The 114,347-nt window shown below is 32.3% G+C and overlaps 5 protein-coding genes across 17 annotated transcripts; 1 reads left to right on the top strand and 4 right to left on the bottom strand.

Moving 5' to 3' along the window:
- Positions 1-8,273: 8,273 nt before the first annotated feature.
- Positions 8,274-22,160, bottom strand: LOC132733314 (uncharacterized). 2 transcript variants are annotated; one of them, XM_060719935.1, is made up of 6 exons: positions 22,033-22,160; positions 12,909-13,399; positions 12,127-12,231; positions 11,418-11,600; positions 10,912-11,112; positions 8,274-10,453 (listed from the first exon to the last, which is right to left on the bottom strand). In XM_060719935.1, the coding sequence occupies exons 2-5, from the start codon at positions 13,380-13,382 to the stop codon at positions 10,954-10,956; spliced, it is 921 nt and encodes a 306-aa protein (XP_060575918.1). In that variant the 5' UTR covers positions 13,383-13,399; positions 22,033-22,160; the 3' UTR covers positions 8,274-10,453; positions 10,912-10,953. The 2 variants fall into 2 exon arrangements, with proteins under 2 accessions (XP_060575918.1, XP_060575917.1); XM_060719934.1 differs by having other exon boundaries at positions 8,274-11,112.
- LOC132733315 (uncharacterized) lies at positions 15,597-17,777 on the top strand. The gene has a single exon (XM_060719936.1). It carries the CDS (start codon positions 16,278-16,280, stop codon positions 17,628-17,630), a length of 1,353 nt encoding a protein of 450 aa, XP_060575919.1. The 5' UTR covers positions 15,597-16,277; the 3' UTR covers positions 17,631-17,777.
- A 3,812-nt stretch (positions 22,161-25,972) lies between the features above and the next one.
- On the bottom strand, positions 25,973-28,057 carry LOC132733316 (dynein light chain Tctex-type 5-B-like). The gene has a single exon (XM_060719937.1). The coding sequence runs from the start codon at positions 27,342-27,344 to the stop codon at positions 26,763-26,765; it is 582 nt and encodes a 193-aa protein (XP_060575920.1). The 5' UTR covers positions 27,345-28,057; the 3' UTR covers positions 25,973-26,762.
- Positions 28,058-30,311: 2,254 nt separating this feature from the next.
- LOC132733313 (uncharacterized) lies at positions 30,312-46,741 on the bottom strand. Its single transcript, XM_060719932.1, has 16 exons — positions 46,390-46,741; positions 44,358-44,387; positions 43,340-43,757; positions 42,981-43,101; positions 41,076-41,148; positions 40,087-40,241; positions 39,387-39,546; positions 38,181-38,272; positions 37,093-37,321; positions 36,605-36,741; positions 35,622-35,763; positions 35,065-35,253; positions 34,657-34,857; positions 34,071-34,158; positions 33,353-33,458; positions 30,312-33,045 (listed from the first exon to the last, which is right to left on the bottom strand). Exons 1-16 carry the CDS (start codon positions 46,436-46,438, stop codon positions 32,476-32,478), a joined length of 2,760 nt encoding a protein of 919 aa, XP_060575915.1. The 5' UTR covers positions 46,439-46,741; the 3' UTR covers positions 30,312-32,475.
- Positions 46,742-47,912: 1,171 nt separating this feature from the next.
- LOC132733317 (CAP-Gly domain-containing linker protein 4-like) lies at positions 47,913-92,934 on the bottom strand. Of its 12 annotated transcripts, none has more exons than XM_060719939.1 (15): positions 92,770-92,934; positions 84,514-84,620; positions 81,168-81,453; positions 76,610-76,865; positions 75,271-75,414; positions 74,452-74,651; positions 73,768-73,903; positions 72,408-72,539; positions 65,115-65,162; positions 61,577-61,702; positions 58,951-59,074; positions 57,824-57,859; positions 57,113-57,136; positions 52,902-53,137; positions 47,913-52,537 (listed from the first exon to the last, which is right to left on the bottom strand). In XM_060719939.1, the coding sequence occupies exons 2-15, from the start codon at positions 84,615-84,617 to the stop codon at positions 52,287-52,289; spliced, it is 2,103 nt and encodes a 700-aa protein (XP_060575922.1). In that variant the 5' UTR covers positions 84,618-84,620; positions 92,770-92,934; the 3' UTR covers positions 47,913-52,286. The 12 variants fall into 12 exon arrangements, with proteins under 12 accessions (XP_060575922.1, XP_060575921.1, XP_060575933.1 ...); XM_060719938.1 differs by having other exon boundaries at positions 84,508-84,620; XM_060719950.1 differs by lacking the exons at positions 84,514-84,620; positions 92,770-92,934 and adding exons at positions 87,927-87,947; positions 88,096-88,605.
- Between the last annotated feature and the right edge of the window lie 21,413 nt (positions 92,935-114,347).

Raw genomic sequence — 114,347 nt, forward strand, 5'->3', positions numbered from 1 at the left:
GAAAAAAAAAAGACAAAGAAAGAATTAATTTTGTACATCTAAAAATCATTAACAGAACACTTAAAAAAAAAAAAACGACAGAAAAACAAATAAAAAAACGTTCTTTAAGTTAAAATTCAAATATCTTCTTCTAAAAATAAGGGTTAGAAAATAAAAATTTTATTGTCATTGTTAGAATAAAAATATTGAAGTCATTCATAAAAAGTGTTTTTCCCCGGGGTTTTCGCCCTTTGCTATTTTTTTTTTTTGGAAAATAGGTATGGAAGCGATTTAAAAACTGTGGTTTCCTTTTAACCCTACTTAAATGGGTCATAAAATTATATACACTGTTTTCCCTAAGGTCTCTAGTCATTGCTTTGAAAAAAATTAAAACCAAAAAAATTTAACCAAACGTTTTTTTTTGAAAAGAAATAAAACAAAAAGAAAGAATTTCTTTTGACAGTCTAAATGATCTATTACAGAACCACACTTAAAACAAAAAACGACAACAAAACAAATACAAAAACGCTTCATTTACAGTTCATTCAATATCCTCTTCTAAACATAATGATTAAGAAATAATCAAATTATTGTCATTGTTCAGAAATATAATATTGAAGTCATTCATAAAGAAGTGTTTCTTTCCGTGGTTTTCGCCCTTGTCTATTTTTCTTTTCTGGAAGAATCAGGTCACGGGATGCGAGTTTCAAAAACATCCTGGTGGTCTTTATATCCTACTTGAATCGGTCATAACAATTAATATAACACGTTTTCCTAAGGTCTCTAGGCCATTGCGTTTGAAAAACATATAAAACCAAAAAACTTTAACCAAGCGTATTATTTGTATAAGAAATAAAAGCACAAAGAAAGAAATTACAGTTTGTACAGGTCTAAATAATCTATTAACAGAACAACACTTAAAACAAAAAACGACAACAGAAACAAATACAAAAAACGCTTCATTTACAGTTCATTCAATATCCTTTCTAAACATAATGATTAAGAAATAATTTGAATTATTGTCATTGTTCAGAAAATATAATATTGAAGTCATTCATAAAGAAACATTTCTTTCCGTGGCATTCACCCTTTGCCTAATTTTCTTCTTCTGGAAGAATCAGGTCATGGGATGCGAGTTTCAAACATCCTGGTGGCTCCTTAAGTCCGACATGATTACAAACATGGCCAGTACAAATAAGCATGAGGGTTTGCATTGACCAAATCCAAAGTTGTGTCCGCCAACTTCAGCTTGTTTCTTCCATGTCTATAAACAAAGCTTATGTCATTTTATTGTCTATAAAACAACGCCTATGTCAGTAAATATGTATTACAGTTAGACACAGTACATACATGCTAAAATGTTTATTAAAAAAACTCATCGGGAAAAATTTTCACAAATTGAAAAGTATCATTTTTATCTTAAACAAACCCTAAAAATGGCTTTTTAAAATTTGGGATTTAAATAACCCTACAAGACAAAAAAAAATTTTACGTCTTGCACCCATTTTTTAAAAACAAGCAAATTTTAAAAAAGAAAATTTTTTGAAAATTCTTTACTTTTTTTTTTTTTTCCTCCGGAATATCGAGGGCTTCATTTAACGATCACTAAAAAGTGAATGGCCATTAGTAGGTCGGTTTATTTGGGGTCAGTAAAAATTTTATAAATTTTAAAGTATTCCAAAAGATTCATAACAATTTAAATTTTTATTATTTTTATTATTATTATTTTTTATTTTCCTGATATTTTTCCTTCCCTGGTTGTGGTGACGATTATGGAAACGACACTGACTTTATGAGGGTCACCGGTCGTAAGTATCATTTTTTTATTTCGGGAGAACAGTCGGTGATTGGGAAAATACACGCCGTCTCCGCTTTGAAAGTGGGCCCAAGCAGCTTACGTTGTTTTGTTTACCAGAACGAAACTATTGATATATCAGAGATAAATAATTTTTGGTTACCATTTAATTTTTACACAAAAAAGTCGGGGAAAAACAAATCGAATCTGATAAGAAAAGTTCAGATTTGACTCAAGAAAATTGGTGACTTATTTTCTTTACTTTTAACATCTTTTGTATGTATATACAATGTACATGTACATGCATTGATAAGTTTAATACCTTTATACTGGAACTCTTTCTTCGGTTGTCTTCTTTTTCTTTTCTTTCGTTCTCGTATTTTTCTTTCCAGAACGATACTTCCAGTATCATCTTTTCTTCCTGACAGATACAATGAACGTATGCAGAAAAATTATTCTTAACTTAACCCATAAATATGCCCGAAATCAAAAGTGTTTAACCTTTGCCATCATTAAACAGAGGCCAGGCCAGACGTACGATGTCTGGACCAGGGTTCTATATTGTTAGCAGCTCACCTTTGTCGAAGCTCACCTTTGTCAAACTCCGTTGGAAAATTTCGAACTGTCCTTTAATTCAAATTGTAATGCAAATCCGTATCATAAATTAATTCAATTTAATGGCAAAAAGGGGGTTTATCAATATTTCATTTCATCTTCAAACACTGTTGAACATATGTTAATCTAATAAATCATGATTTCTTTGACTTGGTCAATAATTGTAATACGAATTTATTACTTTCGCTAGGGTTCTCCAATGTTCCACATCTTTTCACAACAATATAAACACTGTTCCTTCAACCCGGATCAAAAAATCTTTTTTATTATTCACAAAAAACACGTACACTGTTCATTTAAAATGCTTTTTTTCTTTTAAAAAGTTTCATCCAGGGAAAAATAAAATTTTAATATTTAACAAAAAGTAAACAAGTTTATATTTAAAAAAATGGCCATGTATAAAATAAAAAAGTAAAATCTTATTCCTTTTTTTTTGCATCGTTTAAATTTAAAAACTGTGTTTAGGGATCCAGTTTATCTTTGTAGGGGATAATTCCTTTTTTAAAACTCTGCCTGTTCTTTTTAAACTCCCGATTTAAAAATGTTCCCCCAAATTTTTTCGATCGCTTCTTTTTCACCCCAACCTAAGAGCTTTTCTAAAACAGCATTTGGGTTTCTTATTAATTCCCTTTTTCCCGTATTGCATTCTGTGTTAACTATACCCCCCCTTCTCTAAAATTTTTGGCGAGTTGCTGTCAACCCCACTTTCATAAAACGATTAATTTCCCCATTTTTTTCCCGAGCATTTTTGGGTTAGGTCATGTCGGGTTGTCGGACCTTGGAGGGAAATGTACCCGCTAGACATGTTGACCTCGGTCCTGGTGAATGTTCAATATCTCTCTCTCAACACCCAGTATCCTTTACAATGAGTCATGGGTTGGTTATAACAAAGTGTGAAGTTTTGCGAAAACGGTAGACTATATACTCGTAAAATGGAATCCCAAACAGACTATTTATAGATAGTACGGAAAGTACCTATAACGAAGTGTAAGGGGGAGGAACTCTAGACCAACTTAATTCTGATGTTATCGTTATTACAGTATGCGCACCCCAATGATTTTTTTCCCTGTAAACTGTTCTTATTTTTGAAAATTTGATGAATATAACATTGTGTTCGTTTATCTTTATTACTAAAATTATTGAACTCGTTGGTTGAATAAAGTATTAATATTCTATTAATTCAGTACTGAACCTACACTCATGTATTGCACATGTATACAAATCTTGGCGAAAAATAGAATAAAAAATACCATATTTTCGGAACATATTTTGAATTAAGTGAATGAACAATTTTGCATGTAAAATAAATTCATCGCTTCCGTACAAATAGAATATAAATTTGTTACCAGTCCAAGTATTAAAGGCACATAATGTCTCAGAAACGAATAACTATTTCCTACTGTAAAAGGGCAAGTATAAGTTTTATAACGTTAAGATAATGGTTTAAAAGCATGTTAGATGCATATTACCTGAATAAAGTAGTGCTGAATGGGAAATTATCAGTCATATAAGTAGAGAAATGTAAACAAAGTAGCATTTTGACTTCCGTACAAAATACTAAATCAATATAACTGAACTTATAACCAAAGGCAACAGAAGAAAGAAATGGTTCTGGTTATTGGCTAATAAGTATCTTTTTGAAAATATAACCGGACAAGAAAAATAAAAGACTTTTGAAAAACAAAAGTAAAATAAAAACATTCCACAAGCATGCTGGGCCTTTAACTAAATCTAAATCAATAGACAGGTAATACATTACGATTTCAGTAATATGATATCATGATTTATAAAGCTATACAATTTCGGAGATAAATGATAGTTACTGAACGGCTATTTAAAGGTTAATTCAAACGTAATAAATTATATACTTTAAGTGAAATTGTCAGGTTTTAAATAGTACAATCCTTCCTTATTTTGGGTATATCACATGTCGGACATAATCGTAAAAAATGACAAAGGTTGCAATACATTGTTTTTTATTGTTATTTAAGTGTTTTGAAAAGCTATTTTAGCTTATTTCTTGTGTTGTTTGTTGTTGTTGTTGTTTTACCTTTCAATTAATCAAACCTAATTATCTTACTGTAAAAACGACCCTTGTACATTTTCGACTTGGCATGAAGTCATCGCTAAAACTACTAAAAATAGAAACTGTTGAATATTTTGTTAGGGGACGTTTTATTCTGCGTTCTTATATAGTTTATGTGCGTATATTTCGCTGTATATTATTTTTATTATGAATATTTTGTCAGTGGACGTTTCATATTATTTTCTTACCTTATTCATGTAGGGATATTTCGTTAGTACTTAGTTTTACGTTATTTGTATTGATACTTAAATCAAATTTCTATTACTACAGCTTACTGTTTCAGTAAAATTTCATAAATGTTTCGTAATTTATTTAATGACAAGATAATATATGATGTCAGGGGTAGAATTGATTAATACATCACTAAATTGTAAAAACCAGATGTGCTTGTCATATAAACATACGAGTTTGTCACCCAAATATGAGCCGCGTCTCGACAAAACCAACATAGTGCGTTTGCGACCAGCATGGATCCAGACCAGCCTGCGCATCCGCGCAGTCTGATCAGGATCCATGCTGTTCGCTTACCAACTCTTTTACAAATAAAGAAACTGATAGCGAACAACATGGATCCTGATCAGACTGCGCGGGTGCACAGGCTGTCTGGATCCATGCTGGTCGCAAACGCACTATGTTGGTTTTGCCGTGACTCAGCTCATATAGACTTTGTTTTTAGATTTATCTCTCAACACCAATTCATTCAAAATGATATTTATTAATCTTAACAATAAGCTTACCTTATCAGCGCTTGTCAAACATGATCTCATGAATATAATTGAAGAATTGAATAAGAAATTTAAATAACTTGTTCGACTTTAGTTGGTACAGTGAGGGTGATTTCAACAAAGAAATTTTTTTCAACGAGTTTTTTTTAAGTTTTAATATCTCCCATTGATTTTAAGGCATATTATGCCTAAAAAATTGTTTTCCTTCTTTAGGAAGGGCAAACATGAGCTTTATAACGTTTAAATTAGGGATTTTGAGCATGTAAGATGCGTATCACATGCAGAAGGTATCACTGAATATGAACTTATTATCATAGAAGACAAAATAGTATTTTGACTTTGATACAAAATACTTAAATTACTATAACTGTACTAATTACCAACACGCAACAAAAGCAATGATGGTTCAGATAATTGACCAATGAGTAACTTCTATGAAACATTAAGGACACTTAATTAAAAGCTTTTGAGAAAAATTAAAAGCTTTTAAGAAAATAAAAGTAAAAGAATTTATTTTTAAAGGTCAAATATGCCGCACTTGATGAGAAACCAGCCTTATTTGTAGTAAAATCTAGGGGTGTCACTGTTAGAAAAAATGCTATCCGTTTAGACATCGACCTCATAACCATGTAAAACGTTTAACCGACCCTACTAAAAAACCGTTAGATTTTCAATATTAACTTTGTTTCTTTATGAAAAGATATGACATTTGCTCGCATTCTGTAGTACCGAAATATGGCGTAATTTTTTCCGTTATGGCAGATCGGAAAAATGCATTGTGTTGTACAACTTAAATACAAACTAATTGTTATATCTTGTTATACAAAAAAAACTAAGCTAATATTTAGAATCAACTTTATTTGCCTCTTTGTCAAATATTGAAAATAATTTTCGGCTAAAAACCGACCGTACCCGTTTATACGGATAAACTAAAATCTACATATTAAGTTACATCTCCTAAAACAACATTTAGCATGTTTGTGCCGTTTCCAAACTTATCATTAGTTTTACATGAAGATTATGGATGTAATCGTCACTGACGGTACATTCACGATCAGTTTAAAAAAATGAAAATACCTTAAACAACATATTATTAATTAAATAAAATAGGACAGTACCTATATCAGGTTGTTACCAGAAAGTATATCTTACCACATGTTATATGATATTTACTTACATTTCACTAGTTCAATTAAAACGTAACACTATACATGTATACTATGTATGAATTGTAATTGTCGAAGAATTACTTCATTTTACAATGCAAAACTTAATGAAAGTTACGCTAGCATTTAAGCAAATATGCCGTATGCCGTACCGTGAGACGTATATATCATACAGTCATGTAGGCAACTAACGGATTATAGGTTTACTTAAAAATACAGTATAGATTTACGGAAGAATTATGTTTTAAGACTACACTATTTTACAAGATAAAATCACCGGTTGACCGACTTTCACATTAACGTCTGAGTCAAATAGACATGGTTTTATTTTTTAAAGCTTAACAATTATTAAATCATATTAATGCGCACTGGGCCTACTATTATGTCAGTGTGTCATAAATAGTTTAATAATAGTTAAATTTCATAGTTTATATAGTATATATTGTTACAAATGTTATCATGATAAAATAAGAACACTGGCTATTGAATAAAAAGAGTTTGCACAGGCAAACAATGTTGAGTTGTTTATTCATTCACACTGTATTGTAATGTTTATGTCTTACGTGTTTGATTAACCATTTGAATTTTATGTTATTTTGTCTTGGCCGTATTCTATAAATATTTGATAAATATTATTCAAGTAGTGTTAATGATCCTGTTATCAATTATCAAATATCCTGTCAATCCTGTTATCAATTATCAAATAGCCTGTCAATCCTGTTATCAATTATCAAATATCCTGTCAATCATGTTATCAATTATCAAATATCCTGCCAATCCTGTTATCAATTATTAAATATCCTGTCAATCCTGTTATCAATTATCAAATATCCTGCCAATCCTGTTATCAATTATCAAATATCCTACCAATCCTGTTATCAATTATCAAATATCCTGTCAATCCTGTTATCAATTATCAAATATCCTGCCAATCCTGTTATCAATTATCAAATATCCTGTCAATCATGTTATCAATTATCAAATATCCTGCCAATCCTGTTATCAATTATCCTGTCAATCATGTTATCAATTATCAAATATCCTACCAATCCTGTTATCAATTATCAAATATCCTGCCAATCCTGTTATCAATTATCAAATATCCTGCCAATCCACCGCCTGCTAAAAAAAATCGTTGTAATAAATATGTCCAGCCTTATATTTCGAACAATTTATTCAACTTTTTTATGGATTTCAATGAAAAAGTACATCAATTCGTTATCCAACATTGTAAAATCTAGTCAGATTTTCATGGATATGCAAGCTGGCCTGGCTATACATACTGATGGCAAGGGCTACCTACAATCACGTTCGGTTTTATGGTTTTCTGGAAAAAAAACTAAAGTGCGATGGTGAAAAGTCGAAATAACGAAACAACGGCACGACGAAGGCAAAAGGTCGAAAGTGCAATGGTGAAGACACGAAGAGTTATCACAATTGTGGTTTCCTTATTTCGACTTTTTATTATTCTATTTTCGAATTTTCACCATGGTCGTTTCGGTATTTCGACTTATCATCATCGAATTTTCGACTTTATACAATCGTGGTTTCGTTATTTCGACTTTTTCATCATCATTTTTTCGAAATTTCACCATGATGGTTTCGTTATTTCGACCTTTTACCGTCGTGTTTTCGATGTTTCGAGTTATGTGTGTGTCGCGATGGCCATAACGGGACACCATAGTTTCAGCAAGTATAAGGTTAGTCTCATATGTTAACAAATGAAGTTATATTTTAGTGGTGAACAAATGTTATATTACCGGTAAATAATAATTCGAAGTACACATAGATTAGTTATAAATTGACCATTAAATCAAAATTAATCCCAATCCTTATATTTTTTAAAGCCGTAATATTCACACAAACAGATCATATATCAGGTCAACAAGCAAGAAACAAAGTTCAAGTTACTTTTAAACTATTTATTAGAAATCTACAGACTACATGTATATACAATATTTAGCTAAAACAAATATCAAAGAGATTGTAAATACATTGCTCAAGTACGTTAAAGCTACAGTCTCACTTACATCCCGGCAGAGCCCCGGTAGACGTCCGGGGTGATCCGGGAACGACCGGGGTACGACCGGGAACAACCGGAGTACATCCGTAACTCTGACGGCAACGTCCGGGATGATCCGGGATGATCCGGGAACATCCGGCATTCGACCCCGGATGAAATAAAATATTTAATATCACCGGGGTGGTCCGGGATGATCCGGGAAGGTATAGCTTTGCCGGCTTCATCCTTAGCTCTGCCGGGAACGACCGGGGTTATACCGGGGAAGCACCGTAGCTCTGCCGGTACGAACCGGGGATGATCCGGGGTATGATATAGCCGGTAGAGCCCCGGTAGAGCCCGGTAGATCCCCGGTATATGCCGGCAGAGCGCCGGTAACTACAGGCAGAGCCCCGGAGGATAAAAGTAGAGCTACGGTTGATCCCGGTAGAGCCCCGGCAAAGCCCGGATCATTTCAAAAGAAAAACGACAATTTGCGATGATTGCACTTGTTTGTATTAAAACCCTTCCCATTTCCCTTCAATCCAGTATGGCATACGGATTTTTCAGAAAATCATCATGAATTATTATTCTGGAACAATAGATATTATATTAAATAAAAAATTTGTATCAATGTTATAATTTTCGGGCGTTTTCAATCCACCGGGGTTCTACCGGGGCTCTGCCTGGATCGTCCTTGGCTCTGCCGGAGCTCTGCCTGGATCGACCGGAGCTCTGCCTGGGTCAACCAGGGCTATTCCGGCGTAATCCGGGAACGACCGGGGAAGCACCGGCATGGACCGTAGCTTCACCTGGGCTCTGCCTGGATGATCCGGAGCGCATCCTTGGTGGTTAGTTGGGAACTACGAAGTGCTGCCGGGGTAAGTGTAACCGCAACAATAATTTCACCCCTGATCGTCCCGGATCATCCCAGTAACTTACCGGGATGGTCCTGGGCTCTGCCGGGAGTAAGTGAGACCGCAGCTTAAGACGAACACATTTCCAAGAAAGCTTTCAACTGTGTCGTCTTCCATGTATGCTGTGCGTTAACTGTAACATGCTGTACAAATACGTCACGCATGACGTCATGTTTGATATCCAATCATTTAGTTCCTGAATAATTTTGCAAATTTCGCTTCAAAACAACATAGATCTATGACATTTGAATGTAATCTTAAACTACAATTTGTTCAATTTATCATTGTCGCCTATATATTCAAATAAGCATGTCATACGCTGCAGACTGAATTCATTTAACATAATATCTATTCACAGGAACTTGAAATTCTATCAATAATAATGATAATATCCAAAATATACCCCCTATACAGTATAAATAAACACAAGGAATGAAACGCCTTTTCCCCACCCCAACATAATTTACGCCGAACAAATCAACAAAACAACGGATCAAAATAATCTATTGGGCCATTTCGATAACAAACATAAATGCATCAAATGCCTACGATAATTTTTGATGGTCAATCCCCGCAAATTGCCCTGCCCAGTGGAAACTGTTTACAACAGTAGAAAAAATTCCTTTGCCCATATTTGAAAAGTTCAAAAGATAAAAAAAATCGGCTATGTATCCCTGCTATTCACCGACCGATCCTTAGGGTGGGGGCTACATGTAAATAACAATTAGCCGGTGCATAAGCCACACTGCATATATTATCTGTGCTTTATTCGATAGTGGAATTTATATGGGCGTTGCTGATAAACTGTCCCAATACGTCAGAGCATGTGAGGAAATCACTTTGGGAGTGTTAAAATGTGGGACAAACAATTTGTGAGAAGGTGAATCAGTGATATTTATATACGTTTTTGGTTTCCTTCACTTGGCGCAGACGAGTCTTAATATGACAATGTACGTATATTATATAGCCAATTAGCCTTTGTCAAGCCAAATTTGTGAATTACACTTGTCCCGCTTCGAATTCTAAAACTGTATTCTGTAAGTTAAAAGGGGTTTTATTACCACCTGTCAGCAGTAAACAGTGTAAAGCCCGCTCAGATTTCACAGACATGAAAATCAGTCTGGCCAGACTGGTTTATAGTGGTACATGTAGCAAAGGTAGGTCATTATCACTGCAAGCAAATAAAGAGCATAAAAATATGATTTTCAATTACAAAAGGAAAACTGAAATATATATATGTACAAGTATTTTAAGCATTCAGTGCCAAATCGTTATTTTTTACACTTTTTTATACTTTTTGTACCCTTCATTTCGACCACATCGGTTTTTAGATAGAAATGTAGCAAAAAAGAATCAATATACACAAAACGTATAAAGTACATGCAATCCAAGATCGTAAAAAAAATTAATTACAAAATGAATATTGAAGTATATACATGTACAAGTATTTCAAACATTCAGTGCCAAATCATTATTTTTTCCCTTTTTTTATACTTTCTGTACCCTTTATTTAGACTACATCGGTTGTTAGATAGAAATAAAGTCAACTGTATGAAAGTAATACTGTTTGAAATGTCATCTTATAATCGAACTTTCTGTAAATGTTTTGTAAATATAAATATATGGCACCTAGAATGAGCTGAATATATCTCATAACTGACTGGTAAATTGTTACTCTTCATCAGGGGAGATAATTTCGTGACTCTTCAGTTTGAGACAGCCTGGAGGTTCTTTTAGACCGTACTTCTCACAACATGGCCAAAACATGTAGCCGTTAAGGTCCATTTTGTCCAGTTGCAGGTCAGCAAGATTCATTTGAGATTTCCAAGCCTGGAATATTGATTAAAAGGGGAAGTTTATGAATAATAAATGGGTTGACACGGCAAGTAATAGAGGCTTACTTGACATACATTGAACCAGGTTAAATATGACTAAGGTCAAGGTCAAATCTTTAAAACCTAAACCAAGAGTGATTAAAATCAATAAATCTATACTTAATGACGCTAAGAAAAAAAGTTTGGAATATCGATTTTTGAAGTCACAACGGACAATGGGAAAGAATGAGAAACAAACAAACAGAGTCGTGAAAATAAATACATGTTCCGTAAATGCAGCAGGGATTATTGCTGACTTACCTTTAGGGGTTGTGGTAAAGCTCGGTGAAAGGTGCATGTAATCTCATGCGGTCTCAATTGATCAAACACTGTTTGACAATTTCTACATTTCGGTAAACTTGTCAGAGACTTCCGGAAGTGACGTCGTCTTTTTGGAGGAGATGCATTAGGTTCATGCCCGATGCCAGAATCGGTTGGGGTTTCCTAATAAAAAACGAATTTATTATTAAAATGAGTTTTAGATACGATGGGCGAGAACGTACAAAAATAATGAGTTGTTGTTCAGAGCTTGGTAGTAAAACAAGAGCCTGGATACTGTAGAATATTCTAAGTTAATAAAGGGCCATAATTAAGTCAAAATCCAAGACAGAGTTATGGGCCTTAGACAGTGACCTCCTATTATGCTCTTATATAAAGTGTGTGAAAGTTCAACCCATTCCATTTAGTATGGTTTTCGAAATACCAACAGAAACTTAACCAAAGTGTGACGCCGACACTATCGCCTGCATGGGCACAATAACTCTCCGTATTATTCGAATGGTCGAGTTAAAACAATTGACTTTAATATTTAGTACACGGGAACTTAAATTGATGTGAATAGATTAATTACTTCATTTAGATGCATTTTTCCGGAAGTTGTCAAAGAAGATTGGTTTAAAATCCTTGTTTTTCTTTTAAGTGTTTTAGCCTTTAAATCTTGAATTTGAAAGTCATTTATTTTGTTCAATACCTCATGCTTTTGGACCAGACGATATCCATGTAAAACTTTTCTCTGTGTTATATCAAGTTCACACTTCTCTTTGTAAAAGTTGACATTTTCTTCCAACTCTCTTATCTGTTCAGGAGAGAAAATAAAACTATAATAAATTATATAAACTATATAAATATTCAAGACAAAAAAGCCCTATTCAATGCATTTTAACACTATATTGTGCCATTGTTGATGACAGTTTTAGTACATACGAAGAAATTTATCTACAAGACCCTTGTGCAGTGATATCCATTTTAGCGTTGCATTACATATTCATAAGATCAGGCTCAACCATGGGCACCAGCAATATAAGATTTTGTAAGTCATAAAGTACTAAATTTTACACTGACCTTTATTCTAGAATAAACGGACCAACTTTGGAGACTAAAAATATTATCAAACTGTTAAGTATATAGTTTGTGTTTAACTGGAAACTTTCCATGAATGACAATTTAACAGTATCATATCTATCAAACAAAACAACACATGTATATAAATATCTTAAAAGATAGAGATTTTTCTCTTGATTTGGCCCTATCATAATAACTGTATAAACAACTTCTATTCTCAAATATATATAATAGACCAAATAAGAAAATAGCCAATGGCCTAAAGTTTTCAAAACAGACTTTTAAATGCTTATAAGTACATATTGCATGCTTATTTACATAATACTGTATAACCTGTGCGTGCATTTTTTGATAGTGCTATTCACCCGTATTCGGTTATCCGGTAAAGAGGGGAACCAAAACGTCATTTACCTTCTGCATGTCCTCCACACGATGAAGATTCAACTCACGGATTCGTTCTTCGTAATTTTCGCACTGCTGCGTTTTCGCCGCGGCTTGACGCTCGTAAAACGCTCGTTCATTGTAATACTTCTCCTTGCTGTCACGTAGCAGCCTAATCTCCACGTCCCTTTTAGCAATGGTGATCAACGCCTCTTCAAAATCCCTCTCAAGAACTTTGCTCCTTTGTAGTTCTCTATTCCGCAAGTACACGGTGTCCTCCAGTTCACGTATTCTTCGTTGAAGTGTGTCATAAATTGTAACCTCTGACCTATCGACCTCTTGATTAGTTACAGCCTCGTTTTGAAAGTGATATTCATTTTCAAATATGCTGTCATCATGAAGGTCTAAAAATGTGGCAGGTTGGTTACCAATACCATAGCAGTCTTCAACCTGTGACCCGTCTTCAAGTCTCTGCTTACGGAACGTTTGATCTGAATTTGTCATCAAGGGGTGAAAGGTGTCTGAAAAAATATAAAATCAATACATCGTATGATTATATTGAAGTGCTACTTCTGTTTCGTATTATGTATTGTTTGCTTTTAATATTTGTTACTAGTCTTGTTACAGTTTACTTCCGGGTATTTAGATTATCAAACGTATGAAGTTTCTAAAATATCCGCTAAAAGTCCCCACACTGCGAGTTAAAACAGTATTCTCTATTTTGGCGCACTGCATAAGGGAGAGGCCAAAAATTAAATTAAAATTGACTTAATATTTTCTATAGAATTATATTACATTTGAAACACACCAATAGACACTTGCAGTAAAAAATGGAAATCTTTCATTAACGCCTTAACAGCACGACTCCTGGTTTATATATATTCTGAGGCAAAAAAAAGATGTGCCTTATGACAAATGATAAAATATTCGAGTTAATAAAATAACTCCAACTGTGAGCAAGAAAATTCATTGCATAAGCAATAAGCTACCCCTGCGACACATCTAACATTAATCATTTAACATCAAAAGGCAACTTTCGGCGCAGCTTAACAAAAGATACATTAAGTATTATATTTACATATCTTATGTACATGAAAAAATCATCGTCGGATACCCACGGCCGAACCATTATCATTGCATGTTATGTGACATGTTTATCAATCGTGGGTATCCGACGATGGAAAAAATATTCTTTCAAAAACCTTATCATTTATCATTTACCCCGTATTTGTGGATATCATTTAAAAGCGTTCTATGTTAAGTGAACCGTTGACAATTTGGTAATCAATGGTTAATTTGCTAGGTCACACGACAGTTAATATCCAATTTTGCACTCTTAAAGGAAAGTTATACTTTTTAACATGGTTTAAAGGTAGTAAAATCCAAAATCGATAAATATCTAGAACAGTATCAAGTTACCGTATATGACGTGTTGACAATCTATATGTAAAATCCGTTTATTAGTTATAAAATCTTTCACATCAGGACGTTCGCCTTCAGGTTTTACTGGATAACTAACCAGTAATTCAAGTAACCAGTAATTTCTCCGCAGGTAACCTGCTACAAATCCAACATAATTATTAGACTCAATGTCCGAGACCAATTTGCCACATCATGCATCAAATATCTAAACACATTTTATATAAACAATACAGTAGTTTAGATGATTTGGGAAAGGCTGGGGTGGTAAAGGGAGTTACGGTTTGAATCAACGCGGCGAATACCTGTGATTCAAAGTTTTGTTTATTTTCCACTCTCATTTTTAATTTGAAATTCATTTTAATTGTGTTTGATTATCCCTGAACGTTCTAAATTTTGTCATTACACCTGACTTTTTTTCAAACCTGCGTATATCCATACTGACAGTGACGTACTGTAACAAATGTCCAGGGTGTCTTTTAAGAGAGAGAGAGAGAGAGAGAATGAGAGAGGGAGAGGGAGAGAGAGAGAGAGAGAGATTACTGACACATCCTTAAACCAATAAGAGAGCTTTTGAAAAATGATTTAGAAACGCCAATAACTTTCCTAAGATCAATAAAATGCCAGCAAACCATGTCGTTGTCGTTTAGGTATTATCCCAAAATGGCGATAATCCGTCAAAGTCGAACTTTTGTATTGAAAATGCGAGGATATCCATATTTGAAGACAATTGCTATTCTGTTAGAATTTCAAGATTGAACATTGGTGGAAACAAGTTTTATAATTGCCTATATTTTAGAGATCTATATTTTAGAGATCTTAGCTGGCGCAGGAAAATAATTTGACATGCGGGCGCATCAAATAGGACATATATTCGAAAAAACGGAAAGAAAGGAATGCAAAATATTGGAAAGTTGCCAATATAAAAAAACAAAAAACGGAAAGAATGGAATGGAAAATATTGGAAAGTTGCCAATATAATAAGTTTACGAGGTGAACTTACATATGTAATAATGTTCTAACGCGTAAAACTACTTACTTATATGTAACTGAAGTCATAATTAGTATGCGTACACACCAAATGAAGGCCTTAATCAGGTCATTGTCACTCATAGTTTATATAAAATACATGTATATAGGCTCCCAAAAAAAAGGTACAGTGGTCGGAAGTAACAGGTGCTTGTTATTTTAAGACAAGGTGCACGTTGGATTGAATAGGCTCGCAGGACAGGGTCTATCACGGATTTATATTACATGTAAATCCGTGCGTCTATCTACGGCGTGGGGAATTTTAATATAATATATATCAAGTCTTGTCTTTAGATATATTTGTTATCTGGGAGGGGAAGTAACTCCTCTAACCTTAAAGGTAAAATTTGATATTCATTACCGGTCTTTATAATATGACGTCATAAGTTTATGTGTACTCACGACTAGACATTTCTGGAAACTCAGGGAGGAAGGTCAGAAATTTTTTCCTCAGTTTTTAAATTTCTTTAAAGTTAATTACACGTTTCTTTTATTGTCTTATTCGGGTATTAATTACTTTAGAATATCTTGAACGTTACGTTGCCCGAATTATTTCCAGTAATTTTTCTTCTTTTATCGCTAAATTGCTATTTATTCTCATTTTCCCGTCGAAGCACGTGGGGTAGAACTAGAAGTGGCAATGCCATGGGCCATGGCGTGGCGGCCATATTTCACTGTTTAAGTGCACCGTATTATAATAACATATATTTTATAAATCTTATCAACAAATTTATTCGAATGAAAGTAAATGCTAGTAACTAAAGGAATTTTTATAGAATTCATTAAAATCCACAGACCACGTGGTGTCTTAGCAGTGCAAGCCACATAATACACATTTTTATAATATTCATAGATTTAGTTCAAAACCGTTCTTAAAATTTCAACATTAATTATTGATAAAAGAATTGATAAAATAATTTACTTATAAATGAATGAATTTGAATAATATGAATGAAATTAAGAATTATTGCAATAAATAAGATGTTGCTACATTTATTAAATTTGCTGAACATTCCACTTTTAATTTCTGTTTTAATTTATTTTACATATACGGCCGATATGCCTCGTCCGAAAAGGAAACTTCCACTTGCTGGACAAGTTGATCAACGTCGTCAAAGGAGGAGGGCAGCTGCAGCTTCCCCCCCTTTTTCTGGGCCTAATGTTCCTGCTCCACTTACTAATTATACACCTCATCCGCTGGCAAGTAGTGTACCTGCTCCATTATACTCTAGTGGGAATCAACATTTTCAGTGTGCGGTACCTCCTCCACCAGTTCATGGCTCTGTTGCATCATATGCAACTGCAAGTAGAAACCAAGACTTTCAGTTTCCTCCACCTGGCTTTCCTGCTCCACAAATTAATTATACATCTGATCCGCTGGCAAGTAGTGTACCTGCTCCATTATACTCTAATGGGAATCAGCAATTTCAGTGTGCGGTACCTCCTCCCACAGCTCATGGCTCTGTTGTTTCATATGCAACAGCAAGTAGAAACCAAGACTTCCAGTTTCCTCCACCTGGTCCTAGTGTTCTTCAACCACACCCTGATGTTTTGGATCAGCCTCCAGTTATGGCAACACCTGCTGATCATAGTTTAGGTAACCTTTTTCCTTTACATTCTGTTTGTACCAATATGTGTATGCATATTTCACAAAAAATTAAAGAGCAAGTCTGGTCAGGTGAATATATTGATTTAGGATTACTGTTACAAAAAGAACCATTACCAGAGGCTCAGTCTATTAAAGTTTTAAATGGCAATATTGTATTAGACAGTAGTCCAAAAATACATGAAATGAAGAACATAAGTTCATGGACTGACGCATTTTTAATATATATTCAAATAGTTATTATGAAAAGTCCCTCTCTTGCCTCGGAGTTAATACAGTACATGCACATGGTCCGCCTAGCTGCAAAACGTAATTCATTTGGCTGGCTGTATTATGATAAAGCTTTTCGACAGAAAAAATCTATGCATGCCGATATGAAATGGTCCTCTATTGATGGCGAACTTTGGTTGCTTACAATGACTGGTACTTCACATGTTAGACAGCCTCAAAACCAGTTATATAAATATAACTTATGTTTATTCTTTAATAATAAAGGCTTTTGTACAAAGTCTGGATGCCCTTATCAGCATCTCTGCAAAAATTGCAGAGGTCCCCATTCAGCTATTTCATGTGGGATTCGAACCTCAACTTCTATGCAAAATCCGTTAAATAATTTCAGGCCTAGAGTCGTTAAACCACAAGGCCCAAGATTTAGTGCTCCTCGAGCGTTTGTTGGAGTTAGGCACATCACCAATTGACATAAAACGTTTAAAGATATGGTTAAAGGGTTATGAGGTTGCTGAACAAAAATATCTTTTGAATGGTTTTAGAAAAGGATTTGGACTCCAGTACTCTGGCCAACAGATTAGTTATGAATCAAAAAACTAAAATCTGCCATTTTAAATCCAAAGGTATTAGAGGAAAAATTAATTTAAGAAGTTGAACTGGGTCGGATTTTAGGCCCATTTAATGAAAAACCATTTTCTAATTTAAGAGTCAATCCTCTGGGATTAGTCCCCAAAAAATCAGGGGGTTGGAGATTGATTACTAACCTGTCTCATCCTATAGGAAATGGAGTTAATGATTTTATTGATTCAAAGTATTGTTCAGTTCATTACTCCAAGTTTTGACAATGTTATTGAAAAAATTCAAATATTGGGTAAAGGGACTGAACTTGGTAAACAAGATATTTCTTGCCTGCCTTAACCTGTGTCCAATTAGGCCAGAAGATTTCCCACTTGGGGGATCAAATATAAAAACAGATACTGGATACAAAAAATGCTGCCTCAAGGTGCATCAATAAGTTGTGCAATATTTGAACGTTTTTCTTCTTTTATCCAGTGGGCAGTTTTCAAAAATTATACAAAATCTTCTAACATTGATCATTATCTAGATGATTTTATTTTTTTGGGTAAATCTGGAACTAAAGATTGTTCTAAGTTGATGTCGGATTTTAAACATATCTGTGATGACATGAACATTCCACTAAATCCGGATAAGTCTGAGGGTCCAGTTACTGTCCTTACCTATTTAGGTTTTGTAACTTGATACAGACAAATTGGAAGTCCGTATTCCATCGGAAAAAAATAGAGAAGGCTAAAAGATTGTATTAATGAAATTATTCATAAGAAAAAGGTCAGGCTAAACAAATTCCCAGTCTGTTGTGGTCTTTTAAATTTCTTTACAAGAGTGATTCCTTCAGGGCGAACATTTAATTGTGGTTTATACAGAGCAATGTCTCAGGCTAAACGCCAAAATCATTTCATTCGAATTTCTTCCTCAAACAAAAGAGGATTTAATGATGTGGCTTCATTTTTTAGAGCATTATAATGGTATATCTGTTTTCAGCAACCTTGATTGGGTGTCAGATAATAAGCTCCATTTATATACTGACTGCTGGAAATAGAAATTTGGCCTGTGGAGCATATTTAGATGGAGAATGGTCAGTTTTTTAAATGGCCAGAGTGCTGGGGTGATGAAATTTTCAAAGACATAACCTTTTTAGAATTAATCCCAATTGTTTTGTCATTTTATTTGTGGGATTCCAAAAATTAAAAGGGAAAAAAAATCATTATTTCATACAGACAATCAAAAGTCTTGTCCAAATTATTAACAATAAATCTTCACGCAACAATCGTGTAATGATATTAATGAGACAGTTGGTTCTTAAAATTGTTTGCTGCAAAACATTCAGATTAAAGCAGTTCATATCGAGTCAAAAGAAAATGGTATTTGTGATGCCATCAGTCGTCTGCAATATTCACGATTACTATCTTTATTGCCACATAATGCATGTAAAGTTCCACTTTCAATTCCACAGGACTTCCAGCATTTTTGTGCAGCGAAATTGACCATCTTGTAGATCAGTCTTTTTCTGCCAATACGCATAGAACTTACTGTTCTGCACTTCAAACCTTTGACAAATTCAGATGTTCACAGTTTTAATAATAAAAGTTGGCCCCCGCCATTATTTCATATTACTCATTATATAGCTTATATGTCATTAAGCGGTTATGCATACACAACTGTTAATTGTCATATATCTGCAATCAGTTTCATAAACAAATTGTATAATTTGACAGATAACACTCAATGTTTTTTTAGTCCGCAAACTTCTTGATGGTATGAATAGGTCTCAAAGGCGTAGGGACACTAGACAGCCAGTTACCATTAATTTGCTACATCTTCTGGTTCAACAACCTCAAATTTGTCTGCTTGTCCCATTATGAATCCATTTTATTTACAGCGGCATTTATGGTTGCATTTTATGCTCTCTTGAGAGTGAGTGAAATTAACATTTATTAGTAAAGAAGATGTATATTTATCTGATTCACACTTGTGTCTTAATATCAGACATTCAAAGAACTGATCAATTACATAGAGGTCCCATAGTGAAAATTCCTTTAGATAGAAATTTGTCCGGCCATCTCAAGGAAGTAATCCTTCATTATATGGCAGTGCGTCCCACCTCTGGCTACCAATTCCTCTCCCATTTAGATGGTTCACCACTTACGCCTTACCAATTTAGGTCTGTTTTAGCAAAAAACCTTAAAATATTCAGTATAGACTGTTCTAGACTCAAAAAGTCATTCCTTTCGAATTGGTGGTGCTACTTTTACTGGATTATGCAAGGCTTTCAGAAGATGAAGTAAAAAAATGGGCAGATGGAGCTCAAACTCGTATAAGCTCTATGTGAGGCCATAGTATAGTTAGTCCATGTTATCATTCTTTTGCATTTTTCCATATTAGGTGAACAGTCCAGCCATTCAGTTTGGTTGGTTGCTCCTCAATTTTAAGAGATGCTCATCAGTATGCAAAGTGTAACAGTACATTTGGGTGAACATTTACAATTTAATACAATTGGTGTAAACGTTGTTTGGCGCTATAGACCAGGCTTAAAAATTCAGCACCTTTATAATGATATTCAGTTATTAGCCACTGAGCATAATTCTGTGCCAGATATTTTGTTTATTCATTGTGGAGGAAATGATTTGGGTCAAACCAGTCTTTCCTACATTAATTATTCTTTAAAGGCGTGTCTTGCAGATTTATTACATTTATTACCAGGTACGAGAATCATTGGTCTGCTATTCTTCCTAGGCTCCATTATCGAAATGAAGAAAATCATTTCAAGTTAAATAAAGGAAGAAAACGTAATCAATAGCACCATGGCAAAATTTTGCATATCAAATGGCGGTGGCTACATACATTACCCAAGAATTGTTGAAAATCAACTATTTTCAGAGATTTAGTACATTTATCTCCTTTGGTAACTCCATATTTGTGGACAGTATAATGAATGGACTGTGGTCAATTCTAAATTGTGAACTAGTATCGTATCCATGTTAGCATGAAGCATATTTCTAATTATGAGTTGGTAGTTATTAAAGGGGCCATGTCTGCCACTTTCTGCGCAGTTTTTCTCCATCCAATTTGGGGGGTATTGTAATGGCCAGAGCTTGCATGCAAATCAACCAGGCTGATGTGGATCCAAGCCTTTTGCAGGCACTTGCGCAGATTTTTAATGCATTTGCAATGTACAAGGTGTTTAGCAAACAAAATTGTTTTTATAATTTTAAAACATGATTGGATGTAGCTGTTTCAACAAAGATATATTTTCCCAAATGTCCGAAGTGAAATATAAATTTCCGATTGTCCGGAATGAAATACATAAATTTCCGATTGTCCGGAATGATACATAAATTTCCCGATTATCCGGAATATGAACAAATTTCCGATTATCCGGATATGAAAATAAATTTTCCGATTATCCGGAATATGAAAATAAATTTCCGATTATCCGGAATATGAAAATAAATTTCCGATTATCCGGAATATGAAATATAAATTTCCGATTGTCCGGAATACTTTCTAACTATGTAACGCTCTCCAGTCTGAACAAAATAACTTCTGATTTTCCAGAGTTTGTACATTCAATCATGTATATATATATTCTTTATATGTAAATTTCCGAACATCCGGAATTATGGTGGTCTGCCATATTGCCCCCTTGGGATCAGCGCAGCACCAAAAAATTCTCTTGTGCATTGCAAATGTATTTTACAGCCATGGCCAAAAACTGCCAAACTTATTTTATATGCGTTGATTGACATTCTTAAAAATATAATATTTGTTAAATGTTTTTGTATTAATGTTATAATCCTACAGAGATTATTGTAAGACATTGATATTTACAATTACATGTATTATTATTTTATAAAGAAAATAATAATTCAAATAGATTATAAAACAGTTAGCTTTACTCTGTTTTTATTATATTGTATATTTAATTGAAACCCTTTCCCTGATAACGGGAAGTTTTGTTTAGTGTACTTCGATATAATATTATAGATCAAAGCGGAACATAATTTTATATAAGAATTTGAGCCCTTTCCCTGTCGTCACAATAAATAAACCCCAGAAGAAATATAGCCAATCATCGAGCACGTTCTACATTATTCTAGTTTTATCCCCTGCACTTACGAGCATTTATGGCTGGCACATTTTCAAAAGAAAGGTACAAACAAATATTATAAACATTGATAGCGTACATGAAATATGTATATTCAACTGACGATCAAATAAAGGTTTATAAAAAAATATATCTCAATCATTTAAACATAGACATATAATATACACCTAGAAATAATAAAAACTTACAAGAATTGCTGGTAAAATCTCTCGACTTCCTCCACACTTTGCGTTGTTATGTTTTCAAACGGGTCCATTAAGCGTGAAAATGTAAATATAGAAACATATAACCATTGTAATGTCATTGGTAAATTATGACGATCACACCGCGGAATGTGCAATATGTAATATCAATTGATCTACCTAGTTGGCGATTAAATGAACGCGAAAATATTTATTTCTACAAAAAACAACAACAATAAAAAAACGTAGACCTGTGTGCAAAGAAGCATACAATATTATTATGTCCATCTCAGAAAATAAATTTGAGACTTATAAATATAATTTACAGTACAGTTGGAGATTACGCCGCTTTATAAAATAAAAGTCAAATTAGGAAAAAAACACCTGCTTTAAGGGACCACATCTCATTCCATAACAAGTCACATCAAGCCTTGTTTCAACCTTGAATGGGTTGTAAAAAGCAAACGTTTGTGTTCATATATAAAATCTGCAAACACAAATGCAACAACCGTTTTCTGGCAATGCAAACCAATTGTCCTGAAAATCAATTAAATTGCATTGTACTCTTTTTTTCTAATTTCAACATTTCCGCGCATGCTACCTTTTCAATGTAAAGCCTAGTTTCCAACATCTTAGGAACCACCTACAGTTAGCAACACAAATAGCTCACACAAAAAAAAATGCAAATTCTTAATGAAAAGGGACACTTAATCGAATCTAATCATTACAATCAATCATTCTCACAATACCATACAATAACAAAAAAAGTCATGGACAAAAAATTAAATTTCATTTTGTGTTGTTTTTTACCGTCAATTAAAGCTTATTGGTGGCGCATGTTAACAACTGTTTTATTTTAAATATTGATTATCTGTTATCGTATATAGTATACGTGATGGAAAATTACTGAAGTTATTTTCATTCATATTTCTAGTTTATGACATCAAATTGATTTTGGTGAATGAGTGAGAGTAAGTAGGAAGTAAATATCTTGATTTAAAAAATATCCCATTTCGTTTTACTCAAAAGTGCTATTATATTGTAAATTTATTATTATTATTATTATTATTATTATTATTATTTTTTTATTATAATTATCATTATCATTATTATTATCATTATTCTTCTACTTATTATTATTATTATTATTATTATTATTATGATGATGATGATGATTATTATTATTGTTTTTATTATTATTATTAATTATTATTATTATTATTATTATTATGATTAATTATTATTATTATGATTAATTATTATTATTATTATTATTATTATTATTATTATTATTATTATTATTATTATTGATAAATGTAATTTCTCTTTTTCGTTTCCAGGGTTGTGGTAACGCATATGAACGTAAATTTGGTAGGTAATTGGTAGTTAGTAGTTGGATATTCGAATAACCAACTACCTACTAGCTGGTAGTTTGTTATTCATAATTTCCAACTATTAAACAGCTGGTAGTTGGTAATTCGACCCACTAATACCAGCATGAAATGTGAGCCTGAAATGTTCGAACACATCATACATTTTTAAACACAGAATAAAGTTGGGTCTCACATGATGATTCGCGTGAATCCCCAACTAACTACCATGCAGAAGGTAATTGATTATTCGAACTTAGCATTTTTGACTCTGAGAAAGAGTTTTTCCTGGATAGATATAACGGATATATTGCAAGATAGATGTGTTCTTCAATATTGAAACACCCTGTCGACCATTGGACTCAGTTGGTTATTCGCTTGAATCCCCAATTACCTACCAGAATGTAGTTGGTAAGCCGTATATAGCATTTTTACCTTAAAAAAGAAATGAGCCGTGTCATGACAAAACCAACATAATGCGTTTGCGACAAGCATGAATCCAAACCAGCCTATTACAAGTAGAGAACAGCATGGATCCTTATCAGACTGCGCGGATGTATTTTAAACACACATAAAATATTCGGGGCACAAATCTGCCCATTATGGGAGAAATCTTTCCCAATAAGTATAGTCTTTATAAGTATTGCTATTTAACGACAAAACATATAATCTGTTGTTATACTGGGGTATAAATCAATACAATATAAAATCCTTGACTAAATGCATGTATACAATTTAATACAATCAGGTTAATCGGATAAAAACTTCAAATTTTGATTTTGAAGTTTAATAATAATGACCACAAACTTTCGAATTTAATGAATTAAATCATATGGTGGCTGATATGTGCCATTCGTGTTTTCGCCCCGCGACCCGCCAAGCGAAAAGTCGAGAATAAACCAGTTAAAACGGCGGGTCGCGGAGCGAAAACACTCTAATAAGCGAGGGCGCGGGGCGAAGTTTAATAAATAAAACTTCGCCCCGCGGGGGCGCGGGACGATATTTAAGAAATAAGACGGCGGAGCCGCGGAGCGAAAACACGCTAATTAGCGTCCCCGCTACAGTGTACTCAGCTCCTTCTTTCCGAAACAAACGTACTTCTACGTACTTTGAAAAAAAAAAGCCTCTGTGGTCGAGGGGTTAGAGTCGATGACTGCTAATTCAGCTACCTTTCAGGAATGGGTTCGATCCCCGGGATATGCTTTGGTACTTTATCACGGAGGAAGGTAGTCTAGTACTGGTGTAACTCTCCAGGAACGATGGTTAAGAAACTTCCCGCCTATATGACTGAAATACTGTTGGGAAAAGGCGTAAAATGAATCGAACAATCAAACAAACGTACTTTGAATAAATACGGTACACTAGTACTTGATAGAAAATGGGTTTCCTCAAAGCGCCGATGAAATATATAAAGAAATGTGTAATAAAGTGCTGTTTTTCAAAATTGTAATAATCAAAATATTTTGGATTTGTTAGTTTGTACAAAAGAACGTCAAAATATATAGACATTTGGCAAATATCTAAAGACAGCAAGAGATAAAAATCAAGTGTGGGAATTTTCTATAATCCTGATGCCACTGTCCATAACTTCAATAAAAATACCTGCATGCAATATTAGTAATTAAATAACTGTTTATTTTATTGAATATATTAAACATGCCCTCATTCAATGTCCTCTGTACCTGACCATCTACCGGTCGAAAATCGTATAGCGTTATGCTTGTAAATATTATTGTATTATAGATTATGTACAATGTACAAATCTTAATAAAGTATCTGTCCTGTTCTGTTCTATAACAAGAGGCTTATGGAGCAAATACAGCGCATGCGCTCTGCAATAAGAACTCTGGGTAACGGTAGATAAATTGGCCCAGCATATGAAGCCATACAGAATTTGAAGACAGTGGGTGACTGGAGGAAACAAATAGATATGAATGTTGAAAAATTGTCAATTATGAGTAAGTGCGACATATGTTTTTGTACTGATTGAGAATATTACGAGATACAGTGTAATATAGCGTGATTCGAATTTTATTTAAGCAAAAAAGAAGCTTGATATCAGATTCTTCAATTATCTGGTTACAAACAATATCAATTGAAGAATAATATGTGTAGCGTTGCTTGTGGGTAGTTAAGACAGCAAAGTTAGGAATAAAACAACTAAGCTTTGACTAATAAGCTTATTGTTCTATGTTCAGAGGATATCTATATTTTTAGACGATTTGGTTTCATTTAAATGTGTTCCGTACATGGACGGCATAACATTGTTTTATGACATTGTAAAATCAAACAATCATTTCTCGAATAAATGCTTTATAAGAATTGACCAATAAGTTTAGATGTCAATTGTTCAAAATATCGATAGCTAGTGTAATTATAATAATGCACTATTAATATTACTATCATTTTTAGGCTAACTAAATATGTATGAGATACAACTTGACAAGAGTCATACCATCAAGCACACGGAACACTGTTCAGTCTTACGGACGGCATTCGGAACACCTTTGTCTCGAAAATTCACGAACAAGAGAAAGCAGATAACAACATGATCATATCCATCAAGAAATCCCCGCAAAAACTGAAACCAATCGCCAAAGTTCAATCCATTCAATATTTACCATTGATGGAAAAGGAAAATCAGAAATACTCTCACGTTACCAATGACATCTCACGATCCCTGGACGCAGACGAACAACTTTCTCCGGACTTTTGCCAGCAGACGATCACGCTGACAATCATGCGCAGGATATTCCAAATCAAAGAAACGAAGATAATGAATAAACTTTAATTTCTGTTTATAAATAATGAAGGTATTTAAATGCACTTTTTTCATAGAAAAAATATTTAAAGACACATAATATTGAAATCGTACAAACATATACATACATAATAGTTAATAGAGCCCTATGTAATATGCCCTATTGATAATTTTTAATGAAAATATTTTTTTATTTGAAGCAGTTTGTGTTTCCAGTTTTAGCAATCATTCCGGTGCGTATTGACCTATAACGATTGTTCTGGTCCTATTTGTCCACAAATTTGTCAAGTCCGAGAATAAATATAAATAATATAAAACATTTCTCTAAAAATAAACCGCCAAAGGAAAGTGTGCTGCAAAGAAGGTCTACATAAATGACAATAGATAATAGCACATTTAAACTAAATTGGTCATAAAGCAAAAACTGATATCTAATATTATAATCATTAACATAGCAACGTTTAAGAAGTTAAAATTCGACATTTAAATACTTGAACTTTGGAATAATTATCAACTTTGAAATAATCTAATCCAATACTAATTTTCACAACCTTCCATGATTCTTCCAAATGTCATACCACTGTGGCACCAGCTTGCGTTCGTTTTTATTCCCTATAAATAGCATACACAGTTGCATTACATATAAAAGTATCGTTTTTGAACGTGTATGTCGCGTAAGTGTCATTAGCTTTGTCTAGGACACACCTTGACGTGCAAACCGCAGCTTGTTCCGATATCTGGCATAGAGAAATTATACATATTACTTTGTACCTATCGTATCCTAACAATTTTACCCGTTCTTTTATCTCATCACTTAATGATTTAATCAATTTCGAGCACGTCTTCGGGTTGTATTTCATCCCCTCAAAGGCATCATTTAAGACTTCTTTTATAACATTTTCCGCTGAGGCTGAACTGAATTTTTTCGTTGGTTCCATTCGATACGTTGGTTCCTTTTCAGGAACCAGTCCGGCTGAAGAACTTCCGATGGTTCCCAGTCCTCTCCGTTCCGTTAATTTAGTAGACATTCTTTTCGCGAATTTCCTCGAAAGCATGACTCCCGCCAGTGAGGGTCTGGCATTTTTACCAAACGTACTTTCTGTGACAGTGCTATCGCCCATTTCGGACGGTACTGTTGCAGTACTTGCACCTCCTTGGACCATCGCCATTGACATCCGTTTAAGCATTTTAAAAAAGTTTTTTTTCCCAATTCAAAACACAAAATGAAATATATATGTAATCCACCAATTACAATGTTTTTCACAATTCACCTCACCTCTCGTATCATTATATTTTACCAATAGCGTTATTAATTTTTAACTTTTGAGCCAAAAATGCGTCCTTTTTTGTTTATTCCACCTGAGGTTTTCACTGTTTCATTTCACTTTCGGTAGACCATTTTCATAAAACTCGATTCAAGTAAACCTTTTTTATATAACAATTTACCCGGGTTTTTCTTTCGAAGTCTGTATTTTCTGGTTGTTTCTGTGTTTCCTCAACATGCGTTTCTACTCCCTCTTGGTTATCTCCAAGTTTACAAGTCAATGAGTCGAAAGTTAATATTAAATCATTTGGATTTCAAACAACAAAACACTCACAAAGCTGATCTTAATCTGGTCAAATTCTTTTAATTACTATTATAGAATTATCAATAATCCCCTTTCAGTGCTTAAATAAATAAAAAGCAAAGATTAATCTCCGGTTGATTACAGACATTAAATCCACAGCCTAACTTTATTTGACCTGCTGAGTCTCCTGGAAAACAATCAACATTAACTAGTTTACTAAATCCGCATTATGTACACGGTGACCTTAAATAATTTGATAAAAGAATGTTTTGTAGGTTTCCTTTTGCAAAATAGTAGGCCGATCTCATTTTTTTTCAAAACAGACAGCTAAACTCTCGCAAAGAGAGTGTGAAAGAGAACAAAATGCATATAGTTAAAACACTTATTCAAAAAAAAAGCGAACAGTAATTATTGATCTATAAAACATTTTACTTATTGTTATATGAAAATGTCAAACTTAAAGCCTTTGTTAATACAACTGGCTTTTGTTGTAAATGTATCACCTTATTACGTTCAAAAGTTTCTTTTTTTTATTTTCAAACGTACGAGGGTTAAAAATGCTATAAAGGTGAAAAACGATATGTTCTTTCTATTTTAAACCTCATTATTTTTAAAGCTAATTGCTGTATTTGGTGTTTACATTTCATTATATTACAACAAGAAAAAATATTGACATAAGGTGTAATTAAAGTAGTTTAAAAAAGTTTATTGATCAGTTCGTTTGTATTATACACTATTTATAAAATAAAAATGTCTTTAAATATGCTTTTTGTAATAGTTCGATAACCATAAAACGTCAAATAGTGTAAAGCGTCAAATAGTGTTAAGCGTCAAATAGTGTAAAGCGTCAAATAATGTAAAGCGTCAAATAGTGTAACATTGTGGGAGCTAAAAGTTTTTTTTTTTAAATTGTACGATTTCATATAATACTGTTTTTCTGTTACGATATACATGTAGTATCAAATAATGTAACATTTTGAGAGCTTCTTAAAAACTGTACCATTCCGTTTACTATTGATTCGGTAACGATAGTTGTAGTGTCAAATGGTATAACATTTTCAGAACTTACATTTTTTTGAATTTCTTAACAATTGTACCATTTCGTTTACTACTCTTTCAGTTGCGATATAGTGTCAAATAGTGTAACATTTTGAAAACTTACATCTTTTTAATTTCTTAAAAATGTGTAATGTTTCAGTTACGATATATAGTGTCAAATAGTGTACATTTTAGGAACTAAAAGTGTTTGTTTTTTTTAAATTTCTTTAACTATAATTAAATTATAATTATAGTAATGAAAAGTTATCACTTTGAGTATTAAAAATATGATAACTAACCCTTCAATTACCATTTAATGTCGAAAAGTTCATATTTTGAACACTTACATTTAAATAACTAAAACTTAGATAAAAATATATTGTCAAAATGTTAACAATTGAATAACTTATATTTTAGTTAATAATACATTTAATTACAGTTGAGTTGGTATTAAGGACAACAGTTTGATTTCGAAAATTTTGAGTCGGAAAATGTAACATTTTGGAAACTAAGTGAACTCAGTAAATTTGAAATTCGTCACCTAAGTGCAGTAACGGGTGATCTCCTATAAATTTACAGAAGGAATTAAAGCACTATGGTGAATTTATTTCAATAAAGTTTAGCATTTTTAGTACTAACATTTTACGTTGTTGTTCGAAATAAGGAAACACTTTGAAATAAACCTGAAATATTTTCCTGGATACTGTAATGTTTAGATTACTAACATTCTGGTAACATCAAAACGTTAAAAACTTTATATTTTTTCATCAACATAATTATGTTGCTGATAATGCAACATATTCCCGGATTACTGTCATTCCAAAATTATACCATTTACCACATTGAATTTCAACACACGGAAGTTTGAACTTTTGGATATTGGACGAAATGCTTTTACAATCTATAACTTAAATGTCATACATGTATGCAGTTTGGCATTCCGTTATGTTTTATAACTCCAAAATCATAGTGTTGTATACAGCTCGGCATCGCGATATGTTTTTACAACATCAAATTTAACACCGATATGTTTTTGAAACTCAAAAGTTTTACAATTGTATGCAGCTCGACACTCCGATAAATTTTTATAACTCCAAAGTTATACAATTGTATGCAACTCGACGCCCAGATATGTTTTTGCAACTCGAACATTTTACAATTGTATGCAGCTCAACACCCCGATATGTTTTTGCAACTCCAAAAGTTTTAATTTGTATGAAGCTCGACACCCCAATATGTTTTTGTAACTTCAAAGTTTTACAATTGTATGCAGCTCGATACCTCGATATGTTTTTCAACTCCTTTTCTACAACTTCAAACTCTTACAAATGTATCACAACTTGAATGTCACAGAAATGTATGCTGCATTCTAATATATTTTTTTCTCGATGGAAATGCACAACACTTAACTCAACACGCAATGATGTCAATCATTCAAAACATTTATCTGCCATCCCGAACGAGGTTTTTTTAATATTTATACATTAAATGAATGTCATGTTTCAGGTTTATTTGGAAACTCGATAGAACAGACTTCCACATATGACAAAGACATTGAACATAAACTGATTTACAATTTATTTATATGTACACTTTTAATTCACGACAAACTATATAAAAATTAATATGCACCAATTTCAGTTTGAACACGACAATCAACTTATAAACTAATTGTACAGTAATAAAAATATTCATGTTTAGCTAAGTTTCCAAACAGATCCGATGAACTTATTAAATAATAATAAATGAAATTGATGTTAAGCATGTGAATATTTTATATCAGACTAGGATAGGTCAATTTCAGAAACGTATTGAAACTGCACTAGATCGTATCTACTATTACTGAAATGTTAATTTATGAGTGACTTTTATAAAGGTATCAACGAAAGTATGAGAATCATGCTAAATCGAAAATATACATTGTGACTTCTACATATATATCATATTCAAATGTAGGGTTTCTGATTTTCTCTATTTTATAAACTTAACTGAAGGTTTTGTGCATTAAGTAAAAGTAAAAGGCTTATAAAAATGTTTTATAAACAGCTATGAGGAGGAAGAAAAACTAAAGGAAGTTTTACATAATATTTGGTATACATGTACATAATATTACAGAAATAATGATAAATATAAAAGTAAAAATTCTTCAAACTATGTTGAAATGTCATATCAATTTATTTAATCTTTGTTTTTCTTTCATAATTGCAAAACATTCCTTTCCTGAATAGAAAACACATAAACATTAGGTTGTGGAAAGGAAAAAAAACTGCAATTCTCACTTACTTCAACAGTAATGATATTTGCACAAATGTTTACAAAGAGCGTATTACTTGTATTAATCAATCAATCAATCAATCAAACATTTCATATTTCTGACAAACACAAAACATATTCAATAGTATTTCAACTACTCAATCAAAGCTAATCTTAATCAAAAATGGATCGCATTACATATTGAATATCCTCTTTAAATGTCCGATTTCAACATCAAAACTAATCCCTACCAAAGAACCAGTTTTTAGTTAACCAATACTGTGCTGTATCACTGCGAAACAGATCTCTGTCATTTATAAAAATTTGTATACATTGTTTCTACATTGTATAGTTTTTTATTGGACCAAAAAAATCCTATTTTGTGAGACATTTTACTTTTATTCAAAGATATACTATGCTCAAATTTGATATTAGAAATATTGCTGTACAGTCTCTTTGAAAATATAAACTAAACATGTTTTGACGTAGATATAATTATTATGTTTAAAATTCTACACATTATAGGTAGCCACAAAATGAATATATAGTGTCATTAAAAAAACTGGCAGTTTTTTTAAAGATAAGACCAGCTTTACTTGACCTGTAAAAGGAACGCAGATTCCCATACATAGCTTAATCATTCTTTTACTCAAATTAGACATATTCATTAAGAATTTCATAGATTTAAATTAATTTCTGTTATTAAAATATTTTACTCAATGGTGAGCATACTATATCTTTAATAAAGCATCAGAAGATTTTAACATGATTATTTTCTGTTTCTGAGACACTATTTCTGTCCTGTCATCTCCTTTCTGTCAACTCAATCATGTCAGGGAAATTGCCAAAAGCAGGGACATCATTATTTGTTCGAGTTGATAATGATGCCATTTGATAGTCGCCCAGAGGTTCATCATCTAAATTATCTGACAATCTATCAGATGTGACACCTATGTGAGATCTGTCAGAGGTAAAAATGTTTCCTGTATCACTTGAGTTCAAACCATGTAACGAAGGATCCCCAAAGAAGTTGCTTGGGCTTTCGAAAGCCTCGGCTGTGCAGTAATCGTCTACATAAGTTAAACCTGAACTAACGACATCCTCTTGCTCGGCTATCATGTATTCACCTAAAGAGGAAGTTGAAGGTGTAGAAGACTCAACGCTCATTCGCGGCAAAATAACCGAATTCAAATAATTAAATTGTGCGTTTAAATGTCTTCGTTGTGTATTTATTGTATATGAAGATTGCCTACTTGAAAGACTACCGTTAGAATTAACATCGGCATGTGCCAATAAGTAACTATCGTTTTGAACTGTATTGGAATTGTTGGACTGCGATGCCATTGCCGTGAAGTATTCCCCGAATGATATCGAATTTGAAAGCGGAAATTGTTCTGCAGAAGAGTCATTTGCTTCGCTTAACAAGTTCAATTCATCGCCGTGAGTAATGCTTTCACCGTCAGTAAAAAGATGAGATAGATTCCCTCTGTTGATCATTGCCTTGAGGATATTCATTGCTTAAGATAATCTGGTCCCTAGCTATCTCGTATCCGTCAGATTTAATTTCAACCATTGCGCCAATAACAGGTGTTGCATAATCATCAACATCTTCAGAAATAACGATTCCCTTGTCATTAACGTGATGCAAATCATTTATTTGATCACCGGAACCATGCAGTTGTTCAAAGTTCGTTGAAGTGCCGTTAAGTTGTGTGTTAACGTTTTTACCTACTGTTTCGTTTTCTACAAATTGTTTCTGCAGCTCGTTAACATATTTACGCATTTCTTCAGGACCAGTTGTTGCATAATTATCATCCGAATCCGACAGTCCGTCAGATGATGGCACCGGCAAAGGTAGTTGAAGCTCAGTGCCGACGAGTGGGTTTTCAAATGCAATGGTTCTATCTTGTTGAACATGTAGTGTTTTGACATCTGTATGATCATCTTGGACACTTTCATCGGAAACGCTTCTAGAGATGGAATATATTCCGGAAGATTCACTCAACTCGTTAGAGCTACTAGTGTCATTCTGGAAAGAAATTCATTTTGATTAATTTTTTTATCTGAAGAAATATGCAACTGCTGAGATGATATATTTGAGATTGTAATATTCAATGCAAGCTAAAATGACCATATTATGAACAGGTGAATACAGGCTTCACTTAAGACATCAAGTGTTTGATCAGATATGTAAAAAAATAAGCAAAAATAAGTAAATTTGTCATCTGTGTCAATCTTAAACAATTTTCCAATTTTTGCGATGACCTTATCATAATATATGCCATGGTGTGATGCCAACCTAATATAATAACCTAATATAATAACATAATAAGTACCTCTGCGGTCATATATTCCTGTGTATCTTTTAAAATTTCGGTTAAAATGTCATCAGATATATTGTTTCTCTCCTGCAAAGTTTTCATTCTATTTCTGCATAATTTTCTGAAACACAAAAGGCATTAAATGGGGCTCTCGTACTGTGTAATTAATAACAAAAGGAATGACAAATCTAAAAAAAGAAAAAAGCAGCATTTTAAAGAGATTCACATTGTGTGGAAGGCATGACTGCAGTGTGATGACAGGGTACCCAGGATCGTATTGTACCTCTGTATGGCAACCAGTTAAAATCTTTACTGAGGTGTTTCCATCCCAATAGAAACTGAAAGTAATTAGCCTTTGTCCTCAGTATAGAGCTAGACCACTCTGCATGCCATAGTTCCTACATTTCTCTATTTTTTTTGCTTATCAACTTTTATCAAATTTTTATCTTGTCAATCTTAAACTTGATAACGAATTGTTTAAAAAATGGTCCATTTATGAATCTCGGCATCTTAAACCTTGGACAAGACAAGTTTACATACTATAGTACCCCAAGACCATTTGAGGTGTATAAATAAGTCGTACACTAATCTACTAGATTTGGAGACCTGTGATTTGTACTTGAAATATAAGGTTTAAGTTAATTATTACTGTAACTCTTTGAACATCATAATTAATTTGAACATAACAGAGCTTGCAAACAAAACTTCATACAACACTGGTAAAGCAACTTACATTAAAATTAAGAGACCAACAACAGTGGAACACAGCACAGAAATGATGATTGTGATGTTTTTGTTCGTCTTCTGTCCAGGTACTTCAACTGTAATTGGAAAGAAATGACCAGTATTCTCTTTTCGAAGTGTTCACAGTACCATTACAATAGATGTATTAATCATTATGCTACAAAATGTACGCAAATACATATGAGGAAAAATCCATGTAAAATCAATGGTATAAAGGTTTATGAATTGGGTGAATCTAGAAAAAATGCCATTTAATTAGATGTGAATTAGGCATAATGCCATACAAAAGAGCATAAAACAGCCCAAATATCATTAAATTACCTCACAATTAAATTAAAGATTAAAAAAGGCAAACTTCCAAGCAAACTAATAAGAAATAGACAAAAGGTCATACAATTAAGCATCTTAAATGTTAAAAAATTCATGTGCGGTAGCTAAAATGGCACACAAGTGCGGACCATGCAAATCTTTAAATGATTCCAAACAAGTAAGAGAACATGTCTGTGTGAATGAGATAAAACGTCAATGAGTTAGGCAATATTATAAATTGGTCCGGAAAGGGCAAACATGGCTACTCTGAAAATAATATGATAATTGAAATAAAGTAGAATGAATCTTACCTATTTTATTATTCCTGTCAAAATGGAATGTGATGTGACTAGATTCCAAATTATTATCACTGTACTGAATCCGGAAACAAAATGTGACATTTGCCATACTACCAACAAAAACGTAAAGGTCTCTGACAAAAGGCGTGGCAGAGAAATTTTGAAACGCTGAAAATAAACATGAAAAAAAAATTTCACTGAAAATAATCAAACTCAAAGAAGAAGCTTCTTTATATATATGACAAAAATCGTCGTCGTCATCATCATCATTATTATTATCATCATCATTATTATTATTATTTATTATTACGTTGATAATAATGATGGTGGTGATTATGAACTTTTGATATAGTCTCTAAATACATTTAATTTTACCTGATATATTATTGATACTGCAGATATCAGTTTGGTTTTGTTTCGCTTCACGGATTGCAACTTCATACAAAAGCGGTCTTTTCTTCAGGCTGCAGTAATCAAAGAGAAGGTGTAGTCTCGCGACGCTCTCGTTGCTAGGTAACGCAGATGCAGATAGTTCGAGTTGATCTTGTTTCTGACTCACCGCGTCTGAAGAGTTGACATAAAATGAAATATGTTATACAGTTAAACTTAACACTTTAAAAACATAATCAAAGAAAAGAACAACTTCTAATGCATCATTGAAACATCTAAACATATCAAACACATATATTACCTTTCAATGTATTCATTATGAAAAAACTTCACCCTTTTACGACAGAAATGGATAAAATATGAACTTTAAAGGTCAGCCAACATGGCAAAATTGAAATTGTTGCAGATTTGGTTTGACGGACCTTCTACAGTGGCTCATGCAATCTTCAACCCGTACCTGCTAACACCGTTTTAGATACAGCTGACTTAGGTTTTGATAAATTCAAATAAATAAAAAATTATTTCACAATAACTTGACTTACTCTCCGATGATAATACACAGTTGGACCATATGATTCTCCCATCCTCCTCTGATGACGTCATACCAAAGTACCATTCACTTGAATAATTAGTCAAGTTGCCAGGCAGCTGAAATCTTGGTTCGAATGTCTTCTCTAAATTAGTCTGCAATACATGCAATAGGTCCAATTATGCAGACAAGTACAAACAAAAACACAAAAGGCAATACACAAACAGACATTAAACAATTGAATAGACAAATAAAACAACAAAACACACCCAGTAAAACAGGCAAAAACGACAAAACAAACGCAAATAGATATGAAAGAGAAAGAAGTTCGTTCCATTCAAAGATATGCCAACATAATTTAAATATATTTATTGTAAATACAGCTTTAAGTGACAAATGCATGGTTATTGCAAAAACTAATTCTAAACTGATAAGCATTTCATAGTCATATATTGTTTATTTGTTTCTTTGTTTGCTCGGGAAGCAAAGAGCCAGACGATCATAAGTTCGACAACATTGTTCACGTGTTAAAATCTACTTTTTATTAACTCTTAACTTGCTGGAACCAAATGTGATAAGCCTCTCATCCTACACATCCGTATATTTTGACAAGGCTTTATACTGTTTACTTAGTTGCATTTGATCATTACCTTGATTTTCCAAAAAATGAAAAAGGGCAGATAAGAAAAACTGAAAATCGGTCAAGTTTATTGACAACATTTTGCATGTCATTGGTTAAGTACACAGTTTTCAACTTTCCTTATCCAAAACCTACTTAAATAAAGGCAAATGGTTACACAAAATCAATACCAAACGTTCTTCAAGTAAGTCACCACAAGAACGTTTGGTACAGTTACAACGCACAAACCAGCTGCACGGTAACATTACATGTACGTGCTATTGGTTGTCAGGTCAAAGAGGCGTTTAATATTAAACAAAATGTATATTTAGAAGTAATAACAATTGTTCATATAGTAAAGAAAGAAAATTAAATACTTTGCAGATAGGTGGATATGTATTTGGTGTGCCTTGACAGTAGTAATACGTTGAAACTTCATAGTTATCGTCATATTTAGAGTACAGTAATAGCTGTATGTTGCCCCTGGTCTTCTCGACAACAAGCACCGGTTGATCTGCAAATGGCAAAAAATATATTCGTCCAGTATAATGGTAAATTTCCGATTAAGTTAAGACATGGCGTTACGCTGTATTTTAACCGATGGTCTTTCTTGAAACGCCTTCTTTTAAAAAGAAAGCATGCTGTCTGATAGAAGTTTTCATTTAAAGGATTTCAGTTTGAAGATTTACACCAAACTGTTTTTTTTTATTTAAAAGAGCTCAATAAAGATATTTAGCATTATCAACAATAAACAAGGTGTTTTTTTTTCTAATTTTACAACTTAATTTAGGTAAATGTTAAAGTAAATGTAATGCTATGCTAAAGATTGAATATTTTTGTAACGGAACAGAGTTTTTTTGTATACCTTCCTCGTTTAGATTGGCAATACGAACAGGATCCGACCGCTTTGAAGACCCAGCCTCGTTTTCGGTACGAACGCTGATCATGCAGGAGGATTGGTTTTTGTCGATTAGCTGATACAATTCTGACGTCACTGTGTAGGCGGGAATGCTTTGGTTATAAGTTGTCTCATCATCAGCCATTATGACCAAGTAAGATGCGTTCATTCCATACCAAAGACTTTTCGTCAACGGCTTTGTATATGAAGATGGAAAACAATACAGGTTATGTCAAGGTTATTGATGAATGTATACGACTATTTTTAATAAATATTTAGACAGTTTGAAATAAAAAGAAAATAAATATGATAAAAACTATGTTATTTAGATTAATCGAATTTCTGAGCCCTGTTTGGTCTGGAAGTTAGATTGAAATCAGATATTGACAACCTGCTTTTAAATTATTTTTTTCTAAATTTTGTTGAATAGGTACATGCACTCTTTGTGTTATTTACAGTTTTCTTCTCTCGAGTATCGACGTAAAATCCCCCCCCCCAAAAAAAACAAACAAAAAAAACACGACTGCTTAAATAATTTTAAGTAATGACCAAAATCATATCATAGGAAAAATTGTCGTTGTATTACATGAATGCATGCCTGAAATAACATTCATTTGTTATTGCTTTATACTTTATGCAATGTATACACCTTTAATTATCATCTAAAACAAAGTTATCATGATTGAATGTTATAGGCACATTATGCCTCAATAATTTTTTTTATTCTTAATAAAATGTCAAATATGTGTTAAAGAATACTTATGTAGTGGATTTAGTGCATATTAGACGTTTTACAACTGAAAGAAGTAGCGCTGAACATAAAGTCATGTATGGTTAAGGAAGCAAAATGTAAACAAAGTTGTATATGATTTCCATAGAAAATACTGATTTACTTTAATTATACCAATTGCCAACATAACAAATGGCAGTTCGTTTATTAGCAAATGAGTATATTGTAATAATCTGTAAATTTTAGTTAAGTTTTTGTGAAATTGAAATTATAGCATTTTTAAGGCATAATGGGCCTTTGAAATAAAATTGATTGAAGATTTTACCTCTAAATATAGAAACAACTTGCTGTTACTGGTGGAAGAGGACTTTGTCAATATATTAGAATATCCAATTATCTTCGGCACATGTAATGGCACTGAAAATCCAAAAGTAATTATATCACGAATGGCATGAAAACATGTCATGTTTTATTGCAAGTTTACCATACAATTTATTTACCAAATTATCAAAGTTCAGTTTATTGGCATTCAGCAAACTTTGGCCGTTTACAAATACATGTACGTATATCATTGTGAGAAAGGCAATACAAAGCACTGGTAAACAAACAAAAGAATGAACGATGAATAAAAAATAGAAAATAAAATAAAAAATATATATACTAAAACACACACACTTACACACTCACTAACTTACTAGCTAAGAAGTGGCCAATAGTAAAATAGTACGCGACCGACAGACTGACTGAATTTTGTAATTATGAAAGTGTATATAAAGCTATATCTGATGAAATATATCGTACAAAAAAATCAAAAGAGGATAACTATGTTGTTTTCATAACCTTATGGTTGATTCTTTTAATTAATCAACAGTTATATTATAGTATTGCAATAATCTTAAAGAGCTGTAATGTAAAATGACTATGTTATTTAATATACATGAATATTGTACGCAAACAGATTAAAATGTTTTGGAACAAAAAATCTTTATTTTAGTAAAGGTTCAGCGATGATTTCACGCAAATCCCACTCACTTTAAATACATATACTGACAAAATTATTTCATTCCTGGTATTCTGTAATCATTTTAATAACAATATAAACAGTATTTTTATATTATACCGACATCAAATATATGCAGCTTTTATACACTTAAAAGCGGCTTTCAGCTTTTCTACAGGTTACATAATTATGACATTTTAGATACATTTGTAAATCGTTTCATATGATTTTCAAATCAAAATAATTAAGGTGGAAAATGAAACTTGTCGTCTATAGTATATATACGCAATTAGGTAATCCCTCAATACTTCGCTCTCTATATGTAAATTAGCAAAATCAGAACAGTAATATGGTGCATTTTTCCGAGATAAAATTACTTAATAAAAAAAGAAATCGGTCCAACAAAAAAAAAACAAAAAAACTGGTGGCCGCCAAATGATACCACCAAAATTGATGGTTAGTCCCCAGAGTCTAAACAGTATTCGTATACGGTTGAATGCTTTCAGCAACTTCATATAATGTACAACATACCTGCGGGTCTCGTCCTGCCTAAACCCGTGACCTGATTGCTCCAGTAATGGCTGGTTACTGGCTTGCAGGAAATATTCACGGTGTAACGAGTAAAAGGAATAAGATGGTGAAGCGATATATTAACATCGAGATCAAAATGATTCGTGTCCAGTGTGATTTTCTGGAATATTTATGTTTGAAAATGTGATAAACTTATAGATTATTCCTTGCTCGGCGTTACTCCGATGGTCTGGTTCTCGTATTGTAATATTTTTCATAAATATGAAATCACCAAATGCTAGTTCATGAAGATATAAAATCCCATTCCACGGATATTTGATATAAATGCAAAATTTAGACAAAAGTCGCGAAATATTATGCACGGAAAAAGCAAACCGGTAAAAATAAATTAAATATAATATACAATTGCCTGAATAAATTGTATACCTTTAAAGATATCCGTATTATTATATAGTTCAGATAAAAACTAAATCTTTTATAAATAAACATATTTGATTTCGGATATTGATTTCGGATCGATGAAGCATCACAAGTTCTTATTATTAATATGTATATGGACATTTGAAATATAAATATCTTTGAAATAAAATTTCTCAGATTTATTGATCAGTGATCTAAAAATTAAAACGAAATCAAATTTTATTCAAGAAAAGAATTTAATTTAGTTAATGCAAAGTCATGTAATTTAAACAGATTTTACCAAATCATTTTGAAGCTTCCATTCTGATAAGTATATCACGTGACAAACCATACCGCCAACTGATGATGGAGGATGGTGGAGGGTGAACCCGACCACAAGGGTGTGTGCGTCGAGTCCAGGCTGAATTGTCACACCCGGGTAAATATCAACGCTTGCTGAAAACAAAATATTTGGGGTTTTTTAAACAAAAATGGCGGACGTTTACCAGAATTACAAAGTTGCCAGTTTCGGTTAGCCTACTAACAAGATTAAAAGCACACTAAAGTTTCTTGAAATCGCAGACATGAAGAAAACTTGGCAAGAAATCTTCACCTAGCTCAAACTTTGTCGCTCGAGACAATGTGGACACTTTCTTTGTAATAAACGTTGGTCCTAGGAGAATGTTTATGATAGCATGAAGCAATAACACTGTCTCAGATTATTATCTATTTGCGTCAAATTACTGAATAATATGTCATAATGGCGCTTAATTTTATATTTATACATTATTCCATTATTCAGAAGTATAAATACGCCACCACCGAAAAAAAAAACAATTATAAGAAGAATTGTCGTGAAAAATGCGAAGTTTTTCACTTTGATTAATTGAGAATTTTACGTAAACTTCAGCCTTGGGCTGCGTTTCATAGAAATTCCTAAGTGTATCCCAAGTCCTAGGATATAAAACCAACTTTAGGACTAATTAAAGACCGTTTTAATCAACATTTTTATCTTCAGTCGAATACTGTAGACTACAAATAAAACATTCTCCCAAGAAAAAATCAAAATAAAGTGGTAGACCCATTTATTCGCAATGGGTAAATGCCCATCAGCATTGCTATTCAAAAAAGTAAAAGAGTCATAACATAGAGGTCATAAGTTACAACATTTCCTTTGAAATGCACAATTGTCTAAGTTTTTGGCCTTAAGACTAATTTCAGACTTAAGACTTTCTTTAAAATGCAACGCAGAGGTCTAATTAATAAATTCATAAAAATGACATCACTTACATATTTTGTCACTTCCTACCACAGTATAGTTATATTCATTTGTCCCTTGTTCTGACTTTTCTATGAGTGTTATCTGGAAGTTATAAAAATTATTATGCAGAATGTGTGTGTATATATATTATATATATATATATTATATATATATTATATTATATATATATATATATATATATATAATATGTCTATATATATTTTACTTAAAACGTACTGAACAAAAATATTCAAACAGTCGGATGTTTCAAGAGTTACGCTTGTCATATCATATAAAATGTTAAACAAGGTGTAAATAAAGTCAAGATGTGGCAGATTTCTATCTAACAGAGCAAAAACAATTGGGAGCGGATCATTGGTTCGAATTTGAAGGATTTCGGAGTAGAAAGGTTCAACATATCAAAAGCCTATATCGGAAAAAAATGCCCTTGCAATGGACGAGTCCTTCAACAAGTTGCTAAATTGTCAATTATTCATGCACAGCTATAATATCCATATTATTTTACTTAAATCGCGCACAGAATATTTCGTGAGCCAGTATAAAATAATTCAAATAGTGGAATGATACTCAAAATAAGAAAATGAAATTAATTTATTTAAATTTCTTGCTGAATCTTCCGTGAGCCAGTATAAAATAATTCAAATAGTGGAATGATACTCAAAATAAGAAAATGAAATTAATTTATTTAAATTTCTTGCTGAATCTTCCGTGAGCCAGTAGAAAAGAATTCATATATCATGTATATTGGAATGATACTCAAAATGAGAATATGAAATTATACTAAAATCACTTGCTGAATCTTCCGTGAGCCAGTAGAAAAGAATTCATATATTGGAATGATACTCAAAATGAGAATATGAAATTATACTAAAATCACTTGCTGAATCTTCCGTGAGCCAGTAGAAAAGAATTCATATATTGGAATGATACTCAAAATGAGAATATGAAATTATACTAAAATCACTTGCTGAATATTCCGTGAGCCAGTAGAAAAGAATTCATATATTGGAATGATACTCAAAATGAGAATATGAAATTATACTAAAATCACTTGCTGAATCTTCCGTGAGCCAGAAGAAAAGAATTCATATATTGGAATGATACTCAAAATGAGAATATGAAATTATACTAAATCACTTGCTGAATCTTCCACGAGCCAGTATAAAAGAATTCAAATAGTGGAATGAAACTCAAAATGTGAAAATGAAATTATACTTAATTATATAAATCACATGCTGAATCTTCCGTGAGCCAGTATAAAGGAATTCAAATAGTGGAATGAAACTCAAAATGAGAATATGAAATTATACTAAATCACTTGCTGAATCTTCCACGAGCCAGTATAAAAGAATTCAAATAGTGGAATGAAACTCAAAATGTGAAAATGAAATTATACTTAATTATATAAATCACATGCTGAATCTTCCGTGAGCCAGTATAAAGGAATTCAAATAGTGGAATGAAACTCAAAATGAGAATATGAAATTATACTAAATCACTTGCTGAATCTTCCACGAGCCAGTATAAAGGAATTCAAATAGTGGAATGAAACTCAAAATGTGAAAATGAAATTATACTTAATTATATAAATCACATGCTGAATCTTTCGTGAGCCAGTATAAAGGAATTCATATATTGGAATGATACTCAAAATGAGAATATGAAATTATACTAAATCACTTGCTGAATCTTCCACGAGCCAGTATAAAAAATTCAAACAGTGGAATGATCCTCAAAATGAGAAAATGAATGTTCCGTGAGCCAGTATAAAAGAATTCATGTAAATGAGAGTACAGTTTGTTTAAATAATTGAATATTTCTCTGGGTCCAGTGATAAAAGGATTCAGCAGGATATACGTAAATTATACTCTTTCGTGAATCAGTGTTTAGGAGATTTTACTTAAATGACTTACGTTGAAAGGGATGAATCTATTGAAATCTGTATCCGGTATGTTACAATGTCGTCTGCTTCCATATGATGACGTGCAATTTCCACTGCCGTCTGCTGAGCAACACTTGTACTTGTCCATTTCCCTGAAATCAAATAGAAAGAACCTCTCCGATTTGTAGGATTTGGCGTTGATATTTTACTGTGACACACTGGTAGGTCACTCAATATCAACCTGTGATAGAGGCGGCAGACGGACTTTAACTAACAGGGTGAATTCATATACAAGGTTATTGTATATTTTCAGACCTTTTCGGAAATGAAAAGTATATTGTGTAAAATGCTTAGGCTCCTAGGTTCTATATGTATATAGTAATAACTTACTCTGACTTATACATGGCTTTCCACATCGTACAACCATCATCGGTCAAGGACGTCCAGCTACAGGTCATGTTAAATAAATCGTTCACTTTACAGTCTATGGTCGGGGCTTTGGTTATATTTTGTGCCGGAAAGCTACACTTGTCAACTTTCACAAAAGACAAGGAAAGTAAAGTGTCAATCGTGCAGTTGCCATAGCGACAACTATAGTTCCCGCCCGAATCCCTGGAAACGACCTTGACATTTGCGAAACCAACGTTTCCCGATACTTTAGTTATTGGAAACTTAGTTTGACTTTCTGAATGCAAAAGATAAAAAGTCGAGATATTGTGACTGACAGACGTTGAGTTGACTTCACAGCTAAAATTCACACTGTCACCGTATTTATAAACACGTTTGCTATCGTCTGGAACTTTGAGAACTGAAAAAGAACAATAGATATTTAGGTTTGAGATTAAAATTACACGAATAACATTTAGATGCCTTACACGGCTCTTATTTTAACTGTTACACGCATAGATCAATAGAAATATATAATATTAGATCAGTTGATTTGTTTAATAAAGCTATATGAAAAATAGTAATATTACAGTTTTAATTCCTACAGTGACATTTTGCTCATTTTTCGCTGCGACGCTGAGTTGGAATAGATATACATTGTAACTATATTTCAATAGATTTGCTATTGTAATGGCGATTGGCCAATGATTAATAATGAAATATGTTTTGATACAATACAATAATAACCTAAATCATAAAAAAAGACTGACCCACTCTTTTTAACTATTTGAACGTTACAGATACATTCTTAACGTTATTTATAGAAATGTTCAGTACATTTTGTGGATGACTTATTATTTTTTCATAATTAAATATGAAAGTGAATACCATTATTGCAAAATGTAAACTATTTTTTTATCTATTCACTGACCAGTTACATCCGGATCAACAAAATGTCACTTTAATTTGATATAAGTATAATATAAGTAAATAATTCAAGTCGTCTGCTTGTACTACTTACATGTATCACACACTTGATTTAGCTGTACACCTATAACGACAAAAACAAATACGATTGTTTGCATTAATACATGTTTTATGTTAAAGTAGAGTGTATATAATTCCGTAAAAACTATATGAAAGTTCGGAATATTTTAACGTTACTTTTCGTGAGTTAGAGAGATCTTACAAACCGTTCACAGCATTAAATAAACAATAGTGCCAAATCTCTCATATATCACACATTAGGACGAAGCTGGTCGAATTCCTTCTATTAAAGCCTTAGAAATGCTATAAAAATATCAAAAACTTGATATCTCACAAATTTCAAAAGAATACTTATTTGCCAAATACATAAACTATCTTCCGCTTATTGTGCTCTGTTTGCAAATGGTACATTTAATGAACTAGTATTTTGTATGGAAGTTAAAATACTGCATTGTTTATATTTTGCTACCTTTACGACACATCACTACATATTCAGCGTTACTTACTTCACTTGTTGAACATCTAACATGTTCTTAATCCATTATCAAAACATTATCAAACACATGTTAAGCCTTTCTAAAGACTTTAAAAAATGGATTTCTGAGGCATAATTTGCCTTTAAAAAGATAGACGGCTGCTTAATGTAAGTATACAAACAACAATCTTGCAGTTGGAATTGCGATTCACAACCAGTATAACTAATCAAAAATTCTCAAAGAAGAATTTAAAAGGTTTGATAATTAGTGAAACAACAATATAAACATTTTTATTCTGCTTGATACACACCCAATAAAAGACATAACATGTACCTTTAGCCACTCAATACATCCAATTCTCACTTGAAAATATTCAAATCACGGTTATATATCTTACAATATACGAGTGTTATCATCAGAGTCGAGAATGAAAAAAAGACAACAACAACAATAAATGCTTATACACCAAAAATATATTAAACTCACAAACAGCAACAAAAACAAGAGCTGTCGGTAGGACAGCACGCTCGACTATTCTAAGTGCTTGATAGTATGACCCTCCAATTATGACCCTAAGTGCATGTGTAAAGTTTCAAGTAAATATCTTTGAAGACCTTTAACCTTTAACCAAAATTTCTAAGTTTCAAAGGGGCAAATAATTCTGCAAATATTGCAGGCAGAGTAATGCAATTTTGCAAACTGATGTACATTGTTACTATAAAAAAAGTATTTTAAATTTCAATTGAATATCTCAAGCAATAATTGTGATATTTGACTTTACAAAAAAACTTTAACCAAAATTTCTAAGTTCCAAAGGGGCATAATTCTGTCAATATTGTAGGCATAGTTATCCAACTTGTCAATCTGATGTACCCTTGTTACTATAAATAAGTATTGTAAGTTTCAATTGAATATCTCAAGCAATAATTGAGTTATTTGACTTTACAAAAAAACTTTAACCAAAAGTTCTAAGTAAAAAAGGGGCAAAATTCTGTCAATATTGTAGCAGAGTTATCCAACTTGTCAATCTGATGTACCTTGTTACTATAAATAAGTATTGTAAGTTTCAATTGAATATCTCAAGCAATAATTGAGATATTTGACTTTACAAAAAGCTTTAACCAAAAGTTCTAAGTTAAAAAGGGCATAATTCTGTCAATATTGTAGGCAAGAGTTATCCCACTTGTCAATCTGATGTACCTTGTTACTATAAAATAAGTATTGTAAGTTTCAATTGAATATCTCAAGCAATAATTGAGATATTTGACTTTACAAAAAGCTTTAACCAAAAGTTCTAAGTTAAAAAGGGGCATAATTCTGTCAATATTGTAGGCAGAGTTATCCCACTTGTCAATCTGATGTACCTTGTTACTATAAATAAGTATTGTAAGTTTCAATTGAATATCTCAAGTAATAATTGAGATATTTGACTTTACAAAAAACTTTAACCAACGCAGACGCCGACGCGGACGCTGACGCCGACGCCGGGGCGACTACAATAGCTCTCATATTCTTCGAATAGTCGAGCTAAAAACCAAAAAACAAACAAACAAACAAAAAACAGACAAAAACACAAACAAATAGACTTACCATTGAACACCAACAGCAGAAAAGAAATCTGAAATCCAAGTATCCTCATATTTACACCATTTATGCCGTTGTTGTGTATATCGTTAAATTCAATCTAAAATTTAATGACCTCTCAAAATCAATACAATAAACTTTTTCAATCATTTATGGCAAATATCCGCTATATTATCAGATGTTTTTCAAATATCTAAACGTTTTCAGTTTTCATTATATCCCAATTCTTAGAAGAGCCTTAAAATAACAATAGTCCGTTAAAGATATATCGATATATTCGTTCACAATAGCATATGTACATATATAATTTTACATATTTTATTGTCAACTACATATTAGTCAATATTTACATGGACTGTAACCGTGTTTATTTGATGTTGACAGTGATAATATGTGATAACACAGATTTAACAATGTAAAATGTGAGGCTATATCAATGTTTTATCATAAAATGATAGCACAATGACGTGATATTGGCCACTAAAAGTTCCTCTTTAGTGGTTATTTAACCCTCTTTAACTTAACCTTTTGAATGATACCAAATCCGGCAATATCAATAGATTTTATAGAATGATACCAAATCCGGCAATATCAATATATATAGAATGATACCAAATCCGGCAATATCAATACATAAAAACTAATGACCCGGCAGAGTAATCCTCAGACTCTTTTGTTATTTGGCTGGTTGTTAAGTTCATCCACCTACTTCCATAGGATGTACCGGTCAATGAATACTTCGCATAGCAAGATTAATGTGGTGGTTTTTATTTTGGAGTCTAAATGGCAATGGGTACATCTAACTTGCATGAACACAGGGTTTTAGTATGTCTTACCCATACTAAAATATAGCGATTTCAAACGTAATACTTTGTTATCTTAAGTAACTATAGATCTAAGTTCAAACATTTAGTAATGATAAAATGTATTATGACAGACTTTACAATTAACTAAAATTGCCATGACCCATGACAATATAAGTAAGGACTCATGACATGGCACAGTATATAAATAAACCAATGACACATGACATGTTACAGTATTAACTTATACCCCATGACATGATACAGCACTACCCAGTGACTTATGAAACAGTACTAACCAATGACTCATGACATTTTACATATTTTAAATGATTTCTCATTTGATAAAATAACTATGTGTAACTTTCTTTGAAAAAGAAAGAAAAAATGAATAAAGGCAAATTATAGTATTTTCAGTTTTATTTCATATGACAGTCATAAAAATTCATGAGGCATTAAAACATTAACATTCTTGAAAAAAAAAAGAGCAACATAAGCAAAATATAAATAAAGCAATTTAGAAAGAAGGCTTTTTTCAGGCAAGAAACATACATTTTTCTTGAATTTCAAACCTATGAAAAATGAACATACAGAAGAAAATAAGCATGGCTTTAAACATGGGACTTGTAAAAAAGTTAATTGTATTTACTTGAAAAAAAGATACAAACTTGTAACAACAATAGATAATAGTGCAAAATTGTGAAAAAAATAACTTTTCATTATATATTTTCTAAGGAAGAATTTGCACAAGGAAACATGGCTGTAGCCAACCTTATCTTACAATTCCATGTATTTGCATGAATTTTCACATCAATTTCCTTGAAAATTCATTAAATACTTAGAATAACTTCAAAGTTATCTAAAAGAGAAGAGTTTGCAAAATATTTTGTGTAAGAAATTACACCATATGGATTCAACCCATATCATCTTATAGTCATTTAGAAAGTGGCTCCTTAAAGACTTGGCAACGGGTCACTTGCAAAGGTGAAAAAAAGTAAAAGATTAATTCTGAGGGTTGAAAAAAATCCTAATCATAATGGAACTGGTTGTTCCTCTTTTGATTCAATCCTTAAACTGCTGGTACGAAAGTGACCAGCCTTTGCCACCTGTATAGAAACAGGCCAGCCTGCATGTCCGTACAGTCTTTCCAGGCTCTATAAAGTTGGTTGACTTAACTTTGTCATCTAGATATCCCTAAAATTGATAATGGACAATTCCAAAAATAGAAACTGGACAATTCAATTAAAAAAAATTATGTTAAGAGTTAAATACAGTAAAAGATACAGTCAAACTTCTGTAAAAGATACTGTCAAACGTGTGTACAAGATACACCGTACAGTCAAATTTGTGTAAAACTCACTGACCTCCTCCAACTATAAATCAAATTTGTGTGAAAAGTTGTGCTTTAAACATAAAACATTTAAGATATCTTTATTTAAAGGATAATTGGAAATATACTTTCATACTCTATATTATTCTATCCCATACAGTGTATTCCAATTATTAAGAGAAATGTGAAGTTTATTCATCAGCAAAACTGCCATATAAAATGTTTTCAATGAATTACTAATTTTATATCTGGTGTGAAGTAATAATTTACCACAAAGCCCTATCAAGGCTTCTTAGTCCAAAAATATACAAATGAAAAAAAAAATCAAATCTGTATTCTCTAGCACTATAAAAAATCAAAGTCTCAAAATACATGCACGGAAATAATTAAATGTACAAAAAAGAAAGGTACATGTAATTAAATAAAGGTTTTATTCAGAACTAAATATAAAACAGCAGAAAAACAAACTAAATACTAATAACTAACAAAACATACTTCTTAAAAATATAACTTAAACAAAAAACATATCTCTATTCTATTTATGTTTTTGGCACAGAGAATCTATAAAAAGTCCAAACAAAGTGGACAGTTGTTATCTATAACAAGCAGACTGTTACTTGAATAATCTGTGAAGTAACGGTGAAAGGGACAATACTATTTATTTTCAATTCTATTTTGACAAGCTGGTCATTATTATAATTAATAAGTAAGAATTTTAAAAAGTCTGATTTTACAATATCTCAATCCACAATGGAATAAGTCTCTCTTTTTGTGCTATACTTGGTGTTGGTGTGAATGTCACGGCTTATTTATTCTCATTTATGTTAAATATTTGTACCGTACATGTTGTTTTGAATGTCCATGTATATTATTCCATACCAAGTTAAATCTAAATCTATTTAATAAAAGACAAAATATTTCAACCACTGTGTAAAATCATTCTTTGATGAATTGTGTTCCATTCACACATATTTTTGTTCTCAAATTTCAGCAAAAACTCACAAACTATGTCAGACACTGCATAAATTCTTTAAATGGCTTTTTTCATCAATAACTATTAAGACCACTTTTAGTCAGTCCCATTAGTGGCCTTAAAAGACAGAATTTACTGTAATTAAATAATGGAAACATGGAAAACTAATGAAAACCCTAGTGAGATACTTGTTACTAAAAGTAATTTATCATTAAATGCACAAAAAAAGTCTTAAACGAAATCAAGGTACCTCATCTCAATATAACTAGGTCTAGAATGTATGTTTACTACAAAAATTTGATTGAAATCTAAAAAGAATTTGTTTGTTTTCAGTTTTCAAGCCAATTCATGTTTTTTGGCCATATTCCGACAGGCGTTCCACCTTACTTGCTTTCCTGGATAACTAACCAGTAATTGCCAATTAAAAATTCTCTGCAAATGACAGACTACTTATCCGATATTACATGTACATATTGTTCTGAATCAGCCGTGACAGACAAATGACCATTAATTTTGAACTTGTAGATATACAGTTAAAAAATGTAGAAGGCATTCAGTCAAACAGACACATTAATTTTCTTCACCAATACTCCATTCTAACATGAATTTTAAGCATGTAGTGAAGATTACCTTTTATAAGCATAAATGGAATGTCTGCAAAACATAAAAAAAAACAATGTTTACATTTAAAGCCAGTTTAACTAATATGCACATTATTCTTGCATACAAAAAAAAACATTGATATAATTATAGATGACACATGTTGATATTTCATAGAAAAAGATCCTGCAAAATTTTGCAGTAGATATGTAAATTAGTTGATGAATAACTTTTTTGATGTTTAAAACTAGAATTTAGGTTGGTGCTTCATGATGAAGCTTGAGATGGTGAACCATGCAGAAACGTAGAAAAATATGTAAATTGTCACCTTAGTGCAATAACGGGTCAACTCCTTTAAAGTTCAATAGACGTTAAGCCATTACTGGACTAAGGTGACAAAATAGCCTCAGTTAATTTGACATCTAAGACCAAAGCCCATCAAAGTGGGATATTAAAGTCCATTATCATCACCTTAGTGCAGTAACAGGTTAACTCCTATTTTATGATATAAGGATTTAACCCATTACTGCATTAAGGTGACAACATACAAATGCAGCAAATATCTAAGATATTCATCAATAAATAAAGATGCTTTGGAGACTGAAAAGAATGTAACGAGAGGCAAACTGGCCACTGCATGGATATCTGGAATTCTTATTTGATTACCAGAAAGCATGAAATAAAATACAACAAAAACAAAAAACAAAGAAATGGAAGATTGAAATAAATAGCGGTGTGAAAAAATGATAACTGAAATCCAATGTTATACATAAAAATAAGTAAATTATCACATGTAGAAAATGAGACACTTTGTCTTTGTAGCTGTAAATGCGGGACAGATGTTACCCTCTTGTTAGGGAGATATGTGTCACAAACTGAAAACCAGTCTAAAAATAATGCTTGTGTGTGATTGGTCAATAAGCATACTGTGCTTAAATTAGACATGCTAGCCTCATTGCCAGACCAAAATGTCTAAAAATAGTGCTTGCTTGTGATTGGTCAATTAACAAACTGTGCTGATATCAGAAATGCTAGCCTCACTGCCAGACCAAAATGTCTAAAAATAGTGCTTGCTTGTGATTGGTCAATTAACAAACTGTACTATAATTAGATATTCACACAGCTTTGATAATATTGCAATAATGGTATCATGTTTTTCCGGAAGATAATTATATATGACATATAAATTCAGTTTATAACAGTAGAGCCTTTGACCAGTATAAAAACTTATGTATGGCCAAATTATAATATTTGTGTCAAGATTTGTTTTACAGACAGTCAATAATTTAATTCACAAAAAAATTACTAATCTGTTTTGATAAGATCAAATTTGCTCTAAATAATAGGGAAGAAAGAATGGGTTAATAATTAATATCTTTTAATCATAAATTATGTTACACTAAAACTAGTGTTATTTCAAAATATTGGCAAGTATGCATTGTATATCATAGTATCATCTTTAAAAAATAAACTTTCTATTGTATTTATGTAACAGAAAATGGTCACATGACCAGACATATATTTTTTTCATTGGATATTAGTAATACTACATGGTCACATGACCACATTTTTTTTTTTCTTTTGGATTTAAGTAACACTAAGTGGTCACATGACCAGACATAAATCGTTTCATTGGATATTAGTAATACTTCATGGTCACATGACCACATTTATTCTTCCTATTCGATTCAAATAACACTAAGTGATCACATGACCAAAAATATTTCTTATTAACTACTTTTCTATCATATGTGAATAATATGGCAACATTTTGTTTCAAATATCTCAGAAGATGCGGTCTATTTGATCAACTCCTAACAAGCAAAAACAAAAAATGTTTTGTTTAGTCAGCAAAATGTGAAATACAAAGTAACTAAATAAAAAAAGAAAGCATTTTGTACAATGATTCATACAGTTGACTGATCTTTGGTGTTCAAATATCAACGTAACGTAAAAACATAATAACTCGATACAAGGGTTTTCTCAGTGTTTGTGTGCAAAAAAAAAAAAATCACAAACATTTTAAAATCTAAGAGGATTGTCTCCCTTAGCGATATGACTAATTTGTGTCTAGGCACTGTAAAAAATAAACTCTACTGTCAGTACTTGCTGTCGCTTCGATCTATATAATATCAAACACTTTCCGTACATATACGTTTATTTAAAAATCTTTTTAAGAATCTCAATGTTATTTCCTTCACTTTACATCCCCGTTTGTATGCGTTGTTTCGCTATTTGTCTGCCCATACATTTCTGAGACTAACTTCGCACCATTGATCCCCCTCACAGTAATTTTATTTGGTCGCACAATAAGTCCATGCTCGTTTTTACACGAGAAGTATCGTTTACCCTGCACTGATCCATCGTTCTTTCCTTTCGCTGTACGTAACTCGACACCGACCCAAATGCCGTCACCAAAGTCAGTTGGACCGATGTACCTTACATTTCCTGTAATTTTGATAGTTTAAAATTTAAATTCGGACGACAAGAACAATTTTACAATTGCAGAAAAACCTAAAATCTTTTCTGACACAAATGATATTTTGGTCATATAGGGCTGGAATTTTTGTTGGTGAAATATCTCCCCAGAGCTAAGGAAGGCAACTTCGCTAACAACCATAGAGCCAGAAAAATACAAATTGGAATGAGCTGCGATCAGGTACAAGCATAATTTTCCTCCTTTACAACTGATAAAATACTGACAAGAACTTGTTACATAACTGGCCTTAAACAAAACTGTTTTAACAAACACTTAGAACTATGTACATTAGAACATTAAAGTTAACATTAAACAAAAACAAATAATAGTTACCAAGTTCGTTGTTACAGAAAACACTCATCCCAACTTCTAGTTTGAAGTTGGAGCTAGACCCTGGAGTTCTCATGATACCGTCTGGGGTGCCACTCTTTGGTCGTTTATTTGGTGTCCTGGGTCGCCCGTCTCGTAGGTGTGAAGGCCCGGATGCTCGTTTATCAACACGCTCGGACACGGCACCCCAGCTGATTGTTTCGAGAGATTCGTTGGAACTGAACCGTTTATCCCCTAACCTATGAGATACAATAAATAATTGTTTAATAAGCCATCAAAGACTAAATTACAATTTATATCAAAGAGATCAAACTTATATAGTACTTGTTTGTAAAGTAGTGTATTATAAGTTACACCATACATTTAACTCAAAATAGCCTCAAATCTAAAAAAAAAAGTAAATAAGTAAATGGTTAATACAATAACCATTAAAACTTCAAATAAAACTTGAAAATAGTTTTTTATGAATGATTTTCAAATACTTAAATAGTTAGTTTACATATCATACATGTTAAAATGATATTTCAATTACTATGTGACTCAGAAAGATAAATTTATCAAGGTGTTTAAAAACTATAAAATTTGACATCAACAGGAGCTCTATATTTTTTGTGTTGTTTTTTAAATGAATATACATGTACTCTATCAGAACACAACATATTCCTAATAACAATATTTACAGTCAACACAACATAATTGTGCTAAAGGAACTCCCCAAAAAACATGTTTTACAATAATTTCTTTGATCTACACATTTGCTTGGTACTGACCATTTCAGTTGGGATTTCTTACCAGTAAAAGTTCTGTTACTAGTTAAATCATTTAAGGTGGGGCGTCCGTGGCCGAGTGGTTAAGGTCGTTGACTTCAAACCACTTGCCCCTCACCGCTGTGGGTTCGAATCGCGACAGGGACTTTGGATTCTTTAATGTGAGGAAGCTATCTAGCTAGCTTATGGAACGTAGATGGTTTTACTCAGGTACCCGTTCGAGCCTGAAATAATGCACGGAAGGGCACCTGAGGTCTTCCTCCACCAGTAAAGCTGGAACGTCGCGATATGACCTATACTGTGTCGATGTGACGTAAAACCCAAAACAAACAAACAAATCATTTAAGTCTACAGTTCTTCATCTGTTTTTTTTTTCCCATTTTAATAAAATACCCATTCCAAAGAATATAAAATTTAAAAAAACCTATAGCACCTGGTTCTGCAGTAAGCAATTAGCACAAACTTAAATTATATCTAATTAAGCTATTTCAAAGTGGAGTTTGTACCTACAATAATTTGTACAAAGAAGCAAAAGTAAAATCTATACAATAAACCCAAAGTAGCAAAAACATTAAGAAAGATATAAAAAAGCATTCCATGATTAAAATTTCCATGATTAAAATGTATTATGAAATTTATTTAAATTATTTAATTCCAATTATTTAGTTGACTGTCAAACTTTATTTCCATAATTTTATGCATTGGTGCACCATCATTGGTACACTGTCATTAGAAAATATATTTACATAATGTTATAATTTATATGGATTACACTCTCGTGGATAACACTCAATATGTTTGGTTCCTACTTTTACCTAATGGCCCTTAGTTGTAATATTTGTATAATCATGATAATAATTTTGAAATGTTTTAATGTGAAAATGTCCATGATTGTAAATGCGAAGGAATATGATATAAAATGAGATATACTAAGCTCATATTTGCTCATATTTGGGTAAAATATTGCAGAAATTTATTGAAATCTTTGAAATTCTTACTGAATTTGTGTAATTTAAATTAAAGAATGCACACACTCTATTTGGAAATCTGTATTCTTTTATCAACAGCAGTAAGGGGCGGGTGGTTTAAAACAAACAACCTTAACTAACCAGCCATAAAGGCTTCCCAATGGCTAAAATATAAAGCAAGCAACAGAATAAAGCCTGTCAGAAAATACAGAAAAGCAGGCTGTATACTTGAAACATTTAAACTGGTTCATATTTGAAAATGAATAATTGAAGATTAAACTCTTAATGAAAGTAAATGTTACTAACAATACAAAATAAGGGGTTGGTAGAAAAAAAGGTATTTGGTTCTGAACAATTTGTTTAAGGGTAATCACATTAAATGAACAACAACAACAACATTAGACATAAATCTCTATGTTATTTTTTCTATACATGTAAAAAAAACATTTAAGACACTGTTTTATTTATTTTTCTTAATCTGACCTTACATTATCAAATGATACAATTTCTAAAGCTAAATCTTTCTGTTTCAGTCATAGCCCTCAAAATGCTAAAAAATGAACAACTGCACTTCATCTTTCAAATTATCAAAAATCATGAAAAACACACTGTTTCTATTACAATTATTTTAATACAAAAATCACAGTTAAAGAGCTTAAAGTTGACCAAATGCTATATCCTCGCTACACAGTTTATCAAGCATGTTTTGTTTAAGTAACGTGTGTCGCAAATTTTAAACCAAAAAGCCTGCACTACATTATACAGTGACCAATGATAGCATCAAGAGCAAAGCAGGACTACCAACTTTATAGGCATGTACAGTATTGATGATTGTCATTTCACAGCCCAGTGTTAATAGTTGTTTTGGTAAAAAAAAATACATAGTCAAAATTAACAGTTTAAATATTAACCAGATGTCTGTAGTGTACAAGTATGAAGGTTATTTAATGAAGATGCTATTGGCAAAGGTTAGAATATCTTATGGCAATTTAGCTAAGATTATCTTTTACATCCAATGCTACAAATGGTATTGGCCATTTAGGTAAAGATTTCTTATGGCAAAGATTCCAGATGGTATGGCCATTTAGGTAATGATTTTTTATGGCCAAGATTACAAATGGTATGGACAAGGTCAGGATTTATACAGCCAAAGTTACAGATGGACAGTATCATGATATAGACAAGATGCGGCTTTTTACAGCCAAGGATGCAGATAATGAAGCCATTTGGTAAAGATTTTTTTATGATTTTTTATGGCCAAGATTACAATAATATAGAAAAGGCAAGGATTTTTTATGGCCAAAGTTACAAATATCATGGCCAAGGTAAGTTGTGATTTTACAGCCAAGGTTACAATGTCATTTAGTCATAAGATATAGTTTGTTAAAAACATATTTTACTTAAAGATATCAAAGCACCAAAGCATGCAGTTAATTTGCTTTGATATAATAGTGTATGCTATTATTTCATGAGAATTCAAAAAGATATGTGGATAATACTTTTGATACATTTAAAAAAAATCAAAATGCATTAATTAATTTTGAACATTGTCCATAGAGATGCTTCTTTAACTCAAATATAAAATTCAGCATATTTTAATTAATACAGAAAGCATGTTTCGGTTTTTATAATCATCCAGTGGCAATCGCCCATTAATTGAACATGATATATGCTAGCAGAGTTGAATCCTATTTTTAATCTTGTCAAATGATTAACACTCAAGAGTGCTGAGCGGTGGCCTAGTGGTTAAGGTGTCTGCCTCTCAACCCAGAGATCATGGGTTTGAGCCCTACTCGGGTCACGACCATGTTTCTCCATATGACACCAGTACTGGTTGGTTCCAGGAAGCGGACTCGAAAGTGATTAATATAAGTTGCAAGAACTTGTTTCGCAATCGAGCTTAAATAAATATGTTTAAACCAAGAGTGCTGACTGCAGGCCACCTTACTGCACTAACTGGTTAACTCCTATCTCATTATATAAGGAGTTAGCCTGTTACTGCACTAAAGTGATGTGCAACAGTTTCTACCCATACAACCAGTGCAGAATAAGATCAGAGGACACAACTGTGCCATCCCATCTGAACTTGTTCTGCACTCAGTTCCCTATTCAGTCAGTACATAGAAATTTAGAAATTTTCCCTAAAAATGATGAATGGTTTAGTTCATAATGATAGATGGACAAGTCCATTTAAGATATTTTGTGTGATATGGGTTTATCACACTTTCCTTTTCAAAAACATTTTGTTTCCTCTCTCTTGAACTGAGTATAGGCAGTTTGAAATTTACGATTAAGTATTAAATAAAGCGTATATCCATATTCATGCATGATATAACTGTAATTCATTAAAAGAAAGCGCCAAACAAAAATGGAATACACATTCAGCGGCAAAAATCAAAGAAATGTTAGTTTAGGTGGCAAATTATAAACAACAAGTACAACAACAAAATAGAACGCATGACAAAATGATATATATTACCGCTCCTCCATTTCAGGCGTAATCCTTAATGATATTAAAGAAATGTATGATTAATAAAATAACGTGAACTCGACCGACACAAAAGAAACAAACAAACAAATTGAGTTGATTTGTTCAAAAACACAAATGTGTTAAAAGTGGTTAGAAAAGTTTGCACTTTTTAAATTTTTCGTGAAAGATATTTTGAAAATAAAAATGATTTTTAATAAACTTATCATTTACGTAACTATTTGTATAATTAAATAGCATGAAGAAATATTGAACTTTTTGAACTATAAAAGAAGTTCCAGCAAAATGTGGACATGAACCAATTAGGGCCGTGCCCACAAATTTACGGTAAACCAAATCACTAATAAATGTACATCAAGTCTGTCATATCATAATTGACAATTTGTCCTGCCATATTTAGTACTTCACATTCTGCTTCCTGATCATCCCTTTTTAAGGCATACAGATAGATATAAGCTATGATGTATCATATTTACTCACTTACAAGACGGGATATTTCCTTAAATTTAGAGGTTAATATCTGATACCCTAGTCTTATAAACGCACCTTAAAAATCCACAAAATTCAAATACAGAAATTAACTGCTTGTCATGGTTAATCTTTCAATAATTTTCGTAAATTTAATCGTTGTGATTTATTCTTGTGTAATATGACACACAGAGGACAAAAAGACAGAGAAGCAAATAAAAACAAACAGATCACCTGAGTCGAAATGCCGATACCTTTCGACGACTTATCCTGAAGGTGGGTGGGGTAATAAATAAATTAAAAGTCTACAAAAATTAAAGTGTACGCTGTTTGGCTCTATTACATTAAAACCCTAGCTGATAAATGAATCAAAATGATTAAAATATGACCTTAATATAATGGTAAAGAAATAACAGCTTTCTTTAAAGAAAGTTTCTTAAGTTAACAGGCAGAAATAGCAAATAAATTTAGAAAAATGAAGCAACTATTATCAGGAAATATCTGGCCTTCATATACCCTACAAAAATTATCCCCTTTTGCTTCGAACAAAACAAATGTCAGCCACATCCTTAGAATTCTACAGATCTTTAAAGCTAATGTCAACTTTGTCTCGCCGAATAAATATACAAAATTTAATTGAATACTGAAAATGACAAAGTCTGCCAAATTACAAAAACTGTTGACAGAATCATTTCTTTTTTTTTCTTTTTTCTTGGTGAATGTTTGTTTTTCCTAGTTTTTATTTCAAAGTTTTGATGAATGAATTGCACATTTTTAAAGAGACTGAGAACAATTTTTGCAGGGTATATGATAAATGCAGGGAAAGTTAAAAAATAGCATAGTTCTCTTTGAAAAAAAATAGGAAGGTTTTTTAAAGGTTCTTATTTTAAGCAAGGGAACTATTTGACCAATTGGAATTGCTTAAAAACTTTGTATACAAAATTATTTCACCTTTTTCTCTTAATGTGTTCTCTAAGTCAAAGAAAGTATAACACATTATTATGCTAATATATTAAACATGATTACCATTTATAATTAATACCATTCAAGTACTAAATGTACAATGTAAACCTTCAAACATGAAACAAGATTTAATATTATTTTGTACATAATTATATTTAAATTTAGAATTAAGGATTAAAAAACCAACTAATATTCAGAGATTTTTGTTTGTCAGCATACTCTTATCCTCAGTAAAACCAAAATTTGCATATATCATTAAACCAATGTAAATATAATACATTTTAATTAAAAGTGAAAATTGTGCACTTCTATATGTCAAAAATCAAAAACACGCCATCTATGATACATGAAAACAAATCACAGTTTAATATCTCATATTGTCAATGTATAAAACTTACTTTTGAATTCTTGACAATGGAGCAAACACGCCATGTTTCATTTTACATGTGAAATATTTCATTCCATTCACTGATCCGTCATTTTTGCCCGCAGCCCTGTCTAACTCTATACCATACCATATTCCTATAAAAAAAACATACACCATCCACTACATGTTCTACAATCAGAAAAATATTTTTTTGTTTGGTTGAATCACATATCAACACTATAGACAAAAGGGAACTCTCCAGGCTAAATTTAAACGGGAGATTCCAAAAGTCGTACTTTCCGTATGTTTGAGCCAATCATGATTTTCTTGAGCCAATTTATTAATTTTGGAGCCAATTTGCTCATTGGTTGCATGTTCCTGCCAGTGCGAGCCCTGATACTCCAGCTATAATGGTCGAGGTTACTAAGACCTGAGAAGGCAACAGAGTTTTACAACCAACTACTGAGAGACTAAGTTTGGTCCAATGAAAGAATTTAATTTATCTGACAGGATTTGAACCTGCAGTTGCATGGGATTAGTGATTCAAAGAATGCAACCCTTACTATACTCTGTCAACAAAGTCACCTTCAATAAGATATTATATTGTCATTTCTACTTTAAACTAAAAAGGTTAACTTTTAAATTAATAATCATAATACCCTCAAAATCTAGCACACTAAACAGAAGACTACCTTTAATTAAAATATCATACAAATATAGAAATACAGTTGACTTTCGGTAACTCGAAATCCAAGGGACTGGGCATTTAACTTCGAGAGAAACGGAATTCGAGTAACGTGGAACTACCACCATTACATGTATATACATGTGCCTGATTGAATGTGCAAAGGAGTAGGTTTGTTATTGTTGTTAGCGGCAATGCTGCAATATTTAACCATTGAAATGACGGTAAATCAATTACAACTACAAATTATAAATGAACAAAAATATATCATTCAAAATTTAATACATGTATATTAATAGTGAAACAGAAAAACACAATTACATTTGATTTAATTCATCATCGGACGAAAATGAAATTAGCAACTATCGTGAACCGGAATTACAAATATGACAGATAATTAATTAAACAAAATTAATGTCCTTTACGTTGATAACACACATCAATACCTAGGCTGTTATTTGACTAACACCCATCAGACTGGCACGAGTCAACTTTCTTTAAGAAATGTAATTAAATTTTAATTTAGTTATCTAACTGTTAAAACAAATTAAGTCCTGAAACTGATTAAAGCCACTTTTACGATGTGTTAATAATACATGATAACCGGCAATTAAAAATTACTATGAAACGTGTAAATCATGTTAGTGACAACATCTCACCTTGATGTTGCCGACCTTTGATCAGTCGGTTGTTTTCACACTTCGACTTATTGAGATGTAAATATGTTGGACTTTAATTGAGGGACCAAATTTTTCTTTTCGACTAAACAGGAGTCTCGGTAAGTCAAAATTTGACCTATGCGGAGTTAAAATACAAAGATAAAGAAGGAAATTTGACGGGACTTTAGAAATAATTCGACTAAGGCGGAATTTTGAGTAAAGCGATTTTGACTTATTGAGAGTCAACTGTATATCTATGTAAAAATTATCATAACATGTAAAAATTCACATAAAACAATGCAAAGTTTAAAATTTCTTACTAATTCCTTTGGCTATTCAACTGCTATAATAAATTTTCAAGTTTTCAAAATGTTTAAGCAAAAATAGTATAACTGTAACCTAAAAAATAGCAAAATTTTATATCAAATTTCCAAATAAGTATGCATTATTCATTACATTTTAAATATAATATCGATTATATTCATGCAGTGGGTTGCCAAACAAGCTCAACTTAAGGCTTAATGTTTTTGTAAATACATTTAACTGTAAAAATGTATCAAAATGCCAAAAGGAATAAGTACTAAAAATCTATAATATAAACTGTGTTCCACTAGAGTTAACAAAAAACCCTTCTTTAAAGAAAAGAACAGCCAACATTTCTACAAATACCGCTTTTTCTTCCATTTTCTCTTAAACAGTCTGTCCAAACGGACCATAATGCAAAATCCTATAACAGATTGTAACTATATAAAAGTCATACTAAATTTGATACTTAAACAAACTGAAAGTATCATACCAGAAACTTTACAGGTGAACAATTCTATTCTTAAAAAAAAAACAAGAAAATAAACCTTCTCTTTCAAACTTAAATGTTTTATGATGTTTATAAAGAAATAACTGGAACCATTTTTGTTAGATGCAATAAAACCATTTTTTAACATTCATTGACTAGAGTTTAATTATAACAATTTGAAAAAAATCAAGATTAGCAGCATTTCAGAGGTAATGGTAACAAGACTAATTGTTCAGAATGTTTCTAAACAGGCAAATTCCTACAAAGAGCAAATTTGATACACTTCCCATATTTTGAAATTGGACACAAATTTATTCATATGATATCGACATTTTTTATTGGTGTTAAAACAATTATAATCAAATTCAAATAATCTAGCCTGATTTACCACATACGTTTAGTCATGTGACAAGTATCCAATGTGTAAAACAATACTCATATTTACTTTTAAAAATAGAACAAATTTTTATAGAAGTCATATTCGTTAAAACAATCTAAAAATCCTATTTAAAAACATTACCTGGTGCAAACTTCGTTTCACCAACAAACTTTATAGTGCCTTTCCTCTGGCCGGCAACAATGACCCGATCTCCGACCTCTATCTCCGCTAATGATGATATTGACGATGTTCGAGATTTACTTAAACCTGTAGAGTAAATGTCATTTCTTGAAATGTCTTAACTAATAAGGTTATATAATAATAAAATTAAAGTGTTGAAATACACCTAAAATTAGATTGGCATACTAAAATTACATTATTGAACCAAAAGCCTTTCAAACTGTTTCAATATCACTGGAAGCTATTAGAAATAAAAAAATTCTACTGCATGGTACAAAACTTCTGTAACTTTTAATCTTCTTTATGTCATTATATACATGTATAATGAGTTAATAACAGTTTTGCACAATGTCCTCAATATAAATTAGTAGATAAGAAACTTGGCATAAAGGGATTTCAATTTTCAACTGCACGATGAATTTACAATATTGCAGTTAATCAATGATGCTAGAGTATTCTGTCTGGCCAAACAGTCAATGGTTTCAATTCTTAACAGAAATGTCAGGGGAGATAACTATATTCATATTTTCAATCTCCACACAATCTCCCCTTCATGCTTTGAAAAACTGTACTGATAAAAGGGAAGTAACCGCTGCAAGGAGTTTGTCATATTCTTGGACTACATTCTAACCAAACACAAAAGCTTACTCTGACATAAACCTTTAATTGTAGTGACCTTAATTTGTTATAATACATCTTGTTCTTTTAAATACCATGAAATGGAAAAAACTTTTCACACTGACAAATATAATAACATTGTTTTATATAGGTAACAGTAAACGCTAGCTTGAGCAAACAACTCCTTTTATACAATGTACATGGTATTGGTTACTATTTATAGAAATTGACCATAAAAATGGACACTTCATGACATGTAAGCATACTGTGCAGTATAATTATGGGTAAAAATAACTGGGGAAATGGCAAAAGGAGTATGTGCTGGTATATAGAGTGTAGTCACATGGTAATACTATGGTCAAATTACAAACTTTAAAAGAGGTATATGGCATTGAAAATAATATTTTTACAAGATAAAGTCAATAGACAAAGAAGTACATATTATATTTTAATATACAACTATTAAAAAGAAAGATTTATTAAACATATATATCTGTTGTACTTTTCTTAACCCCTAACCTGCAGAATTCCAATGTCAAAATAGAGTTATTGAACTACCACCAGTTCAGAACCTCTGAGGTCAGCTTGCAGAGAAGTTCAGGCTGGCCTGGCTCTATACTGGTGGCTTAAAGGTTGATCACTTTTGGTTCGAACAGGTTAAGGATATCATTATATTCATCACCTTAGTGCAGTTAACAAATTAACTCCTTATATAATTTAATAGGACTCAAGTTAACCTGTTATTGCACTAAGGTGACAAATAATGTTGGTAAATTTAATATGGTAATATTACAACCAATCAATCAGTAAATCATGCACAATAAACAATAGCAAATGGTAAAATTCAACATGCAAATAATGTTCTTTTTTCCTTCATTTTGTTTTTTATCATGCAGAATATAATGCTGTAAATGCACTGTGAGTTGTTACAAATAATGCTGGACAATACTGAACAATGTTTAATGCTGAACAATACTAAACAATGTTTGACAATGTTGAACAAATGTAAGAAAAGAAATGTAATAGTTTCTACATTTAGGTTAATTCTAATTACTAGTATATTATAACACTGTGTATCATTAATATTAGGACTACATCATTATAATTATAGTAACAATGCAAATTTTCAAACGTAAATTCAACAATGACAACTGTGACTTAAACAAAACTTTTTAATGAAGTAAGTCCTATGGGCAATCAAGCATCAATTCTAAGCAATTCTGTGTTCCGACTGCTCGCCTAATGCTCCACAAAAATTTAATGAGCACCTGCTTGCCTTGCTCCACAAAAATTTGATGAGCACCTGCTTGCCTTGCTCCACAAAAATTTAATGAGCACCTGCTCGCCTTGCTCCACAAAAATTTAATGAGCACCTGCTTGCCTTGCTCCACAAAAATTTAATGAGCACCTGCTCGCCTTGCTCCACAAAAATTTAATGAGCACCTGCTCGCCTTGCTCCACAAAAATTTAATGAGCATTTAAGTACATTTTCATATTAACATATTAAGATATATATAGAAATATTTGAAGTACTTCATTATAAGCAAATGGCTGTTTCAAAGCTTTGCTGCCATTGTGGCTTTCATCATGCTTAAGTTATAATAGCGATTTGGCATAAAAAGCAAATGTCCATGCTTCATGAATAACCATGAATAAATAATTTAACCATTTCTTTTGTCAAGTTTTACAAAACTTGACCAAAATCTCAATTTTGTTTTTCACTAAAACAATGAAGGGGACTGACAGAGTTAATGCTACATCAACTAAACTTAATTTTATCTAAAACTGTAGTCTACAGAAAATTAGTAGGTACTAACATTATTCTATGAGAGTTTCTAATGGAGATTCTCAGGAACTCAGCAAATGTGGGGTTTCCAACATGTAATCCAATGGTTACCAAACAAATTTTACAGGTATAACATGATTAATATATTGAATACTATGCCCAACCATAGAGCACTGACTATTGTGAATCATAGTACACTGACTTTGAAGCTGTAACAATAAGAGTCTGTTTGGAAACAGAAACATTTGCCGATTTCTGAATAACATCTTTTAAATCTACTTATATTAGACTGTATAACAACAAATTCTTTAATAAATATTTTTCCTCTTTTAAATGATACAATAGTTTCACTATAGTTTCACTTGTAATTTCATTTTGTTACCTTATAAAATCATGTAAAATTTCGGTGTTTCTATAAATATATTATTATCTACAAATTTTCATACCTTAGATTTTAGTATTTTTTTTTTCTTTCTGATTTTTACACCAATATTGATAAAATTTTTGGTCATATCTTGGTAGTTGATCCACCTAACTGACCTTCCTGGATAACTAACCAGTAATTAACAATTTCTCCACAAAGAGAATTACTGCTATTATAATGCATTATTTTAGTGACCATTAAACTTAATGTCACAGATCAATTGTCACGGAAAAATTACGCCTCACCTGAGGATCGAACCTACAGAGCCCCTGAATTTATGCCCATTTTCAATTAATAGTTGAATGATGATAAAATATATATAATATTGTGATATAAAGTCATATGAAATGAGTCTAATATATCTATATGGGACTTTTATATTATTATAATACATATATATCTATATGGGATATTTACATTGAATTATTACAATACTATTCATACATTGGTATTCTGTGATAACTGTTGTTACATGGTTATGCAAGAGAACATTTGAACATGCATGCATGTTTTTAATGCAAAGTGACAATACATGCACATTAGTTTGTTCTAATTATGCAACATGACGCTGCATGCACATTGTTTTTTTCTAATTATGCAACATCACGATGCATGCACATTTTTGTACTAATTATGCAACCTATTAAATGCAGGCATATTTTTCATGCTACCTGAAGATCTCCGGGGTGTTGATGTAGCCGCTGCCTTCTCTAGCATTCCTACATTCACGCAAACAAAATGCATACTTTGATATATAATATATACAAATATTCCGGCTGCGCTTAGAAGTACTTATTTTTACTTAAATTTTAAACTGTATCAAACACCAATCACTTGTATAAATTTGACCAACCTCGCCCTTTTTCTAACCTCATATTAAAATTTTGTATCTCATATTAATAAAAATAATTCATTTAAAAATGATGCTTAACTTCTTAGGAAACAATAATTATTTTCTAAAGTAAAACCTTCATTACAGATGAACTTAAACACTGTGAAACAATCACATCTCTGCCAATTATTGACAAAAAAAAGTTTCATAGTTAAATATACTGCAAAACCAACAATATCTATATGAAGTTTAGATCTCAAATTTGTTTAAATTTCTTACATGTAAACATTTTTTACAATCGTTTTAATTAAGTATAATCAAAACAAAATAATAACAAAGCCCCAGAACACTTCTAAGAGCAGCCGTTTTCTAATGCCTTAAAGACATAACGTGTACCATATTTACTTGCCTCAAAGAATAATTGCAAACAAGAGGGCTTCTACATTTTCTGTACCTTTAATAATGTTTAACTAGGACTGAATAATGAGTATGTAAACTTCTGTAAACCCCATACTAGAATTTTCTAAAATAATATCACAGTTTGGAAACATTCTTTCCGGCGTAAGAAATCAGAAGGCGAAAGTGGTTTCGGATTTATTACAAAATTATCCGACATTCATGTATATTTACAAACTCATAAGTTTAATTATCCTTGTATAATGGTTAAAAAACCCCTATCTTACAAACAAGTAAATATGGTAAATTCTAGCACATTTCTCTTCAACACTTTCAAAGGGCTTTGAACCTGCCAAGAAAAATTATATCTTACAAATAATACATTTATAATAGTACAAGTTTTCTTCCTAAATCTTAAAATGAATACTTAACCCATTACTTCATATACACGCCTTTTAACGCCTTTTTCACCCCCCCCCCCTTTTTGTTGTCTCAAATGATGAAAAAATGCCTTATCCAGGCCCTAAACACTTGTTTTTGTTTGAGAAATGTTGTTAAAAAAATTGACCTCTTTTTCGGCGCGGCCCCCCAACCAAAAGATACATCAGGGGGTTGCCAGAAGGGGGATGTGCCCCCTTCTGTTTTGGGGGGTTTGAAGGGGGGCGGAGTCCCCCTCATCGCCAAGAAAATTTTGGACTTGTGAGAGGCTGTAAATGACCCCAGATTGATCATAAGGTAACGTGTAACCAACGCTGAAAAGCATTTGACTCTATCTCAATCCATTGATAAGTTGCAGCACTTTGGAAATCAATTTTGATGGAAAAAATCAACGCAAAATAGTGATTTTTGGCAATTTTGAGATGTCCCCTCGTTGCCATGGTAACAGAAAATTTAAGTCTGAGCATGTTGTTGCAAGGACAATGGTTCAGTCAACATTTGTGCCAAGTTTGATTAGTGTTGAAGCAGTTTTTATAGTATTATAGCAATTTGAACTTGTAACGGGAGACTTTTCAATGAAAACAGCCATTTTTCACAAAATGCTCATGAAGCAATGGGTTAATGAAAAAAATAAAAAAATCTACAAAACAACAATTTTTCTTCAAATTTATATGACAGGCCATGTTTAAACATGAAAAAAACGCGATTTAGGGTAATTTCAAGTATTTTCATCATTTTCAGTTAACCCATTACTTCATATACACGCCTTTTAACGCCTTTTTCACCCCCCCCCCTTTTTGTTGTCTCAAATGATGAAAAAATGCCTTATCCAGGCCCCTAAACACTTGTTTTTGTTTGAGAAATGTTGTTAAAAAAATTGACCTCTTTTTCGGCGCGGCCCCCCAACCAAAAGATACATCAGGGGGTTGCCAGAAGGGGGATGTGCCCCCTTCTGTTTTGGGGGGTTTGAAGGGGGGCGGAGTCCCCCTCATCGCCAAGAAAATTTTGGACTTGTGAGAGGCTGTAAATGACCCCAGATTGATCATAAGGTAACGTGTAACCAACGCTGAAAAGCATTTGACTCTATCTCAATCCATTGATAAGTTGCAGCACTTTGAAATCAATTTTGATGGAAAAAATCAACGCAAAATAGTGATTTTTGGCAATTTTGAGATGTCCCCTCGTTGCCATGGTAACAGAAAATTTAAGTCTGAGCATGTTGTTGCAAGGACAATGGTCCAGTCAACATTTGTGCCAAGTTTGATTAGTGTTGAAGCAGTTTTTATAGTATTATAGCAATTTGAATTTGTAACGGGAGACTTTTCAATGAAAACAGCCATTTTTCACAAAATGCTCATGAAGCAATGGGTTAATGAAAAAAATAAAAAAATCTACAAAACAACAATTTTTCTTCAAATTTATATGACAGGCCATGTTTAAACATGAAAAAAACGCGATTTAGGGTAATTTCAAGTATTTTCATCATTTTCAGTTAACCCATTACTTCATATACACGCCTTTTAACGCCTTTTTCACCCCCCCCCCTTTTTGTTGTCTCAAATGATGAAAAAATGCCTTATTTAGGCCCTAAACACTTGTTTTTGTTTGAGAAATGTTGTTAAAAAAATTGACCTCTTTTTCGGCGCGGCCCCCCAACCAAAAGATACATCAGGGGGTTGCCAGAAGGGGGATGTGCCCCCTTCTGTTTTGGGGGTTTGAAGGGGGCGGAGTCCCCCTCATCGCCAAGAAAATTTTGGACTTGTGAGAGGCTGTAAATGACCCCAGATTGATCATAAGGTAACGTGTAACCAACGCTGAAAAGCATTTGACTCTATCTCAATCCATTGATAAGTTGCAGCACTTTGAAATCAATTTTGATGGAAAAAATCAACGCAAAATAGTGATTTTTGGCAATTTTGAGATGTCCCCTCGTTGCCATGGTAACAGAAAATTTAAGTCTGAGCATGTTGTTGCAAGGACAATGGTCCAGTCAACATTTGTGCCAAGTTTGATTAGTGTTGAAGCAGTTTTTATAGTATTATAGCAATTTGAACTTGTAACGGGAGACTTTTCAATGAAAACAGCCATTTTTCACAAAATGCTCATGAAGCAATGGGTTAATGAAAAAAATAAAAAAATCTACAAAACAACAATTTTTCTTCAAATTTATATGACAGGCCATGTTTAAACATGAAAAAACGCGATTTAGGGTAATTTCAAGTATTTTCATCATTTTCAGTTAACCCATTACTTCATATACACGCCTTTTAACGCCTTTTTCACCCCCCCCCTTTTTGTTGTCTCAAATGATGAAAAAATGCCTTATTTAGGCCCCAAACACTTGTTTTTGTTTGAGAAATGTTGTTAAAAAAATTGACCTCTTTTTCGGCGCGGCCCCCCAACCAAAAGATACATCAGGGGGTTGCCAGAAGGGGGATGTGCCCCCTTCTGTTTTGGGGGGTTTGAAGGGGGGCGGAGTCCCCCTCATCGCCAAGAAAATTTTGGACTTGTGAGAGGCTGTAAATGACCCCAGATTGATCATAAGGTAACGTGTAACCAACGCTGAAAAGCATTTGACTCTATCTCAATCCATTGATAAGTTGCAGCACTTGGAAATCAATTTTGATGGAAAAAATCAACGCAAAATAGTGATTTTTGGCAATTTTGAGATGTCCCCTCGTTGCCATGGTAACAGAAAATTTAAGTCTGAGCATGTTGTTGCAAGGACAATGGTTCAGTCAACATTTGTGCCAAGTTTGATTAGTGTTGAAGCAGTTTTTATAGTATTATAGCAATTTGAATTTGTAACGGGAGACTTTTCAATGAAAACAGCCATTTTTCACAAAATGCTCATGAAGCAATGGGTTAATGAAAAAAATAAAAAAATCTACAAAACAACAATTTTTCTTCAAATTTATATGACAGGCCATGTTTAAACATGAAAAAAACGCGATTTAGGGTAATTTCAAGTATTTTCATCATTTTCAGTTAACCCATTACTTCATATACACGCCTTTTAACGCCTTTTTCACCCCCCCCCCTTTTTGTTGTCTCAAATGATGAAAAAATGCCTTATCCAGGCCCTAAACACTTGTTTTTGTTTGAGAAATGTTGTTAAAAAAATTGACCTCTTTTTCGGCGCGGCCCCCCAACCAAAAGATACATCAGGGGGTTGCCAGAAGGGGGATGTGCCCCCTTCTGTTTTGGGGGGTTTGAAGGGGGGCGGAGTCCCCCTCATCGCCAAGAAAATTTTGGACTTGTGAGAGGCTGTAAATGACCCCAGATTGATCATAAGGTAACGTGTAACCAACGCTGAAAAGCATTTGACTCTATCTCAATCCATTGATAAGTTGCAGCACTTTGAAATCAATTTTGATGGAAAAAATCAACGCAAAATAGTGATTTTTGGCAATTTTGAGATGTCCCCTCGTTGCCATGGTAACAGAAAATTTAAGTCTGAGCATGTTGTTGCAAGGACAATGGTTCAGTCAACATTTGTGCCAAGTTTGATTAGTGTTGAAGCAGTTTTTATAGTATTATAGCAATTTGAACTTTGTAACGGGAGACTTTTCAATGAAAACAGCCATTTTTCACAAAATGCTCATGAAGCAATGGGTTAATGAAAAAAATAAAAAAATCTACAAAACAACAATTTTTCTTCAAATTTATATGACAGGCCATGTTTAAACATGAAAAAAACGCGATTTAGGGTAATTTCAAGTATTTTCATCATTTTCAGTTAACCCATTACTTCATATACACGCCTTTTAACGCCTTTTTCACCCCCCCCCCCTTTTTGTTGTCTCAAATGATGAAAAAATGCCTTATTAGGCCCTAAACACTTGTTTTTGTTTGAGAAATGTTGTTAAAAAAATTGACCTCTTTTTCGGCGCGGCCCCCCAACCAAAAGATACATCAGGGGGTTGCCAGAAGGGGGATGTGCCCCCTTCTGTTTTGGGGGGTTTGAAGGGGGGCGGAGTCCCCCTCATCGCCAAGAAAATTTTGGACTTGTGAGAGGCTGTAAATGACCCCAGATTGATCATAAGGTAACGTGTAACCAACGCTGAAAAGCATTTGACTCTATCTCAATCCATTGATAAGTTGCAGCACTTGGAAATCAATTTTGATGGAAAAAATCAACGCAAAATAGTGATTTTTGGCAATTTTGAGATGTCCCCTCGTTGCCATGGTAACAGAAAATTTAAGTCTGAGCATGTTGTTGCAAGGACAATGGTTCAGTCAACATTTGTGCCAAGTTTGATTAGTGTTGAAGCAGTTTTTATAGTATTATAGCAATTTGAACTTGTAACGGGAGACTTTTCAATGAAAACAGCCATTTTTCACAAAATGCTCATGAAGCAATGGGTTAACAAATTAAAAACTGCTTTCCTGTATTGTACAAATTCCTTTATTTACATGTTAAAATTATTCAGATCTATTGGCCTGGAAAATCTATATATATTTAACTTATTTGGTTCAGACACTCAAAATATCTATATATAAAATTATTATATAGATTTATACTTAAAAATATTTAGAAAGAAATATTAATGAAATAAAATGCCTATTTTCATTTTCCATTATGTTCACAGTCAAAATTTATTTTTCACTGCAGTGAAACATATTTTCTTTATTTTCACTGGTGTCTTGCCATACTACTTTCTTCTACTTTTTCACATCTATATGAACAATCTCTAAATAGAATTTATTTTTACAATGTACATGATTGTATCATAATAAATATTTGATCATGAATGAATTGTTAATTCAGCAAATGGATGAAAAGTGTTAACAGTGATAATATCTCATACATGCACAAGGCGGCACCTGGGCAGAACCACCAACCTTCAGTAAGCCGGCTGGGAATAGCGTCCACACATTAAAAGATCCAAAGTCACTGGTGGGATTCGAACACAAATACGTGACTTTGTCAGCAATCTAAACCTTGAGCAATATTTCTATGCAGTGAAATCACAAGACAATATATAGATGGATATGATAATTTTACATGCAGACTATCTACTAGCAAGTTCAAATGTGACAAAGACCACTTTATCATGCTGGCTGTAGCCCCCATATTTACAAAATGACCGATTAAACCCACATGAGCCACGCTACAAGACAATGAACTACATCTTTTTTTTTTTAAGTTTAATGAAATGAAAATTCAAAAAATGTCATTTTCAATAAAAAAATATTGCTTCTGCCAAATGATAAAACATTATTTAATTGCTAATAATGACTTATAAATCAGGATGTTTGGAAATTAAAAGTTTCACTTTAATGGATGATGAAGGTTAGTCAATTTGAGATTTTCATAATGTATTTATTTTATATACTGAATTATAACATTTCTGTGTTTGACCAAATTAAATGAATACAAAATAGAGAAGAAAAAAACAGAAGCCTGATGAAGGTTATATAGTGAATTATTTTGATTTTACGAAAACACATGAAATAACTTTTACTTTCCTTCCTTCCCTGACAGTAGCCTAATATTGTAGATTACACTTTATAGACTCTACACAAAAAAGCCATATCGTCGTTCCCTTATATGGAATTAAATTCATATTTAAATAGGATTGCACCTAAATGAAAGAGATAAAAATCTAATAATTCCCCCCACCACCAAAAAACATTGACAACAAAAACCTTTCTCCCATACAGTCCTACATCCTATGTTATTCTTTGCAAACCAAAATTAAAATGAAACAATATTTAGATAATGAAAAAGCCATGCATAATGAATGAAATGTTTTCGATTTTCCAATTTCAGTTAGACTGTACATGTATATTTGTTTCAACCCTTTTTCATGCTAATGGACTTGTCCGACTTTGTAATTAGAACTGTCAATTATCAATATGAGGTTTTTTTATTATTTCAAAATGCTTTAAAATTGCTGTTAAATCATATATATTCATGGAGATAATTTTCATGGATTTTGTGGTTCAGGTAAACCAAGAAATCAAGTGCAGACAATGTCATTGCACAAATGCCTATAAGTATTTGTAAGCGTTCTATTCATCAAATGTTCAAATCAACAAATATTCAGATTTGTATTATTTTCTGTTACCTGGCAACTGAATTCCAAGAATTAATTGTCCAAAGAAAATGCATTTTGCCGACAAACCACGAAATTTTAGGCCCTTGAATTTAACTGATTTTACAGTATACAGTCAACAGAACAGACTATGGTCAAACATCATGTACATACAGGCTGGCCTGTCTCTTAACTGTTGACATATGGCAAAGTCATTTATATTGACAATAGTCAAAAAAGACAAAAGAAAGGCATACCTGAATCAACTTTTGAAGTTACATGTGAAACGTCTACATTCCCTTGGTTTACTGGTGCCTGTTTTACAGGACTTGGGGCAGATTTTACCACAGACCCAGGTTTACTGATTTTGCTAATTGGTGCAAAAATACCTGAATAAATGAAAATAAAATATGTGAAACAGTAACCTGGGGAAAAAAAGCAAAGAAAATGTCAGTCTATGATATGTGTAAGTTTATGTGATTGTGTACACTATGAAGTTTACATCATTAAGCAAACAAAATATATTGCAGAAAAGCAAAATAACAAGGGGGTCATGGTGGCCCTTTATCGCTCAATTTTCATGGATAAAATTTCATTATTAACTCATTCCTGTTAAATTCTATAAAAATCTGCCAAGCATATGAGAAAGTAATATCATTTATTAATAAATCATATTTCTATATTCAACTCGCAGGGAACCATCTTGTTCAGCTGACTTACAAGAACACCTCTGGATAATTCTGATTAAATTTAATCAAAATTTGCCCAGCAGTTGAGAAGGACTTGTTGTGAAGAGCATTTTTTCTATCTTAAGTTCTGGTAGCCATTTTGTTCAGCAGACAATAAACCACAGATCATTCTTGGGTCATTCCTGTTTGTTCAAAAATGTTCAAAAATCTGAGTTTCATCAAAAATGTGCAAGACATTTGTGTAAGAGATAAAGTTTGTCTTAATTCTATTTCCAGCTCTTGCAACCATCTTGTTCAGCAAATATAAACAATTTTTGAAACATTTGTAAAGAAATTTCTACCAAGTGATCATTTCTGTATATTTCCATCAAAATATAACCAGCAGTTGTGGAGAAGTTTTTATTTTTTTTTAGCTCAGGCAGAGCTTTAGTTCAGCAGACCGGAAGGATTTTTTTCAAAAGACCACCTAACAATCCTGTAGAATTTAATCAAAATCTACCAAGAAATCAAGGAGAATGTTGTTGTTTACTTTTATCTTCTATTTTAAGTCATTGCTGCCATCTTGTTCAGCAGATTGAAAAGATTTTAACACATTTTGTTTTTTGCACTTTTTTGTAGAGGACCATGCAATGGTTATTCCTGTATAATTTCATCACTTATGGCTTAGATTAAGAGGTTTAGGAGAAAATTGTTTCAAATAAACTGCTGACAGTAGACACTGGATGATCACAATAGCTTTATCTTGAGCACATTGAGCAACTTGTGTTTAGGTGAGCAAAAAAAAAAAAAAAACAACCAACAAGTTACAAAATGATGGACAGCTATACATAATATACAACAATGTAAGTGAAAATGCTCAGCTCAGTGAGTTTTACATAGGAAGCTCTAAACTTTTTACATATTAAAAAGAGGACTTGAGGGGAATTACCATGTTTGGGTGAACAGTTAAAATATGATATCCCGCCAATACTTCCATCATTTTTGCCTGCTTCATCATCTAGATCTATACCTGCCCAAACACCACTGGCAAACTCTGTTGGTCCACAGTAACGTAATGTACCAGTCTAAATATAACATATATAAACATAATGTTCCTATCTTATTATAACAGAGATAAATTAATTATAAAACAGAATACTGTATTCCTAGAAATTATTTTGTGCTTTTTATGTTAGAACTTTTCACGGTGGATACATTTCCGTGAATATTTCTTTCCGGTGAAACAAATACAGAAACTTATTTATTATTAGTAATATCTATATGCTTTTTACCCTAGCAACTTAATATTTGTCACTAAGATTGCACGAAAGTTTGTCTCCACAAAAAAACACCATCCTTATGAAAAACGTGAAATATTGTTTCCACGAATGTTTCTAGGAATACAGTAATGAACAAGCCTAAATATATCAAAAATAATTATAATGTACACAGTTAAAACATACCAATCTAAATATAACAGAGACAAAGTGAAGCACAAAGATTAATACAACCATCATAGTTTGTTTGGAAAACATCAAATTTGACAATTTTTTGAAATAAGTATTACATATGTCAAATTTTCAAAATATCTTTTACGCAACAATTAATGAAACATTTGTACAAAAAAACTTACTTTGATTCCACCGACCACAACCTTGTCACCTAGATTAATACCAAGCGCCTGTAGAGTGACCTTACTTTGTACAAGGTCATAATTTGGCGGTGGTCTTTTATCACTTTCAGAGTCGGCCTCTTGTAATGTCTTTTTTAATTTCATCACTGTTTTAGGCATGTCAGGATCACAGTCTAAGGCTGTTGGATCAGGAATGCAATCTGTAATATATTTGGAATACACAGTCAATCTTTCTTTAAAAAAATGTGGCTTTTCTTAACAGATATTAACAATTATATGTAATCATATGTCATGTATGTGATGATAAAACCATGACTGATAATGCCTCTTTATCGTAAACTGTTGGTCACAAATTGCACAGCTATTGTGATAAGTATAAAGGTCTAGCAATTTACTACTGAATGACCAATATGGAAACTTTGGTAGTGATATCCCAATATCGCAATTACTCATAACTGGCTGATTAACAAGAGCCACTGCCTAGTGGGGTCACACTCAACCTGTTCTTATTTCTTAAGTCAAACACATCAGAGGAAGACTTTTATAGTAAAGAGCATTTGAACATTTCATTTTTGACCTTAACGGTCAAGGTCAATTAAAGATCAAAATCATATCAGAATAATTCAACATGTTGAAGTTTCTGTATGGCAATAGCTTAAAATATTTCTCCGAAAATGTCCAGCTAAAGATGGACCAATTCATTCCTGAAACTCCATCCTCAAAGGTTTGCACTTCCCATATTACTTAACAATACTGAACAACTATTATTGTAAATTGAATACCTTTCTTTACAATAAGTTAACTACAGATTTTTGTTACCAAGTGGTTTCCTGTCCATGTCATCTTTGACAAGAGAATTAGCTCCGTTCTGTAGTAGAACTTTGACAGCTTCGTGTGCTAGGTTAGAGGCTGCTATATGTAGAGCTGTACCATTATCAAACTCAGTACATCTACTGTCTATATCTGTAATACAGAAATATTTCATACATAAGAATAATACAAAGTACCAATAATATGTGAATAAATTTTGCACTCAGACCTTGAAATGCAATTGCAGGCATCAAAACATATTTTCAGAGTCAATCGCCCTGCAGAACGAGAAGCTTCTAAATCTACTTACTTAAGGACAAGTGGAATTTGCGATCTCAGGCAATGTGTGTATATATAATACAAAAACAATTATCAAAAATATATAAATAAATAACAAAGTAGTAGAATAGTAAATATTGACAAATTATTAAAGTTATTAGGGTCAATATATTAGGGTTCCCGCTGTCGCTCGCCAATGGCGCCAAATGCTACAAAATATTAATTCTGGCGCATAAAATCTTTAACTGGCGAATTTAAGTGGCGCCAACGTTATTATAACCTTAAAAACAAGCTCACATCAAGGAGAATGCTATGTCCAAGTACAAAATGTATAAAGGCTCTAGCTTATAGCGGGCCCGGGCTTTGGCTTGCCCGGCAATAGACTACACATGTATATTTAAAAGAAAATTCAAATAAAAAACAATTAAAAAATATATAGAATTCTAAACCTATCAATGAAATATTCAGTGTCAGTTCTAGTTAGGCGCTGCCATTTACAATGTAACTCAATGATAAAAGGCGGTGTATTCCGATAACGGAACAAATCTCAACTTTTCGGATTAATAATGATCGCCCAGTGTTCCAAGTGAAAACGGAAGTTGGTACATATAATACCGAATGACACCTTTAAAACGGAAAAATGAAAGGATTTTTTACCGACTTCCCCATTCATAGGCTTTGCCTAATTCCATATTAGAATAATGTTGTTTAATTGTCTAAAGTTCAAGTTGTATGGAAAAAAGGACAGAAGGGACTCATGTTTCTGTATAACGATGCATATAAATAATTCAAAATACTTCAAAATAAAAAGATGAGAAATTTACTACTTATGGCTTGTTACCCCACTATAAAAGGACCATTATCTATCTTGAAGTATTCATTTCCATAGACAACACTATACAGTTGTTGAAGAACTGAACTTTGAAATAGCAAGTGCCACAGCCACTTGGGGAAAACACATAAACACGTCAAACTTTTTTTTATGCTTCTCTTTTAAAGCATAAAGAAGCCTTTGGAGTTTTCTGAATGGATTAAAAACCTTAAGATTCTTTTAAAAAAGAATACCTACCTAATGCTTTGGTAGCTTTTAACAATATTTTGATTACAGGCACAACATCGAAATAAGCTGCATAATGCAATGCTGTCATATTGGTCCACCGACAACGTATATTTGGGTCCGCTCCCTGTGACAGCAGCATGCTTACAACTTCCGATGCAAGGTCTGGGTCCCCGATACCGGCAGCACCGGACTTACTTGCATAGTGCAGTAACGTCATGTCGGTCAAACCGTCTCTATCATTGATATGTCCTCCACGTTTTAATATCTGCAAAAGAAATACACAACAATTAAATGTTTGATTTATGTTACTTTTACAACTATACCAACTGAAAAGAATGAATTGAATTATCATAGTTATAGTGAAACTTTAGTGAGGGTCTTATGGTGGGAGGACGGGGAGTGTTTTAATACTTAGGGAGGTTCTACTGAACAGAGTGTATTTTATGCAAGAGATGTGTCTTATATGGGGAGTGCCTAATATAGGTAATAATGCAAAATTATAGCCCATGGAAGTGTATAATTAACTAATATTTAGCAAGACTATAGTTAGGGAGTCACAGTCTAATAGTATATACGGCAAAAATATAGTTAGGGAGTGTCTTATATGTTGTAATAGGGCAAGAATATATAAGTTAGGAAGTGTCTAATAAAGTAATAGAGCAAGAATATAGTTAGGGAGTGTCTAATCAGGGCTCACGCTGTCGGTCGCCATAGTCGCCATTTGCGATTATTTTATAAGATTGGCGATTATTTTTGCATTTTGGCTACAAAATCTGGCGATTATTTTTTACTTCCAACAGTGTTTATATAAGGTGTAAAAATCGATAATGAATGCAAAAGACCCAATTAACACCAGCGGGGTGCATTTAATTGAGTGTCAACTTTTTATCGGTCACGTGCTGCTAACTATATTGCCCGAGGTGAAAAAATACATGCGAGATGTATAATTGTATACTATAAGTACTTTAAAGATATTGTCCAGCATTTATAAAAGCCATCAAATATCCGTCAATAATCCACAAAAAAATGGTTTTAAAATTGATAAATTGGATATTGACTTACCCAAAATTTACCGTGAATTGCAGTAATTGCAAATTTTGATTTTTTTTGTTTAAAGCTACTTGACTAAATCGCCAGTGGAAAACAATGGTAAAATATTTAAAAAGTATTAACTTCCAAACAACTATTTGCACAACAACCAAAATTGTGAATATTTCTGCAGAAAACAGGAAAAATCTGATTGTCACATATTTTCGCGACACCGATAATTTTGATATTTATTTAAAGGTGAAATAAGCTATGTTCTGTTTAAAAATCTTTACTACTATGGCAGAAAATTTGTATTACATTGGTGATGATGATATTTTTCAGTAAATTATTCATAAAAAAGGCTGCATTCTGTGAATGAATTTGCAAACTTGTGTTATTTCTATAGGCTAATATGACCTAGATCTACTCCAGTTCTGTGTGAAATGTGGAAATTGACAGTGGTTATAGCTGACAAAATTTGATTAGAACAAACAAAAAAAGTTGTCTGATAACAGCATTATGTAAAGTTATAATGAATCTTTAATATTATTGTTATACAGTAATTATACTAATTATAACGTTTTTATTCTGTTCTATAATAACAATTATGGTTCTATTTAAAAAAAGGTAGTTATCAATATACACAAATGTATCAGTTTATTTGAGAATCCTTATAAAACTAAAAAAATTTATATATGTAATGTTTATTTAATCAACTGCTTATGTTGTTAATCGCTAATTCGTGAATAGTCCGCTGAACTTGTGGCTATTATTTTTTTAAGTTGAAATTATTGGCTATTATTTTATTTGAGCCAGTGTGAGCCCTGGTCTAATAAAGTAATAAAGCAAGAATATAGTTAGGGAGTGTCTAATAAAGTAATAGTTGGGGAGTGTATAAAGAAATAATATAGTTGATGGTGTCTTATACATATGTATCATAATCATTTTAAGTTTAGATCAATGTGAACAATTAAATAGGGAAATCCCACAAACTGTTATTTAAATATGATCTGGTCACAACATTAGAAATTGGGTTAATATATTCATATTTCATTTCGTAACATCTTGCAGCTAATGATGTAAGAACTTAAAGAAAGCTGTTGCATAAGTTTACAGACATGTAAATCAGACAAGTATTATGAGCTTATCATGATCATCCTGTACAAACTAACAACCAATAAAATATTTCTATATAATGTTACCCGAGTACAAAATTATTATGATCCTAAGCAAATAAAGGACAGGCTGGTTGGCAATCAAGAATATAGCATGTATAATTTATATAAGAATACTATTAGTTCACAGGTACCAAAAACCTCTTTCAAATCAATATTATACTTAAAGCAGGTCACCCATCCATGTTCATGCTTATTTTCTTGAAATATTTTGGCTCATCAGGAGGCATGCAGCTTTAAAGTTAAATCAAAAACAAAAACAAGCAGTATATCCTAATGTTTGATTGATACAATGACCCAATCAAGTATGCTATCAGCAAGATTTTATCTTCATCATTTCCCCATATGTCACACTGATACAATCCTATTGGAATTTCAACTATGTGTGTTCTAAACATAACATAATAGTGATTATATCTGATATATATATATATACATCACAACATGTGGTTAAATGAACAGTATGCTGGCAATTGTAAGATACATCATTCAGTCCTTTTCAGAGTAGATTTACACTGGTCAATCTAATCATTATGGTAAAGAAAGTAATGACAAAAATCATAACAAGAGCTGTCACTGTACATCCTGCTTTACTATTATTCATAAAACAGGGTCCACCAGGGGTTTATAAACATGATTCAGATGTCAATGAGAAATAAAGTTGAATTAAAACCCTTTACCAAGTTTAATTTTACTGACCACAATGAAGCTGACATCCTGCCATAGTTATTTCCCTTGCTTTAAATTTGGAACAGTCCATTTGAACCTACCATCAATCATAGATCCTGGTTAAAGAGTAAGGCTTTTTACTGGTGGCAGAAGCTCTATACTGGTGGCAAAGGCTCTTAACTAAGGACAAAGGCTCTTTAAAGGTGACAAAGACTCTTTACTAGGGAAAAAGGATCTTCATCGGTGACAAAGGCTCTTTAATGGTGACAAAAACTCATGAATGGTGGCAAAGAATCTTTCCTGGTCGCAAAGACTCTTTATTGGTGGCAAAGGCTCTTTGCTAGAGGCAAATACTCTTTACTGGTGGCAAAGACTCTTTATAAGTGGCAAATACTCTTTACTGGTGGCCAAGGCTCTTTTAGTGGCAAAGGCTCTTTACTGGTGGCAAAAAATCTTTAATGGTGACAAAGACTCTTGACTGGTGACAAATGCTCTTGAATGGTGGCAAAGGCTCTTTGAAGGTGGCAAAGGCACTTTACTGTGGACAAAGGTTCTATTATATTTGCGGAGGTTCTTCAATGGTGGCAAAGGCTCTTTACTGGTGACAAAGGTTCTTTAAAAGTGGTTCTTTAAAACAAAGGCTCTTTGGAGGTGGCAAAGGCTCTTTAATGGTGGCATAGACTCTTTAATTGTAACAAAGGCTCAATACTGGTGGCAAAGGCTCTTTACTGGTGGCAAAGACTCTTTACTGGTTACAAAGGCTCTTTAAAAGTGGCAGTCACTTTGGAGATGGCAAAGGCTCTTTATTGGTGACAAAGACTCTTTGATTGTAACAAAGGCTCTTTCTTGGTGGCAAAGGCTCTTTACTGGTGGCAAAGACTCTATACTGGTGATAAAAGGCTTTTTAATGGTGGCAAAGGCTCTTTACTGATGGCAAAGAATCTACTGGTGACATAGGCTCTTTAAAGGTGGCAAAGCCTCTTTGGAGGTGGCAAAGGATCTTTAATGGTGACAAAGGCTCTCTAATGGTGACATAGGCTCTTTACTGGTGGCAAAGACTCCAACAGGTTAAGGGATTGTTGAATTGGTCTCATGGACATAACATTCTTAATCTCTCAAACTTGAATGTAAAATTATATGTTATTCTCTGAATCTCTTCAGAACACAATGGAGAATCATCACAATCCATGGCTATTTTCCCTATACCTCAGTGGGGATCGTAAACTTTAATTTTCTCATTCAAGCAGAAAGATAATGATGACCAGATTATAATGATGCCTCATGTAAGCTTTCAAACTGACTGTCATTTAATTTAGTGAACAACTTGATAAAAAATTTCCATACATTACAGTCTGAATCTGAATAACTGAGATATTTGAGGAAGACTTGTTGGAATGACCATGAATGATGGTTATGTACAAAAAAAAAATTAAAAATTCATTATCAATTTGCAGTAGTTTTCATATCCATTTAAACATAATGATATAAATCTTTGACACAAAGATACATTTAATCTTTACTGGTGACAAACTGTCTTCCACCAAATTTTGTGTACTATTTCTGGTCTAAGCTAGCAGTGAGTTGAGTTTCGTCACAAATCCCCCTGATGATATATTATAATCTATGATGACTATTTCAAATTTCACTTTTTTATCAATATTTCAATATGCATTACTTATCTTTTTTTAGCTCACCTCGTTCACTAGAAGGTCAAGGTTAAGCTGAGTCTGTGGCGTCCATTGTCTCAATATTGCAAATATCTCCGGCACTTTTGTATTTGGATTTACTAAGATGTCATGGCAACCAGGACATCCCGGGTCAAAGAAAGATAATTCTAACTTCTGACAGTCCTCGCAGACTGGTGGGTCAACACAAGGGTGTATCATTGGTCGATTTCTATTGGACGGGCTTTTCTCGGGTTTTGATTGGTTGAGAGGCCGTAATGGTGCCCTGTCCTCATTGCATTCCTCCAGTGTCATACTGTAGAATAGAAAATAAGAAAAAATCATGACAAAATGTGAAATAATAAAATTATCACAAATTATCACATTATCCAAGATACAGTAGAACCTTTTTCAAAAATGCCACAATTGAAAATTTCTCTTAATAGTACAAGATAATAATACAATATAATACAATATAGTCAGTACAAGATTAGAATTTTATAAATCCTCAAAATCCTGAATAAAGCATTTAAAGCCTTAAATGACTGTATACAAAAAATAGTCTTAAAAACCAAAGATTCAGTAATGAATGAATTTTCAAATGACTGTTTTCCACTTATTGTATAATTTTAAAACATTAAAGTTAAATGAATTAAATTGAATGGCTTTTATTATTATTCTATTTAATTTTTTTGAACTGTTTTATTGAACTGATCATTTTTGGACTGACACATGTATGAGTCTTCAAAATTGAGTACCAGCTAGTCTTCTAAATCTTTTTTGAAGTATAATTATACTTCTATACAGAGGCTGAAAAAGATTCATTACTGTTGCAGGCTCCAAAATATGACTTTTAAATCCATTAAAAATATACAATACAATGTAGATATTTCAATTTTTTTAATTGGCAAGCATATTTCATGTCAACATCTGTTGTAAAATGGTTGGCCTTCGAGTCAGATTTTACTGTATCTTAAATTTCCTGTTCAATGCAAAGGTCAATCAGTTCGCAATACAAATATATTTATGAATATACCACAAAACTGATAACAAGATAATAAATAATATTCTTCCTTGTAAATATTTTTTTACGTACATGTTCTAGAAGGACAAAAATAATCTTAAATTTTTTTTTTACCAATATCATAATTATTTTCCTTCTATACACAAAATACCAACTTGTTGATCAAGTCAATAGCTGCAGTTTAAAAATATCAAGTCAGGTTTTGAAAATTTTTTTTTGTAACTTACAATGCATGTATAAGCACTTTATAAAGTATAATATATGTTATATAGTTACATTACAGTGGTTCCTTTCATTACAACAACAACAACAACAACAATTATAACAACAGTGAAATACAACATGGGTGTCAATTTTGAGTGAATTAGACCACATTATTACAATTTGTTTATTATGGATTTATTGATACGTTTCACAAGAACAGTTAATACCGCAAAATGAAGATGTAATAAGGCATTAATTGTAAAGTTATTCACAAGTCAACCACTTGTTACACCAGCTCCTACCCCCAAAGAATATCAGGAACCCCCTTTGCCTGGACTTAAGATGGTAAAATGCCTACAACACCCTTCCCCTAACCCACTGACAGTATCTTGGCTGCAAAAGGTAAACATCTAACAGAGGCATTACTCTGAAGTTGCTTCTTTAAAAGGTCAAAAGAACAAACAAAAGGTCAATCTCCCGCTTTTTATCATTCTATCAAAAGGTAAAAAACTTTGTTCCAATAATGCACCAAGTCTTTTTCCCACCCTGGCACAATGGAAGATGAAAGCTGGGTGCAACTACTGACTGGTGCATTAAATTAAATAATACAACTCTATCAACCATGTGAATTGTTTAACTTGAAGTCTTCCCATTTTTTAAAAAACTGCAAGCTGATAAGCAAAGAAATTTAACGAAACAACTTCAAACTGAAGACACTTTTTAAAATTATAATACAATTAAAGTAATATTCATGAGTGGAATTGTATCACTTTACTTGGTACTGTACAAAAGTTAGCTTCAGTTTTTGTTTTCATCACCATAGATCTCTATTACTTAAGAAATTGAAAAGGGGATAATTACTTACTAATTAATTTTTACCTTGAATGTAATATATAAATTGACAGCCTGTGGTACAGCCAGCATAAAATAGTATTTTTTACAACTTTATTAACACAATACAATTCATGTATTTACCACTTTCTAAATTTTCATAAAAAGTAATTATAGATAATAAACATTTATATATACAAATGGCATCTGAAAATCATAATAATATAAGATAAAAGCAGTTACATAGAAAGTAATCATCAAAACAATGCGATGGTTCGTACTCAGAAATATTCATACTCAAAGTCGGAAAATGAATAAATGTTAAAGAGCATTGATCATATTATAGCCTGAGCATCACAATATTCTAGCTTGAGAACTCTCATGTGCTACATGGCAGGTATATTTCTGTATGTTAGGAGAGGGTGGGGGGAAGGGAGTCTGAGAGGGTGGGAGTTTTTAACTTGTCACATCAACATTGTTATATAAAGGTCAATCACCTGGCAAAACTATAGGGAAGTGATATGCAGGAAGAAATATTTGCTTTCTGTAGGCTTATTTATAATTATTTAAGGATTCAATTTTTCAAAATATTTTGGAGGCGGTTTTAAATGCTTTATAACTCATACTTAGTTTGAGATGTAAAGCATACTGCCTGAACAATAACTCACTCAGAGTAATGTCTCAGGAGGCTGAAATGACTCACATCTGAAATGCATTTTTGACAGCCTCAAAAGTTAGAAAAGTTATATGTGTGATAAAATTATAACCACTTCAAATTTGAAATGGACCATCTCAAAAATGTTTTAATGACAACAATTATTGTAAGTGCAAACCTTAATCATTGATCATGGTCTGAGACCACATTTTCTTTATCAAGAGGAATCACTTATTATATGATTTACCATAGACAAAAGCAAAAGTGGAAAAAAACAAAAAAGAGGAAATTTTTTGTTAAGAACATTTGAGCCACGTCACGACAAAACCAACATAATGGGTTTGCTACCAGCACGGATCCAGACCAGCCTGCACATCTGTGCAGTCTAATCAGGATCCATGCTGATCGCTTACCAACCCTATTACAAGTAGAGAAACTGATAGCGAACAGCATGGATCCTGATCAGACTGCGCAGATGCTAAGGCTGGTCTGGATCCATGCTGGTCGCAAACACAGCATTACGTTGGTTTTGTCGTGACACGGCTCAATTATTTTAAGGTCAAATGTTAAGTTTAAATCATTAAAACAATCAAATGCACATTATTAGCTCAAACACAATACTCCCTTATCCAATAAAAGCAATGAAAGCCACGCACTTATACCGGCACTTCCAGCAGACATTATTAGGGGTGGTCCTTTGAGAACCACATGTCATCCCCTGCTCAATACATGGTGATCTCCGCAGACTGCTACGTAACTCCTTCATAATCTAAATGTATAATTATCAAAACAGCATTTCTGTCAGTTTCAAAAAGTCAAAATCCACAAATTTTCCACATTCTGTACAAAAAACTACTTAAAAGTTACATATGTCACACCAGATAACTGACTATATTTAAAAACATACCAAGAATAATTATAAATATCTTCAATATCAGAACCGGTGGAAATTCAATATTGAAGTTGATACTTAAAAATGAAATAGTCAATTTTAAGTAGTAACCGAATGTAATACTAAGTGTTGAATTTAGCAACAACAAAAAAGCTATTCATAAAAAGCAAACTCAACTATTCTCAGTGCTTGCCAGTAAGATAAGGGGCATAACTCTGTCAAAAGATAAGTCATGGTTATGGAACCTGTGCCAGTCATGTAAGTTTATAATTAATCACAGAGAACAAGTGTGTGAAGTTTCAACCCATTTCTTTCAGTAGTTGTCAAAGAGATACCAGCTTGCACACAACAGCTTAACCCAAGTTTATAATTAATATAATGAAAGTGACGCCAAGGCATGGTGAGTACAACAGCACTCCCTAATAATTGATTCTGCTAATAGTCATGCTAAAACAAAATGAAGGACTATGAGTTTGAAAACAGACTTTTCATTCTTCAAATTTTTTTTGAGGATTCAGGGTGTGTTTAACGTATCACCAAGGCCAATAACAGGCCATGTTCCAAATGCAAAGTTTTTTTGTTTGTTTGTTTTTCCCTAATTTCAAAATAAACATTCCCTTTTTGGCAGCAGGCATACATTATGTATGGAACAAAATGTTTTTGGCCACATAAATGGGATGCCTTGGTACATGTACTTTCAAAATAATTGAAAAGTATCCTTATAGCTTGGTCCATTAGGCCTTATAACACTCAATTTAATTTCTACCTGTTGCTTATTTTAATGAAAAGATTAATCCGACTGTAGCCAGTTATCCAGTGTGAATTTCATTTGTTTACTCTAAAGCATGACTATATTGTAGATGCTCTATCTAATATCACATCAAACTGTAACTTTAACTATCCCATCACCAAAATCTAGTGGTCAAATTTTAACAACTTCTAACTCAAAAAGATCAGACAATTAAGCACGAGTATTAAACAGAAATAATTATTTCCTTCTCACTGTGAACTCTTCAAAATTGTATTAAACAACACTGTAATTAAAACATCCAAAGTGAATTTGAATATGACCCTGTTTTAAAAATACATTTGAATATTTATTGGTTTATAACACATTATTTAGTATACAGTGTTAAAGCGAACTGTCTATAACACTTCGACTGTCACGGTCAACATTAAATCTTCTGACTAATAAAATATAACACAATGCAATAAAATCTAAAATCATGTCAAACAAAGTTGAAAAGTTAAATGCATTATCAAGAAATTCGTTTGAAATAATGCCCTGGATTAAAAGATATGAATAAATAAAATCGTACACTATGATAATGCCCTGGTTCATTATAATACAGTCTGTTTACTTTATTGTGGCACAAAATTTGACTCTGGCACAAATAATGCCTATCTATAAAATTATTTAGAATTGTCAAACATGTGTTTTATATGTTTTTATAATGAACTTTAAGTACACTAGATGTTTAACAACTGAAGAAATCAGTGCTAAATTTGCAGGACTGTGTTGAATAGGTAGCAAAATGAGACATAATGGGCCTTTAAGGTCATTATCTGGATATTCAATCCTCAAAATGGTGAAATATAATTTTTTTTTTTTATTTTTCTTTACCACTAACCACCACTGCCAGAATTAGATGTGTCTTATTTAAAGCCTTTCCCACCAATATAGAGCCATTAGCTAGGCCAGAAGCTGCACTTTTTCTGTGTAGTCAGACCTCAATGCTGTTCATTATAGCTCAAATTTTGATATTTTAAACCCATAGACACTGATTGGACTGTCCCAAATTTAAAGGCAGGCAAATCCATTACACAATATTTGGGGTCCAAACTCTCAGTGCCTGAAAGGAAGGATGGGCCCTCACTAAGCCTAGAATACAAACATTACACAAATTTAGCAGGCATTATGGGTTAAATTGCTATAAACCTAAACTTCAATTTCCCAACTTGTCATCACTAATTTTCTAACTTGACGTATTAATTGTTAAGCTTGTGCTAATTTAACATAAACCTACTGTAAAGACCTTGTATATATATCATTATAATATTCAGTGATTCAATACAGTGTTTATTATTGTTTGATTATTATTCAAATAACAGATAAAAAAAACATGATCCATGAATAAAAAAAATTTTTTCGATCAATTAAATCAAAGCGCTAGCCAACATGTATGTTTACAATGAAGACGGTATTGAGTTACATCTCGGTCAATTATAAACTGGCGTAATTAACAAACATTCCTATTTCAATCATCTATTGACAAAAAAAACCAGATACTTGAACTTTTTAAATCAATATGATAGATATTATAAAGTTGACATTTACCCGATAATCATCATTTCATGAAAGAAAAAAAAATTGTATAAACAAAGTCAATGTTGTAATGTAAAGGGCTGACTGCAGGGACAGAGTGATCCATTATTCTTCATGTTTGACATAAGTTTCAGAAAAGAAAAGTCAAACAGAAGCTTTTAAAAATAACAAAAAGGAATTATACATCAAAATTAATCGGTGACCTAAAATCACGATCCCGAAAGCACTGGTGTGAAATAACAACTACGGCATTCAAATGTATGAACTAAAGCTTAGCAGCATTGCAGTTCTAGTTACACTGACATTTATATTGTTTTACAGTACCAACACAGTGTAGGACAATATAGCTACCTTTCAGCTTCACTGGTGGAGGAAGACCTTAGGTGCCCCTCTGTACAATTTATTTCAGACACAAACTGGCACCCGAGTAGAACCACAGACATTACGTAAAGCAGGCAAATCCAAAGCTGGATAGCTTCCTCACAACATTGTAAAATGACGCTTGAGGGGTTGGAACCTACAGCAGTGAAAGTCAAGAAGTTTGAAGTCAATGACCTTAACCACTCGGCAATGGACACCCCTTGAAATTTATATTGGTGTCATAGGAAAGTCATGATTCAGGCACATCAGTATTCAATGAGTTATGATAATTGTTACTCTCTACTTCATCAAATTCAAACAAATCTCTAATTTGCAAGTTAATAAACAAAGGTCTCAGAGACAATATTCAAGATTGTCAAAGCCAAATTTAAAACTTATATGTAATTATGAGTTTAATAATAATGATAAAATACAATGTATGTATTGTATATATGTATAAAAATATACTATAAATATTATTCGAAAGCTGAACTTACTAAATCCATTTTGATATATCGTACAAAAATCCATTTTTACTTCTTGTTCAATAATAATAATTAATATAATAAGCAAATTTTAAGTTAAGTATTCCAGTAGTTTTACTTATATTATATCCTTTAAATGTACACACAATGTCCACATCTAGTCAACATCATGTATATATCATACAAAAATCCATTTTTACTTCTTGTTCAAACTCAGTATTATTAATGTAATTAGCAAATTTTAAGTTAAGTATTCCAGTAGTTCTACTTAAATTATATCCTTAACATACACACAATGTCCACATCTAGTCCACTTCATGTATATCCTTGTATTTATTATAATAAACACTTCCTCGTGTCCTATGCCTTACTCATAAGAAAACTATGATCTCTTAAAAGTTCAAGATCCGATCTTTAAACGATCACGTCAAAAATTGCATGTTTAATATCAATTCTTGATATCGCAGAAAAAAAACAAGAACACAACGTAAATAGTAATTAGCTACTTTCTTCTCCTAGCTTGTTTCAGTTTATAAACGTAAGTTTTTTTTCTCAGAAAGCCTATATAATTATACACGACTTCCATAAAAAATCCTCGCACACAAAGTGATTAAAAGTTTCATTTCCTTATTAACCATACTTTAGAATGCAACGAATGTTTATCAACACTTAAGATTTTTAAAGTGTGTTTCCATGCACGCACATCCTTTTCACTGAAGTGGTTTTATATACGACATCAATATTACGTTATAGTAAATGATACAGTGTGTGTGTCGAGTGTATATTATAATAATGTAATCTAGTACTAAAATAATACATTCACATTGTAAAAGCATATCAACCTGACAGTAGCAGCTGTCCATAATGTGTACCATAATTGTTAACATGTAAAATACGGTAATGATACAATGTAACTATGTAAATCATCTAATAAAATCACATACATGTGAAGAAAATTTAAATCAAATTTCTACAATTTAATCAGCATTTTTTTGGTATACCACCAACACCACAAGAACTTGTTATGGAAATTTTATAAAATTATAATGTTGTAATAAACATTACTTTGTAACTGCATTTATGGTTTTTGAAGAAAAAACACTTAAATTTAGAAAAATAATTAAAAGTATGAAATATAAATTTTGTTTAAGATAAAAGCTTAAGATCAATAATATAAACTTTTTTGGAACCTTTTTTGCAAGAACAATTACATGAACATGTATTGTGAAAAATGTGGTAATCTTTGGCCTTTGAGATACATGTAGAACTTAAAAACTTACCAGCGGTTAAAATTATTTCAACTATATGTATACCAGTTATTGGTGTATGAAATAGTTTGTTAGATTTAATGATTTTTATGGCATTATCGTATTTTTTGGCTTAAAGAATGGAATAAAAATCATTTTTTCTCACTAACCTTTAAGTTCAATTCTATTATTAAAAGTAAAGATTTTCTGAGTTTTATAAATCAAAATCATAATGAAGAGAAAAATAAGCATCCATAGTATTATAAAAGTCACTGTACATGATGTAAGTTATGAAAACAAAGACCAACAATTGGGAGGGACAGGGTGGAATGCAAAGAACTCCCCAAACAGAAACTAGTTATACCCAGGACCATCAGCATTACAAAGGAGCCATAGGAGCCCACCAGGGCACCAAACAAAAACAGGAGAGGGCACAAGGGCAAAGCACTGATATGACAGGGAAGTTAGGGCCAGCAAAATATGATTTTGTCTTAATTGTTCTTTTTTATTAAAATAATTTCTTAACTTGTCAGCTGTATGGTATTTATATGTAGTAAACTTAAAAGTCTTGAATATTTCCACAAGTTGTTCTACAGGCTGTGGAACAAGTAGTGTCACAGGGTGAGAAAAATGTGCAGGCCTAACAGGGACTAGAACCCGGGACCCTCGGATACCTTACCGCGGCTCTACCGACTGAGCTATCCGGCCGCTTACACACTATCTCCTCTAAATAGTGAACAGATCTGAACCGTGACATACTCCCCCGCTATATTGAAATTCGTTCTCGAATTTCTAATGGGTACAGAGAACAATGAGTAAATGGACTCAGACCTTTATACCATCACGGTCCCCCGTTGGACGCCAAATGTCACAGGGTGAGAAAAATGTGCAGCCTGACCGGGACTCAAACCCAGGACCCTCGGAATACCGTACCATTGCTCTACCGACTGAGCTATCCGGCCACTTACACACTTTCTCCTTTAAATAGTGAACAATTCTGAACCGTGACAATAGTTACACTTTTTAAGTCAAAATTCTGTAGGCATGATAACCCTTAATTTTCAAATGTCCCAATTGGCTCATGACAACATTCTACAGTCATGCACATAAGCAGATACTGAATATCACTTTTTTGGTATATTATATTTTTGGTGAAATTGACTTCTCATTGATCAAAGCTTATAGGATAAACAAGACCATTGTAACATTATACAAGACTACATGAGGCAGCCAACATCATCATTATTTTATAATGTAAGTGAAAGAGAATAAAATGATGCATAAAGGAAAAGTTCAGCATGCCAAATTTTATTGACTCTTAAGCAGATTTTTGTACAAATCAAATGCATGCCATTTCTGATTTTCATGAGCAAAGACTCAGATCTATGCCTGTGTCAATAAATCAATTGAGAGTCCAGGTTAAAGATGATTTTATAAAGCTATATATTTCATCTGCCAACCATTATTAATATTCAAACATCATCCGTGAAATTATTTACATAACAATATTTTCATTTCCTTGTTTACATGATACTCCAGAGCAATATAGACTGACTATAACTGGTGAAAAAATAACTACATGTAGGCATGCAAGATACTGTAAAGGCACGTAACAGCTAGCATTTTACTTCCTTATTAAAAACTTATCTTGATGTCTGAAACTCTTTGGAATTATTCTAATTAATTAAACTATCTGCATCTAAACAAGTACATATATAGCCCTGGTGTTTATACCAGTACTGTAATACAACATATTATTACATTAAAGCAGCATGCCTCCATCTTCATGCTAATTTTCATGAAAATTTTGCAACTGCAGGGCTCGACATTAACGGTTGTCCGACTGCCCGGGACAACTAGAAGTTTGGTCCGGGCAAGTTATTTTGAAAAGCACTTGTCCGACAGGGCAAGTGAAAATAAAAAGCATCATTGACAAAATGCATGTACAAAAATGAATAGAAATAACATCTTTTCATTTATAAACATCTTTAAAACAAAAATACACCATGAATCATTATCAATAAGGTCATGTACATTTGTTGATATAGGAAACGGAAGCAAAAATATGAGCATGCGCCGCGGTAAGGTAATTCCCCGTTCTAATAATAGACTATATCTAATTTTGTACAAGGTAATTCCCGGGTTATGCTGTTGTTTAAATTTTGATGTTTGCATGTAAAGATAGCATTGAAAATAGGTTAATAATCATATTGATCTTTAAATATAATTGTTAAATAAAGTTTTTGCATTTAAAATGATTTATTGTTTAATCTAATATAACAACATTATGAACTTAGTCAACAAAGACTCGTTTACGGCTGTTGACTTGATGATTGAACGAGGAATTACCTTACCGCGGCGCATGCTCATATTTTTCCTTCCGTTTCCTATATCAACAAATGTACATGACCGTAGTATATTCACATTGAATAAACAGATGAACCGATGTTTTAGAAAAACTACTAAATATATTAGTGTCTAACTAACAATCAATTTCATAAACAATATGTCAAGTTTATTGCCTTATAATTGAAGTTATGTTAACATTACCTAAAACAAGAAGTATTAATGTATGAGCTTGTTTGTTTTTCTGATTTATACATTTTTACCATTTTTAGGTCAGGACAAGTAAGTCTTATGTCAGGGCAAGTAGTTTTAAAAACTACTTGCCCGACAGGACAACCTGATTCAAAAGTTAATGTCTAGGCCTGAACTGTTTTTCAAAATAAAATATTGAGTTGTGAACTGGTATAAAATTATAAAAATAATACAAGAGAGTCCAGATCTAGATATGTTACATGTATCAGTAAAATGTTAATATAAAGCAACCACTTATGAAGTGGACCCGATTAACTTGTGCTAAGTCAACATTATGAAGTATAATATAAACAAGTCAAGAGGATAGCCGGGTACATAAAAGTGCAAAAGAGCGATGTTTAAGTGGCAAAAGGGCGGACTAATAAAAGGGCAGGGCGGTGCACCCTTCCATTCCAACTAAAATATTCACTATTTTAATTTTTACACATTGCAAACAGAACATTTAGTTTAGCGGTTCCTTCTCAGTAATCCTTAACTGATAGAAAACATTATTTATTTATGAATTAAATTTTTATTTTAAAAATTAAAATACTATTTTGTAGCTTTTTATATACATTGTAATCATTATCATGTGGGTCATGTCCCTAAATGCCATAAATTTAAGTGTCCTGTTTTGCCTCCTTGGACCTTAGTAGTTCTTTGTCCTCCTTACAGTCTGGAACCCTTACAAGCCACATAAATTACTAAAATGAAATAAAAATAGCTCTTACTATGTTATTCACCCAGTACAAATAAACATTATATACTGCAGTCAATAAATACACACAAATTATGTTGAAATTATTTCTTAAAATCTATAATTTGGCTCAAGCTTGATTTTCTTAAAATATTTTGGCTTTTCAGGAGGCACACAGCTTGGAACTACAGCACGTGAAAATGTCATTATATCTACTGATAGTTTTCAATTGAGACCTATTCTGCTGCCTAACAAAGATGAAGTACAATATGTCCGAATTTTAGTATCCGGATATTATGCTACTAAAAACAATGTTAGTGTACACAATATATACCTCGAGAAAGTTGTTAAATTATCCAGGATAGCAGTATTAGATAATAAGCTTCCAAAGGATTATGCTATTTTGTTACATCTGACATGCATTCGATGTATATTTACGGTTTTTGACGGACAACAAAGAAATTCATTTCGGTGCGAGTTTTTTCTACAATACATTAAAATCAGTAGCAATTATAGGGATAAAACCACCAATTATTACGGCTGATGATAGTACTGTAAAATATAATAAAACGCTTTTGTTATGATAATTTTGTTAATCCCTTCCGCGTAGCAGCGGCAAGGGGATTATAGGAATGGCCTCCATCTGTCTGTCCGTCAGTAAGTCTGTCCGTCCGTAACACTTTCGTGTCTGTCTCCATAACTTTAAAGCACCTGACCTCCAGAAGATAGCAGAAAAACTTCCACACTTAAATGTCAAATGTTAAAAAGTCTTCATTTCATAATAAAAAGTCTACATTTCGTGTCCGCACCATAAATTTTAATCACGTAGAACTAGAGAAACATTTTTGGTAAGAATACGAGATGTCACGTTTCTGTTGTTTTTATCAATATTTGACATAGTTCTTGAAAATGTGCCATTTGTAGGCCAGTTCACTTTAAAAAGCGTTTTTCATCTTGATCGGGACATGTCTTTATGTAAATATATACAAACATTTACTCAATGTTTATTATTGTAATTGAATACCACGTTCTTTTTTATAGCTAACTTAATTTTATCATGAATATACTACATCTTGCGACATTTTAAACGGTAGTGATGAGACATTTTATGACAAGGGAAAATCGTGCGACATTTACCGTTACTATTGCGACATTTAGCGGTGGTTGCGATATCTAGCGGCAAAGGTGCGACAACGACGTCGTACGAAAAGTGTTCATACAACCCCAAAACTATGTTCAAAATCATGTCAAATGCATGCCACGAATCTGCTAGGCTGTGACCAACAGGTTGGGCATACGCGGTATTAGAAAAGATTTCACAAACATCATCATTTTGTAACTGTATTACATTGCGTTTTCACGAATAATTACATTTATCGGGCATGCGTTCTAGATTTGTTTTTGTTATAAAATTGAAGAAATGTAATTTCATTATCACGTCTCTCAACTGTATTTAATAAAAAAAATCATCATCATCGATGCAAATATGAAACCATTTATGCACGCAACACTAATAAGAATATTTTAAAGGCCCATTATGCCTCATTTTAATTTTTTTAAAGCAGTTTATTTTTTGGTATCTTGCAATGGTTTAAAAAAAAAACAACAACAAAAAACACTCAATTTCTATTTACAATATCTTTTGCATCTTTATTTTTGTTGGCAATTGATATAGTGAATGGAAGTCAAAAAACTACTTTGTTTAACATTTTGGTACCTTTACGACATATACCTGCATGTTCAGCGCTATTTTTTTTCAGTTGTAAAACATCTAACATGTCCTTAATTCATTATTTAGACATTATTAAACACTTATTTGATATGGATCTCTGCGGCATATAATGTGCCTAATTAAGTGTTGTAACTGTTTCATATTTAATTATACGTTATCATTTATTTCTAATTTTATGAGTTGGACAAATACGTACTGAACATGTAACTTAAATTACTTTTCAGTATAAAGCAGCTCAAAATACACAGGGGTGTCCGCAGCCGAGGGGCGTCTGTGGCAGAGTGGTCCATGTCTTTGACTTCAAACCACTTGCCCCTCGCCGGTGTGGGTTCGAGTCCAGAGAAGTACCTTGGATTCTTGAATATGTCAACGTGTTTTGGTAAAGTATTTGAAATTATTTAAAATGGGATTTTAGATACAGGAATTTTGTTACTAATATGAAAAGAAAGTCTACATGTATCAATGAGTATTTTATGGAAAGATATGTTGGTGGGTGCATAAATGATTTATTCTAGCCAGCTTTTATTTAAGCCCAGCTTTAACAAATAAATTCACTATTGTAAAACTATATTTAAAAGAAGAAAGTTTCACAAATGGTCATGTATACATACTCTTTATCAGTAAAAACGTGATGACATTTCAGCAAATTAGGCCACAGATACGAAAAACCGGTGGGGACATTTTAACTTTATGATTTTACGATTTCATCTTCGTAAATTCACAATTTCAACGTCGTGAATTCACGTTTTCAACATACAGAGTTCACTAATTCACGATGAGCTTCATAAATTCACTATTTGAACTTCACAAATTCACGATTTCAACTTCACGAATTAACGTGAAATCGTGAATTCGAGATGCTGAAATCGTTGAAAAAGTTAAAAATCAAAAAATTCCCCGAAGAAAAAAATTGGTAAAAACTGGGAAATTTCATAAAGTTGAAAATTTTTAAATTTGCGAATTGAAATTTTTTGAAATCGGAATTTTTGAAAACGTGAATTCGTGAAGTTGAAATCTTGAATTCGTGCAGATTAACCAGATAATTCAAGAAGTTGAAATGTCACCACCGGTCTTTCGTACATAGGTAATATTTTGATCCACTTTATCTCCTGTATTCACCATACTTATGGGGTTTTTTTTTAAAACAAAGTATATGCAAAAGAAAGAGCATCGAAACATCTACCTGCACGAGGCTCCGTAGACCCCGAGTATTAATCAGACTGCCGGGTGTTTTGATGTTCTTTCTCTTTTGTATCATAGTCCTATGATCTTCGCCGTATGGATACATAAGCGGATGTTTCCAAATTCAAATGTCAATATTTTCAAAAGTAAAAAACCGCTTACGGTGCTAGGGGGTGTGGATGGTAGCTTAAACTTACCATCACTATACCGTCATTGAACAGGCACCTGCAACATTTACTTTATTTTTTTCAGTTTTTGGAGTTCTTTCTTTTACATGACATTACTTGTTTAAAATTTTAATTGATTAGATATTTCACGTGAAAAAAAAGAAGATCGAGGTGCGTGAGTCTGAAACGGCAGCAGGCATGACATAGTGAATATTGTTACTAATTTGAATATTTTATTCTACCAATTTAACAAACAATAAAGAACATTAATTATGCCCTTGAAATGTCTTTCTTTTATTTCTTAAATCTTAATTAATTTTGGTGTCCTGTTATATTTTTTCCTAAAAGTTACCCGTTTGTGCCAATAACGTGAACCATCATTTGATCCTGTTGATTTTTTGGGCAAATAAGTATAATTAAAGTGAATTAGTATGGATATCAAAATACTACTTTGTTTACAGTTTGCTAATTTTATGGTAAATGTTTGAAATTCATCGGTATTTTCTTTGCATGTTAAAAATTGTACAAGCTGTAAAACCATTATTTAAACGTTATTAAATTTTTGCTCCTTGTAAGAAAAGAAATATTTATTTATTCGTTTCTGAGGCATACACAAACAATAAGCAGATCGTCCTTAGCGGTTAAAATAAGAATCTGGAACATTTCTTTTCAGCTTAAATTGAGTTAGTCAAATCCTGGAAGATGAGTTCATCAAAACGAGTTGATTAAATTTTAAAATTTACACTATTATTTCAAGTAATCGATCAGGCAAAAAATTTGAAAATAAACAGTTAACGATTGACTCTAAACAAATCACTACGAACTTTGAAGTAAAATAAAATAAATAAATAATAGATAAATGCACCATAAGAATGACGGCTTAGTATTTGGATAACATAAATTAATCCTGTTAAAACAATCTTGTAATCTCTATTGTTATGATCAATATTCACAAAAAAATGACAACAAAATTAATGTAGTATAAGCGCGTCAAGGTAGATAAGTCTGTCAGCACGTCAGGCCCTAAGGTAAATTATCTGCCACTGTTGGCAAAATAATCAGAGCGTCACTGTTTATTTTGTCTAAATATAGATTTATTATACATGTGCATACACTCTCTCCTTGACAGGTATTTTATTTGCCGGTAGTTATTAAGATATTCAGGAACGAAATTATTATTACTTGTTTAACACTACCACGTTTGATATTTTTACTTAAAAAGCGTGTGTTTAATGGTGGATTTAAAATCAAAATTTTAAATTACCGAATCCTGTTAAAATGGACAAAGGTAAAAAAAAATTGAGTTTTAAAAAATGTAAAATCAATAATATTTAAACTACAACATTGAATTGATTAGTGATTATATGAAATTTCGTTTCAGGTTATTAAAACATTGCCTTAAAAATGTTAAGGTAGTTTTATTTTGTTAAATTTTTTGTGTGGTAAAGGTCGAGTATGTTGTTTAAGAATTAATTTTTTGATTTTCATATTTGTTGAAAAACGCTAAATATTGAATTAACGTAAATATTTATGATTATTTTAAAATAACATATATTACAGTTAAGTATTAAAAGAAATATAATATTATTATTATTTTGCAGGTTTTGACATGCCTCCGACGACAAGAGATCGAAAACCCTTAGCATCATTATCCATAAGAAGACACAGTTGTTTATTTATTATCATTGTTGAATACAAGGGGATTACTTTTTGTGAACAGTAGCTATATTGATTTTTCATATGTGAGGTGAGGTTATATTGATTTTTTTCCGTATGAGAAGAATGTAGTTATTAGTATTCAAATGTGTGGAGTATGAGGTATTGATTTTTAATATAATGAGGATTGAGGTTATATTAATTTTAATATATGAAGTAAAACATGTTTTTATTTTTGATAATGTGATGTTAGGTTATATTGATTTTTTATATGTGAAGTAAGCATGCAGATATTGATTTATCATATATGAAGGGAACATATTTATATGATCAAAACGTGTATATGTGAAATAGTCAATTTTTCATGTAAAGTTATTTTTCATGTACAAATGTATATGTATTTCATGCTATATTAATGCTTCATACGTGTAGTTAGGTTATATTGGTTTTTTATATGTGAAATAAGCATACTTATTTTTTCATGTATGTGAACTGAAGTTGTGTTAATTGAAATTACAAAATGTATTCATTTCAGAAGACGTGGAGGTGGGGGGGGGGAAAAAAAAGAGAATAAATGGGGCCGCCCCCCTTTATAAGAAGATTATCAAGATATTACAGATTCATACTGTGTGCAGAATGGGAGATGTTCCTGAAATTTTGCAATAAGTCAAGTAAGAAAATATACTGATGTTTTGCCTTATACGAGTAGTGTTTACAGAGAAGTAAATTTTTAAAATGTGAAAGCAGGAGATATTGTAAATATTTTAGATTAACATGCGAATACATGTAAAGCGATCAACAGTCTATATATTGATAGCAGTACTACTAATTATAACATTGTGGACTTTTAAGTCACGTGATACCAACACAGAAGATTCAGTAACGAAAAAGGTTTTAATAGGGAGAGATTACGTGTTATCAGATAATACGCTAAAACCTATAGGTGCGAACCAGACAAAGTCAAACATTTATCCCAACAAAGTAAATATTTACAAACATACGTTGGCAACAAACAGAATTATTCACACACAGAGGAATTAACTGAGGACGTAAACAAGGAAAATTTACCGATCAGGTCCCCAAAGTGGAAAAAAGATTTCGGCTCAGAAGAGTTACGGGACTTGGGAAGAAAGATCTTTTTAAAAAAAAACTGGGGATTTTCAAAAAAAAGTTTCCCGGATATAAAATTTTTAACCTAAAGGGTTTCAATGGGTTTGGGGTGTAAAACAAAAATTGCCCGGTAAAAATTTTGGGAAATTTAAAAGGGATCCTTGATCCGTGGGGAACAATTTAAACCTGGGTTCCAAAATTTTTCCGGGTGGAGATTTTGCAGAAAATGTGACACTCGTGTTGAATGCCATGTCTGACGAATATAAAACAGTTATCGTTGATATTCCAAAAAAAAATATTGGTGGCGCACATATCGTGAATGATATAAAACCCGAGGTCAGCGTGTATAAAGCGGAAACCATTTTGCTAGACGACCTCGTTCCGTATATAAGAACAAATAACGTTTTTATCAAAATGGATGTTGAAGGACATGAATGGAATGTTTTAAATGGAGGCCATAATTTGTTTCAAACAAAAAACGTGAAAGCAATTTTAATGGAATGGGTACACCACAGACATACCAAAAATGGACAATTAATTATTGATTATTTAATAAAAAATGGTTTTCTCCCATACACGGATATTTCAAAAACTAATATTTTAGACCCCTATAACTATTATATATGGCCAGAAAATATATTTTGGATTAAACGATAAATGTTTTAATAAGCATTAAGCTAGTCATTTGTAATATTATTATTATTATCATTTAATATTTATTGTATATTCATTGTGCATATTATTTATAACCCTGTCCGTTTATATTTTTTTTTTATTTATTTTTATTACCGAATTTTGTTAATATATGATAAAATGATAAATGCAGACTTCACATATTTATTTAATAAATCTGCAAATCAACATTTCTTGTTTGCATACATATTCCTTTTGACTATCGCAGTATCATTATTGTACTACTTCCATCAAAAATGGAGTCAATTATGAGAGGAAAAAACTAAAAAAATACGTCAGGCTCGATTCTATCATGAAACTATCTTTTAATATTGTAATTGAACCGAACAAATCTTTATTACAGATTGGTACAATAAATATAAGTTATTTTCAGATAGGTTATATTTCCGAACATTGAAGATTGTTCAGCGCGACAGGTACTTGTTTGGTGCCCTCTGGGTGTCCTGCTTGGGTGTGTCCGGAGGCGGCGTCCTGTGAACGTTGCCTTTGCCTTGTTGATCTTTATTCTTGTTATTATTGCTATATTTTGGAATTCATAAATTTTATTAATTTTGTAGATTATAATTCTTCATTTTAATATTTTTTTTTATAAAAAATTGTATTTTCTAATTTTTGCTTAATATGACTTAAAACTTATTTCATGCCAATATGTAGTTTATGCTGGTTTTCTTATTTTTCATTGCTATATTTTGGGAAATTTTAATTCTTCATCTCTATTTTGGTGGTTCGAGTAATTCTTAATTGAATACTGTACAATCACTCTTAGGATATATTGCCTGCTTTTTAAATTTGTCTTTTGGCAGCTTATCTAAGATTCATAGCCTCTGATCCCCTTTCTTAATTTCATTTTATTTAGCTTCGTTCATTGTTTCCCCGTTTAGGGCTCAGGTATTCGTTTAAGCGGGGCACCATACGCCGCTTTTCATGGAATGGCACTAACTTGTCGCATTGACATCTGCGGATGTTTTTAAATTAAAAATGTCACCAGTACATGTACCTGTTTAATGTTGAATACTGCTTAAGCCTGTGCAAGGAGGCGTGAACGGTAGTTTGCACTTTCCAGTATCGTTCATGAACAGGCTCATTTAAACTGGGCCTGTAGCATTTTCAAATTTGGCGTTTTGTATGTTCCTCAAAGATTCTATGTCTTTCTATTTCAAAATAGAATTTTAAAAAATAAAATAGATCAGCTGTAAGTGCTGTGAAGTATGACTAAGACGGTATTATGTCCGACTTTTACCAAACAACATTGTATTGTGTCCGACATTTACCAAACACCAAGGTATTGTGTCCGCCATTTACCAAACAACATGGTACTGTGTCCTACTAATACAAAGCAGTCCTGATGGTCTTGCGTCTGACGTTTACCAAACGAAATTGTGTTGTGTCCGGCTTTACCAAGCAAGATATGATAATGTGTCCGGCTTTTAAGTGAAAGAGTTCGGGAATATAAAGGCTAAACTAGGAGAAACCGAACATTTTAGCAGAAGCAATAACTTTCGCTTAATATATCCTGACGAGCAGGGCTTTAGTAAATCAAACCTCTATTGGTTCATAGGTTTTATTGCCGTAATATGATTTTCGAAAATCAGGTGACACAACAAATCAGTGTTTGGCCATTTCTTGCTTCAGTGTCAGGACAGAAACCATAAACTGAACGTAGAACTAGTTGGTTACATTCTTGTAAATACGAAAATCGTTCGGATGAGAAAAATCTTTAACAAATACGTGACTTTAATTTATAAAGATTGAAAGTAATTTCATCTTTCACAGTCTTTTTCATGTGTATTTCAATCAAAAATACCTATGTGTTAGATTTAAATCAATATTTTGTAGAATAAGTAGTAGTATTAATTGAAAGTAATCTTTGATTATTGATTGCATGTGTAACTGCAAACCTATACTGTAATATTCTTTATTCATTCAAATTAGGAGCTACACACCAAATTCTTTAGCATTGTATATGAGCAATGATATGTGATAGTTATAGTATATGAAACGAGTTAATTACGAGGGTATAACACTGGCTGGTGCGACATCAAGGGGTGTTTCTGCTAAAAAATGGCGAGGCCGTTAGGCCGAGACAATTTTTCTTTTGCAGAAACATCCCGAGATATATGTGTAATATACGTAATATGCAAGAAAAAGACCAAACACCGGCTGTCGGTACAGACGGGAATATCTAGCTCTCGGGTAACTGTTTAGCGGAAACTCGGCAGAGCCTCGTTACCGACGTACACAGTCACCCTCGAGCTAGATATTCCGGTCTGTACCGGCAGCCGGTGTAAGATTCATATTTTTTCACTCTAAACGGTCTTTATATTGGGTGTATGTTCAATAGAATATTCAATTCGTGTAAGTTCATTACTGAATTTATTGAACTCGTTAAATAAAATAATAATATGCTCACCAGAGGCTCACATATATAGAGGATATTGAATGAGTGTAGGTTTAATACTAAATTTATTGAACGAGTTGAATAAAAGCATATTATGCGAGCCTCTGAATCTACACGAATATAATATTCTATTTATCACATATATCAAATAAGAACGGTAAACTGTTAAAAATAGCCATTTTTCATTGACGCGCCTATAGTGTAACGCTTACATTGGCGCGCTTAAACTACAGGCGCGTTCAGAGCTATGTCATCTACACATGGGATTTCGTTGGTTACAATCGCGCAATGTGTCCTCAACCGAATAACAGCCCACGAAATAGTACATGAATTTGATCCTATGAAACTCCCATACTTCGTCGGGATATCTTAAAAACTTCCATATTTAGCCTTTTCAATTTCAAATTAAGTTATCCAAGTTAAAATATAAACGTATTTGATTGATTAAAACACTGTAGCCCCGTAGTATTATTGCGCAATTATGCAAATAACTGCTGAAACGATTTACCGCTGTCGAAAAAGTAGGACAGCAAATTATGCTTTAGTTAAGGAGTAAGCTCATTAATTCATAGAAATTATAAGCAGGAAATAAATATTTCCCCATTAAACAAAACATTTTTATTAACAGATCAATTTTTTTTCGTGATTTTAGAATAACTGGCGCATTAATAAAAGAAGAACTCTTTTCGTGACTCATACCGCGGGTTTAGCTGAATATTCAGCAGTTATTAATAAATTAGACTACAGTACAATGGTTAGTATTATAAATATCTATTTTTGAAAATGCATGTAACAAGGGAGTTTTTCAACACTTTACCACCATATAGTCTTTCATGGTAATCTTTATTGAAGGAAGTTATAATATCAGTTCTACTTCCGATTCTTGTGTTTTGTTTACATAGTTTTCTAAGTCACGATATGAGTTAACCTGCTATGAGATTATAATAGCCAGAAGAGAACACTATTCTAAAAATAGATTCTGCATCATCTGTGCTGACTTTCGGACGAGTACACATTATACATGTAATAAACCAGCGGATACTTACAAATGTACTTTGTTTACATGCAATACTTTATGAAATTCTATACAATTGTAAGAAGCAAACAAGTTGAAAATGGAATTTAGTGTGAAATTGAAAGGGACAGCTAAACACTGTAGTGCTTTAAGTGACGTAAATGAAAAAAAAAAAAAAAAAAATACACCATTAATTACTGATGATTTTAACCAAAATTTTTAATGAGACATATCCAAGAGAAATAAAAATACAAATGACTTATATTTTATTGTCTACATGCCCATTATGATATAACACGCAGCAATTCTAATTAACATTCTCACATGTATTATGTATTATGATTGAAGTTTATTTGCATGACAGTTTTTTTTTTATATACATATCATTTCTTGGAATAAATCGATAAGGACACTGATTTACAAGTTTGACCAGAGTTTTTAGGCATAAATTTTATTCTGTATTTAAAAATTTGGACATGTTCTGCTTGAAAGTAGAAAATCTGAATTATATCAGAATGGGACACATAAAATATATTGCTCTACAAATCTCGAACTTGTATATGGAACAAATTTTCTCTGTTGTATCTTTTGTGTTATAAAATGTCTCTCCGGTTGCATGTCCGTCGCATTCAGTGCTGCAGCACTTTGATTATCTATGTTCTTTAAAGGCTGTTCCAGTGGGTTTGGAAATAATCTGTCGTTTAATTTGCCTTGTGTAGAATAACGAATTTTGAATACGTTGATAAAAATTTGTTAATTTTATTTCACAATTTATTTTTCATGCAAAATACAAAGTATTGATTGTGAAATAAAAGTGAATTTTAACTCGTTTGCGACATTGAAATAGCGTTCTTGATTTGATTGTTTTGCACGTGCTGTTTGGCGCTACATTGGGACGTCACGTAAACAACAATTTAAACGTCTGTACAGCGTTAAGGACTGGATTAAAGATATTTGTGTTCGGATTCATTTTCTTAGTTAGACCATTTTCTTTCATTCTAGATAGTTTTCACAACAACATTCGACAAAAAATTGTGTTCTTTCAAACAAAATGGCGCAGTCAATGTGTCGGTCAAACTCCTCACAGTGATTACCTCCCATGGCAGAATTGTAATCTCTGTACTGATAAGGGGAGATAACTGCATAGGAGATTGCAAACTCCTCACAGTGATTACCTCCCTTGGCAGTATTGTACGCCGAAGAATTAAGGGGAGACCACTGTGTGGAGATTGAGGAGATTGTCAATTACAATTCTGCCAAGGGAGGTAATCACTGTGAGGAGTTTGGGAGTTTGGGAGATTGTGTGTCGGTATGAAAATACACAGGGAGGTAATAAGAACGGCGAGTGCATTGTTGTAGAAAAATGCACGCTTTTGGCCTTTTTTGTCTATATAGGAAAAATTCCGATAATGTTAGAATTGATATTTTACATGTTAAAAGAAAAGTAAATAAACTAACAATATAAAACAAAAACAAAAATACAAACAACAAAATAAATATAATGAATTCATTTTCATATTTTTAGCAGAAAAAAATCAGATGTTTTAAAATCAGTGGTTTATAAATCTAGAATAATTTATTTTCCACAAGGAAAATCCATAAAACCTATTGACTATATAAAATAGAGACAAATTGAAAAATGTTGCAGGCTCGGTTTGACTGACTCTGTTCATGGACGGTACTAGAAATTGCAAGTTACCGTTCACGCCAACCTAACACCGGCTTAATGTAGAATTATATTTGCATTATATATTTATATTCTTTCAGTATTGTTATATTTTTTCTGGTCATTCGGGATCATTGATGCCAGCACTGTTAAGTGTTGAGAATTAAGTACCTCTAAAGCCAGTGCCAAGGTGGGGGGGAGGGGGCGGGGCGTGAGGATGTTGCACTTATTCATAAATCCATCATGTACATACTCAGTCAAACCGAGTCTGCGATTTTCATGTAATTTTGTTGTGATTAGTGCTTCCGATGGATCGTTTTGATTCCAGACTTTTTACCCTTAATTGTTTGTGTCTTTGTTGATATTTTATATTGATTATAATATTATAATGATTTTAAATATAATGACACCTTTAAAACACTGATAAATCGCATTTGTACTTGTCTGAATACGAATACACGTATATTCAAATATTAACCTAAATCATTGGATCAGAGATATCTTTGTTTTAATTATTGGCGCTTGGAGAAATATAAGATTTCATTTGTATCATAGTTTGGGGACTTTTCTGTTGAAAATGTGTCAGAGTTAAATCGTATACATATACATGCACAGTGCGTTAACTGGAGTGCATGTATTAGTTACCCGCACTCCAGAGCATGCCCGTTGATTGGCTCATTTTTGCTGGGGTTTACTTATTGTGACGGAAGAGAAAAGGAAAGCGACAGAAATATCATATTTAGGTGCTCGTTCATTGGTTACTTTTTCCCGGGGTTTCATATTGTGACAACGGGAACGTGTTTTTATGTTTGACTATGATACAAAAGAGAAAGAACATCAAAACACCTCGCAATCTGATTAATACTCGGGGGCTACGCCCCTTCGTACAAATCAGATAGGCCGCTCGTGTTCCGGTGCTCTTTTTATTATTACTTACTGTATCCAATGAGTTCAGAAATTCGGATTCAAGATTCAATATTCAAAATATTTTATTTGGTAACGTAAACATGACGTTTCTTGCTACACAACACATATATACAATGATACAATATAACATGTCAACATGACACAAAATTTATAGACAATTATATTTTTAGCGGAAAATATGATACATATAGTCAAAACAAGAAAGAAAATGGAAACAAGGAGGTTGAACTAATGGAGATTTTTGTATATTTAATGACTTACAGCTAAAAAACAATCAAAATCAGTCAAATGTTTCATGAAATTATTGAATTACAACACGGACAATTTGTATATTTTTGGTATATACAGTAATAAGCTTATTCAGATATCATATTAACATACCCTGACGTATTTCAAACGCTTCATTATATATATTTACATTATTTAAGTTGCATGTTTGCTGTTGTATTCTGCATTAGTTTCAACGAATTTATGGACACTAGGTCTATTATAATAATATTTCTTTAAGTACTGTTTACGTATATCATTATAAGCATTGTAAATACAAACAAAATGAAATTCGTCTTCTATATCACGTGTATTACAAATAAGACATATCTCTCACTACGTTCAGTTCTACAATTACCATACCGTCCAGTTTTCTATTCTAAGTTGGTGAGATGATAATCTTAATTTTGTAAAAGCAATCCTAAATTTCTTAGGAATTTTTTCAAGATACAGTGATACTCAAATGACGTCTTAAAAAGTCTATATGTGCCTAGGCTCGGGCTAGTTGTTAAGCATTATGATACCATGTACATTATGGAGACTGCGATGAATTGTTCAATAAGAGTTTGCTTAAATAATAAATGTACATTTTTAAGGTTATAAATACTTGATTATACCATATATATGACAAACCTGCATTATCTAACAATGATTTCACATTAGACAACCAGTTATTTTTTTTCCTCTATTGATATCATTTAACATTGATGTATATAAGTATCTAACTATAACATTATTACTGTTAACAATATTTGACCAAAATTTGATAATCCGTACATATCTGTTTACATATAAAGGGTACCTTTTCAGCCCACCATAAATAGCCATGCTGCTAATTGACTGCTTAACACATAGCATGGACTTACAGAATTTTAGATGTACTCGTTCGATTTCCTTACTTTTACTAAATCCCCATATTTCACAGGCATAATTTAAAATAGATACAACAAAAGCATCAAATAATTGCAAAGAAGTACTAAATTTAACCGGTGTCTGTTTTAAATTAAACAATAAAACGTTTAACGCCTTTAGAGCTTTCCCTACTAAATAGTCTTGATTTAAGGTAAAACTACCTGTATAATTGAAAACAGTACCTAAATAATTGAAATTGTCGACTATTTCTAAGGGAATATTATTATATGTCCAATACTCATTATTTCTAATCGGACCCCTCTTCCTAAAAACCATAACCTTACTTTTACCTTCATTTACTTTAAGGCCCCATAAAGTACAGTAATTATATAATGTATTTAAACTATTTGTAAGTCTTCAGGGATTTACTTAAAAAACAATATAATCAGCAAAATAACATGAGAATAAAATGTAATATCATCTAATGTTAAACCAGAATTAATATAATTTAATAAATACATTTCTAAATCTTCTAAAAACATAGAAAACAATATCGGGGACATTTACCTCCCCTTGTTTAAGACCAATTGAACATTCCAGGAAAATCTGAATATGATTTACAGCTCCTTATTCGTGCTTTTACTTTAGAGTACATATCATGGATGATTCTTTAAAGTTTTTCCACGTACACCAATGTTATATTAGTTTAAACCATAAACCATTACGATAAACACCATCAAAAAGTCTTTTGAAAATCTATAAAGGCACATGCAAGACGTCCATTTTCATTTAAAATTTTATGAACAACAGCAAATTTAAAACAAATATAGCATCAACCGTGGAGCGACCCTTCCTAAATCCAAATTGTGCATCACTAATTTTGTCGTTTTCTTCAGACCATTTTGTCAATCTGTTATTCAGAACACCTGTAAATATCTTTGAAAAACAACTAACGAGACTGATTCCTCTATAATTACTAGCAAGTGCAGGGTCATTTTTTCTTAAACAGAGGTACAATAATACTTTCCATCCATGAATCTGGAAAAAAGCCAGAGTTCAGAATACCATTAAAAATATCAACTAAATGCGATGATAAAATATCGGACGAATTTTAAAAATACTCATTCAATAACTGGTCACCTGCAAAAAAGCCTTATTTATCTTTAAATGACAAAATAACACAATTTATCTCATCAACTGTTATAGGTTCATCTAGCTCCTCGTACAGTACATCATTACTTAAAAAATCTAAAATTTTCACAAAATAATTCCACTTTCGGCATGCAAAACATTTGGCAAATCATTACTTAAGGTAGAAAAATGCTCATAAAAATCTTCTATGGAAACACTATTTTATGTATCCGTCTTTTTTAGTAAACAATTTCCAAAAATCTTTAGTTTACAGTGACGAAGGCGTTCAATTTCTCTTAATTTTTTAAACTCATAACTACGTTTCTTTTTTTTAACAACATTTTTATAAATTAGTTTTATTATTACAAAATTCTATTCTATTTACATCATTTTTACACATATTATATTTATATACAGAATTTAAAATATACCTCTTTTGAACGTTTGCAATCTTCATCAAACCACTCCGCCTTTTTACATAGTTTACCATCGGCACGTGGCAGTAATATATGTTATAGTACGTTTACAAAATAATGGATCTGCCACGCTTCTCACAAACATTTACAAAGGATTCTATACATGAATTTAACTGTAATCTATCGTTAAAATCAAACATTTTCGGTAATAGTATTTTAAACGTGGTAGTTGTGATATAAGACCTCTACGGAATTCGTTTTGTAACTCATCATTCCATCGTAAAACTTATGCTTTCATAATAAATATCATTATCCTCGCGCAATACGTGGCATTTAATAGAAAATGACTTATAGGAGGCATGATCAGACCATTCATTTAAAAACTCTGTACAGAGAAATCGCTAACTAAACTGAAATATTGCTCTTTCAACAACAGATAGTCAATGACACTAGATCCCGATGAACATATATAAGTATAGTTTCCATTATTAAAGTCACGACCAAGCCTACCATTTGCCATACGTAAAGAACTAGCCTTGCATACATCTAATAATTTAATACCCGAGTTATTATGTATACAGTCCATGGACACACGTTCTATAGGCATGTCGGGGTAATAATCATCATAGTCTGTAAACTAACGGTACGATCACAGACAATATAATCCCTTGCGGTCGCCATTACCTAGCTGTACGTGCATTCCCAATCACCAGTTAACAATGTAATACCAAGATTTTCATAAAGTTAAATATCGTTTGGAACAATATCAAATAAATCACCATTGATAAAGTTATACAGCAGGGGAACCTTTCCACCCATATAATATACACGCAGCTAAGTAAATGTCATCTGTAAGATTAAAAAATATTTTTATCAAGTTTTCAACCAAATGATAGTGTCAAAATGATTCTGTACAACGGTAACCCCTTTACTTTATTTCATTTTTTAACTGTATACTAATACCCCACCACTAGATCGCTTTGCTCGCCGGTTCTGAAATTTACGATAGAAATTAAAAAAAGTTGTATTACCCATCTATATCAAAATTAGAATTTTTATTACCCCAAGTCTCAAACAAAATATAATATCGCGTTATTACACAGTTTCTTTATAAAATCATTGTCCTCTAATTTAGATCTATTAAGTCCATTTACATTCCATGATAAATATGGGACAGTCCAGCCTCATCGAGTCCCTACTTCAGGTTCCCGTTCTGCATCTGGCTTCTGTCGGACTCTTTATCGCTTACTGGTACCCCGTCAATAAAAAAGCGTGTCGCTAGGCTAACCAAGCTTGACGACCTTGTTTTTTGGCATTTTTAAGTTTCGGTTCAGAAAATTCGGAGATGTAAGTGCAATCGAGGTGCGTAAAATGATATTCGTAAATTTAAGGAGTCGATAAACAGTTTTAACATGCGCCTGTGTCGCTTTCGTCATCTTTCCTCTCATGATATTAAATTACCTTAAATTGTGCATTTATAAAAACGTTGTAAAAATGTAACGTTGTTGATTAAATTTTTATTAATTTTTGTTATTGGTTAATTCTAAGTTTACCTCCCTTGCAGTCCTATTTATTATAGTATTTAGATAGTAAACGAAAGTAGTAATAGAGGGTGTTGATATTGTGTGATAAACTTTGAAGATCATTGGAAATCATCGAGTAACCGAGTACTCGATCGGAAAAATGACCGAATACTCGAGTATTAATTTTGGTATTCGTTTCTATCCATAATAAAATAGATCTATTGACATACTTCCAAAATCGATACGTTTCATAAATCCACACGTTATTATTACTTACATTAGTGACATGGGCACAGATATTCTATTCATTGGACTACAAGGTAACTACATTAACATTTTTCACTTTTTAAATAAATTTTAATTGCATATCATCTATGTTAAAAGTGAAACACAAGTTGTAATAACAAAATAAATTTAAGATTGGCACACTGACAGTGGTTTAAATACACAAACTTAGACATACATGTTTAAACCAGTCGGTCACTCCTAATCAAAGTACTGTAGTACAGATGGAGTGGTTATTAGTCACTTTATGGTTAACTCGCCATAGCGAATTCGCAGATAATTGAACGGAATGAATGTGCTTATATGTAGTAAACAATTAAACATTTATATTTCATTTAATATTAGTACAAACAAATCAATGCAAATAGAGGTTGACATGGGCGGTTCAGGCGAAGATATGTATTATATTCGCGAGGTAACATAAACTTACTAATGATTTATATTATATGTTGAATAGACAATTACTTTACGTATCTCAAATAGAAAGATCTGACACTTTTCAATCGACAGAAAGGGTCCTGTCTCAAGCGAACATATTTGAGCCGCGCCATGACAAACCAACAATAATGGTTTTGGCGACTAACATGGATCCAGACCAGCCTGCGCATCCGCAGAGTCTGATCAGGATCCATGCTTTTTCGCTTACAAAACCATGTAAACAAGTAGATAAACTGATACCGAATATCATGGATCCTGATCAGACTGCGCGGATGCGCAGGTTGGTCAGGATCCATGCTGGTCGCAAACCCATTATGTTGGTTTTGTCTTGGCGCGGCTCATTTGCAAAAAATTCTAAGACTAAAATTTAGCTTATGCGAAATTATTAATGGTTTCATGCATTCACATTATGCCATATTTTGTAGGAAGATACTCTGGATGGTCCTCTACCTTTAAGTGGAGTTTTGGGTTAAACTAAAGTTTGTTGTCGCTAGAAATATTTTTGGCTCATACAACCTTTGCGTATACGAGTATTCTAATGCCTTTCATTTTCATTAGCAAAATCTCTCTTGCTGGCCCTCGGACACCATATCAATATTTGTGTCATAAGGTCAACGAATCAATGTTCACATTTTTTACTCTCATTTTTTTTATTGATCAAATATATAAACATTGTATGTACAGTATGGATATAGAAATACCCTATTGCTCATATTGACTAATGTCTTTCATATAGTGGATGGAACTTCTTATAGAGTTTGGTATAAGCTTGTAGGGTTTATGTCTCTTGTTAATGTTCATTGATGAATAACTTGCCACTTTTTTATGAATCTTCTATGAATTTTCAACTCTCTACATATCGCCAAAGAATGAAATCATTCTTAGCAACTGATTTATAAAATTCGCCAAAATGTTGTCATTATTAATGACGGGACTCATCTGGCACCGATGCCTGATAAAATTTTCGGCATGGATAAAACTTTCGGAAACACCACTGTGATATGTATACTGTGACTATTTACTAACCATATTAATATTTGTTCAAAAGCCGAACCTGAAGTCAAGTTCTCATATTGAAAGATTACGAATAATTTAGGGAGATGACACAAGAGACAATAACAGATTTTGTTCTGGGTTTAGTTGTTGTTGTTGTTGTTGTGTTTATTTTTGTTAGAAATTGAAGTTGATATTGATCGGTCACTATAGTGATTCCAGTCGTGAAGTGCTCTGAATTCGGAATTCTCATTGATAGCTATTGTGAAATTGTCTTTTAATTGTCAGTTATTAATATTTTGAATGCATCATTTACAGATTGAGTTAAATTGTGACTACATGGTTAAAATAATCTTGCAACGAATTTTACCTATCAATACTATTTAATTTCTATTTGGAATGTAAAGACTATTTACTTTGGTGAAAGGAATTGAAAAAAGGAAGACAAGAAAAACACCGAGTTGAGCAAAGTTCCATAGCTTCAAACTACTCATATTATGTATTTGATTGAATTAAATGAATATGCTTCTATAATTTGACAGTTTGTCTTCTTTTCCTTACAGATCAGAGTGATGGCGTTGTCCTCAAAAATTGGTGGAATATGTCTACGTATAGTTCAATGTGGAACATATTTTCCTTTATTCTTCTCATTGATCTTAAATTTGTCACTTGCATTTTCGTGTTTATTATGGTATTATATTTTGGATGTAGGTATATATTTATCTATTTTTCTTGGTGTTTTCATTCAGTACTTTCAATTCAATTTTATACCATCGGTATGCAGTTGGTTTCAGCAAGTTATAGAAAAAATACAGCTCTGGATAAAACTACGGAATGATATTCTACAACATCATGCAGCGTGGAAGAAATACCTGTTTTATGGAATATGGGCTTTAAACATGGTCTGTACTTTATCAACATTCATATACATTATATATACATTATTTAAAATGCAGTGAATTATTTCTACAAAGACCATGGGCTTAAAGAGATTAATATTCACGAAATAGAAAAAAACGATTGCATTCCTTATACATCTTTCCCTGATCAACTGTGGTTTAGTGGTTTCTGACCTGGAGGAGAGCGTTAACGTGTATTATTATGAACGATTCTATATCTTATATAGGCGACCGGCTGATAATCTTGGAGAGCATTAGCAAGTCAATGAAAGAAAACAGCAAACTCTGTAAAACGTATAAAGGGGAGGATTTCTTAGTCACGGTTTAATATATCGCGCAGAATCAATTTTCAGCTAACCAAGCGTGGAGTTTACTTCTGGTCATTAAATGGACACACGATTTTCGAAAACTCCTTTGGAAAGTATACTTACTGGCATACATCATCCGAGAGGACAACTTTCATTTCATTTTTCTTGTAAATGTCACGGATTATAAAGACGCTGGTATGTATGTTTTACACAGAAAAACCACGGATAATTATTCTTTAAGAGGTAAAAAGATAAAATATCAAATGCTCAGAAAAGACTTTAAGCAGTTCATTGATGTTGAGCAAAATGTTGTAGAAAGAAAAATTCTTAAGTTTTATTTAACTCTTTACGAGTATCGTTTGGTAGCCAGAAGAGATGTAGGAACATTTGTTACAATAAATAACTTCTTCAAAATATCTACGTTTCAATTTCACGGGCTAAAGATGAAACCGGTGTATCTGATCAACGGGAGGGATGTTAGAGATGTGTGCCCATTGGAATCATCTTGTAATCCGACAGTTTCTTTTCATCATAACCGAAATTTGTTCAAAGCTAACTTCTGAAGTAAAGAACCACTCTTCAATTTTAAGAGTTCAATATTATTCGTTTGTGTTTGCCCAAAGGCTTATGGAATTCACGAGTTTTATTTTGTCTTTGATGACGCCCATGGAGTAAAGTTTCCTTATCGTTGACTCTTAAACCACCTGATGAAGTTTTGCAGTCATCTTTCTTCTTAGCTATGTTAGAATGTTGTAGGAGTGGCTCCTTTTATATCGACGCCTTTTGATATTATTATGGATTCATACATGAAACAAAATGTGTTTTATTTCCAAAATGGAGGAAAGATTCATACAGCAAAAAAACCTAGAACACCTTTAATATAGTTTGTATGTTGGCGTTCTCATTATTTGCAGCCATTATCGTTTACAAAATGCAAAGAATTTTACTATTCTGCTTTTTTACTGAAAAGAATATTGAATGTTCAGAAGACAAAGATAATGTATCAAAATGTGACATTTTTATATCATATTGTGACGAAGACCAAGATGAAGCTGAAAAGTTATTTTTACCTTTTATGTGCGATTTGGGATATAAAGTACACACATACAGTGATATTCCCGGAAATATGGATACCAGATACGCTCTGAAAGAATATATAAGAACCTGCAAGGTTTTCATACTCATTCTTTCGGAGAACTACTTGAATGACAACTTTTATTTTAAGTTACAATATGAAATGACGATCCTGATGTCAGTAGCGGAGTCAATAATTGAGCATGAAAATATATTGGTTATAAGGTCTGATAATTGCCGGATAGACGCTGATCCTCTAAAACGATTCCGTTACATAGACTGGACTAACACATTGCTTAATCTGCGTTCAGATGAAGAGAAAAAAGATGAGCTGAGGATATGGCTTACAAAAAGACTTAGGCCAAATGTTGTATGGCTTTTTGTTTCAAACTGGTTAATAAAACCTTGTTTATGCGCTATTCGTTGGGTTTATTACGCCAGCCTCTAGATATTGTATGATGCAGGTTTTTAGAATGTCATTTCCATTTCACATATATTTGACTAATTACTGCATGGCTTTGTAATTTGTATCAATGCATTTTACAAATAACGTACAAATGTGTATGAATTTAATCTTGGTTAAAGTTATGCTTCTTATTAATACTATTCAACGCATTTATGAATATATGCTTATTTTATAATTGATATATGAAATGATGTAACAAATAAAAAACATATATGATATGCATATTGTGTTCTCAATCAAACAGAGCCTGCAACAACTTCAAGCTTGTTGTTTTGGACTTCCTATAGGGATTCTTATGTTCTCTATTTTTGCAAATATCCGATTTCATGAAAAATAAATGATGTGCATCCATAAAGCTATTTACAAAACTATAAAAGCCTCAATATTTTAGCCAATGCTATACATTTCTTAGGATTTAATTCCACATGTTATCAATGTATAACCTACATCAAATAGTATATGAGCCGTTTTAATGACAAAATCAACCTAGTGCGTTTGCGACCAGCATGGATCCAGACCAGCCTGCGCATCCGCGCAATCTGATCAGGATCCATGCTGTTCGCTATAAGTATCTCTACTTGTTATAGGGTTTGTAAGCGAACAGGATGGATCCTGATCAGACTGTTCGCGGATGGCAGGCTGGTTCTGGATTTCTGCTGGTCGCAAACCATTATGTTGGTTTGTCATGAGCGGCTCATATATCTCGAAAATTCT

This window comes from Ruditapes philippinarum, unplaced genomic scaffold (genome assembly GCF_026571515.1).
Source record: "Ruditapes philippinarum isolate M1 unplaced genomic scaffold, ASM2657151v2 ctg5702_1_1_1_1, whole genome shotgun sequence".
Classification (NCBI taxonomy): domain Eukaryota; kingdom Metazoa; phylum Mollusca; class Bivalvia; order Venerida; family Veneridae; genus Ruditapes; species Ruditapes philippinarum.

Coding starts and splice junctions, on each gene's coding strand:
- LOC132733314 (XM_060719935.1), bottom strand. CDS start 13,382: ATGACAAATTCAGATCAAACGTTCCGTAAGCAGAGACTTGAAGACGGG. Junction 12,232..12,908: donor GTGTGGAGGACATGCAGAAG/GTAAATGACGTT, acceptor TCTCCTGAACAG/ATAAGAGAGTTGGAAGAAAA. Junction 11,113..11,417: donor CTTTACCACAACCCCTAAAG/GTAAGTCAGCAA, acceptor TCAATATTCCAG/GCTTGGAAATCTCAAATGAA.
- LOC132733315 (XM_060719936.1), top strand. CDS start 16,278: ATGAAATTAAGAATTATTGCAATAAATAAGATGTTGCTACATTTATTA.
- LOC132733316 (XM_060719937.1), bottom strand. CDS start 27,344: ATGCTTAAACGGATGTCAATGGCGATGGTCCAAGGAGGTGCAAGTACT.
- LOC132733313 (XM_060719932.1), bottom strand. CDS start 46,438: ATGAGGATACTTGGATTTCAGATTTCTTTTCTGCTGTTGGTGTTCAAT. Junction 40,242..41,075: donor GGTAGGAAGTGACAAAATAT/GTAAGTGATGTC, acceptor TTTTGTTTTCAG/CAAGCGTTGATATTTACCCG. Junction 39,547..40,086: donor GGAAGCTTCAAAATGATTTG/GTAAAATCTGTT, acceptor TAAATATTCCAG/AAAATCACACTGGACACGAA.
- LOC132733317 (XM_060719938.1), bottom strand. CDS start 84,617: ATGAAGGAGTTACGTAGCAGTCTGCGGAGATCACCATGTATTGAGCAG. Junction 72,540..73,767: donor TAACTGTTCACCCAAACATG/GTAATTCCCCTC, acceptor TCATTTATTCAG/GTATTTTTGCACCAATTAGC. Junction 53,138..57,112: donor ACGCCTGAAATGGAGGAGCG/GTAATATATATC, acceptor TGTATCTCATAG/GTTAGGGGATAAACGGTTCA.